Below are 119,515 nucleotides of genomic sequence, written 5' to 3' on the forward strand. Positions count from 1 at the left end.
AATGTGCATGAATACCGGTCACTTCACCTAAGTGCTGATTCAATTGTGAAGCCATAAACAGGATGTTTGGAGAACTTGTGGGCTCATTGTACAATTGTTATACTTTTAGCTGTTTGTCATAGCTTACGTCGCTAAAGATGTTTTATCATAACGTGATTGATCATTTGAGGTGTCTACAGTTACAGGGAATTCATTCACTTAGAGGAAAAACAAAAAACACCTCAGTAATTATGAAACGTAGAGGGTGATTGAAATAGGCCAATGGGGTGAGGCAAGACTAAGAGGTGACCAGAGAATTTGTGGGCCTGTCTCCCCGCCAGAAATTCTCGTGCCCTGCTAGCCGTGAGTGGTGCAATAACAACCATGCATCCGACCCATTTGCATTGGCTCCCACAATATTCCAAATATTGAAAAGAGAAATAAGTTCTGTCTTTGTCTGGGGCCTTTAGATAATTTGCCTCAACTGAAGCGAGAGACATGAAGTTGCTCTGTAAACTTTCACCACTTGACCGATTTTATGGCGGCCAATGGACACAGGCAAGCCTCAGAGGGCTCCGTGCATGGCCGGAAAGAGTCTTTTGTCAGTACACGGCTCTACGGGCACATGCTCTTTGGGGTGGTAGGACTCGGAGACTCACTTCCTCCTTCTTCCTTATCTTCCTCTGAAGAGGACGTGAATTTGCACAGTTTTCCAGACTTTGTCTGAGGAGGCGTTCTTTTGCTTTTTACCTGGTTTGGGGTCCTCTGTCTTTACTAGGTTTGCGGCTCCTTGCCACTTATGGATAAGTTTTCAAGGAAGGGTTGCATCTCGCTTGAGGGTGAATGACAAAGTATTTTTTTTTTTTAACCAAGTACCAGAGGAAAATGGTGGCCACAAGGAGAGCAAAGCATGGGGATACATCGCAGACAGTTTCAACGAACTCTGCGAGGCCTTAAGCGTAGGGTTGGTGCCTTGTGAGTGGAGCAGATCTTGGATTCCCTTAATCATCTGCACTTTAGCAAGTTCTTGCCCCATGATAAATTGTACTTATGCCCCTGCAAGATATTTAATTCTAAGCTTATTTGCAGATTTTGGGGTCCCTCAGACAGGGAGAGGGTCTAGGGATGAAATCACTTATGTCCCTGCAAAATACTTAATTCTAAACTTACCTTTGTAAGTCCCAGGGTCCCTCAGATTGTCCCTCGTGCCGTGCCCCCCCGTTAGCCGCCGTTTGCTCTAACCAGCAGGGCCAGTAACGTGGACAGGGAGAGGGTCTGGGGATGAAGCACCGACAGGAGACCAGTGATGGTGGAAGTCTCTGCGAAGTCTTCTATTCACCTCTCCTTGTATACTCTTTCCCCCAAGTCCTCTCTTAGCCGGGACATTGGGTACAGATGAGTCCAATAAGTCTAGGTGTTTTTAGCCACAAGCCCAGTTCCTGTTCCTGCCCATTCCAACAAGCACTGATCAGCTCCTTGGCCCACAACACAAGGCCTTGGGATTCTGCACCCACATGGGAGACCCTGAAGAGGCTTCTGACTTCTGGCTTCTGATCAGCTAAGCTCTTGCCATTGCGGCTGTTCGGAAGTAAATGAATGGACCATGCAAAAGTTGTAAACATTAAATCCCTCTACAACTACGGGCTTTCCAACCCATAAATGAACAATAATTAAAAGCATATGTCTTTAAAATGATATTATTTTATTTTTATTGGAAAGTCAGATACACAGAGAGGAGGAGAGACAGAGAGGAAGATCTTCTTTCTTTGGTTCACTGCCCAAGTGACCGCAATGGCCGGAGCTGCGCTGATCCGAAGTCAGGAACCTGGGAGTTCCTCTGGGTCTCCCATGCGGGTGCAGGGTCCCAAGGCCAGAAGGTGCAGAAAGAGAAGCTGGGTTTACAAATATATTTACTGAAATAATAAGAGAAAGTTTCCCTAATCTAGAGAAAGAATTGGGAAACAACATCCAGGAGGGGCACAGAACTCCCAACAGGCTTGATCAAAAGCGATCTTCACCACGACACATGATCATCAAGCTCTCTTCAGCTGAACATAAGGAAAAGATCCTTACTTGTGCACGTGAAAAAAATCAATTGACACATAAAGGAATGCCAATTAAACTCACAGGGGACCTCCCTGTGAGGCCAGAAGAGAATGGAGTGACATATTCCAGATTCTAAAAACAAGCTGTCGGCTCAGGATAACATACCCAGCAAAACTTCCCTTTGTCTTTGAAAATGAAATACAGTTCTTCCACAGTGAAGAAAAGTTCAAAGAATATGCCTCTTTGAAACCTGCCCTACAAAGAACAGTTAAAGCTGTTCTCTTGACAGAGAAAAGGAATAGCACCCACCCAAACCAAAGGCAAATGTGAAGAATATCCCAGTAAAATAACAACAGAAGACTCAATCAATGAACAACCCATTGTTACAATTACAGAACCAAATTACCACTCATTCATATTAACCCAGGAAGTGAATGGCTTAAACACAAGTGTCAAACATAAATTGGTACGCTGGATTCACTCAGCAGGTTAATGTCCACGTTTCTACATGCAAGATGCTGGCTTGAGTTTCAGCTGCTCTGCATCCAAGGGCGTGTTTTGCTAATGCACCTGAGGAAGCAGCATAGGCTGGTGTAAGTGCTTGGCTTCCTGTCGCTCAAGTGGGCGACCTGGATGGAATTCCAAGGTCCTGACTTTGGCCTGAACTCTCCCAGCCGTTCTGGCAATTTGGGGAATCAACTGATGGATGAAAGATCTTCCCAATCTCTCTTACATCCTCACTATTAAATAAATAAATAAAATGAATATTTTATCCATTCCAGCAAAGCAATCCCCAAAATTAGATTGAGATGACAGAATGAGGTTAAAGCAGAAAGTCATAAAAATAACCATAAAATGGAAAACAATAAAGTCAAACCACAACTCCTGAATAAGAAAAAGAAGAAATCTCCAGCGGGGTCATGACTCCCGTCAGCTGCATGTGAACTAACTTCTGATGGTTTTGTCATCCTCAAGTTTACTTTCTGATGACGTTCCGCTTGGGAAAACTCATGTCCCAAGTTGACACTGCTCACGACTCAACCCATGGTCCATCAGGAGATTGCCTGAGGGAAGGTGATTTGTGACTCCCTGTTGTGTCCTAAGGACACAATAAACAGTGTCATGTAGGAGGTGACAGGTGACCTGTGTGCACTGGGAGGTGGCGTGCTGTCTCCCTGTCCCTGATACACAGTCAGTGCTCGGCAGACCCATGATCTGAAAGTCGCCTCCCCGTGGGGGGAAGCCCACTGCCTCTGGTAAGGATCTACAGCCCCAGCCTGGAGGAGAGGGAGGCAGGGTTCGTTGCCTCTCCCGCCTGCCCTGCTGCTCTCTGCCTGCTCAGACAGGACCGCTCTGCAGTTGTTGACTGGACCTTCCCATCTGTCACTGACACTGTTTCTTTCCATCCTTTTGAGTTCACAGATCTCTCCAGGTCTTCAGTCGGTGAGCGTTTTTCACTTTGGCCCCGTGTCTTGCTGTTTTCTTTCAAACTAAAATGAATATTTATGTGGCTGGAATTAGTGTGCATCTAGTTTTATTTTATGAATCTGTATTTTATTGTAATTTTCATTTGCCTCCATTTTGGTTATTTTTATTTCAAATGAGTGGATACTTTGTTCTTCATCAAGAGGCTTCAGTCACATTCAGATCAGCTAGATTAATTACTAATTAGAGATGTTACTTATTTAATCGCATATAAACTGTTTTCCATTATTATGTAAAAGCGTAAGTATTTTATTTTTTGAAATCCCTCTTTTTTATGCTTAGCTCTCAGAAAATCCCTCACAGCATTTAACGATTTTAATCAGTGACTTTGAGTATCTTTCTTAATACATAATCACTTCATGATAAATGAGTCAATTTCTTTATAACGACATTAATATTATAGTAGTTTTTAAATGGACCCAAGCAAATGCATGATGAGTAGAAGCAGCAGGTATTTTTATTTGTACTCAATCGCAATGCAAAACCTGCAGTGTGTTGCCGTTATAGCACAGAGTTGATATTATGCTTTATCATTTAAATGCTAAGATATATATATGTGTATAATGATCACTGTATTTGGTGTATCAGTTGCGGTGCTGAGCTGTTTTCTCCTTTGATTTAAAACTGTGGTGAATCTTACCCATCAGCTTCCTAATGTTACCCTTTCCCTTCCTCTGCGGCTAACTGTCTTGGTCAGGTGCTGCACTCACATTGGAAATCACTGAGTTCCCCCTAAAACTAACCTGTGCAGCTGGTTTTCCAGGTGAGCCCGGAAGTAAGTAGCATCATTATGCTTTTCACACCTGCCTTCTGTGCTGGGTGTGAAGTGTTGCCTCGTCCGCAGTGGAGTTACTGGATGCTCTTCTCTATCCATGGGCTATGTTTGCAGGTATTTTCTGCACTTTTCCATTGAGGCATTCTGTGGGATTCCTCGTGGAATGACTTTACCTGCTACTCGATTTCACCATGGTGATCTTTGTACATCTGTGACTTTCTACAGTCCTCATGTTTTATGGTAAGTTAATGTCGCGCCCACGTGTCTTACCGCCCAGCAATAAGACGCAGACACGAGTGAAGTCTTCTGCGGTAAAATTTATTGTGCACAGCGAGATGAGGAGGAAAGAGGCTCCGACCCCGGCAGGCTTTCTGCTCTTATGTGCTGTCTGGCCCCGCCTCCGCCGATGATAGGTCGGCGTCATGATTACACAGGGTTCTGGGCGACTGGATTCGTCAGTCCCAGTGTTTACGTGCCTGCCGCGCCGCAGCTCACTGCGCATGCGCTAGGCGCCTGCGCAGTACTGCGAAATCTACGTGACTCTCCACCAAACACCAAGATGTGGCTTCTCTGGCCGGCGCCATTTTGGGTACGGCATGCGGCCAGTATGTACAGAGGCGGCTGGCAACAAGTTAAGTCATGATACATTTAAAAAAATACATAACTTTGTAGTGTTGGTGACTTGTGAAGTGTGGCGCTCTCGGTGTCTTCTCCCGAGGAAGCGCGCCTCTTTAGAGGGGTCTTCACGTTGTCATTCCTTGGAAAGAACTGCATTTCGACTTCATTTTAGCACACTGCATTTCGGCAATAATCATAGGCCATTTTCACTCTGCTCTTAGATGAAATATTTCTCAACATATTGAGAAATCGGTGTTTAAAAAATATCTTCTCTTTTTGCAATCCATCATCATTGTGTTAAGATAAGATGTTCTGTGACGTGAGCCTCTGCCACTTTGTCTCCTCATTTCCTTCCGTGTTTGGTATTTAACTGCATTTATAGAGGGAGCATGCTGCAGGGGAGCAGGGGAGCCGGGCACTTGAAGGTGACGTGTGCGCCGGTCAGAGCAGTTGGACCAAGTGAGATGAGTGGCTCACCTTGTTTATAGTCTGCCTTACCTTTTGTCTCTGGGTTCTACAGTTAATCAAGGAGGTTAGATCGGATACTACAGGGATGGGCACGAGCTGTTTACACTAAGCATTGATCCTGCAGCTTTGTATTTACAAATATTTTTATGTGCTTCAAACTGGCCTTATTGATTGTGTCCAGTTATTCTGCTGCCTAAATGTTCATTTTGTCCGATATTAAATTTAAAACCGGAGATGTTATGATTATTTATGGTGAGTGATGCTTTGATTGTGCAGTTAACTACATTCTCCCCAAATTTTGTGGAGAGCTTTCAGCAGTGTTCGTCGGGGACACTGGCCTGCAATTTCTTTATATCACTGTGTCCTTCTGGGTTTCCTGAAAGCTTCAGGTAACACAGGCATTCTAAAATGATTTTGGAAGAATGTCCTGCTTTCTTTTAGAGTTGTTTTTGACATTTTCAGTTCTCTGAGGCACGGTGTATGCACTATTTGTACACATATTACCTGTTCTTGTAATTCAAATGCCAAGGGGAACTGCAAGTCTGTCAACTGAAATATGAAGAGGCTGAGCTTGATTTATTTTCTTTCACCTGATAGGGTCACAGTGAAGGCCTGCTGGCACCCACACTGCCCAACATACGCTGTGCTTTTGAAATAGGGTGTTTGAGTGAAAGTTGTAAATTCAATCGTGTGTTGAAACTGAAACAGATCTGAAAATATATAAAAATGGAAGCAACTGGGGAATTCAGCTCATTGATACAATAAGAAGAGACTCTAAACTTCTAAAAGCAGGTATGTGGAGTGAGCAGGCAATTCTGTTGAGGAGAGCTTGTGCAATTGGCCATCCTCCATGATACTGGATAGGGAGTGAATGGTCATAAGTTCTGAAGGTGAACCAGAAACTGTTGTACCGTTTGTTGAAGATAGGTTGCATTTTAAAGCTTCATTCATTGTTCATTATATGAAAGACAGAAAGAGACAAAAGGAGAGTAAGAGGGAGAGGAGGCGAGTATCAGAGACAATATGAGACTCATCTACCAGTTACACCCAAAGAACTTGAAAGTGGGATCCATGTGAGTTTCAGGGTCCCGGGATGTGCGGGAGCAGAAGCAGAGTCATGATTCTAACCCAGATGCTCTGTGGGCGTCGTGGGCATCTGAGAGTGCTTACCGCCCTCCTCCCGCACACCAGTGGATGCACTTTGTAAAAGAGCAGATTACATTGTGGACTATTCGAGTAACACAAGTCAAATAATTCCAACTCTTATGATCCTAAGCTACAATAATGGGAAGGAATGAGTGGTATCGTGGAAGTAGGACAGCCCTGTATTGATGGTGTCCTTAAACATCGGATATTCTTTCCTCTGCCATTGGTGTAGTAGAGGTGATGCCAGAATGTGAGTTATGGCAAAGCTGGGAGTGCAACATGGAAAGCTCAGGGACTCTACGGGTGCGGTCATTATGGAGGAGTCATATATGTGTGGAGATCTATGGAGAGAGGAAGGCGACAGGTTACATGACAGAGACTATGAGAGAATGACAGTAGCACAAATAGAGATGAAGCATTATTTTTATTCATTTGTGTGTCAGCCTCCACGACTGTCATATCATTCCTGTACACAATATGTTTGTGAACTGACTAGGTCTGATGCTGTATCAAACGTACATATAGAAGCAGGTTTTGGGCGACGTTTTAGATATGGCATATGCAGCAAGCCACAGGGATGTGCAGTTGGACTGAGTTCATCTGTGATGGCGCCAGAAAGATTGAGTTCTGTCCCAAACGTTGCGGTAGCCCAGCCACATTGTCAGCCTCACTGCACTGCATGACAGAGGCTCTACAGCAAGAACGAGAACAAAAATGCTTCCAGCACCTCTGGCTAGGTGACAGGAGGCAGAATTCCTTTCTTGGAAAACCTGCTCTTTCTTTTTGTATTATAAAAATTAATTTAATTACAGTTTTGTTTGGCGAATACATGAGTGGGTAAACTACTCTGAAATTATGACTTAAAGAGGTTTCTTGACGGTAACAATTACGTTTGTGGTCGAAATTCTAAAAATGCAGTCCAAAATCAAACCCCAGCCTTCATGCATACAAGCCATAATGTTCATCAGTTTAAGCACAACATACAGGATTAGAGCCCAGCAGCCTAAGAATCTGAGTATCAACCTCAAACTGACTCACAGAGGCCATCACGGCCTCATGTCCTCACACCAGAAGGTAGCACGTTGGATCCGAAGTCTACCTCATTCATGTAAGAGAACCTTACATCCTGACGCTCAAAGGACGGCTGACATTGAGTTCCTGAAAGTAGCAAAGTTGGGTCTGAAATATAGAAGATTAGACAGTTTCATTGCACCTCCCTGGAACAGAGCTGTAATTGTAACCTTCACGGGGCTGCGTTTTTGTGATTTCAGATTGTAACCTATTTTCCCGAGGACGCCAAAGTTAACAACCTAAGAAAAGCGTATGAAACACCACTGTCACAATGTCAGCCAGCGACACGATTTATAGTTTCTTTTTCCTAAGTCAGATCTTTATTGGTGTGGTGGCAAACTCACTGGTCTTCCTGATATATGCGTACATCTTCCTGATCGAGCCACACCTGAAGAAGCCCATGGATGTGATGTGCATGCACCTGACAGTTGTCAATACCGTAACTATTGTGCCTTTCCATCTGCAGAGCGTGTGTCAGTCCCAGTCATTCTAGATGGGCGTGGCTGAAGTCTCAGCTGTCTCAGTGGATTTTACCTTCTTTGCTTTCCTTCTGGGTCATCAACATGCTGATCTACATTCACATTATTGAAAGCGTGAGAGCAAAATCAAACTCCACTCTTGGCAGTGGGCGTTATGTTCAGGCATACTGTGAGAACACTAAGGGTGAAGAATACAAGTCAAGATTATTTTTAAGTGCCATGATGATGCATGACCTTGTGTGTATGGTGCCCATGGTCGGGAGCAGCCTCTACATGGTGCTCATCCTCTACAGACACCGCAGGAGAGCCCGGCACATCCACAGCCTCACTCACTCTTCTCAGTCATCTGCAGAAAACAAAGCCACCCGCACTATCCTCCTGCTGGTGCTGTGCTTCGTGGTATTTTATGTTGCCAACAACTCTTTGATGTTTTATGGGTTACACAACTCTGGGAAAAACATAAGATTGGAGGGTATTAATGGAATTTTATCATCATGTTACCGCACATTCTGCCCCTTTTTGTTGATAAAGCACAATAAGATCTTTGTCGAACTGATTTCCTCCATTTCAAAGATAAGAATGAAATTTTCCTAAAGAACTTTTATTGGCTAACTTGCCATCACCTTCCTCAGAGGATTTGTCATTGAAATTCATATATGGAAAAGTAGTATGTTTGTGTGGAGCTCTGGGAATGGGACTAATTTGAGTTCAACTCTGTAGTTCATCTAAAGAGATTCACATTTTTAAAATAGAAATATGAAAGAAGTTTACTAATTTTCACATCAATGACATCCCTTAGTTATATATTTGCTTTAATAAATTGTATGACATTAAGCTACCTTTATCTGCTTGCTTGCTGTTCTTATTTTTCCATTTTTACTAGACCTCTTAGAACAAATACATACTTAGCTTGTAATTTTGTGAATCTGTGCTGTTCATTAGGACTTCACCCAGCCATTCTGTAGATAACACCCACTTCACTAATTTTGGGGATGTCTCTAGAGACTGACTGTGCATCAAAAACCTAAAAAAGATGCCAAATCAAAGGAGACTTAATTAATGTCTTTCAGCAATGAAAATAGTTGTATCTTGAGAAGCTAATGAAGCTGATCAGTTCCCCTTCTTCTTGGGAACACGTGTGCAGTGCCTGCCCACAGCAGTCTGCTTGGAAGTGTGTACAACCTGTTATCCTATAGGCTGCCCTTTAGGACCTCTGAAACAGCCCTTTTCAGCAGACATTCACGCCTCCGACCACATACTGTTCCTAACGTAGGCCCCATACAGGTTTGAGGGGGGCATGGTTGCCAAGGCTCAGTAGCCAAGGTTCATATTGGCCTCGCTGTCATGTCTCTCTGCACAAAGCTGTAGAACAAGGAACACTTGGTTGAGGCCCTACACAGGCTCAAGTTCCAGTTCCGAGTTAGAGTCCCTGGTCACCAGAAGCACATGTCAAAGAAGTAAGACTTACCTAGTTCAGTGTGAACCAAATTGAAGACGTGGTGGAAGAGAAGCAGCTCATCCCTGATGACTACGGGATCAAGCAGATTCCCTACATTAACCCTGGACAAGTGGTGAGCCCTCCACTCATGAGGGCGTCTGCTCTTCTCTGTTCCTTATTCATCATCCATAATAAATCCCGGTTGCTATTGCAAAAAGTAGCTATGACTGTTTGAAGAGCCATGAAAGCAGAGCTGATTGAGAGGATGAAGTATTTGGGAGATTCAATCTTTCGCATGTGGTAAAACACAGAGATTTCTCAGAGCATCTGTGTAATTCCAAGATGAGGACCCTGCTGGAACGAGGAATAGGGGGTCCTTTCAAAGTACACAGGATGCTCCTTTGTGCCTTGAAGGTGCATTTAGCAGGACGCAAGTGGATCCTACCCTCCAAAGTTTCTAGAAACTACCATGAGAATAGAAGTTACCAGTCACACATTTCCAATGGCTAAAACCCTGAACTAACTCTGCTCTCCTTAGGATCTTCATTAGTAGGAACCTTAATCAGAAACAGGGTCATGATTCTAACCCAGGCACTCTAATAAGCATTTGGAATATCCAAGGCTCTCCTAACTCACACAGCTGGAGGCAGTTTTTAAACATTCGAATAGTTGAATTGTTGATAAATCAGTTATAAAATTTCCAATAATCCCAACTGTTATGGAAGGAACAAGTTGGGCCATGGAGAATAAATGCTCTTGTATTGATGGTGTCCTTAAACTTTATATGTTCTTCCCTCTGCCTTTGCTGCGTAGAGATGATGCTAGAATGTCCGTTTTTAAAATACTGGGAGTAAAACGAGGAAGTACAGGCACTCTATGAATGTAGCCAGTACAGAGCAGACAAATATGAAATTCAGTAGAGATCACACATTTCCAATGGCTTTTTTGTTTACTCATGAGCGGGCTAGACAGGATTACAATTCCAGCTTCTGGTTGGTTATGTCACTATGCTCTGATTGGTCCTTGAATTGTGCTTGAAAGATTCCCCTTTGGATCAGATTCTCCTCTTCCTCTCTGTACTGCCTGTCTTAAGTGCTGTGTCAGGAGTCTTCTCTTTTCAGTAAATCTTACTTTGCTCATTACTTTGCTCTGAAATTCTTGTATATGAGACAAGGTCACCTTCGTTCATGGCTGTTTATCTGGTAATATCTCCCCATGGAGTCACACTGGGCATTAGGGCATCAACCGTTGCATTTCAGAGGTTACTCGTAGTATGTTACACACGAATACACACATAGAGATCTTAGTTCTCTCTGAAGACATATATGCAAGTGTATATACAGCCTATGTTGATGTGCAAATACCAAAGATATGCAACTTTTATGTCATAGCTTAGGGAAGTTTATAGGGAGGGATGGGTGTTTGCTTCATAAAGGGTGTCTTCCTCGGCTCCCCCGGTCAACAGTTGGTTAGTGAGCAGGACTCACAGATGGTGTGTGCACACTTGTTCCCCTGTATTCATGAACCCCCGACAATCATTTCCCATTTGATTGTGGCTAATGTTGCTCATCTCCGGGGTTGGCAGAATCTGAATTTAGCTCAGGCTGTTCAGGATACAATGTGCTTCTAAAATAAACAGTAAAACCCACAGCAAAATGGAAGGTTAAATATTTGTTCTTTCATAACCTTGTTTTGATTTTTGCACTAGGATCTTGAGTAGTTAGTGAACTTATATGTGTCTCATTCTACTGATGTCATTGTTGGGCCTGCTGAGGTTTTTTTTGTAGTCCATGATGGTTCTAATATTTCTTGTGTGTCTGTTTTTTGGATGAGGTTTTCAAATATTGAGAGGATTGTGTCTCTAAGTCATTTGGAACTTACAAAAGAGAATTTGTTATTGTTTGGAGAGATCTGTATCCCGTGATATCTGTAGGCCAAACACCCTTGTCAGGTTTTCCTTAAGAATACATGATTTTTTAAGTGGGAGTATTGTTCTACCTCTTCCATGAGAACTGGCAGTCACACATTTTGCACGTGGAATCAGATAAAAACCTGATAATTGTTAGAGCTGCCTGCCACCTGAAAAAAGAAATACCAGCCAAGTACAAACAGGCTTTTGTTATGCAAAGAGAAGTCCATTCCTGGGCTTTTCCCATGCAGTGGAGCAATGAACAGGAGAGAGGACCACAAGTGGGAAAGACAAGCTGGGTAGCAGAGACAAAGATTTTATACCCCCTCTGCCATGGGTGCTGGCATCAGGCCTGCTTGGGTGCTGATAGGACAGGGAATGTTGGCGTTTGTCCGTCATTGGCCTGTATGCGGCCCTGGCTGCCTTTAGGGGCGTGTCAGATCTCAGGCTGAAGTGAATGTGGTGTCCACCCACTTTCTGTAACCGCGGTGACCATCATTCCTGCCTCTTGGTAATAGGAAAAGGGGTGACCAATTCGATCTGGCTACATGCTGCTGGAGAGGGGCGTTGTCCCTAAGTGAGGTCTGAAAGTGGCTCCACAGGTACTGGAATGTAGGTGTGCAGTAATATCTGGTTGAAAGTGACTCACTAGGCTTTGCGAATTTTTTCTTGGATGATCCTCAGGAAGCAAGGGGCAATAGATAGTAAGGGACCCATAATTATCAGTAGAGTGGGTATCAGAATGAGCCATGACATGAGTGGGGATTATTAGTAGGACTGGAGGCAGAGGAGGCATCTTGGCATTTAAAATTTGGTGTAGTAACCCTGTCTGTTGAATCTCCCACTGAGATGAGGTAGTGGCTCGAAAAGGTTTGAGATGTGAGAGGTGGTATGGGGAGGTGTGGCCAAGAAATTTGGCCGCAGTAGATGTGGTGACGATCACTGTATGAGGTCTGGCCCACCTGGGCTGGAGTGTGTCTGGGCGAAGAGTCTTACGCATGGAAAGCTTTGTGAGGTGGCGCTTGATGATTCCATTAGCTCTCTCCAGCTTTCCTGAAGATTGAGGACGGTAGTGTGTAATGCCTCAGACACCCGTTGAGTGATCTGTGAAACAACGACCGGGCCATTATCAGATTGGATGGACAAGGGTAGACTACACCGAGGAATGATGTTTGAGAAAGATCTGTTACTACTGCTGAAGTTTCTTTAGTCATGGGAAACACTTACCCAACCTGAAAAAGTGTCAACCACAATGAGTAAACAATGGATTGTTTTGTGAGTGGGCATATGAGTAAAATCTATTTGTCAGTCTGTTCCTGGTTGGTATCTTCTGAGTTGATGAGTAGGCACCCTTGGCTTGAGAGCCCCCTGTGAGGAAACCATGGAGCAGGTGGGACAGGAAGCATGAATCTGCCGGAGGAGTTTCCTCATATTGGGGCAGGAAAACAGAGGTGTGAAGAACCTGAGTAATTAATTAGGTCTCACGTGTAAAACATTGTGATTATTTGTAAGGGAACTGCCGTGTGAAAGGACAAGGCTATCTGGTGATGTCTGAATTTTTAATGCAGAGCAAATGAATTTCCTGGATTTCAGAGGGGCTCAGTAATGGCAGAGGTTTGCAGCGAGCAGGTCTTGTCATTCCAGTGGAGAACAGAGAGGTTTAAGAGCGGTGGAGAGGAACATCACAGGGGTTGCAGCTGCCTGGGTGGCAGATCGTCTTGTGGTCTCATCCGCCTTGTTTTCCCTCGCCACCGGGTCTGTTGAGGACTGGTGTCCCTTGTAATGAATGACTGCCACCTGTTTTGGGAGAGAAAGAGTTCAGAGAAGTTTAGTGATAAGAGCGGCATTACTAATGGGCCTTCCTTTGATAGTAAGGAAGCCTCTTTTCTGCCCAATGGCAGCATGTGAATGTGTGATGAGAAAAATATATTTGGAGTCAGTGTAAATGTTGACCTGTTTTCCCTGAGCCAGTGTCAGTGCTGTGATAAGTGCACAAAGTTCTGCCTTTTGAGATGTAGTACCCTTGGGGAGGCCTTGTGCTGTAAGGACTGCGTCTGAGGTCACTACTGCGCAGGCTGCATGGCGGTGTCCATCAGCCCCTCGTGTTGAGCTGTCGTCCACAAAGAGAGTGAGGTCAAGTGAGGGGAGAGGCTGATCTTGCAGTCCATCTCTGGGACATAGGTAAAAGTCGGTCACCTGGGGGCAGGAGTGCGGTGGTTGAGATTCTGCTGGGGTGGGGAGGAGGGAAGCCAGGTTGAGCTGTGGTGATGGACTCCGTGCGATGTCTGGATTCTTAATGAAGAGCAAATGGATTTTCTGGATTTGAGAGGGGCTCAGCAATAGCAGTTTGTACCCTAAGAAAGTCCTTGAGATTATGGGCTGAAAACACAACGATGGGTGATTGTAAGGTCAACTTTAGAACTTTCTTTGTGAGAAGGGCTGTAGGATGCAAGTCCATTCCTCAGAGGTTATGAGGAATTGAAGATGACACGGATGCCTGCTATAAATTTGAGATAAGAGTTCGGGCTTACAATTAACTTACATTCTATGTTAGAGAAAACAATGAGAGCAACATGAGTAATTTGGTCAATATGAGTAAACAGATTTTAAACAGTATTTAGACTGCTGGAAACATAGCACGTACAACTGGCAAGAGGCATTTGTTCATCTTAGAAAGCACATACAGGACTGTACAAAAAGATGCAACTTAAATCCTATTAAATTGAGATAACAACCATGGCCGACAACATCAGCCCTATGTAACTGGAGTACTCCGACATAACAAAACTTTATATCACTTAGCGCCGTGACAATATTTTTTAATATAGTCTAAATAGTCTAATTAGTTGCTGTTTCTACAAAAAGAGGCCTTACTGCAAATGTCAAAATGCCAGCGTTTGAAACTTATGGATTTTTTGAATGCCTATCAAGGATGTCAAGAAGGCTCAGAATATCCAGTTGAAATAGAATCTCTTTACATGACACAAGGTAAATCAGATTAATTATTGACATAAAGTGAGTACTCAAATGCCTTTTTTTTGTTGTTAAAGATTTATTTATTTTTATTGAAAGGCAGATACACAGAGAAGAGGAGAGACAGAGAGGAAGATGGTTCACTCCCCAAGTGACTGCAACGGCTGGAGCTAAGCCAATTCGAAGCCAGAAGCCAGGAGCTCTTCCAGGTCTCCCATGTGGGTGCAGGGTCCCAAGGCTTTGGGCCATCCTCTCCAGGCCACAAGCAGGGAGTTGGATGGGAAGCAGGGCCATCAGGACTAGAACCAGCGACCATATGGGATCCCAGGCATGCAAGGTGAGGACTTTAATCACTACGCTATCGCGCTGGGCCCTCAAATGATTTTAAAATAAGTACATAACTTTGTTGATCTTAAGCAATGAGAATCTAATGAAAGGCAGAAAACACAAGAATTATCTTAATATGAAAATAGTTGCAGATAAGAAGTAGTATAGCCTAATAAAATCAGATCCAGATTTTACCGGAGATAACTAGAAAACTTAGTCATTATTAGTTTAAAAAATCCATTCACAAAGAGACGTTACAACACACATGCATTTTGAAATGCCATTGACCCGTCTAGTTATATTTTTGACCCCTGCTCTCCTGACTGGTGGGGGGAGTGAGTTTGATCAAGAGAGAAGGAGCAAAGGTTACAATAACAAAAAGTTATAAAGGTCCTAGTGACTGTTGCTGAGGAAGGGAGAATCAGAGAGAGAGAGAGAGGGAGAGAGAGAGAGAGAGAGTGATTAACCCTGAGGTTGCTGGGTCCGAGAAGTCCACAGTGGGAGGAAGCCTTGGTCTGAGCCAGAAGAACTTGGAACACAGAATAGGAAGTGCAAAGCTTAGGGTATGAACGGAGGTCCCAAAAGATCTGCAGTAAGACATCTTGGACCACTCGCCATTGCAGTGACAGAAATTGTCCAGTTTTGTTAGGATATTAAAATTAAATGCGCCCTCCACTGGTGATTTTGAATCATTGTCTGAGGACCAAGACGCTTGTGGCCTAAGTGTTGGCCTAGTCCCGTGCCTTTGAAATTAGCCGATAGACATCCCACTGGAGTCTGGGGATTATAGGCCCGGGACTGTGAGTTGCCCATTCTGTCCTGATCCTCCTGTGGCTAGTTTGGACTCAAGGAAAGCATCCTCGAGGAAGGAGACTAGGAAGTGAATGGGCCGTTTCCCTAGATGCTGAGAACCCAGAAAGTGGTCCAACGTGCATGATTTCCGTGGACCAAACAACCACACAGTGAAGAGGACTTTGGGAACAGAAGGGGCTTGCCTGGCTCAAGGCTCTCCGACTGGGGCTGGCAAATGTTCCAGGAGGTCAGCGGCTTGGAGAGAATGGTGAGCCATGCTCCACAGGCGGGAGTGGAGCTGCAGCCCACCTCCCGGGTTCCGGCACCAAACTGTTAGAGCTGCCTGCCACCTGAAAAAAGAAATACCAGCCAAGTTGGGCCCGGCGCGGTGGCGCAAGTGGTTAAAGGTCCTCGCCTTGCACGCCCGGGATCCCATATGGGCGCCGGTTCTAATCCCGGCAGCCCCGCTTCCCTTCCAGCTCCCTGCCTGTGGCCTGGGAAAGCAGTCGAGGACAGCCCAAAGCTTTGGGAACCTGCACCCGTGTGGGAGACCCGGAAGAGGCTCCTAGCTTCGGACCGGCATAGTATCGGCCATTGCGCTCACTTGGGGAGTGAATCATTGGACGGAAGATCTTTCTCTCTGTCTCTCCTCTCTGTATATCCGCCTTTCCAATGGAAAAATAATAAAAATAAATCTTTAAAAAAAAAAAAAAAAGAAATACCAGCCAAGTACAAACAGGCTTTTGTTATGCAAAGAGAAGTCCATTCCTGGGCTTTTCCCATGCAGTGGAGCAATGAACAGGAGAGAGGACCACAAGTGAGAAAGACAAGCTGGGTAGCAGAGACAAAGGTTTTATACCCACTCTGCCATGGGTGCTGGCATCAGGCCTGCTTGGGTGCTGATAGGACAGGGAATGTTGGCGTTTGTCCGTCATTGGCCTGTATGTGGCCCTGGCTGCCTTTAGGGGCGTGTCAGATCTCAGACTGAAGTGAATGTGGTGTCCACCCACTTTCTGTAACCGTGGTGACCATAAATAATGTTATGAATGTCAGACAAACTAAAGTTGAAGATCACTGGATATGTTTCACCAAAGATACTTCCAAGGAGTTTCAGTTGGTTTCCAAGTAGAACAGTGGAAGAATGCAATCTAACCAAACAATATGACAAACACAACTATTACACTTGATCTTAGCCAAAAGGCCAATTGATTCTTCAGTGTCATCACACAAAACGCACTGTGTTGCAACAGCACTACTACGTAAAACTTATCTTAATGAGAACACAGATATTATCACTGTATATTCAAATGAACAAAACCTCAATGCATAGTATATGGCTTATTTTTTTTCCCCTATGGAACAATTTGCTTTATTCAGGTAATAAAAAAAATCATTTTCCAGTGTCACAGGAAAATTATCTGCTTAATTTAGTACTTACAATGATTAATTTAAGAAATAGAAATAAAAATACCAATTTTTAAGATTAAAATAGTTCAGCACAGAGGTCTTCTACATATTTAGTTAGCTTAATTTCAAGTATTTAAGATTCCTCTCCACTATTTTAAAAGGAAATGTATTTATAATTTTCTTCTCAGTCAAGGAATTATTTGTGTACATTAGTGCCATCCATTTGTGTTCATTAATTTTGTATCCTGCTACCCTGCCAAATTCTCGAATGAGTTCCAGTAGTGTCTTGACTGAGTTTTTTGGTTCTCCTATGTAGCGAATCATGTCTTCTCTGAATAGAGATAGTTTCAGTTCCTAGTTTCCAATTTTGGCTCTTTTAATTCCTTTTTTTGCCTAAGAGGTCTGGCAAGGACTTCCAATACTCTGTTGAAGAGTCGTGGTGACCGTGGACATCCTTATTTAGCTCCAGATTTTAGTGGAAAGTTTTCCAATCTTTCCCCATTTAGAATGATGCTGGCATTGGGTTTTTCGTAAATTGCTTTGATTGCGTTGTAGAATGTTCCTTCTATTCCTATTTTGTGTAAGGTGTTTAACATGAGGTGGTCTTGGATTTTATTAAATGCCTTTTCTGCATCTATTGAGAGGATCGTATGGTTTTTTGTTTTTCAATTTGTTGATGTATCACATTTATTGATTTGTAAATGTTGAACATCCCTGCATGCCTGGGATGAATCCCACTTGGTCCGGATGAATGATCTGCCTGATGTACTGTTGGATCTTGTTGTCTGGTATTTTCATAGGATCTTTGGTCTGTGTTCATCGAGGATATTGGTCTGTACTTCTGTTTTTCTGTTGTTTCTCTATCTGGCTTTGGGTGTTAAGGTGATGTTAGCTTCATAGAAAGAGTTTGGAAGGATTGCCTCCCTTTCTATTGTTTGGAAAAAGCATGTGGAGGAATGGGGGTAAGTTCCTCTTGAAACATTTGGTAGAATTCAACAGTGAAGCCATCTGGTCCAGGACTTTTCTTGTTGGCAGGGCTTTAATGACTGATTCAATCTCATTGCATGTTATAGGTCTATTTAGATTGTTAATTGCATCTTGATTTAATTTTGGTGGATTGAATGTGTCCAAAAATCTATCCATCTCTTCTGGTTTTTTATTTGTTCGCATTTAGTTGCTTGTAACAGTTCCTAATAGTTGTCTGTATGTCTAAGGTATCTGTCGTTATGTTTTCTTTCTTGTTTCTGATGCTATTGATACGTATCTTCTCCCTCCTTTTTTGATTGGTTCGGTTAGTAGAGAGTCTATTTTGTTGATTTTCTCAAAGAACCAGCTCTTTGATTCATTGATCTTACGTACAGTTCTCTCTTTGTTTTTATTTGGTTTATTTCCTCCCTTATTATGGTAATTTTTTTCCTAGTAATCTTAGCATTTCTTTGCTTTTCTTTTGGTAGTTCCTTCAACTATAAGGTTAGCTGACTTACTTGATGCTTTTCTAGTTTCTTAAGTATTGATTGAGATGAACTTGTCTCTTCACACTGCCTTGATTGTTGTCCGATAAATTTTGATGTTGTATTAATGCCTTCATTTGTTTCATGCAATTTTTAAATTTCTCCTTTGATTTCCTCTCTAACCCATTGCTCATTTAGTAACATATTATTCATTCTCCATGTGTTTGCAAGTCTTCTTGGGTGTTTTGACTTCTTGGTCTCTAGCTTTACTCCATGATGGTCTGAGAAGATGCATGGTATAATTTTGATTTTTAAAAATTTGCTGAGGTTTGTTTTGTGGCCTATAACACGGTCAATTCTGGAGAAGTTTCCATGCACAGATTGAAAAAAAGTGTATTCTCTATTTGTAGGATGAAAGGTTCACTATATATCAATTAAGTTCATTTGTTCCAGAGTTTGGGTGAGTTCTGTTGTTTCTTTGCTGAGTTTCTGCTTTTGTGTTTGTTTTTTTTTTTTTAAGTCTGTCCATTGATGTTAAAGAGGTATTAAGGTCACCCACTATGATTGTATTGAAGTCTATTTCTCCTTTTAAGCCCATTAATGTTTGTTTCACATAGCTAGGTGTCTTGACATTTGGCATATATACCTTTATTGTGGTGTTCTCTTCTTGCTGAATGGATCCCTTGATCATTACATGGTGTCCTTCTGCATCTCTTTCAATGTTTTTCACATCGATGCCTATACCATGTGACATAAGAATGGCTATCCCCGCATGGTTTTCTTTACCACTCACTTGGTATATCTTTTTGCTTCCTTTCTCTTTTAGTTTCCTCTGATCTTTGCACTGTTGTGACAACATGGGAAAAATCAATTGGGGGGGGGGGTTGAAACTGTGGGGAGGGGAATCCTAGACTATGCAGAATTGTATGATAAACTCAAAAATTAAAATTAAAATTAAAAAATTCAAATCTCCCTAATTAGTTGCTTTAGGCTGAATTTTCTGTCAAGCTGTTCGTGTGTATTGTTTGAAAAATAGTTGAAATCTATTTTGTTATTTTGTAATTCCATCATTTCATTTTTTAAGTGGACATTTTAAATTTTTGTTGTTTTATGACACAGTTTGATAGGCACTGGGGTGTCGCTTCCCCTTTCCTAAATTCCCTCAGCTCTCCATTATTCTCCCCTCCAGTCATTTTTAAAAAATTTTTACTTATTATTATTTTCATTTTATGATACAGTTCCATAGGCTCCTGTTATTTCCCTTATCCCTTCCCCAAACCTCTACCTCTATATCATTACTAAAGTATAGTTCTTCACACACAATTGTATGTTCATCATGGCGGGCATGGACAATGGCAGAGAGTCCAGCATCCTATTGTCAAGATATAGTAAACAGTTTCATTGGAAGTCCATCGTTAGTCTGGAAGTAGACATGCATACTGCATTGTATTCTTGATCTGGATATGATAGTCTCCATTACATAGTTATTATACATCCCCTTAAAGAAGCCACAAAATAAAATTGCCAACAGGGGGAAAAAAAAGAAATGAACAACTCCATAAAGTTAAATAACATGCTTCTGAATGACTAATGTGTCACTGAAGAAATGTGAAAAAAAAATCAAAAGCCTTCTTGAAGAAAATGTTGCTACTGTATGCTCTATGAGTCATTAAAGAATTTAATGAGAAGCAAATGTTTTGAAGAGATGAAACTAACAAAAAAAATCAAAATCCATGAAATATAGTTTCCACCAATCTTTGTTGGTGAGATATGTCTGCTTTAGGCAACAGATAAATGGTTTTTTTAAAATCCAGTCTATTGATCTATGATGCTTGATTTATGAGTTTAAGCTGTTTACATTCAGGGTTAATACAAATAGGTGGTAATTTGGTTCTGTCATTTTAGCAATGGGTTGTTAATTGATTTAGTCTTCTGTTGTTATTTTACCGCATTTCCCCTTGGTTTTGGTGGGTGCTATTCTTCTTGGTCTAGAAAACATCTTGAAGTATCCTTTGTAGGACTAATTTGGAAGAGGCATATTCTTTTAACTTTTCTTTACTGTGGAAGAATTTTGTTTTATTTTATTTTTTCATTTTTTAAATTATATTTTTGACAATCTTTACATAGTTAATTAGGATCAAAAGGTTCAAGGGCTATAGGAAAGTGGGTAAGATTATTATTTCCATATTGTTTCCTTCATGTATCTGAGGTGAAGGGGGATATTGAGGGAGAAGCCCCATCCAGTTTCCCACCCACCCCAGGTCCCAGATGTGGGGCATGCACCGAGATTCTCACTCTAGTGGTTTTGATAGTTCACCAGTTATGAATTGCTGCCAGTCTCGCCACTCCAAGCATGATGAGGTTGTCAAAGAATCCACTGACTGACATAGTCCATCATAGAGTCTCCTTTTGCCCAGTATTTTGCTGCCAACATATAGCTGAGGTGGTTGATTGATTTGTTCTGTCTTCTGTCTTTTCTTGGTTAGGGTTCTGAGTCTCGCATTTCAACTGGGGAGATCCCCAAAGAAACTTTGTCTGAGGTGTTCCCAGACCAGATTCTTGTATGTACTAACGAGTACAGGGCCCGGCACAGTCCATGGCCCCGATCAGCGGGTGGTTGCAATTGCTGGGTTGGTTCTGTTTTCAGCCCCAACTTCCACGGGAACCAATGGGTGTTGCAGTCCACCCTGGTTCTGTCCAGCACATACTCGGCCCTCACATAAACTAGTAGGAGCTGCAGCCTAGTCAGAGCAACCCACGATAACCCCCACCAGGACCACCCCCTACCCTGGTTTGCCAGTTGTGTAGCAGACTAGTCCAGTCTGTCCCACATTCCATTTGGCTCTCGTAGATGTCGATGGGTATTGAAGCTTAGTTCCATCTAACCAGTTCAACTATTCAGCTTTTCCCTGATCTAGTCCACATGAGGCACACAGGTGTTGTAGAGGTGTTGTAGCCCTGCTTAGTCTGGTCTGCCCTCATCCCAGCTCACGCTTTCCAGTGGGAGTAGCTGCCCAGCAAGGGAACTTCCCCCCCAATATTCCCCCTGATGGCTCTGCCCCCTCCCTTTCTGGTTCTCATGCGTGCTGGTTGGGCGCTGTGGTCACATCTGGTACAGGCAACCTCACCTTGGCATTCCGTATTGTGCACTGGTTTTTATTGCGACCGGACTGGCTCGACCCACACTGTTCTGGTGCTCAGATTTGCCAGTGGATGATGTGGACAGATTCAGCCTGGTCTGCCCCCAACCCCTGCCAATTGTATGCCAGTGAGTAAATTTCCATGGCCTCTTCTGGGCTGTTTCCTATCATGTTTCTTGTGCTTACCTGCAGGGTCTGTGTCCTGCCAGAGGAGTTGCCCAGGCTCCTCCATCAGAACCTCTCCCAATGCCAGATTTTGCACATACCAGGGGGTCCATGAGCCAGCCCTACTCAGTTCACCTCCTGTCCTATCAGGATCAGTGGCTTTTCCTGACTGGGCTTCAACCCAAACTGGTTCTTGCTGTTGGATGTTTCAGCCCAGCCATGGCTCATCCATACCCACATACGGCTCACACATGGCTCAGCAGGGGTTGAGACCTAGCCTAGTCCATCCCACATCTATCCCAGTCCTCCAGGACACCAGAAAGTGTTGGAGTCTGGCCCGACTTGGTGTGTCCAGTCCCAGTCCACACTTGTGCCAGGAGAGACTATAACCGTTTCCTGATCAGAACGCAGCAACCATTCCAGCCCATGCGCCCCTTGGTGAGAACCTCAACCCAGTTAGGGTGTGCCCTTACCTCCCAACCTGGCCTGTTCCCAGCCATAGTTCACTCACATGCCAGTGGTTGCTCTGACTCAGCTTGGCTTAGCCCCTCACCTGTCCCGACCTCAAGGCAGCACATTTGGACCTGTAGCAGAACAGAACTAACTGGACAACAACCACAAACAAACGATGATAGCAAATCATTGTGGTGAATGGAGCCAGTGGACATTGGGAGGGTGATGTCATCCTTGGATCGATGAAATCAGCAGCATTCCAGAACTATCCAAACCACCTAGACAGAACTCTCGGAATATGTACACATGGAGACTCTGGTTGATATGAGGTGACGGTTCCTCATCCCTGGGTACTGGGATGTGTGGAAAGTCATGAGTGGTATTCCCCTTTGTTTTTCCCCTTATCCAAGGAACAACAAGAAGAAATAGCAAATTTGGAAGCAAAGAATTCACTCCAATTTCCCCTAAACCTTGACCTTTCCCACCTGATCAACTATGTAATCATTATTTTAAAAAATAATAAATTAAAAAAATTTTTTTAATCCATTTTTTTTTTTACTTGAAAGGTAGATTTACAGAGAGAAATATCTTCCATCTGCTGATTTAGTCACCAAATGGCTACATGACCACGATGGCTTCAGGTGAGCCAATTGGAAGTCAGGAACTTCTTTCAACTCTCCCAGGTGTGGGTGCAAAGGCTCATGGTCTTGGATGACACTCCACTGTTTTCGAGGGTCACAGCAGGGAGCTGGGAGAGAAATGGAGCAGAGGGGATACAAACCAGTGTCCACCTGGGCAGCCAGCGCTTGCAAGAGGAGGGAGCAGTCTGTTTACCTCTGTAGGTACATACACACACACACACTCACTCACACACACTCACATGATATCTTCAGAATGTTAATGGAAAAGAAAAAGCTATGTATTGATTTCAAAAATTGTCTTTGCACCAAAATCAACTTATCTTGGGATTCCATTTTCCATAGACTCCTTGAAGTACCCTTGCAGGCCTCGCCATGAGGGAAGCCAATGGGCCAAGCCCTAGTCTTTGCAGTGGCTGGAATGGGTACTAGGGTCCAAAGGCTGGAGCACCTGCCATTTGGCTGTTCCAGGGCAGAAGGAGAGGGAGTCCCAAGTTTAGGAGGAGCGTGGCTTCGCTGCTCAGCTGGCCCTTGACTGACTGGTGATGTCCACCCACGCTGAGGGGGGACCTGCTGCAGCACGTGGACTCCAATGCCATGGTCTTCCACACAGACTCATACTCCCACCGATGAACCCTCAGCAAGGCCCGACCCGCTGGCGAGTAAGTTCACACTGTGAAATGAACCTTCCCAGGGATGCCAATTATGTATAGGGGAGCAATGATAGCCTGCACCCATGCCATGGAGAGCAGGTGTGTTGGATCCACACTGACCTGGCTCTGGAAAAGGGGACACATTTGCCATCTTACCAGTGCAGGATGCCAGGCGACAACTGCTGAGATGAAAAAGGATGGGGGCTGGCTGGTGCTGTGGCTCAACAGGCGAATCCTCTACCCTCCAGAGGAACACACTAGCATCCCATATAGATGACAGCTTGTGTCTTGGCTGCTCCACTCCCCATCCAGTTCCTTTCTTATGACCCGGGAAAGTAGTAGAGGATGGCCTAAAGCCTTGGTCCCCTACACACATGGGGGGAGACCTAGAAGAGGCTCCTGGCTCCTAGCTTCGGATTAACTCAGCTCTCTCTGGAATCTCACACCAACACCCCCGCCCCCACCCAAGGCACCCTCATATGTGTGGACCACACAGCACAGAGCTGGGAAAAAGAAACCGGACATCAGCCTATGGTCGAATTTATATGAGACACAAAGAAATATAATGAATCCATGCTGTGATTACCCTTGGTGGGTCAGATTTGCAAAGGTGCTGGGGAGGGGGTTCAATTTATGAACGTTAGCCTGGATATTCACAAAACTACACACATTTTCCACAAACCTTTCTTTCAAAGATTTATTTTTAAATAAATTGCCACTGAGAAGGGTCTTTTCTCCCCAAGAAAAGGTGTCATTCCTGTGGAGAGACGATCATCTGTTTGTTGGCCATAGTGGTCAGCACTGGGCAGGCAGGAAGCACAGGGTGCTGTTTTGACAGGTGACTGATGGGTCGCTGACTTCTGTATATTCAACTCCACCAAGGCTCATCTAAATACTGACGAGATGGGAGAGGTTAGAATCCATATCTTAACCCATCACCCTCCCTAGCCATCTTCCTGTTTCCCCTTTGGGAGAGCTGGTCTACCTCCATGAACTGACAGCAGGTGTGGCCAAGTGGGACAGGAGAAGGACAGGTGAGCCCAGGACACCAGTGGTCTTAGAAAAGTGTTAACATATTGGTTACTCAGTGGCGCCTTTTTTCATGGTGCTGTAATTCGTTGCTGTGGTTGAGGCTGTTGTTCTAACTCATACCAGCTGTTGACCTCGTTTCACGGCTTCTCAGTTATGGACTCGTACAGCGATGGAGTCCTGGGGTCTACCGTATCCAGATGTGGGGGTTTAATGCAACATGCATCTCTGCTTCCAGACAAAAGATGGACTCCCGATGAAACTGTTGGACATGTGAAGACAATGGGATGCTGGACTGTCTGACGTTGTCTGTACCCGCAATATCAGGGCACACTTAAATAACAGACTGATGGAATTTTGACTCCTTATGAAGGACTATGCTATTGTAGCAACAAGGGGGAAATCTGTCGGGGGGTCAGAGTTTGAGGGGAGGAATCCCAGTTTATATGAAATTATACCACAAAATTCAAAAATCCAAACTAAAAATAAAACAACAACAAGAGAGAGAGAGAGAGAGAAAGGAATAACATCCCTCTCTCACTCACAGGTCAACGTGACCTGTGACCACGTGAATCATTCAGTGCGGTGGGTGACATTTGTTGCATTGACCATTTTCCATGTGGAGGACCTGTCGAGTGCTTTGTAATATTGAAGAGAAAGGGAAGAGGGGAAGGGGGGAAGAGGGGAGGTGAGTGGAAGGTTAACGTGTGGGTGGCCATGGTTACGCAACCCTTGGATGTCTAAATGAATGTTTTCTCATGTATGAAGGGTATAAGCATCAAACTAAACTTGAAAATTAAAAAAAGCAAAATGCGATTACAAATATTAGATGATATGGAACGATACACTAAGAATGTAAAACTTGTTCACAGACTGCAAATGTGGCCATGAGCCACTTTTTCTCTGGGCCCGAAGCTCTAAGTTTTCCTACAATTGATGCGATGTGAGGATACCTCAAAAAGCCCCTGGAATGAAAAGACGGGTTTGCTTTGGTGGAAACATCTGGAAATCACGCACTGTGTTTGCATCACAAGTGATTCTAAGAAGTCTTTGGTTTTTGAAATGTTTGTGTTTCTTGAAGTTGCCTGCCTTTTCACAGCATGTCCTCTCTGAACCCTTTTCATAAGCCACTGTAAATCTTTAAACCTGATTTTTGTGCTCTTGTTTCACAGTTCCTAACCACATTGGATGGAGGGCTATTTCACAGACAGGAAAGCACTTGGTCAGTGGGCAGAGTGGTTGGTGCCCATGGAGGGCTCAGGGGATTATCTGGTCGCCTTAGCAGGTGTAAAACAAATGTTTGTCTACCTGTTGGTCTTGGGGCAGGCTCTTTTCTATAACCCATTCATCCTGTGTTATTTTTCACCTACTCCTAATCAATCTAATGTTTATTTTACACAAATATGTGCTCTACTCTTGAAACCATTTTTATGAAAAAAAAAAAAGGAAAAATTAAGACAGAGAGGGGGAAAAGAGAGGAAAGAAGCATGTAAGAGGCGTGCCTATGTGCAGCCTCGTGGGCACCCTGCCTCGGTACAGCTCAGAGTGCATTGCAGAATCAGATCCATCTGATGGTCACCAGAGCCACCCCTGGGGATGGGGAAGCCAGTGAGTCATGCCCAGCTCTATGGCCACTGCACGTGGTTATGAAGTGCTGGTGCATGGTTGATTGCCAAAGGCCCGTTACATAAACGCAGGCTCAGGGAGGTGGCAGTGTCGGGGAGTTACACAAGCACTTACTTGGAGGGTTTCTTTTTGAGTCACTGCTCAAATGAACTCCCAGAGAGGAAAATCCCCTGGGGAGGAAGGAAGAAACGTTTTCACAGGGGACCTTGAACATGCCCTTTCAGGTGTTCGACATGATGGACAATGTGATGTTTGGAGCTGCACTTGGTTGCCAAGAAGTTCATTCTTACCAATCTAATTTGGGATCATTTCCCAAATGCCCCCATCGGCTGGGAATGGGCTGGTGTTCAAGTTGAGAGCTACAAACTCAACCCAGACCTCCCACAAGGGAGACAGGGCCCTGGTACCCATGCGGGAGACCTGGAAGGAGTTCTGGGGTCCCGACCTTGGCCTGGCTCAGCCCTGGTCATCGTGACATTCTGGAGAGTGAACTAACAGATGGGAGATTTCTCTCACTTTCAAAGTAAAAGAAGAGAACAAACAAACAAAAATCAATCTGTTGGCCTAACAGTCCGTGACACCCGAAAGTTGTATGATTCCAATTGCAGGGCCTACAAAAGAGGTTGTATTGGAACACAGTCCCATGGATTGAGTTTTACATTTCCCAAGACTGCTAGGGGCAGTAATAGCAGACGAGGGCATGTGACCACGGGTTGGCTAAGCCTGAAATATTTACTAGCACGTCCTTGGTGGGAGTTGCGTGACCCTCGACCCACGCCTTACACCAGCTGCTCCCTCCCCCTCCGTCTTACTTGTAAGGGGAACACTGCTTCCATTTTTTGTCTTTGTTGTAGTTTTTGGTCAATGAGCACCAGCTCCGATCCAAAACGTAGTCCTCTTTGGTGCACATGTGGAAGACCTTACTTTTGAAGAGGAAGGGAAAACTACACTGTGGAGGATCTGCAGAGAAAGCAGAGGGCAGGAGGGGAGCGTGAGCGCGGGAGCAGGACGGCTCACAGCAGGCGATAAGAGACAGAGACAAAGATCTTCCATTTGCTGGTTCACTCCTCAAGTGGCTGCAACAGCCGGAGAGGAGCTGATCCGAAGCCAGGAACCTGGAGCTTCTTCTGGGTCTCCCACGCAAGTGCAGGGTCTCAAGACTTTGGGCCGTCCTTGACTGCTTTCCCAGGCTACCATCAGGGAGCTGGATGGGAAGTGGAGCAGCCGGGATTAGAACCGGTGTCCCAGTGCATGTAAGGTGAGGACTCCAGCCATTAGGCTACAGTGCTGGGCCCTGCCTTTCAGGGTCTGTGTGGACAAGAAACTGAACTAAGACACGGAGCTGAAAATCCAACCCAAGTACACTGCGAGGGGTCAGGGACATACAACTAGGCTAAAGACCCACTCCAAGCCACATTTTTTTTTTTTTTTGGCCATGGAATTTGGTTTTCCCAAGTGGTTAGGAATAAGTGGAGGCGTCAGGAGGTGAACTCAGTGCTGTCTGATGGGAAACCAGCACACACACAGCCGCTTCTTGGGTCCCAGGAGGGTCGGATGCTCACCGCTGGATGTGCAGTAGCGCCACCTGCCCTGGAACTGACTGTCGAGGGAACACCAGCTGAAGTCGCTGTGGATGGAGATGCAGCTGTAATGTGTCGTGTCGCCATAGGTGAACGGAAAGACGCAGGGGTGGGAGGAGAGCTCTGGAAAACAGGGCAGGCACGGATGGAGAGCCATCTCATTTTCCTGGGCCATGGACCCTGCGCCCTCCACATTCCCACACCACACACTAGCTGTCTCTCCCTAGCCGTGTTGACACAAACCATCTTAGAGCCTGCAGCCTGGTGCAGGCTGCACCTGCTTTCCTAAACCCAGACTCTGGAGTCCTTCTGATCACAGCCTCGCTCCGTCAGGAAAAGGAACTCCTGAGCCTTCCCGAGTTATCTGCTGGACTTCCTGCCAAGCTGCCCACTTCCCTCTCTCTGGGGCCCCTGCCCTTTGCCCCATGGCAGCAGAAATTTATTTCCCAGTGTTCCTCATGTATGCCACTGTCACCAGCCCGCCAGAGCCTGCTCACACTGTCACCAGCCCGCCAGAGCCCGCTGCTGTGTAGCAGCTGATGTCACCCCCTCCCCAGGACCCTCTGCCTCAACGACTTTCCTCTCAGGTTCAGCTCAGGGTGAGTCTCCATGGAATTTCTCAAACAGCCAGGTCAACTTGGTACACTCAGTTTTCTTTTAAGTTCCTTTTACTTGTCTTCATAAAACTTTATTTTTAAAAAGATTTATTTATTTTTGAGAATTAACATTCCATTGGGAGAATCAAGATGGCAGAATAAGGTAAGGACACATTTAAACGGACGAAGAAACATTTAATCAGGATGAAGCAGAGAGGACACATTCCAGGAAATAGCAGAGGACAGAACAACAGACTGACAAACACAGGAAAGCAGCGGACGCAATGGTGTGGTGTTGCAGCGACTGATACTCCAGCGGCATTCAGCTAACGGCGATCTAAACTCCACCAGCAACCAGGTGGGAAGGGACTTTCACTGGGAGCTTGGGAGGTGAACCCATACAAAGAACTGTCCATCCTGCTGGTCCGTTTGATTTGACCAGGAGCAGAGACGGAGCAGCAGATCCCAGATAGGCAGTGCGGGAACAGGGAGGATTTCATAGCCCAGTCAGCCCCCTAGAGCCAAAATGGGCGCCATTTTGCGTAAGGAGGCAAGGGAAAGGACTGAGCATACGCTGAGCTGGGAGTGAACTCATTTCTGACTCAGTGAACTGCATAAACGTGGCATTCTACAGGTTCTATGCAAGACAGGTCTGGGTAGCCCTCAAATCTGATGGCCAGCAGATCAAGAACTCTAGTAGCGGTATGTCAGGCACCATTTTGTACACTGTGGCAAAAGTTTTAGGACTGCAGGGGACAACAGTGAACTGCACCTGTGCTGAGCTCACGAGAACTCACTGAGTTCCGCAGATTGTACTGGTCCCTCAGGTAAATAATACCAACTGTGGCTTTGTACGGGTCAAAGTAGGTCGTGTCGCACCCAAACCTAACAGCCAATAGGTTCCAGTAAGATCAGCGACACCAACAACCTAGCCATATAGGACACCAGGTGTCTCCCTAATCCTGGGACCTGCTCCAACCGGAAGGGGGAGAAAAGTTGTACAGACAAAGGTGCAGCCTCAGCACGGCACCACAGGAGGTGGAGATTGGTGAGCCGGGAGTTGGGACTACGGAGTTCTTTATGGAAATCTAAGAACCCAGACCTGGAAGGAGTCCAGTTGCTGGAGGGAGCGGCACAGTTGGCTTCAAGCAAAGAGTTGTGTACCAACTGCAATAAGTGGGTGGCAAAGCTTAGACACCTGCCCCAAGGAGAAGACTGCCAACCAGAAGTCCAATGACCAAGAGCAAAAGAAGAGACAAAGGCACGATGAATATTACTGAAAACTCCCCTGCAAAGGAGCAAAACCCTATGCCAACCTCAGAGTTAACTGAGGAAGACATCGAGAAAATGGGGAACACAGGATTCAGAAAACTCATTTTAAAGATTCTGAGAAAAAATGAGAAGCACATATAAGAGTTTGAAGAATTTAAGGAATATTTTACACTAAGCAATAGCAGCAATAAGACAAATGAAGGCTGATATATCAGAAATTAAGAACACAGTAGAGCAAATTAAAAGTACAGTGCAGAATCTCTAAAATAGAATTAAGCAAACAAGCGGAAGAAAGAATCTCAGAATTGGAAGGCATTTTCTGTCATCAGGGAAATAAACAAAAAGCTGGAAGCAGAGTTGGATCAGGCCAAAAAAGTATTCAAGAATTGAAAGACACTATCAAGAGGCCAAATATAAGAGTTATGGGAGTCCCAAAAGGTGCAGAAACAGAAACTGATTTTACAAATATATTTAGTGAAATAGTAAGAGAAAATTTCCCTAATTTAGAGAAAGAATTGGGAAACAACATCCAGGAGGGGCACAGAACTCCCAACAGGCCTGCTCAAAAACGATCTTTACCAAGACACATGATCATCAACCTCTTTTCAATTGAACATAAGGAAAAGATACTTAAATGTGCATGTCAAAAAAAAATCAATTGACATATAAAGGAATGCCAATTAAACTCACAGGAGATCTCTGACAGGAAACTCTACAGGCCAGAAGAGAATGGAGTGACATATTCCAGATCCTAAAAGATAAAAATTGTCGGCCTAGGATAACATACCCCGCAAAGCTTTCTTTTGTCTGAAAATGGGATAAAATTCTTCCACAGCAAAGAAAAGTTAAAAGAATTTGCCTCTTTCAAACCTGCCCTACAAAAGATACTTCAAGATGTTCTCTTGACAGAGAAGAGGAATAGCACCTACCAAAACCAAAGGCAAATGTGAAGAACATCCCAGTAAAAGGACAACAGAAGACTAAACCAATGAACAACCCATTTCTAAAATGACAGGGCCAAAGTACCACCCATACATATTAACCCTGAATGCAAATGGCTTAAGCTCAATCAAATGTCATAGATTAGTACACTGGATTAAAGAACAAATCCCATCTTTTTGTTGTCTAGAAGAGACAGATTTCACCAACAAAGACCAGCGGAAACTGTATCTCATGGGTTTTGTTCTTTCTGTTAGTTTCATCTCTTCAAAACACTTTCTTCTCATTAACTTCTTCAGTGACTCATAGGCCCAACAGTTGCAACATTTTCTTCAAGAAGATTCTTGATTTTCTTTTTCATTTCTTCAGCCACACATTAGTCATTCAGAAGCATGTTATTTAACTTCATGGTGTTGTTAATTTCTTTTTTCTTCCTGATGTTGATTTTGTGCTATGGCTTTTCATTTAAGGGAATGTATAGTAGCTGTGTAATGGAGACTGTCATATCTAGTAATGTGTTATTTAACTTCATGGCATTGTAAATTTGTTTTTTTTTCTTCCTTGTTGTTGATTTTGTATCATGACTTTTCATTTGAGGGGATGTGCAGTAGCTGTGAAATGGAGACTAACATCCAGATGTGAGGATACAATGCAGTATGCATTTCTACTTCCAGACCAGAGATGGAGTCCCAATGAAGCTGTTTACTGTATCTTGACAATAGGATGCTGGACTCTCTGCCATTGTCCATGCCCGCAATGATGGACATATGACTGTGTATGAAGAACTATATTTTAGTAATGATATAGAGGAACTATGTGGGGGTGGGGAGGAAATTGGGGCCGGGATAAGGGAAATAACAGGAGCCTATGGAACTGTTATCATGAAAGGATAATAATAATAATAATGTTTAAAAAACGTAAAAAAGATTTATTTATTTTCATTAGAAATTCAGATTTCCAAAGAGAAGGAGAGGCAGAGAGGAAGATCTTCCATCTGCTGGCTCACTCCCCAAGTGGTCATAAACGGCAGGAGCTGAGCCAATCCGAAGCTTCTTCCGGGTATCGCATGTGGGTGCAGGGTCCCAAGGCTTTGGGCCATTCTCGACTGCTTTCCCAGACCATAAGCAGGGAGCTGGATGGGAAGTGGGGCCGCCGGGACACAAACCGGTGCCCATATGGGATCCCGGTGTATGCCAGGCAAGGACATTAGCCACTAGGCTACTGTGCCAGGCCCTTATGAAACTTTTGTATCAAATATCACATCCAGTCTATCCACAGCTAGATGCATAGGATCAGTTGTTAGAGACGGAAACTTAATAACTCATGGGCTCTCAGATCCTGAAACAATGTTGGTGCAAATCCGTTTGTATTATTAAAAAGATATTAGTTACAATCCTTTTTGAGCAATATATAATATTCCTATTTATTTTTTAACCACATTATGCATTGACAATGTCTTCCATCCTTTTATCCTTTAACCACATTGTTTATTATGATGATGGTAGTTATTAAGTTTAAAAGTAAGACTGGGCGGTTTTTATCATTTAACACTATTATTCGTCAGTTGTGATTTATATAAAGGCACTTGAAAAAGCTCAGAGAATGCAATTGGAAGGGAAGTTTAGGACAATCCAAAACTTTCTGAGACCCCTGCCTAAGTTTTTCACTATGTACATTCTCCAGGAACTTTGTGAAGATCCGTTATTTGTGTGGACCCAAGGAAGCTTTAGATCCTGTTTCTGTGAGCTCCGGACGGAATGTCCGTCCAGAAGCACGCTGTTGTGCAGCTGGCCATGTGCTGGCCGCTCCCTGCCCTGTCGCAGGCCCTCACGTTGGCCTCCAGAGAGGCCCTCACGCCCGTCCTCACACACCTGTCCTCAACCGGCACTTGTTACTTAGCTGTTCCATGGATTTGGAGCCATTCTCCTTCGGGTAAATGGCATGTTTTCCAGTTTATAACTGAGCATATTTAAATGTTACTTTCTGGAAAGTTTGAATCATACACGTTTAGTCATATAAGCTGAAACTGCACACTCAAATCAGGCTAGGAAGTAACGAAAAGCAAAATCTATACAAGATTAAAAATGGGAAAAGTAATAACAGCATTTATTTCAAGACCATTATAATGTTGAAGTATCATTTCAATGAGCCAGGAAAATGCAACAGACTATAGATCAAGGTGCGAGCTCACTTCTGGGAAGCTTCCTAACAAAGGATAACGCTGGGATCTCGAGCCGGGCAGTTAGGATTCGGAGCTGGGCTCCTCCAGGGAATGGGCCTGGTAGGGGAACGCTGGGGACTGCCCTGCTGGGCTTCAGCTCCCACTGGGGAGTGTGAGACTCTTGGAAAGGTCTTCTCAACCCTGGAGCAATGAAACCAACCACTTCTCAGAACTGTCTACATCACTCAAGTAGCACCTGCAGGACACTGCTCCCCACATCGAGGGCTCTGGGGCGTCATCAGATGACCGACCCTCACCCCCAGCTGGCGATGCTGGCAGACGACAGGGAGAAGTCCTCTCCCACCTCCCTTTTGGACACGGGAGAGAAAAGCAAGCCTGTCCCTCCCATCTTCCTCCCATGGGTGTGCGTCCCTCTCAACTACGTAAGCAATATCAAAAATAACATTATATATATATATATATTACTCAAAATAGACAGATATTACAGCAGAGAGATTATGTCCCAAATCAGCTGTGAAAATGAACGGACAAGAAACCGAACAGCTACCTAAGCAAGCGTCTTTTTCGGAACGTTGAGCTCAGAGAAGCAGAGGGTGGCAAGGGTTTAGCGCAGGCCAGGCCGAGGGCCCACGCTGCCGATGGAGTAAGACTTCACGAGGGAGGTGCGTGTTGCGCTGTGACATCAGCTCATGACAACAGAGCATTCAGAACTGCTCAGGGCTCGGGTGTTACATAGTCTCACTACGAACATAGGGTGACGTATGTGGGTGATGCATCTGTGAATTAGCTTGAAAAGGTAGAATCAGACCACTGAATACACATGCACACTTGAAGAAGCAGCTTTACGCCAAACATATTCTACTCCCTGCATATATGTGTTGAGAAGTTCATAGACGGATGAAGTTATGACACTAAGTTTATTTTGGATCCCCCCCTCCCCGCCAAAATTTTTGAGGAGAATCTTCCAAAAAGGTTATAGAAAATGCATATTATTTTTTTTTAAAAAAAAAAACAAGCATAGATTTCAAGGTGGGGTTTTTGTGTGTGTGTGTGCTAAGATAAGCTTATTTCCCCCCTCCTCCAAGATTTATTTATTTTTATTGGTAAGGTAGATTTACGGGAGAAAGATCTGTCTGCTAGTTCACTCCCCAAGTAGCCACAATGACCAGAGCTGAGCCAGTCTGAAGCCAGGAGAGAGGAGCTTCTTCTGGGTCTCCCACATGCATGCAAGGCCCCCAAACTTTGAGCCATCATCAACTGCATTCCCAGGCCAGAAGCAGGAAGCTGGATGGAAACTGGGGCAGCTGGGACACATACCAACAGCCATATGGATTTAGCCACTGAGCCAGCACACCAGGTCCGTCTACTGCTTCAGCCCCTCACTACAGCTGGGGTGTGGCCAGGGTGAAGCTGGGAGCTGCTGGGGCATGGCCAGGGTGAAGCTGGGAGCTGCTGGGGCATGGCCAGGGTGAAGCTGGGAGCTGCTGGGGCGTGGCCAGGGTGAAGCTGGGAGCTGCTGGGGCGTGGCCAGGGTGAAGCTGGGAGCTGGAAGCTTGATCTGGATCTTCCACAGGGTAGCAGGGACACAGTCTTGAGTCATGACTGCTGCCTGGCACGATAGCGCAAATGGCTAGTCCTCCCCCTTGCAATCACTGGGTTTCCATAAGGGTACCAGTTCGTGTCCTGGTTGCTCCACTTCCTATTCAGCTTCCTACTCGTGGCCTGGGAAATCAGGAGAGGACGGCCCAAAGCCTTGGGATCCTGCACCTGTGTGGGAGCCCTGGAAGAAGCTCCTGGCTTCAAACAGTCTCAGCTCTAGCCATTATGGCCATTTGGAGAGTGAGATCTTTCTTTCCAGCAGATCTTTCTTTCTGGCTCTCCTTCTCTCTCTTTAACAAAACCTGCCTTTCAAATAAAAAATATTTATTTATTTTTAAAGAAGCCGAGGAGCTGAAACCCAACCCCAGTACTGTACTGTGTGTGGGAGGCAGTCGCCCCAGGCTGCTGTTTACCTACTCTGCTGAACACATGCCCTGGAAGCTTGTCTTTTCATTGAATATCCCACCAACTTTTTTTTGGATCCCCTTGTATAATTTACTACGTTGCAATTGGCTGTTGATGTCTGGGTGAGTCTGTCATGCCGGAAGACGAGCCAAGGAAAGGGTCAAAGGGCAGAGAAAGACAGGAACATTCCAGAAGGCACTATTGTTGAAGGGGTGTAGGCTGACATCAGAGACTCCGACAAAACAAAGAGATGATCTCCTTACCTGGTTTCGGAGGATTTAAATGAGTAATCAATTCTGAAAGAGAAAGATAAAATGGGTGAAATGTAGGTTTTCTGCTACAAAATACCTTGAAGTTCATCCTGCTAACGGTTGGCTCTCTTGTTGCTGATAGAAAGAAGGCAGCCCCACATCGGGATGGCAGAGAAACATTCCCAGTCAGGGCTGGCGGGAGTCTTCTTGCAGGCCCAGGATCGGATGAGAGTCCAGCTCTTGTTTTTCTCTTTCCTCGTCCCCAGCCCATGGCATTCACCGTCCACCCATCTGTTGAGCCCCACTGTCTAAATCACACCTGAAGAGACATCCTAGAGAGGATACTGACATTTGCTTGGGAACCAAGAGCACGGCCGTGGGTACCTGCGGCCCTTGGCACGCGGGCCGGGAATCCAAGGGGGCAGAGGCGAGGGGTGATTTTAAAAGGCCGACATGACGAAGCGTACAGAAAAGATTTTGAAAGTCGCCATCTTTGGCCACACGGATGCACCACTGGGGTGGGTACCTGTGTGCGGCGTGGCACCTGGTAAGTCAGCAGGCATCTTTGCAGAAGTTCTGAGGATAGTTGTGGCTGTGGCCAGCTCAGGGTGATGGCTGCTGTACCCAGTCAATCATGGGGAGGCCCTTCATAAGCTCCCTTGGTTCTAAAAAAGATTTGTTTATTGGTATTGGAAAGGTAGATCTACAGAGACGAGAGACAGAGAGAAGGATCTGCTGTCTGCTGGTTCATTCCCCAAGTGGCCGCAATGACCAGAGCTGAGCTGATCTGAAGCTTGGAGCCTGGAGCCTCTTCCGGGTCTCCCATGTGTGTGCAGGATCCCAAGGCTTTGGGCCATCCTTGACTGTTTTCCCAGGCCACAAGCAGGGAGCTGGATGGGAAGTGGAGCAGCCAGGACACAAACTGGTGTCCGTATGGAATCCTGGTTCATGCCAGGTAAGGACTTTAACCAGTAGTGTACTGTCCCCCTGGACTTTCATCCTCTTTCTGGTTAGGGTGGACACTGGACTGCATTTTGATTCTGGTGGCTTTCACAGGGCTGGAGATCAGAGAACACCTATTGGCTTTGACTGCGAGCCAGCCTTGTGGCAGGAGAACCTGTTTGCTCACTGCCAGAAGCTGGCATGTTTTAAGGGTTTTTCATTTTCTCTCAGCTGCTGCCAGGCCCACTGTACAGAGCCGCTGTGTTGCACCATTAACATGGCACTACCTCCCTCTGATCTCCACAGCGTCCTTCTCTCTGTAAACACCCACACCGCTGTGTTTTACAGACACAATCCTGCTGCCCTAAAGAACTGAACTGGCCCCCAAGGCTGTGATGGGTGAAAGCCAGGCTGAGCTGAGCCCTCGGGCTCTGTGCTTCTCCGTGGGCAGCCAGATCTCAGGGGCACGCTGTCTCCATGGCTGCTAGCCACGACTGGGTAAATGCCATCACTCTGTAAACTTTAGTCAAAAGGACTTTATTTGGCTCATAGTTCTGGAGGTTCAAGGTGGAGTGACCACAACCGTGGGCATCCTTGTTGCTGACTAAGTCCTGAGCAGGTGTGTGTGTGTGTGTGTGTGTGTGTGTGTGTGTGTGTGTGTGTGTGGTGTCCTGGTTGTCCTCTTCTCACACTCGCCAGGATTCAACCACAGGGGCTCCGCTCTGACAATCGTACTGAATCACTTCTCACAATCTAAACTTCACAGGAAGTTTCCAGCCTCTTGATCCCTCGCATGTGCCGCAAAGGTCAACCAGGAGCCCAGCTGCAGCCAAACCATGGCGCCTTAGCATTGCCACTGACGTGTGCCAGGAACTCGGCCCCTCTGCATTTGACTTTCTTTGCTTTGACATAAAGAAGCTAATTCTTGGGTTTATGGCATCATCACAGATCATATTTGTGTATTACAATTCTATTTCGTAATTATTTGAGAAGCAGAGCAAAGGAGGAAGAACAAAGCGGGAGAACAAACACACACCCCCAGCTTCTGGTTCACCCCAAATGGCTGCGATGACCAGGCGTAGGTTCTGCCAAAGCCAGGAGCTGCTAACTCAGTCCAGGTCTCCCATGTAGGTGGCAGGAGCCCAGTTCCTTCAGCCAGCACCAGGGCCTTCCAGAATATTGTTTAAGCAGGAAGCTGGAGCTGGGACTGCAATCTGGGCGCTCCGATGCAGGACAAGGCTATCTCACACTTCAGGTTGAACGCCGGCCCCTGTTACTAGTGGACACATTCTCTTGACCATCATTGTGCGGGCATTTGGTGCAGCGGTCAGCCTGCTGCTCACGTCAGCCTGAGTGCCTGGATTCAAGTCCTGCCTGTGCTTCTCATTCCTTTTTTTCCTGCTAATACACTCTGGAGGGCAGCAAGTCATGGGTCAAGTCCTTGGGTCCCGGACGGCCACGTGGGAGAGCCAGATGGGGCTCCCGGCTCTGGCTTGGCCCAGCTCTGGCTCTTGTGGATATTTGGGGAGTGAATCCCTGAATGGAAGCTCTCTGTCTCTTCTGCTTTTGAAATATATATATATTTATATATATATATTTATATTTATATATATATATATTTTTTTTTTTTCCCCAAAAAGGACAAGTAGAAGCTTGGGAGAAACTGCACGCTTAGAACCACAAAACTCGTAGTGGGTTCTAGAGACCGTGCCGCTGCCCAGCCGATCCCACGTGCATGGCAGCCACTGCTGACCACAGGACCCAGGGCATTCCGTCATGGCCAACACCAGGACAAGTGTGTCCACTGAGGATTTTCTCTTTACCCAATGGTAGGCATCTCTTGGGCTCTGCCAATAGGATAGCAGGTCTTGGCCGTCTTTTTATCCTCATTGTCTTGAGCTTCTGTGGTCTTCTCTAGTCCTTTCATGTGTGTTTGGCCCACACACCCATGGACGCAGCTCCTTGGTCCAAGGCCAGGGTCAGTCCACGCTGACCTTCAATTTCCCATCGGCTAGTATTGCCAAACACGGCCACATCACCACTGGCTTTGTCTCTCTCTTTTTTTTAACAAAGGAGAGTGGCGTCTGCTTACTGCTTCTCTTGCTTTCTTAATACTCAATCTTGGAAAACTTTGCAAAATTTTATATGCCAGGGAGTTTTCAAAAAGCTCTTTGAGGGGGTGTTGGTGCAATTGTTCAATAGGCTAATTCTCACCTTGCCAGGATCCCCAGTCCTGTCCTGGCTGCTCCAATTCCAGTCCAGCTCCCTGCTGATGAACTGGAAAAGCAGCAGAGGACAATCCAAAGTCTTGGGACCCTGCACCCACGCGGGAGACCCAGAAGAAGCTCCTGGCTCCTGGTTTTAGATCTGCTCAGCTCTGGTTGTTGCAGCCACTTGGGGAGTGAACCAGTGGATGGAAAATCTTTCTGTCTCTCCTCCCTGTAAATCTCCCTCCCATGTAAAACTAAATAAACCTTTTTTAAAAGAAAAAAAAAAACTTCTTAGAAAATTACATTATAAGGGGGAAAAAAATCTATTGCAGATTTCAAATTTCTTTTGCACCCAAAGAAACAAATTTGTACATTTCATCTAGGTGTCCGTCTCTTCCCCCTGCTTAAAGATTTGAATTCCTATTACATGACTGAGAAGCGTTTAAAGGCTGCAAGTCTGGCCAAGTCTCTTGCACATGGTCCCTTGCTCCAACCCCCCAGCGGGAGGCCACAGGCGTGCAATCCCGGGGCGCTGCAAATCCTCAGCTGCCCGCCAACCCCCAGGACCATGGGGATGTGTGTGTGGGTGTGTGGTGGCACAGCGCGCCCCTCTGTCCGCTGGACAAGTCCGCCTCACCTGCCTTCAGCCGGAGCATACAGAGCGCCAGCCCCAGCCAGCCCAGCCAGCGGCCCAGGCTGCGCATCCCCTCGGTCTGCCTGCAGCCTGCACGCTGTGCGGCTGCCTGAGGCCTCCCATTTTATAGCCTCGCTCCCCTGCCTCTCCTCCTCCCCTCGAAGCACTTTCTTCTCCTGCCCCAAACCTCGGGGGCATTTGGGGGGGGGGGCGGGGTGTGCCTGGGCTTGCATCGCCACCCTAACCTGGGCACCTGGGTGAGATTTGGAAAACCAGAGGGTGGGGGGGAGAAGAGGAGTCAGGTGATGAACAGGTGGTCTTGAAGGCCGCAGCCGCGCTTAGCTTCTGTCTGGGTCACTTACAGTCATGCGCACCAGCGAAGCGCGCACTGGTCGAGGCCTTGGTGGAGCTCGGAGGAAGCCCTCACTCAGGTGATAGGATGCCCGCCTGCCTTGGCACGAGTGAGCTGCACATGCAGGTGTCAGAGCTTCCCCCCCGCCCCCCAGCCCCAAGTCCCATGCAGGAAGTCGCCGAGTCGCTTGGGGTTGTCCAGCTCGCTGCCTCTGAGCGAACTGAGGCCAGGTAGGGCTGGGAGCGGGTGGAAAAGGCAGTGTTGCCAGGGAGAGCCGACCCCGCGCGTCTGACGCACATTGTTGGGGCGGCAGAACTTCCTTTGTTCTTTGAGCCGGAAACATGGTGGTTTGCGGACCCCTGTGGGTGCATAACACCCCCTCCTTGAGGGCTGGCTGGACGTGAAGAAGGCCCGGGTGCAGGTGAGGAAGGCTGACCCCGGTGGCACCCCCAACTCGCACTGATGTGTGTCCAAGCAGCACACTGTACCCGCTGGGAGCCCTGGAACAAACATCAGAGAGGCCAGTTGTCCTTGATGTCCACTGGCCCCAGGCAACTGTAGCTAAATAGTTACTTTGAGAGCTTGCGCTGGTCTCTAGCCAACAGTGCCTGGGGCTTAAGTGAAAGAAACAGGCTTATCTTGAGATCCTACAGCTTTTAGGGGGTCACCACAGGGGGCCGCTGTCTCCAGTCCAGGGGGACTGGTTTTCCTAAGGTATGTATATGCTAGTTTTAACCACTATTGGGTACTTGCATACACTTATGGGGACAGTGTAATGCTTGTTTGTTTGTATTCAATTAAAAATATACATATTTTTTGAGAGGCAGAAAGATACACAGAGAAAGAATGAACAAACTTCCACCCCCTGGCTTACTCTCCAGGCACCTGTAAGCGCTGGGGAGGGAGCCAGTTCCCCCGTGCCAGGGCAAGAACCCAGCTATTCCAGCTGCTGCCCTCATGCCCTGCCAGGAGTGGGGCTGGCAGTGAAAGCCAGGTGCTGTGAGGTGGGCCATGGCGTCTTAGCTGCTGGGCCACGTGCCTGCTCCCAAGCTTAGGAAAGTGGCAGGTGTGGCCATTTTCTCCCTGCTTGGCGCATCCCCTGGACACTGTGCCTGACCCCAAGGACAAACCCCTCCTCCCCTGGACACTGGCTGACTCCAAGGACCATCCCCTGGCTTTGCCCCTTGCTGCTCTAACACAGTTCAGCACAGGACATTTTTGGGGGGAGGGGGATGCCAGGGGAGGTGGATTCTGATGTTTGTCACATCCTTGGAGCCAGCGTGAGGAATGAAGTGTGTAGCTGCTGAGGCTCTGGGCGTCAGCTCAAGCTCTTGGGGGGGTGGGGGTGGGGGACAACACAGGAACCATGTGTGCGGAATGGCCGCCCAGTGTACTGGGCTTCTACACATCTTAGGTGTGGGGATGGGGGAGGTGGCGCCCCTCGGTTTGCACATCAGACCCTGACCTGTCATCATGGCAGGTGTGGATCTTCTGGATGGGAGCGTCTACTCCCTCAGCTAAGACTCAGCTAAGATAGCATCGAGGCTAGGGAAGATTCATTCTGTTGTTTGTGGTCAGAGGGGGTTCAGGAAGGACAGAGGGCTCCAGGATTCGGGGTGCTGCTTGCTGCTGTTCCAAGGTGACCAGGTGTTCCTGGCTTCTGATAAGCTTCCTTGTCTTCAGACAGACTCTGTTTGGAGAGAGAGAGACAGAGAGAGAGAGAGAGAGAGAGACAGAGACAGAGACAGAGACAGAGACAGAGACAGGAGAGAGAGAGAGAGCGCTCTATCTTTACTCCCCAAATGGCAGGAACAGCCAGATCTGGGCCAGATCGAAGTCGGCTCCATTCAGGGCTCCCACACTGGTGGCAGGCACCCAAGACTTGGGCCAACCTCTGCTGCTTTCCCAGGTGCCTGAGCTGGGAGTTGGATAGGCAGGGAAGCAGCTGGATCCTGAACCAGGGCTCTCATGCGCTGCCAGTGTCACTGGCAGAGGCTTAATCCACTGAGCCGCACAGCGCCCTCCCCCATACTATGCAACAAGTTTTCTGTCACTTCGTTTAGTGCTGACACCACGGGAGCCGCCAGGAGAACATTACCGTGAAACCAAGCCCCCCAAGCTTTCCCTGCTCAGGACTGGGGTCTTGGCAGTGGGAAATTCCATCGCAGACAACAGATGGCGCCCTTGAGCTAAAGCGGAGACACTGCAAACAGATGGTGTCATTTCAGGATGGCCGTCCTGCACTGCAGGATGGCCATTGGCCACAGGTTGCAGCCTCACCAGGAGGGCTGCCTTCTGGCCTTCAGCAGTGGATCTGTCCATGGGTGAAAGTCTTGAGTGAGCCTTCTGTTGTGTTTGCTTGGCAGGAAGCTGTGGTTATCCCATCAACAGCAGCTAAGCCACCGGCAGCATGGCTGTCTCTGTGGAGTTAGGCGTCATGACCAGGGTCAGTCAGAAAGCAGGGGAGGCGTGTTGGGCAACGTCAAGCTTCCTGCTGGGAGAAGTTCACGTTAGAGGCTGGGTTTCTCCGACTTGCCCCGGCCATCCCACAGGTCTTACTGGGTCTTGTGACACACCTTGAGGGGTGACTCACCCCACTACCCCATCTTCCTTCCAACCCCACTTTGAGTTTCGTCTCTAGCACCTGACGGCTCAACGGGGGGCTAGCTCCCGTCCTCCGGTAGAATCTGTAGCCCCAAGCTCTACCTCTGTCCCTTGATGTTGAATCAAAAGCCTGCAGAGATGGGAGGGTAAAGAGAGTTTAATCTTGCAGACAGTGGAGGGGCCACTCAGGAGCCCTGAGTGATGGCACAGTTGGTTATTCCTTCCACTTCAAGTCCCAGCATCCCATATGGGCACTGGTTCTTATCTCAGTTGCTCCACTTCCCATCCAGCTTCCTGCTTGTGGCCTGAAAAAAAGCAGTCGAGACATGCCCACAGCCTTGGAGCCTGCATCCATGTGGGAGACCTGGAAGAAGCTCCTGGTGCCTGGTGTCGGATCACCAGAGCTCCGGCCATTGCGGTCACTTGGGGAGTGAATTAGTGGATGGAAATTCTTTCTCTCTGTCTCTCCTCCTCTCTGTAAATCAGCCTTTCCAATAAAAAAAATCTTTAAAAAATATATATTTATACATATATATGTATATAGCTGCTGTTTAGATGAGGCGCCGGCATCACTGGTGGAAGATAACCCAGCCCGAACTCCTTTTCATTTACATTTTGTTTTTTCTTCTCCTTCTTAATTGCAAAAATTAACAAAGAGACCAAGAGTATGGTTCTGCATTTGGTTGGCTGGTTTTGCAATGGTATAGTATCCTAACCCAGACAAGTCCTGTTCGTGGCACCATCAGCAGTGGGAGGCAGCACCCGGTACTGGCTGCGCAGCCCACATCCAAAACTCCAAACTCCGGAATTCTCCGAGATCCAGAAATTCTGAGCATCTACATGCTGATGCCACACACGGAAAGTCCTCTTGAGATGGAAGGTACACGGGCACACACTTCCCTAAGTCACACTCAGCCCTTGGGGATGGGTTGGGTGTGAAATCTACATGAACCTAAGACGGCTCATCGTGGGGCTGCAGATATTCCAGAACCCAGACATTGAAACATGCCTGATTTCTGTACCCCCAGCTCAATTCATGACCGCTAAAACACCCAGGCCGCCCAGATGTCCATCAGCTGACCCCAAAGGGAATGTGGAACGTAGACACTACAGAACACAACTCTGCTATCTAGAAGACCCCATCTTCCACAGAAGAAATGATGCAATCGGAGACCCTCGTGCTTTGTGAAATCAGCAAGTCCCAATAAGACAAATATCACATGTTTTTCTCTGATATGAGGTAATAAGCCAAACACAAAAAGTCTGTGTGTGTGTGTGTGTGTGTGTGTGTGTGAAGCCCATGTCTCAAGCTTTGATTACAGGCCGTGGCCCCCGTCTGTCCTCCCGAGGAACACCGGCCTTCCGCCACTTGTGCCACTTGTTGCATTCTTAGGACAGGAGCAAGCTTGTGAACTGAAAGGGCGTTGCTGCAAACACTGAAAGAAACATAAGAAAAGGAGGAGAGAGGCAGGAAGCAGCATTCGGTTCCTAAAACTATGTATGAACTATATGAAATTGATTTCCTTTGTACAAATAGTTAACAAAAATAAACACGTGTTTGGTGCCATGCATTTAGGATCAGAAAAACTGCTGTGTTTGCATCCGGTCTTGGGGCTCCCGGAGGGTTCCTGTCCACAGGCAGCCACGCCGTCATGCCACGCACCCTCACCCCTGGAACCCCCATGAGGCAGGAACCTGTAACTGCCAGAGGCCAAGTCTCTAAACCCGCCTGTGGTTCCCACCACGCACCCTCTGTCCACCTGTAGTGCTTGCTCTGCCACCGTCAGCAGCACGGTAGCAATGCCCAGGCGAGCGGCCGATGGTCTGCACGCAAGAGACGTAAAGAGACCGTAGTTTTCTCCTGCAGGACAGAGGGGCCACGCGGGAGGGGGACCGCACGGAACGGTGCGAGGGGGAGGCTCGGTTTGGCTCTGGTTTCGATTCAAACACCGTGTTCCTTACCCCCATCCGGTGTTGAAATCCTAACCCCAAGGCAATGCTGTGAGAAGGGGGTCATGTCGGGAGGCCAGAAGCCTGGTTGGGATCAGGGTCTGATCTGAGGTACCTCCGGGAGCCAGCGACCCCCTTCCCCATGCAGGTTCCATCTTTGAACCTGGAAGGGAGCCCTGGTCATGCCAGCTGCCCCCGTCCCTCCCCCTGCAGGCCTCATCTTTGAACCTGGCCAAAGACTGACTCTGCAGGGGGTCCTTACCTTGAACCCCAGAACTGGAAGCAGCCAGTGTCAGCTGCTTCTACGTCCCCCCAGGTCTGTGGTGTTCAGCTGGGGTTCAGGCTGGCCTGAAGGCTGCACACCGGCCCCCCAGATGCTGTGTGCTTGAGTGGAGAGTCACACGGCCACTGGTGCTGCAGCAGCCCACGGGCATGAGGGCACCCCTCAGCATTACACAAGGGACGGCTGTTCCAGCTCCCTGCAGATCCAGGCCCTGGGAGACAGCAGGTGGATGGCTCATGTGCCCTGGGCGGCTACACCTGTGTTGGGGACCTGGACCAAGTTCGCAGGTCGGGACTCTGTCCCAGCTCTCACAGGCTGTAGGGCAGGCAAATGTCCCCGTATACAGACCAAGGTTATGCGTGGGGGCTGCGGGTAAGGACCCACACGTAATGAATGCTATTAGCCGGCTGCAGAGTCACCCAGCAGATGGTCGGATCTTCTTAGCTGGGTCTCAAATCCTCCGTAATCCAGACCTTGCTGACCTGTCCTTCTCGCCGTCCCCCCTCACTCCTGCCCCCTTGTGGCTGCTTTGATCTTGCCCCACGCTCTCGGAGGCTTGGGCTCCAGCTCCTCCACTCCCTCTGGTGTTCTCCCTGGGACTCAGCACAGTCCCTGCCGATGCGCTCTCCCACTCACACGCCCAGCGTCCTGCCGTGAGCTGAGCGCTCAGCACACTGAAGGTCATTGTTCGGGGCACCTGTGACCCCCGCTCCCCAGGGGCTCGCTGAGCAGAGGGAGCCTGCGGCTTATTCATGGCCATGTTCCTGGTCCACTTCTGGATGTCCTGCCTACAGCTCAGACATCACTTACTTGTCCGTCAGGATGTGCAGAAGGAGGATCTGGGGTTTGAGTTACAGCACAGCCCTGCGGGGAGGGGAGATCACGGAGGCTGAAGTGAGAGCCGAACTGGAAACGCCGGCCCCATCCCCGCGGCTGCCTGTCCCCTGCGCAGACGACCCAAGCTCTCAGGGACTGGTCAGTTCTTTTTTTCCCTCTGGGTGTCAACCTGGGTGCCTTATGATGGAGACAGCTGGGGCTCCCCAAATTGGAATCGCAAGGAGGTGATCTCATAAGCCAAGCTCACAGCCTCCCTGAGTGGCCTTCACGTCCTGGCCGGATCTTTCATTCTCATCTTCCTGTAGACTTACAAGCCCTGGTCTCCTCCCACGGGTGGGGGTACCCGGCCAGTGGCTTGTCTGGGCCACTGCCTCTGGATGGAAGAATGACAAAGACCCTGAGGTTTGCAAGGTGAAGGGACCCAGGGAACACGATGGGAGTGACAGAGCTTGGGGGCCAACGCAGATCTGTTCTCTCTGGGGTTCCCACTGTGGGGGCTGCTTCTCCTTTCACACCTCAGCAGACAGGGCCCGGCTGCTGGGCTGGAGCGATCCATCCTGGGGAACATGACATCTGCAGAAGACTCTCAGGGGACCCCTTCCCTCAAGAGGGGCTGAGCGGGTAAGGCAGCCACCATCCTACCTTGCACATGGCTGCACTGTCAGGGCCCCTACTTGCCCTGGGATTACTCCTGGATAAGAGGGGCTCACTCCCAGCCCCACCTGCACCTGCCCCTCCCTCTAATAGCCATTGCAACAGGCTTGCTGGGGAAAAGTGAGCTTGGAGGCTCCCCGAGGCTGCTGGCTGCGGACTTGGAGCCTCTCCCAGGCCCAGCCCTCAGCTCTACTGAGCTGGCGGCCCCAGTGTGTCCCAGGGGCCTGGCTAGTGTACCCAGCGACCGTGTCTGGCCCTTGGTCTCTGACAGCAGGCTGGAAGCCCAGCTTCAGGTCCTGGCTCCGGCACTTGGGGAAGTTGCTGTGCTGCCCAAGGGTTAGTGTCATCGTTTGTGAACGTGGGGGTGCAGATCTGCCCTGCCAGGCGTCTATGTCACAGTCTCTCTGCCTTGGAGCGCATGGCAGGTAAAGCTCTCTTTGGAGTACTTTTTGTCTACACAAGAATTTGTACGTTGGAAGCTTGGTCCCGGTGTGGAGGTGGGAGGGTGGGGGCTCATTAAGTGGTACAATCCCAGCATTCTACAGTGTCATTGGTTCGAGTCCCAGATGCTCTACTTCCCACCCAGCTCCCTGCTAATGCTCCTGGGAAAGCGGTGGAAGATGACCTAAGTGCTTGGGCCCCTGCACCCACAAGGGAGACCTGAACGGAGCCCCTGGCCCGTCCTGGCTGCTGCGGCCGTCTGAGGAGTGGACCACTGGCTTTCTTTCTGTCCTCCCCCCTTTCTGTCACTGTGATTCTTAAATAAAAACAAGGCAAAACAAACCAAAAAAAGCAACAGCAGGTGGGGCCTGGTAGCAGGTAACTAGGTCGTGGGGTCTTCCACTCATGCGTGGATGAAGGTGGGGCGTGAACAGGGGGAGATGTGCTGGCAAGGGGTGGCGCTCACTTTCCAAATCCCTGGTCCAGGGCGATTCAGGGCCCCACGCCCTACCCGAGCCCTGATCCTCCCCTCCCTGGATCCTCCCAGCGGCAGCTCCTTGCACCTCGGGCTTTGGAAAGAAGCTGCCCCACCCACCCCACCCGCACCCCACCCACCTCACCCGCACCCCCACCCCGGGCAATTTGCCAGGCCTGAATCTTTGCACTGATCTTGGGCAGGTGGCATGGAGGGTGGACATGTCTCCTGAGGAGTGGGTGAGGCTGTGAGGAGAGGTTGGGGGTGGTTTTGGGTGATTGCTCTGTTACCAAGCTGGCCACCCACGTTGGGGACATGCAGGTGAGGCCCGAGCTACTTCCTGGAAGGACCTTCTGTCCCTAGGCGGGAGGTGCCCAGCACTGCCCGCGGGGCTGGGAACAAGGGGAGAGCCTGCAGGCAGACTCGGGTACAGTGTCGCCAAACATCCTGCGAGGGAGGGGAAGCCCAACTTGAGATTGTCCCGTGTGCTTGCCTGGCGTGGGGGCACAGGGGGAGGTAGAGGCAGGGCGGGGGCAGCTTCTCGACTGTACAGCCCAGCAGGGGATCTGTGGCTGGTGAACTGGCTGGTTCGCTGCATCTAGGGCAGAGCAGGGCGCCCACACGGAGGTTCGCCGCCTCTGAGGTGAGGGATGACGTTGGCTGCCTGGAGCAGGACACTCCGTGCTCCTTGGAGATGTGGGTGTTTAAAACACGAGACTTTGGAAGATCTTGAGGTCTATAGGAAGCCTTTGTCAGGGGCAGCTGCGCACGTGGAGCACACGGCCACAAGTCCTCTGACAAGGCCAGCATTGCAGTGCACTGGGATGGGCAATGCCGGCATCCTATGGGCCGCAGGTTCAAGTCCCAGCTGCTCCAGTTCCGATCCAGCTCCCTGGTAATGCACCTGGGGGGAGGGAGGAAGCAGGCTGCACTGTTTAACCCCAGAATGTCAAGGCCACCTGCAGCCCACCAGGTAAGTCCCTGAGGGCCAGCTGGCACAGAGGTGCCCGCTAGTGGTTTGTGGGGTGCAGACAAAACTTACTGGCGGCGAGGAAGCCACCTTCTTCCAGGAATCCACCCCAGCCCTTCAGCAATGATTCACCAAGAAATTCAAGCCAAGATTGGACGAGTCCATGAAAGGCCTGCCAGAGGCTCGTGAACACGCATGCGTGCTGAGAGACCGCGTCCAGTTTGTGGAAAAGGCAGCCAGACTCTGGTGTCCTTCTGACACCCACCTGCGCGGGCAGCCCCTTCCACGGCCGTTCGTGCGCTCCCAGACTCCCAGACAGGTTTCTCTCTGCTTGCTGCTTCCTCAGCGAGGCAGACGGCTTGGCTCCTGAGAGGAGCGGAAGGAAGGCGAGGAAGGGGAGGGGAGAGGAGCCTGTCTCTGCGCCTGCGGGGGTGGGGGAGAAGGCAGGGCAGGTGGAGGAGGCGGGACCTTGGCTGCTGGGTCCCAGGCTGTGCCACTGGGTCCTGGGCAGTCCTGGGCGCCAGCAGCATGGCCTTGCCCGTGGGGATCCTTCTGGCGTGTTGCCTCCTGCTCCATGAGGCGGGGTTTGCTTCCTCTATAGGTGAGGAGTGGGGGACAGGGGATGGGGGCTGGAGGCTGAGAAGCGAGCACCCCCTGGGCCCCAGGCCAGGCAGGCGTGGAGAGTCACCCTTACCCACCATGCCCTGCGGGAGAAGAGGCTGTTGGGTAGAATGTAAGACACACACACACACACACACACACGCGCGCGCGCGCGCGCGCGCGCACGCGCCTAAGCAACACAGGACTAGATGGTCAGCATGAAGGTATGAAGTTTTCACGGCAGAAGCAGTGAGTTCGGGTCAGCACACGCCTCCCTTCTCTGAGATAACTGAACGGCTGGAGGGGCGGACGACGGACTGTGCACGTTGGCGGCTGATGGATAGAGGATTGAAGAACGAGTCACAGATGGATGACAGGCGGGTCGGTGGATGGGTGAGCGAGAGGCGGCTGACGAGAGATGACGGCTAAATGGGTAGATGGATCGATGACACGGAGAGGTGGGAACATGACACAGACGCAGGTGACAGACACCGACAGGTGTGAACAAAGCTGGTGAGCGTGGCCCCAAGAGCTCCCTGCGTCTGGGCCTGGCCTGATCGGCACCTGCAAGCCCCTGGCTCTCCTACAGAATTTCGCTCCAGCGATGGATCGTTTCCTCAAAGGAACGCAGGGAAGGAGGCCGCCCGTGGGCGCTGGGCCGAACGCTGATGCAGGCCTTCCTTCCCTGTACCTGTCCCGGATCAGCCGCTGCCTGGAGTCGGGACCCTCGTGGCCCCCCACGGTCTTCACAGGGATCTCAGGGGCCAGGGCCAACTTCAGGCCGCTGGGGAGGGCCGGGACATCAGCGCAGTCAGGCGTCCACTGTCACCAGGGGTCGCACTGGTCTCCTCCTCCTTCCTACCCTCCTAGGTGAGCTCAGGTGGCCAGCGGCCCCTTCAGCTGCCCCCCGACACCCCTGAGCTCCGACTGTGGCTTCTGGCAAGGCCTTTGCAGCTCCCGGGGTGCATTGGGACAGCAGTGATGGCTCCCACTGCTGTCGGAGTCTGCAGGCGTGCTGGTGTCACGGTCGTTGTTCCTGGAGCTGCTGACAGTAATTAGAGAGGCAGGGTCCAGGGGAGGACTCAGCGCGGGGGGAGTACCCCTTACTCAGACGCTTGGGTCTGGAAACATTTCAGGTTCTCGATTCTGGTCCCTTTGGACCACCCCTGTTGGTGCGTAGTGAGACATTTTGGGGCCAGGACGCAGGTCTGACCAGGAAAAGCACGCATGTTCTACTCGCACCTTACTGGGGCAGCAATCGGGCACGGCACGCATGAGTGTCTGCCGCTCGGACACGAGGTGTTCTCCGATGGGGCTTCCCACCTCGGGGTCGCCTCGACCCTCACAGCGTCAGGGTCTGGAGCGCTTTGGGTCCCAGTGACTCCAACTCAAGAGTTTGGGATCCTGTCGCTCGCCTGGGAGACCCAGATGGAGTGCCTGGCTCCTCCTGCCTTTGGTTCAGTTCAGCCCCGGCTGCTATGGCCATCTGGGGAGTAGAGACGGAAGATGTGTGTGTGTGTGTGTGTCTGTTTCTCTCCCTCTACCTTGAAATACACACATAGATCATTTGTAAAGAGTTGCTTATTTTTAATAGAAAGATGAATTTAGAGAGAAAGAGTAATTGCTTTCTGCAAATATTACTGAGGGTAATGAGACCAAGTGCTTTTGCCACCTAAAGGCGGCCCACACATTCCCCAGCTGAGACACTACACAGTTTATTTTACTCTAAACTGCCTTAGTAATGATGTTTTTGGGTCTCTGTATGTGGGACTCGTTTGAAGCATGTCTGAATGAATTCTTTATCAGGAAGTCGTCCTGGCTAAAGCCAGGACTGCGTGAGACCATCCAAGGTTGCCCACACCAGGTAACACTGTCCTGGAGCCTCCGACATGATTATTAGAATGTGAAAGAAATAATATATAAACTGCATACGGTGGGATACAAAATCAGTGTGTCATTTTATATTTTAAACTCTTTGGAATACAAGTTAAAAAATTTTGTTTTGGGGCCTTTGTAATAAGTTCATCCTCTCTCTGTGGCGCCAGCATCCCAGGTGGGCACCAGTTCAAGGCACCTGGCTGCCTCACTTCCCATCCAGCTCCCTGGTTATGGCCTGGGAAGACAGCCTTGGGACCCTGCCCTCATGTGGCAGGAACTCCTGGGCTCCTGGCTTCGGGTTGGCACAATCGTGGTCCTTGAGGCCACTTAGGGAGTGAACCAGTAGATGGAAGCTAGCTCTCTCTCTCTCTCTCTCTCTCTCTCTCTCTCTCTCTCTTTCTCCTTCTCTCTTCTTTGCGTTTCCCCCTTTCCCCACCTTCCTCTGACTTTCAAGTAAAATCAACAAATCTTTGTAAAAAATATTTCTGATGAGACCGTCTGGCTGGGTGGCTGGATACACAGCGGGCAGTAGTTTGGGTGCTAACACGAGTCAAATGGCACATGGGAGCATTCAACGCAGAGCTTTTCAAAACTTTGGAATGAGATCGTCAAGCACTGTGTTGGATTTGTTTGGCATAAATTATTTAGCGTAAATTGTGTTGAACAATTTAGAACAAGTTCTGAAAGCCGGAAGGCTGTGCTGTGTCCCTGGATGGGAGAGGTGTTACAAGAACGACGCCAGTTTTCCTGAAACCAACAGGGTAGTTTCGGGCCGTTTATCTCATCATCCTTGGCAGATTTGAAGCATCATGGACTAAATCGGCCCCAAATGTTGTTTTTCAGATTCCAACATTCATTATCCAGAGATGGTAGGTAAGTTGATCAAAGCCATCTTCTGTTACAGATGTATTTTTTTTTCCCCTTTATCCTTGTCAAATGAGTGATTTCGTTATTTTTCTGGTTAAAATTTTTGCTGCCTGTGTCATATGATGTGACACTAACAGCTGGCAACAGATACTTCTAATCTTTAATTTTACCGCTTGAGCAAAGAATACCAGTTTCAAAATGTGTATAGAAAAGCACCAAAAAGGGGAGTATTGTGAGCAAAACGAGTGCGTGGGTGGTTAAAAACACGTGCTCCACGCATTGGCATAAACTCACGCGTGGGCAGTAAGGATGCCAGGCCCCACACTGGAGAGCCTAGCTTTCTATTAGCGGCTAACAATAGCACCCTGGGATGCACCTTGCAGCGATGGTCCAAGGTCCAGGGTCCCTGCTTTGGCCTGGCCAGCCTTAGTCGGGAATGAGCGTGGAATGGGAAATGTGCTCTGTCTTGTTTGCTTCTTAAATGAAGAAAAATTTTAAAAAGGTTTAAATTAGACATGGTAAACACCGTGCCTGGGAAAAGTGCAGTAAGTCGCAGCCCTGCCCGCTGCTGTCTGGCTGTCTGTCCATGTGCCCGCTGACCGGGTCATCTTCACTTCTGCCGATTCCCTGAGACCTCAAGGAACAGCTTGTTAGGTTCCAGGGACACAGCAGAGCTCCAGGTCTGTGTGGTGTTCCCGTGCAGGGGGGCTGCGCCCCACTCTCCCCTGTCTGCCCTTCCCGAGTCCCCTCTGGCATCGCAAGCTCATCTGCATTCCCAGCCATCAACTTCTCAAAAGAAACAGAAGCATCTCGGGAGGAAATACAGAGCGCGGGCAGTCAGCCATCCCTGTCCCATGTCACAGGGCCAGGCTGATGCCCACCTCTAGCTCCTGGTGCCGGTTCAGCCAGCCCTGGTACATGCGCAGATACCCAGCTCTAGCTCCCAATGCCAGCTCCTGCCCAGCCAGCCCCTGGCAGGTGCACACACAGACGCCCAGCTCTAGCTCCTGGTACTGGTTCAGCTAGCCTTTGGCAGGCATACAGACGCCCAGCTCTAGCCCCCGATGCCAGCTCCTGCCCAGCCAGCCCCTGGCAGGTGCACAGTGAGGACTCACCAAGTGCTCCCTGTAGGTATGTGTGCAAGGAAACTTCAGAAAGTTCATGTGGAAACAGCTTAAAAGATAAGTTTATTTTCTTGCCAAAAAAAGTTTTTTATTTAGGGGACTGGTATTGTGGCTCAGCAAATTAAGCTGCTGCCTGCAATGTTAGCATCTCACAGGGGCCCCTGTTTGTGTCTAGCTGCCCTGCTTCCCATCCAGCTCCCTGCTTGTGGCCTGGGAAAGCAGTAGAGGATGCCCTAAGCTTTGGGTCCCTGCACCCGCGTGGGAGACCCAGAAGAAGCTCCTGGTTTCTGGCTTCAGATCGGCTCAGCTCTGGCCGTTGTGGCCACACGGGGAGTGAAGCAGTGGACAGAAGATCTTTCTCTCTGTTTTTCCTTCTCTGTGTAAGCATGCCTTTTCGATAATGATTATAATAATCACAATGAAAGTAGAGTTACAAAGAGAGAGGGAAGGACTGAGGTCTCCAGGCGCTGGTTCACTCCCCTAAGAGTCAGGGCCTGGCCAAGCTGCACAGAGGAGGCTGGAGCCTCATCCAGGAGCAGCCACCGCCTTCCCAGGTGTGTCAGCAGGGAACTGGGTTGTAAGTGACAGCTGACTTGACCCTGGACTCACGTGGGATGCTGGCTTCTCAGGCAGGCATCAGCTGGTCCGGAGGGCATCTTGGAAAACAGGAGTCCTCCCTTGCATGGCAAACCTTGCACAGCATGCAAGACCTCCCTGCTGGCGAAGGCTGAAGAGCTTGCGGAGAGGGAGGACGAGCCAGTGCGGGCTCTTTGAGAGTGTGGTCAGGCTTCCAGCCTACACTGTCCCCGTGACACACATGAGGATCGCCATGCACTAGGGACCCACTGACAGAGAGACCGGGGGTGGGGGGAGGCCAGGCGGGGCAGGGGCAGCACCGAGTGGCCAGCAGTGATGTCCTAGAGATGCAACAGGTTTGCTGCCCCCCACCCCCCCCCAGGCGGCCGCTGCGTCTTCCCGTTCCGGTACCAGGGGCAGGTATTCCATGATTGCACTCAGCTCAACGCCCGGCACAAGTGGTGCTCCCTGAACCAGAGCTACGCTGGCTACTGGAAGTACTGCACGGCAGCCGGTGAGGGCCGGTGGGCAGCGAGGGCAGGTGGGCCGGGAGGGGAGCGGAGGGATGCAAGGTCCTCCCTCTCCCTTCTCTCTCCCTTTCTCTTCCCCTCTCTCTCTCTTCCTCCCACTTCGCCCCTTTCCCACGCCCTGTCCCTCCCCTTGTCATGGCTTTCTCCTGCAGACTTCGCCAAGTGCGTGTTCCCCTTCTGGTTCCGGCGCATGATCTACTGGGAGTGTACAGATGACGGTAATGACTTTGGGAAGAAGTGGTGTTCGCTGACCCAGGACTTCAACCGGGATCAGATCTGGAAATTCTGCTGAGCAAACAAGTGTGACCCGTCGTCCCGGCTGGGCAGGGCCATCCGCTGTGGCTCAGAGGGCCTTTCCTGGCGTGCGACTGGCACACCTGGAGCCGGCAGGTGCACGCAGCCGGGCGGCTGTTGCTAATCCTGTAGGGACATGACGGTGGGCTGATGTGTGTGTGGGCAGGTGGGGTCTGTGCGGAATCAACTCAGTCACCACTCGGTCTTTCTGTGAACTTGAATCTGTTCTAAAAAATAATAAAAATCTGTTGTAAATGTGTGGTTTTGATAAAGAGCAGGGGACAGGAGCTGGGGGAAAGATAATCAGGGAAGCGGATACGAGTGAGCGGGCTGGCTCTCGTTCCAAAGGGAAGCCGTGTGCAGGGCCGGAGCCCAGAAGTTCAGATTTCCTTGCTCAGCATTTGTCAGCTTCCTTGGTTTCCTTGCAGTGGGAAAGCTCCTGGCTTTGCCTGGCTCAGCTCTGAAAGGAAACCTTTTATTAAAAAAGCGAACGGGCTCGTGAGTACCGCAAAGCCACCAGGAAGTAGCGAGAGGCCGGTGCCTCCAGGCTGGCTCTCTGATCACAGGACAGAATGTGACCACAGAGCTGTGCCCTGCCCTGAGCGTGGGTGCGGTGATGCGGCTGGGGCTAAGTGACCCTGCTGGTCTCAAGGAGGAAGCCAGGACCACCGGCTGGAAACTGAGTTAGGAACAGAAAATTTGTTGCATTTAAAAAAAAAAAAATTCTGGAAGTCACAAAGCCTGCTGAAGTCTCCAGGGAGAGGCAGAGCGCACCGGCAGAGTGATGTGGTTGTGTCAGGCCCTGGCGAGCTCCCTGTGCAGCAAAACATTGTGGTGGGCAAAGCAAGCGATGTAACAACCAGCTTTTAAATATTTTATGGAAAGTCAGATCTGCAGAGAGAAGGAGAGACAGAAAGAAACATCTTTCTTCTGCTGGTTCATTCCCCCCAAGTGGCTGCCATGGCTGGCTGGGGCTGAGCTGATCTGAAGCCAGGAGCCTGGAGCTTCTTCCAGGTCTCCCACGGGGGTGCAGGGTCTCAAGGCTTTGGGCTGTCCTCGACTGCTTTCCCAGGCCACAAGCAGGGAGCTGGATGGGAAGTGGAGCTGCCAGGATTGGAACCAACGCCCATATGGGATCCCGGCACGTTCAAGGCGAGGACTTTAGCCACTAGGCCACTGCACTGGGCCCTTGATATTTGTTTTTAATTTTCGGTTGCTCGAGAGGCAGAAAGCAGAGAGTGGAGAGAGAATTCTGTCCATTGATTCACTTCTCAAATCAGCTGGTGGCTTCCAGCTGTGGCTGCAGCCAGGCACCCGGCAGGGGAAGATAGGGACTCGGCTACCAGTCACCTGCTGCCTCCCGGAGGGGCTGGGGCGGGAGAGCGTTGATTTCTATAGTTAGGGGGTCTGCACCACTGTCTCAAGTTCCAGGCTAGGCACCTTGCAGCTTTAGTTGACATATAGCGACTGGGCGTGTTGACAGGGTCTCGTGTGATGCTGTGCCCACGTCCACGCCAAATTCAGGAAACACCCGCTAAGTTCTCACGACCTACAGACACCCTGCCGGGTGACAGACCCCAAAGCACTGCTGTTGGGCTGCGGCCCAGCACCAGATTGCGGCTCAGCACCCGTGTGGCCCTGCCCGGCCATCCCCACTCCCCACTCTCTCATCACTGTCCCACCCTCAGCTCCCGTGAGCGCCACCATCACGCTTGATTTGACCAAACGAAGCCAAGGGAACCTGCCCTGTGCTCCAGGCTGATCCTGGAGTCCCTGCTCGTGACCGCCAGGGAAGGGTCATGGACTCTCAAAGCAAAAGGGCCCTGGGAGAGTGATGGGGAGTGACAGGCAGTGACAGGGTAAAGGAGGGTGGCAGGGAGTGAGGGAGGGTGATGGGAAGTGACAGGGAGTGAGGGAGGGTGACGAGGAGTGATGGGGAGTGACGGGGAGTGAGGGAGGGTGATGGGGAGTGACAGGGAGTGAGGGAGGGTGGCAGGGAGTGAGGGAGGGTAGCAGGGAGTAATGGGGCATGAAGGAGGGTGACTGAGGGAGCAGTCCAGGAAGGGGGGAGGGACAGCTCGGCGTGGGACTCCCGCACGACCCTCAGCTCTGACAGTGTCTCTCCCGGCACCTTACACGGCTACTTGACAGACTTCAAGATGACAAACCCTGGCAGGAAGGCGTGAGAGGCGAAGTCTTTATTCTGAGGACTCGCAGGTGGAGGTGAGGGGGCGGGGCACACCTGCCCAGGTTCATTGCGCTGACGCATCTCGGGATGCAAACCAGGGACCCTCTCTGAGCTGCAGTGGGGTGGCAGATGTGAAACAAGGCGGTGGGGGGGTGGTGTCTTTCAGGGGTGGCTTTGCTGTCACCTGTCAGAGGCGGAAACTCGGGGCACTCTGGCTGTGCGCTCTCTGCATCATGGTATTTTGAGGGGATTAATTCGCCAGGGATCAGCTTGCCCTAAACCTTGAAAATCCGGATTTATGATTGGATTCAGCCCCCCAAGGGTCTTAGATGGGAGAGGGACATGTGGAGGTCAGATGGGAAAGAAAAACAAAACACCAAAAACCCAGCTGGGAGCCGGAGGGAGTCGCGAAGACAGGAAGCACAGAATGCAATGTGTGGCATAGCGGACCAATCCTCCACCTTGTAATGCCAGCACCCCATTCCTGTCCCGGCAGCTCCACTTCCCATCCAGCTCCCTGCTTGTGGCCTGGGCAAGCAGTGGAGGACGGCCCAAAGCCTTGGGACCGTGCACGCCCATGTGAGATACCCGAAAGAAGCTCCTGGCACCTGGCTTCGGATCTGCTCGGTTCTGGCCATTTTCCACAAATACCATGTTGCACCCCAGAAACATGGGATTTAATGAGGCAAAAAAAAGTCGAAATGTGTGCATTTCCCCATAATACGCATTTTAGAAACTCATCGGAGACCTTCCTGCGCATGACGGATTTTGTTGTTTGCAAGGCTGGGGAACAGACGCACAGGTCTTCCGCCCGCTGGTTCAAAGCCTGCAACAGCCAGGGCAGGGCCAGGCTGAGGTGAGGGGTGAGGGATTCAGGGACCAAGGTAACCAAGTGACCCGCTGCTGTGCGATCTGAGTCAGGATGGGAGCCCAGGCACTTGGCGGGGACCACCAGCACACCAAGCAGCGTGGCTTCCAGAACTTTATTTATATATATATTTTTTTGCATCAAAAAGCAAGTTCTCTCTCACTTCCATTTTCCACGAGGGGTTTTGAGGTGTCTTCAGAGGCTCTTCCTTCTGATTCTACAGCTGCACCCCGCTAAGCTTAGATCGCACCCCAACTTGCAGCCCACCATCACACGGCCAGTCCCCACTCCCTCCACCTTCCCACCCCGGCTCCCTCAAGGGGCTGTTGGAGTTGGGCTTCCACCTGGGCTTCCATCCTATTGAACAGCTACTTCTGGGGCTTCCAGAAGCTTCTCAACGAGACATCATCTTCACAAACTCTGTAAAGAGAAGTCCTGGGTGAGTTGCCTTTCGGTGTCCTGTGGGGCTCACAGTGGCGTGAGACGCGTCCTAAAGCTGCCGCCTCTCCTGGCTCACCTCCAGCTTGGAACACCCTATGGGGACTGGCATGGGAGCGGGCATGTGGGGAAGCGTCCTCCTGCCCCCCCCACCCGAGGTCACCTTCGAAGTCCACGGTGCCGTCTCCGTTGATGTCAGCTTCCTGGACGACCTCGGCGATCTCATGGGGCGTGAGCTTCTCGCCTAGCAGCCGTTGCATGGCCTGCTGCAGCTCTCCCAGCGTGATCTCCCCGTCGCCGTTGGCATCAAACTGCATGGAGACAGAAGCGGTCCCCGTCAGCAGGGCCACTGTCCCCACCGACGTCACCCGCCTGCACGTGGGCTCTGCAAAGAAGGGTTTTTTTTTTTAAATGACTTTCACCTCTGCATTATTTTTAAAAGACGTATTTATTTTGTTTTTATTGAAAAGGCAGATTTTACAGAGAGATGGAAAGACAGAAAAATCTTCCATCTACTGGTTCACTCCCCAAGTGGTTGCAATGCCAACAGCTGAGCTGATCTGAAGCCAGGAGCCAGGAGTCTCCTCCAGGTCTCCCACACAGGTGCAGAGCCCCAAGGCTTTGGGCCGTCCTTGACTGCTTTCCCAGGCCACAAGCAGGGAGCTGGATGGAAATGGAGCAGCTGGGATACAAACATATGGGATCCAAGCGTGTGCAAGTTGAGGACTTTAGCTGCTAGGCTACCACGCTGGACCCAGCATCAGCTCCGTTTAAACAAGAATTTAAGCGTCCAGTTCTGTGCTGTGGCTCTCTGCAGTTGAGACATTTTTCATAATAAAAAACTTTATTCCCTTTGGACAATAACTGCCTTCTCACTCCTCTCGTTTTACTTTCAAATCTGCCAAGACTCTCCTATCCTGCCTCACCCCAGCTCGTTCCCCAAACGGGCTCCCACAGGTGGGGCCCCTGCGACCTGCCCTGTCCCCTCTGCAGCTGCTCCCATCACCCTGGGCAGTTTGCTCCTCCACGAACACGCTGACCCGCCAGACAGTGATTGTTCTAGAAGCTTGGTCACCCAGGACGTGCTTTCCCCAGAGCAGCCATGCCCGACATGGCCATGATCCCAGTCTTAGTGGGGATTTTAGATTTTCTGAATGTCACATGAAAAAAAAAAAGTTAAAGGGAACAAATGCAATTACTGTGTCGTATGTGAGATCTATGGAAGGATGGGGAGGGAGAGGGCGGGCCGGCCTGAGCCCTCGCGTGCGCTGGGCCACTCCCTGTGTGCCCACCACACTCAGGGCTGGGCCGGGCCGAGCCGGGAGCTGGGAACTCTGAGTCTCCCGAGGGCGTGCCAGGGCCCGCATGAACAGGAGCAGAGCTGGGACTCGGACTGGGGCACTCATACGAGGTGCCAGCGACCCAGCTTGGTGTCTTAGGCCGTGTGTCGACTCCCACATGAACTTGGGAAGACCCCCACATGAACGCTGGTTTGCGGACTGGATTTCACAGCCCTGGACACACCGAGCACTCGCCTCGCACGTGCTTAGCACACAAGCTCAAGTTCACACAGTCGCTGGCGGGGTCTGGAGCCAGTGAGTTGGCCACACTCACCGCACATGTCAGTGTTGAGCTCGTATGGGGAAGGCTTGATGTGGGAGGCTAGCATTGCGGTGCTCTGGATTAAAGGCCTGCCTGAGACACCAGCATCCCATATGAGCATCGGTTCGAGTCCCGCCTGCTCCACTTCCAAGCCAGCTTCCTGCCTATGACCTGGGAAAGCAGTAGGGGAGGCCCAAGTGCTTGGGCCTGTGCCATTCCAGGGAAGACCCGGATGGAGTTCCAGCCTCCCAGCCTGGCACAGCCCTGGCTGGGCTAGCCACGTGGGGAGTGAACCAGTGGATGGAAGGTCTCTCCCCTACCCCTTCTTTCCCTGTAACTGTGCCCTTCACACAAACAAAATGAAAGAGAATGCTTGATCTGACTTTAGGCCTTATCGCAAAATCCCAAGTTGAAAAGGTAGATTCTATCACCCAGATTGTTTCAAGAAAAGTTTTCCACAAACTGAATCAAACTTTCATTCCTAAATGTGAGTCAGTTGTACTGGAACACTTGGACAGAGGAGTATATTCAATGCTATCGTCATGAAAGTTAAACAGGAAACTGAGGGCCCCATGCGGTAGCCTAGTGGTCAAAATCCTTGCCTTGCATGTGCCAGGGTCCCACATGGGCACTGGTCCATGTTCCGGCAGCCCGGCTTCCCATCTAGCTCCCTACCTGTGGCCTGGAAAAGCAGTCGAGGACGGCTCAAAGCCTTGGGACCCTGCACGCACATGGAAGACCTGGAAGAAGCTCTTGGCTCCTGGCTTCGAATCGGCTCAGCTCCGGCTGTTGCAGCCACTTGGGGAAGTGAACCAGTGGACGGAAGATCTTCCTCTCTGTCTCTCCTTTTCTCTGTATATCTGACTTTCCAATAAAAATAAATAAATCTTAAAAAAAAACAAAAACCTCAGGCAATTGAAACCCATTGAAATATATATAATGACAAAGCTGGCGTCTCAGTCACTCCAGCTGCGTTTCTGGGGCTCAGCCTGTGGCTGCTGTTCCGGACGGGGCATGGTGGGCGGGGGCACGGTGGGCGGGGCACGGTGGGCGGGGCACGGTGGGCGGGGCATGGTGGGCGGGGCACAGTGGGTGTCACAGAACGGGCTAGTGGCTTATATGAGGACCCCTGCTGGGGGGCATCTCTGCGGGTCTCAGCCTACACATGCCTGCTTCAACGACTTGGCTTCCAAGTCCTAGCCTAGTTTTTGGCTGTTTTTGACTTGTGTGGTTGAAAGCTCTCTATCCCAAGTGGTTTTAAACCAGGTGGTCCGTGTGCTTTCCCTTCTGGGACCCTCCAGTCTCTCGACTCCTTCTTCCCAGTCGAGGCTTTTACATCTGACTCCCTACCACCTACTTCGGAGACCGCCCGGGCTTGGCTAAGGCTCATCAACTCAGACCCCCGACCCGCTGAGCCCTGGTGTTACTGGTCGGATCCCTCGCAAGGGCCTCGGAAAGGAAATGGGTTGGCGTGAGCTCCGTCCATGTTGTGACAAGCAGCGAGATCTAAGCCCCCAGCCCCTACCCGGCAGGCCTCCCCCTCCCACCCACCTCCTTGAAGGCGTCTCGCAATTCCTGGACGCCGATCATCCCGGCAGTCTCCGCAAGCAACTTGGGGGTCATCAGCTCCACGAAGTCGTCGAAGTCCACCCGACCGCCCACTGGGGACAGAGGAGGCGGAGTGAGCAACGCTCCTCGAGCCCCACTCCCCCCCGCCTCTCTGAACTGCAGCTCCATTTCAGAGATGCACAGGCTTCCCACACCCTGCCTTGACCTTGCCCTTCGCCTCAGAGACCCAACTCCAGCCCTCATGCATCCTTAATCTGGGCAGAGACAGGGTGTAGAGGCAGCAGCCAACTCCTGTGTGAGCGTCAGCAAACCTCTCCCTTTAAACAGTGTCTGCGTTGGGCCTCAAGCAGTGGCTCAGTGGCTAACTCTTTGCCTTACAAGTACTGGTGTCATACAGGCGCTGCTGCGTCATGTCCTGGCCGCTGCACTTCCCATCCAGCTCCCTGCTTGAGGCCCAAAGCCTTGGGACCCTGCACCCATGTGGGAGACCCGGAAGAATCTCCTGGCTCCTGGCTTTGGATCAGCTCAGCTCCGATCTGTTGCAGTCACTTGGGGAGTGAACCAGCAAAATTGGAGCTGGGCACAAACCAGGTGTCCTACATGGGACCAAGGCAGCCCTTGCCCCTCACTTTTCGGGCTGCCACCTGCTGCCTCCTGGGGGCACTAACTGGAAGCTGCACTCATGGGCAGAGCCAGGGCTCGAATCCAGGTGTGTCAGGATGGGCTGCGGACACCGCCCCGCCCCGTTGTGTCAGATTCCTGGTCTCCCATCTGCAGATGGGCAGCCTGGGGAACTCAACGGGAACTGAAGCCTCTTCCGGACATAAACAGCTGCCTTCCCTGCAGAGAGCCAAGCCCACAGATGAGGAAGTCCTGGCATACGTGGGGCAGTGCTTGTGTGGAACCCGTGCGTGCCCTCCCACACACTTCATGTCCCCTCTGCATTAGCTAGGATGCGCAGTGCAGCGCGAGGCTTCTGTGAACAGCAGATTCTTCCAGAATCACACTTGTTACCAGTGCTAGCCCCCAAGTGTGGCGTCACCTTCCAGACTTCACATCTTTCTCACCCTCCTCTCCACGCCTAACCCTTCTGTCCGCTTCCAGATCCTTCTATAGCTAGCCCTAGTCCCTCTCTCCCGGCGCCATTCTTCCCCAGTCCTGAGCCTCACAGTTCATGCGGATTTGCTGGCCCAGCTCCGTCAACTCCATCTCTGTGGGCATATAACCCATTGTCCTCATGAGATTGCCCAGGTCCTTGTAACAGATGAACCCATCTCGGTCCTTGTCAAACTCAAGAAATGCTTCTCGGAGCTCTGGAAGTCAAGAGAAAGAAGAGAGGGAGAGGGAGGGAGAGGGAGAGAGAGAGAGAGCAAGCGCGTTTTTGGGAAGACTTGAAAAGCCCACGAGGATGAGCGGCATCCCTGTTGAAGCAAACTGCAGTTTACAAAGCTAACTATGCCCAGCAGCAGTGACGCGTGTTAGCCAGGGTGACAATCCCCAAAATGCTAATGGAAGCCTCCATGCCTTTCAGGTCCTTGCAAGAGGCTACGGGGAACCTCGAAACTGGAAAAGAAAACTCCATTTTCAGTTCATTCTAAAACTCTGGAGTCCCCCAAGACTCTTATGGATGGACTTGTTTTCCCTTTACGTTAGGAGAGAAAGAGTTCCACGCAATTCGAGTGGCATGGAATGGGTCAGAAAGTTTCCCGTGGAGGGCCTGGGAGCAGAGGCGCTGGGGCGAGAGGTGGAGAATTACCTTCGATCTCATCCTGTCCCAGCGGTCGCTCCTGGAGAGCAAGGTAGGGTGGAGGAAATTGGGCGAGAGTCAAGAATGCAACATCCACTTCTGTGTCCCCTAAGCCCCGCCTGGTCCCGCTGCTCCGGCTCCTGCTTGCCCTCCTCTCCAGCCCTTGTCTGGCTTCTCCACCTCCCGGTCCACGTCTCCTTGCTGTCTGCCCTTCCCCCAATCTCCCATCCTTGATTTCGGCTCTCCCACCCAGAGCCTGGCCCAGATACCTCATCATTCGATTTACTTATCCCCGACTCTGTGCCCTGCTGCTTCCACAGCCACGTCTTCACATCTAACGCCGTCCCCAGCTCACCCGTGAAGTGGCCCAAGACCAGAGTGGCCAAATTCACAGAGTTCGCAAGTGGTGGGTCCCCTCTCCAGGGAGGGAGAAAGAAACTGATTTCCTGAAGTTAGACAGTGAGTTGCAACCCTGGGGACTTGAGTTCAGAGCTCTGGCCTTGGAACCCAAGAGTTCTTATGATATCCCACGCGCTCTTCCCGCTCGCTCCCATCCTTCCTTGCACGGGTGAGACTCCGTCTGTGTGGGAGGCCAGCATGCCCTGCCATGCAGGCAGGGTCATCAATGCCAGCACCAGCACCGAGGAAGTTCTCCCTAACCTTTGAGAATCTCCCATCGTTGCTGTCTGCCTCACTCCTGAACACGTCTGAAGGCTTGAGCCACGGCTGTCAGCTGGAAACTACAGCAGTGGTTGGCCTGTCCAATCTGTCGCTCCCTGGATCCCTGGGACTCTGTTTCTCTGGCTTCTCTTTCTCGTCCCTGCAAATCCCCTTTCACTCCATTGCTCCTTCCTGCCCGCCTTCTTTCCTCTTCCCAATCCCTTGGGTGATTTCGAAGTCTGACATTAGCATCAGGTCCACAGGAGTCAAGCACTTGACCTGGCCAGTTTCTGTGTCTGCCTCGGGCCTAGGACTTCAGGACACAGAGCTTCGTTTCCTTCCTTGTAAAATGGGAATGAAGGAATCACTGAACCCGTGAGTTCTGAGGAGTAAGAGACATCGAGGGTAGGGTTGGGCACACAGCGGCACCATAGCAAGTGGAGGTATGTCATCATTGCCATAGTGTTAGCATCAGCGCCAACACCATCACCACCATCATCACCATCACCACTACCACCATTACCACTACCACCATCATCACCACCATCATCACCATCACCATCATCACCACCATCATCACCATCACCATCATCACCACCATCATCACCATCACCACTACCACCATTACCACTACCACCATCATCACCACCATCATCACCATCACCACTACCACCATTACCACTACCACCACTATCATCACCACCATATCACCACCATCACCACCACCACTGCGAGTGACCTTGAGAATGCTGATGATCTCGACCGTGTCTGCATCCCACTCCCCGTTGGATTTCTGGTCTCCCCTTCCGCCTGATCTCCCTGGGCTCTGACTTTGGAATTTGCCTTCACGCCTTTAACCTCATCAGTCCTTGAGTTTGCCCATCTTGAATTTTCTCCTGCACCTCCTCAGCCCAACCATCTCCATCCCCGCCCTTTGCTCCACTGTGTCTCCTTTCTGCCACGTCCCAGCTCCCTTGGCCCGCCTGCCCACCCTTCCCCGTGGTGCCCGCCACTGGTCTCACCCGCTGTTTCTCAGCAATGCCCTTCCTCAAGAAGATGCAGGCGGGACCCATGGGGAACTGCATGGAGGGGGCAGGACACAGCTCACCCAGCACCGATCTCAAGCCGGACCCCCTCCTTCCCGTTCCCCCTCGGTGGATCAGCCTCCTTAACTTCTCAATCACTGCTCTGCCAGTGGTTCTGGCCTCTCTTGGTTTCCACCTCTGTCCCGTGTCTCTAAGCTGTGACAGCTGGAGCAGAGAGCTCTGCCTGGACTGGGGAGGGATCAGCACTTCCCTGCCTCCCATCTGGCTGCAGAGAGGTGGGGGGGGGAGGGGAGGAAGCCCATCTCAGGCTCTGTGACTCTTTTATCCTCAGAATGGAATTGGGAAGTGTGATTTGTAAATGGGGATTAGAGCGGAGGGCAGTAGGCATTTCCGGCACTTGCTGAAAGCCTGGCTGTGGAGCAGTGGAAGAGGGCAAGGACAAAGCCTCTGGCCTCAAGGTGCCAGAGTAAGCCAGCCATGTGTGCAAAGCAGCATCATGCTAGAGATGACAGCAGGGCTGCTGGAGCAGGCGGTGCGCATGGTGAATAACAGCATAGTCACCTCTTGGAGCTGCTGGTGGGAACATGAGAAGTGGCAGTCGCAGCAGAGCTCAAAGGGGCGTTGAGGGTGTTCCTAAGGGGAAGGGCTTTGGAGCCCTCTGGTGTGGGGGACAAGAGAGTGGGGTCCTGGGGAGTCCTCCCTGAAACAAGAGCTGCCCAGAGTGCTGGAGCTCAGCAGTGGAGGTGCAGCCATGGAGCAGCAGCAGTGGGCTGTGGAGTGAAGGGGCCTGGGCTGAGCAGGCAGGGCATCGCCCAGAGCGAGGCTGTCCCCACGTGGGTTAAGAAGGAGCTGATGTGTGGGGGATCCGCTGTAGGATGGCACAGCCTGTGCCTAGTGAGGAGGGCATCCACCTACAGGGGCTGCACAGCGTCGGGTGTGAACGCCGGGTCAGAGTGGCAGGGCCATGCTAGGGGCACGAGGTGACCTTAGGGAAGGGAGACTGGTTGCACACAGAGGACTTGTCTTTGGGTAAGGGTGAGGTGGGTCTCTCAGCACAGGAAGGGAAGTGAGCAGAACGCTAGAGTGTTGGGTTGGAATTGGAGGTACTTGTATTTCTAATGAACACAGAGGGGGCTGGCGTGGTGGTCCAACAGCTGAATCCTCTACGTATAAACATTCCCTATGGGATTACAACCTGGATGCTCCACTTCCCTTCCAGCTCCCTGCCTGTGGCCTGGGAAAGCAGTTGAGGACGGCCCAAAGCCTTGGGACCCTGCACCCGTGTGGGAGACCCTGAAGAAGCCCCTGGCTCCTGGCTTCGGATCAGCTCAGCTCCAGCCATTATATCTATCCATTTTTGGAGTAAACCAGCAGATGGAAGATCTTTCTCCTTGTCTCTTTCCTCTCTTTGTAAATCTGCCTTTTCAATAAAATAATCTTTTTGTTTTTTTTTTTTAAGAAATAAACAGAGTCTCAGAGCGATTGGAAACATGTGTTTATGTATTTTCTAGCTTTGTCAACAAGCAGACATTAAGCAACCTTAACAAGCCCTGCTGTCCAGATTTCGACCTGTAAAACCCCCAGTGAAACAAGCCAGGGTTCCACCGAGACTGGCTGATGCCCCGTCCAGACCAGGAAAGCAGATGGGCAGAGCGGGCAGCAAGCGTTTGATCAGAGAGTTACGGAGAAGCCAGAGGCAGCTCAAGAGGTGCCGCTGGCCGCAGCAGGAACTGTGAGTCCAGCAAACGCTAATCATAAATGCTATGGGACAGCACGGCCAATAAGGAGTCTGAAGATAGACTAGAAAGTTGCATCCTGCGTGCTTGGCGCCATTCGTCGCTTCCTGCAGATGCGTCGTCGGCTCCACTGCCTGGGAGAGTGCAGACCGCATGAGGACAGGGACTTGTCACAGCAGGTGCTAAGGGCGGAGTGGGCACCCTGGGCAGCAGTGGGGCGTGGCCCTCCGTCCCTCGCCACGAGGACAGAGTGGACAGCTCAGTGCCAGTTAGTGGGGAGGGATCACACAGGTCCACGGGTGGGGTGGGGACCTCTGACGCAGGAAGGGGAGCGGGGTGGGAGGGCCGGGTCGGGGAGCTGTCTCCCTAACCGATGTGCAGGTTGGCAGGTGTCACCTGGGATCAAGCTTTGGGGGACTGCATCCTGCCACATGCTACGCTGCCACCATTGCGAGCCTGTGACCGAGAGGACTCGACACATAAGGGCCCAAGAGTCCCGTGGGGCTGTGCCTTTCCCTTTACTTCCTGTGTGTAAGTTCGAATGCCCGGCGTCTTGCATGGAGCATGAGCTTTAAAAGGGTTGGGGAGAGCCTAAGCCAGCGACCCTGTGGCCTTGGCTTGTCCGGGCATGGAGGTGTCAGGGTGCCCCAGGGTCAGACATAGGGAGATGGGGGTGTGGATGGTGCTTACATGGGAGCCGTGACCATCCCACCTGTGTTGATCGCTAGATGTGCATGGCCTGGCAGCCTCTGCCGTGCTCCGCGTGGGACGCCTTGCAGCTCACAGCACTGCGGGGTGGAGGAGAGGACACTTCGAGCTTCCTCCAAAAGCTGCCGCCGCGGCAGCAAGGGGACTCGGGTCAGCCGGCAGGGACGTCTGCTCGTCTGGCCCGATGCCCTTGAGGTCTAGGCGCCTCCTCAACAATTTCCATCCTTGCTCCGCTCGCCTGCAGCCAGCAGTGGACACTCGCCGCCACAGGGCCAAGTAAAGGCTCCTGGACACTTGGCAAAAGACCTCATCGCAGCTGCTCATGGCCTTGAAAACGCGACCGCTGACCAAGTGTGTTTGTACCTGCCAGGAATCCACTCCCAGCCGCAGGAAGAGGTCAGGCGCCTGTCCACACCTGCTCTACTTACAGAGGGTAAAACTGAGGTCTGTCTGGAGCCCCGCCCCCTCTGGAGCCCCGCCCTGCCTGCTGCCTGAGTGATGTCACGGCTGCACAGCTCGGTCTGCCACGAAGCAACAGGGGTCTGGCGATGGGTCAGGGGCCCCAGGGGAAGACAAGGTCCGGGTGGAAGGAAGGGTGTAGGAGAGGCCCCAGGGGCCCAGAGGCTGGGGAGGAGCAGTGAGCCCAGGTCGCAGGTGACCCTGCGGGCTGATAGGGGCGTGGAGTGGCTTCCCTTGTCGGTGCAGCCCTTCCGATGCTGTGGCTGGAGCCCGGGGAGGGTCAGTTCTGTTTTAAGCTGCGAGGTCGGTTCCTGATGGCCACTTCTGGGTCTGGCCTGCCTGCCTGTGCCTTCCTCACTCATGCCCACTGTGCACCTGCCCTGGGCTGCTCCCCCACCTCCCGGGGAAGCTGTCTTGGTCACTCCTTTCTTTGTCCCGTCAGAGTCTGGATTCTGCATCTGGACTGGATGGTGTCACCCAGGGGAGCTGGGCTGCACCCAGAGGGCATGCTATCAGGATGAGGTCCCTGGAGGAGAGCAAGTTGGCCCAGGGACCGTAGGCAGGGAGGCGCTGTAGGCGCTGTGGACTAAGCCACCACCTGAGAGGCCGGCATCCCACGTGAGTGCCAGTTCAAGTCACTTCCAATGCATCTCCTGAGGCGCCTGGGAAAGCAGCAGGTGATGGGGTGAGGGGGGCCTGCCCCCCATGCAGGAGACCTGGACAGAGCTCCAAGCTCCAGGCTCCAGGCTCCAGGTGCAGCCCGGCTGCTGCAGGCACTTGCGGAAGTGAACCAGTGGATGGAAGCTCTCCCTCTCGGTGTTGCTCCCTCTGCCTGTTATTTATTTGTTAAAGATGTATTGATTTTTATTGGAAAAGCAGATATATAGAGGAGGAGAGACAGAGAGGAAGATCCTCCATCTGATGGTTCACTCTCCGAGCAGCCACAATGGCTGGAGCTGGAGCCCGGAGCCTCTTCCAGGTCTCCCACACGGGTGTAGGGTCCCAAGGCTTTGGGCCGTCCTCAACTGCTTTCCCAGACCACAGGCAGGAAGCTGGATGGGAAGCGGGGTTACAACTGATGCCCATCTGGGATCCCAGTGTGTGCAAGGTGAGGACTTTAGCCGCTAGGCTATCACGCCTTGCGCTCTGCCCTTCAAATAAATAAGAGCTCACCCTCTAGGCTCTCCAGCTGCACGGTGCACGCTGGAACACGCACAGCTCCCGCATGGCTCCTCCCACCTCAGTCTTCCTCAGAAAACCATTCAACTGCCTCCTCCGCCACCATCGCTGCCCGTGCCTCCCTCCCAGCTCGCGAGGGAGAGCCCGCCTGCCACAGCCCTCGCCCTGCTGCGTGCTCCTTGGGGCAGAGGCCAGGCGGCGGGCGCGCCTTACCTGGCCGCCTTTCGCATCTCCTTGAGGATGTTGTCTTTGTTTAACCTGACGTTCTGCTTGGACAGCTCCAGGAGTTTTGTAATCAGCTCCAGGGAGTAGGTATCGGACAGCTTGATGGTGCCATAGGTGTTGATACAGTCCTGCATCTCAGCTGTGACGCCATCAAACCAAGAAAGGAAGGTTAGTGTGGGCTTGGATTGTGGATTCTACCGATCCCAGTAATGGGCGCTGGGAGCTGGCAAGTGACAGCTGACGACCAAGTCCATAGGGGCTATCACTCAGCTTTGACAAACTTTGTGGCCGACACAGTGGTGTGTCAGGCTAATTCTCCACCTGCCAGTGCCAGAATCCCACATGGATGTTGGTTCTAGTCCTGGCTGGTTCATTTTCAGTTTCTGCTTTCTACTTATGACCTGGGAAGGCAGCGGAGGATGGTCCAAAGCCTTGGGACCCTGAATCCATGCAGGAGACATAGAAGAAGCTCCTGCCTTCAGACCTGCCTAGCTCTGGTCATCGCAGCCATCTGGGGAGTAAACCAGTAGTTGGAAAGCTATCTTTCCTTTCATCTATATAACTCTAGAATTTCCACAATGGTTCACTTTCCAAATGGCTGTGAGGGCTGGAGCTGGGATGGTTCGAGTTCACTAGCTTTTCCTGGGTCTTCCACATGGGTGCAAGAAGGGCCAAAGCACCTGAACCATCCTCTGCTACCTTTCCAGGCTCAGGATCAGAAGTGAAGCCTCCAGGACTTAGGGTGGCACCTCTACAGGATACAGGAATTGCAGGTGGGCAGCCCCTGTCCACCAAGTTTCATCGGCACCCTGGCTATTGGGTTTATCTGTGTTTCTCTTACCCATCCCCGCTTGCCTGACCAAAGGCCCAGTGGAGGAGAGAATTTTCTTCTTTTGTGAATGTTAACCTCATCTCCTGGGCAAGAGCCAAGGTGGCCGGTGTCCTGTTTGTTACGTGAAGGGAGAAGGTACATGGGCTTTGGCCTCCACGAGACTTCACACCAGGAGCCAAGGCCCCTGGCAGGCCCTCAGAGCCTGGTACGGGAGGCGGCATGACCTGGCCTCTGTGGTCTCCCCAACCCCTCGCCCCATGGCTGCTGGGTCTTCCACGCCACTGTCCCCTGCACCTGAGTGTGACTGTGGGACACCCTGCGTGGAAAGGGAGGGAGATTCAGGTTGGACAAAAACGTCCCAGAGGGCGGAGGCCACACGCACAGACTGCTTCCTGCCCACGCACAGCGAGGCGGACAGCGTGCCCTCAGCCAGCTCCCCGCCCCCGCCACACACTCACTTCCACAGTTGTCCAGGTTGAATAGCGGAATGTGCATCACGACGGGCCCCTTGTCCCCTTGCAGGATGTAGCAGCTGTGGGGGTCTTGAGCCCACTCCTGCAGCTTGGCCTCGTCCACCGGGGGGAAGTGGATACTGTTGTGCTGGCAGTACGCAGCTGTGGCTCGGAGGGTCTGCGAGGGAGGCCGCATGCACGTGTCTTAGGACCGGCCAGGAGACACCCAGGGGCCTCCGTGAGGACACTGGGGTCTTCTGAATGGAGGAGGGTGCCCCCTCCCTTCCCCACACACATGCACAGGCTGGGGGCTCCGAGCAGCAGGAGCAGGTGCCCAGGTGAGGGCTTGTGTCCCAGCTCTGCTGCCATCAGCTGTACACCCCCTGCCCTCGATGCCCCTCCCCTGTGATGGGCTCCCCAGTGCCCACTGCACTGCATGGGGCTGCTGGGAGGCCCACTGGACACTGCAGGCGCACCTCGCAGAACACCAGCTGTGCGGGTGCTTGTCCATGATCTGGCTGCTGTGTTTGCAGCAAATCAAAAAGAACACAGAGAAAGCTGACTTCCAAAATCAATCAAAGGGGCCGACACGGTGGCGTAGTGGGTAACGCCAATGGCCAATGTCTGTGATGCCAGTATCACATGTGGGTGCCAGTTCATGTCCTAGCTGTTCCATTTCCCATCCAGCCCCCTGCTAATGTGCCTGGAAAGGCAGTGGAGGACGGCCCAAGCGCTTGGACCCCTGCCACCACATGGGAGATGCGGCTGAAGCTTTGACCTGGCCCAGCTCCAGCAGTTGTGGTCACGTGGGGAGTGAGCCAGTGGGGCAGGAATTCTCTCTCTTTCAAATAAATATATATATATATATATATAAACAGTATAAACACAGCCTTTATAATCTGGGGTGGGCATCGCTTCTCCGCCTTTTGGCTAAGATCAAGTGTAGTATCGGTTCCTATCAGTTTAATAATCTGGGGTGGGGGGGGGCACATACAGCATTCCGGTGTCCCAGGGCCCGATGGCCGCCGTGCCCACTGAGTCTCCCCGATGGGCCCTTTTCTATCAGCACCCTGTTGATTGCACCATCTCCCTGCCAGGCGTCTTTGTGAGCACCTGGCAGCAGCAGAGAGCTGGGCATGGCACACAGCATCCTAAGGCTCCCAGAGCCCGAAGGTGTGGTCCCCGGTACGAGGCTGAGGAATCTGCGGCCACAGCAAAGTCCCTCGCTCAGGGCCACACGACGGAGACAGGCGACAAGGGGACCCCGAGGCCCTGGTCTCTGCCTTGGTCACATCATCCTGGGGCCTTCCTTTTTCAGCAGAATTCTAGAACCAGAGGACTAGGGGGCTCTGACCCGTGGCGGTGAAAGCAGGGGTGGATGTCCCTTCCATGTTACATGTTTATATCTGCATGTCCAGGGACATGTGTGTGTGTGTGTGCATGTAAAAATACCTTGCACGTAGTGCAGTAGAGGCTCTCGTGTTACTGTGGTCATCGTGCGGATACACGCTCAGTTTCACACACTGATAAGTAACAGATCCACAGTTGGGTGTCACGTGACCACAACCCCCTCGCATCTCGGGCTTCCCAGGGATTTGGAAAGCCCCGTAAGCTAGGGAAGTCTTTACTCCCCGCTCTCTTGGGGTCTGTGGTGAAGCCAGCCATGGGGGAACACAGCACAGCCCCGCTACTTCGTAATGACAATGACGAAGTACACGGCCTACGCACTTCCTGCGGGAAGCCATCATTGCTGTTGGAATGTTCAGAGAGAGAGAGCTGACTCTTGGTTCACGCTCCACATGTCCTCAAGAGGCAGAGGCCAAAGCCGGAGGCAGGAATGCAGTCCAGCTGGGTCATGTGAGCAACGTGCACCTAAGTGCCGCTGCCTCCCGGCACCTTGCCTGGGCAGGGAGGCAGGACCGAACCCCGACGCCTCCACACGGGACACAGGCTGGCATGCCTGAGAGTGTGGCCTCCTAGGCTCCAGGCCAGCGCCCCCTCGGTTACCTCAAACGGGTCTCCGGAGCTGAAGTCGAAGGAGATGATGAGGTCAGCGTCCCGGGCGGGGGGCAGCACGAGCGGGTAGGGGCTGTTGATGGCAAAGCCCGCGTCCACCAGGTGCAGGAACTGCCGGTCGCATAGGGTCTTGTAGGGTATCGTATCTGCCGTGGCTAGGGAGAAAGCGGGTCAGCCAGACCTGGGCAGGTGGCAGAATTGGAAAAATGGGCGTGGCCAGGTGGCGGGGGAGCCCGCTGTGCGGGGAGCAGGTGCTCAGAAAGCATCCTTGCCACAGCAGGAGAGAAGGTAGCTGGATGTCCGTCCCTGCTCACCGGCTCCTTGTGCGGGGCGCTGGGGCTGCAGCTGTGCGTGCACCAAGCTGGCCTTAGAAGAGACTGGCCGCTGGGCACTGACCAAGCTATGGGATGGGTGTTTTGGCATCAAAACTTGTTGGAGAGTATTCTCCTGTGGCAACAACCGCCACTGGCAAAGACAGTGGAGTGGTGGTCTGACCACCAAACCTCCCGCAGCAGCTCCAAGCACATTTTTTTTTTAAAAGACTTGTTTCAGAGGCTGAGTCACAACAGTGGATGGGGGGTTCAGAGAGACCGTCCAACTACTGGTTCGCTTCCCAGATACCCACAAGGCTTGGGGCTGGGCCAGGCAGAAGCCAGACACCAGGAGTTCCATCTGGTCTCCTACACGAGTGCAGGGGCCCCAAGCACTTGTACCATCCTCTGCTGCCTTCCCAGGTCACAAGCAGGGAGCTGGATCAGAAGTGGAGCAGCTGGGACTCGAACCGGCACCCGTACAGGATGTGGTGTTGCAAGCAATGGCTTTACCCGTTGCGCCTGCAACACTGACCTCAACCAGATTCACTCTCGATGTTCCGGGTGCCAGAGGCCAGTGAGGGTTCAGCAGGAGCGGCTGCCTGCCGCCTCCCTGGCTGGCAGCTGGCCATGCTCTCGGCCCTCAGCCGGTCTCCCCAGAGTGTGCCCTGGAAAATGACCCACTGCCCTTTAAGATTCCATCACCAAGTACAGCCATACTAGGGAACTAGGGGTACCTCGTTAACATGGGGAGGGGCTGCTGGGGCTGTCCAATCCAGCATTACAGCACCCGCTCCACTCCGACCCCCACGCCCTGCCATGTGTACCCTGGGAGGCAGCAGGGGCCCACGGCTCATGGACCATCGGGGTGGCGGTCCCGGCTCCCAGCTCCAGCCTTTGGGGAGTGAACCAGTGGATGGAGGCTGTCCTGTGTGTCTCTCAAATGCATAAATACCTGAATGTTTGAAATGTCCACACACACGGCGGTCTGGAAGCTTGGTTCTCGGTGTGGCGGAGTTGGGGTCATGGGAGCTTGGGGGTGTGGAGGCAGTAACTGGGTCCCCCCACCAACCCTCCTTGGCATTCTCCCACAGCCACGGGAGTGAGCCCTGAGTGTGACAGAAGGAGCTGCCCCATCTCGGTCTCAGACTGAAGCCGACCAACTTTTCTCTCTGTGTCCTTGGTCGCTGGCAGCCTGGGAACGCCAGCGAAGACTGGGCTCACCTGCCTGGCGTATGCATAGGCTGTGATCTGCACAGAGCAGCACCGCTCCCTCCAATACAAAAGATGTTCTGGGGGTCCAGCATGGCAGCCTAGTGGCTACAGTCCTGGCCTTGCATGTGCCAGGATACCGTGATGCCATATGGGCACCAGTTCTAATCCCAGCAGCCCCGTTTTCCCATCCAGCTCCCTGTTTGTGGCCTGGGAAAGCAGTGGAGGACGGCCCAAAGCCTTGGGACCCTGCACCCGCATTGGAGACCTGGAGGAGGCTCCTGGCTTCGAATTGGCTCAGCTCTGGCCATTGCAGCCACTTGGAGAGTAAATCAACAGATGGAAGATCTTCCTCTCTGTCTCTCCTCCTCTCTGTATATCTGCCTTTCCAATAAAAACAAATAAATCTTTAAAAAGATGCTCATGGTAGTCTCCCTGACAAAAACGCGGGCACGCGGCCATGGGAGAGGATACGCCCAGTCGGCTGCCGTCAGCTCCATGGCACCAACGCAGTCGGCCCACGGCAGGCGCGGTGCTCACCACATCCTGCGACTGGCCCAGAAAGAGCTTGGGAAAGACAAACCATCGACGTTCCAGGGACCTGGCTCTTCGCAGGGCCTTGAGCACAAGCCAGCGAGACCTCACCCCTTTCTCAGTGAGCCAGCACCCCTAGCTCGGCTCCTTCTCCTGCCACTTCCCCCACCATCCCAACCCCCGCAGCTCTGGGCCAGGGCTCACAATGTTTCTGGTCCTTTCCCTGCCCTTGGGGGGACCGTCAGGGCTTCTCACCGTATCTGTACAGGAAGTTATGGATGGTTCCCCATTCCCACTTGAAAAGGCACAATCCAGTTTTATACACGAAATTGATCAGGCAGTTGAACGGATCTGGAGGGAGACATGGAGACGGCTTGGGTGGGTGGGCTGGGCTGAGGCCCACATACCTGCCCGGGCTCCTGTGAGACGCACGCACCTGCCTACACTCCGTGGGCCCCTGGACACCCTCTGCCCACCCCGGAAACGCAGCTACAGCGGACGGAGTCTGAAAGGAGGGGGTGTCAAGGCTGAACGGGGCCATGCAGCCAGCAGAGCTTGTGTCCCCACGGATGAGAAAGCGAGCCAGGGCTGGGTGTGCATGGAGGGAGACAGTTGCCAGTTAGGGGCTGATGGGTTCGGCCCAGCTGAAGCAGGCTGTGCTTGGGTGGGAATGCCACATCATTTTGCTATGTCATGTGGTAATGTAAGGACAGAAGACAATGCCCCCGACGTCGGAAGAGCCCTGTGGGCGTGGGACACGCTACGTGCGTCTTTCCACCTCGTTTTACATCAGCCACCTTGGACCTCTGACCCCCTGCAGGCTCTCACTGGGGTCCGAGCCAGGTCTGAGCAGACTGGAGACCTCTAAGATGTATCTAAAGGAGACTCTGGAGCAGAGTTTATCCAAAAGCGATGAAAACCAAGAACGTAGGGTCCTATCTCCCTTCCCACGGTCCCCCTGGGCGGTCACGCTCTAGGGTGGGAGCCTGGTCTGTCCCCTCTGGCCTGTGTTCGTTACCTCAGGACGCCCCGGTGGGGAGTGTGGGACGGCTGGCCGCTCCCTGCAGCGCCCCCTGCAGGACAGGCCCGAGGGGGCTGATGGAGTCACTCACCTCTGATGGACAGCTGCCTGCATATCGACAGCTCCTCCTGCCACGTGGTGGAGCCCTCCTCAATGTGCATGGACATCTCCTGCCACACCACGGTGTTCACCTCACTGTAGGCAGACAGCTCCTCCTGCCACTGGGTGGCGCCCTCCTCACTGTAGGCAGACAGCTCCTCCTGCCACTGGACGGCGCTCTCCTCGGTGCACGTCTCCAGCCCCTCTTGCATCATCCTGGCCACACCGATGTATTTGGCTCTTTCACCTATCCCAAGAGGCCCAGTCAGTCATCCCCTCAGACCATCGGTGTCCTCCATTCCATCTCATTTCCCAGCATACCCAGTTGGCACCTGGGAAGTAGCTGGCAGTGCCGAAGATGGGGATGACTACTCACTTTTTTTTGGTGGTCACAGGAGCGTCATCCCACACACTAGGACACCAGAGAAAGTGGATCGGAACCCCACATGTCAAGGAACTGTGTCCTTGGGAGCTATGGCTGCAAGGGGTCAGCTTTGGAACCCAATTCCACCCCCTCCCGGTTAGGTAACTCTGAGCCCATCCACGTAGGCCACACGAGATCTGTCTTGGCTCTGTTTTGTGTGGCTGAAGTAAATGTCAAAGACCAGATCATTGGTACAGGAAAGAAACCTGTGTAGACTAGGGAGCCCAAGGTCAAGGTGGTAGCATCTCACGAGGGCCTTGTGGTGTGCCCGCCTCCCCGGCAGGAAGAGTGGATGAGAGAGCGCCCACTTCCACGATGACGCCCCCATGTGGTTATCAACCCCCTCCTGTGATGACACTGACCCCTCACAAAGGAGCTCTCCTGAGCCAGTCCCACCCCACCCCCACTTCACGAGGGTCGTCACGCTGAGCTCTGGGGGGCACACTTCACCAGGCAGGCCATCATCACCCCGTGGGCGGCTCCGGGGACACGGCTGGCTTTCAGCCAGGGCCCAACCGGGTTCCCATTGGCTGCTTACCTTCTCTGAGGCGAGGCTTCTCTCCCAGCTGTGTCTTCAGATTACATAAGTATCCTGCAAGAGAGTGGGAGAGCGAGATCTTTGACCCAGGCACCAAAGCCATCGGTGGATGGTGTCCACTTCCCAAAGCCAATATCAACTGTCTGGGTGGGCGAGTCACCCTCCTGTGAACTGGTCCCTTGCTCCTGCCTTCCACCTGTGTATTCCGTACACTTGGACATAGGCATCACGGAAAATGGCAAACAAGCCAGGACCCCACCTCCCTCCCTCCCCAACTCCATCCCCAGGAGCCAGCGTGGCCCCACCTTGAGCAGGGCAGTGAGGTTCATGTCAGTACCATGAGTTCAGCCACCTGGCACTAGGACTGGCACATGCTGAACAGCACCATCTAGGCATGACAGGCAAGCACCTGAAGATGCCCAGTGTCCGGTGCCCGGGACAGGGTGTAGCAAGCACTGCAGATGTGCCAGGGCGGAAAGGAGTCATTATAGCTGCCAAGTGTCCCTAGCGCGTGAGACAGGGGACTCCTGTGGTCTCTGTTTCTAGGAAGGAGGAATTGGGCCACAGAGTGTGTAAGCCATGTGCCGGGGCCACTGCTGTGTCGGAGGCAGAAGTGGGACATGGGGTCCCCATGCTTCTCCATTAAGGATCGCCATGTCCTCACTCGCTGGGCAGCGACGGAGGGCAAGTGGCTCGGCCCTCCTGGCTCAGGGGACCCAGTGGACTGGACTTTCACTTGTTAGGGTTACTGTAGCGGTTAAGTGACAGGGCAGGCGCACACATGACCCTGCGTCCTCACTCATTGGCTGGTGACAGAGGGCTAGTCTGTTGGTCCTCCCGGCTTGGAAGACACGGTGGACTTGACCCCCCCTAGTTGGGGTTACTGCAGGGGTTAAATGACAGCTCGGGCACTGTGTACCCATTGTTTTCATCCCTCTGTGCTGATGCACCCCCTGAACCCATTAACGCCACCACCGGGGCACAGTGGTGACCATGGCACCAGGGGGCTGAGCGCCCTCCAGTGGTCACAGGGCAGCACGCCTGTACTCTCAGCCAGCTGTGGTCCTCCTGGGGCCACGGGGGCCACGGGGGCCACGGGGGCCACGCAGCGCGCCCAGCATGACCCCGAGCGGCTCTCTCTCCTGCTGTGGGGCAGGTGGGCAGCAGCTGTCCCCACTTATAGCACTCACCCCAGATGTAGCCTTTGATGAGCTCCAGGCTGGCTAGAGCGCTTCCCCATAGACCTGCGAGGAAACAGAACCACAACGAGAACGCCCTCCGAGCCCCTTGGCACGTGGCAGCGACAGCTCTGCCTCAGAGCATGGCTCCGACGGGTCCCCCCACGGAAGGAGGCGCAGCCCGTGTGCCAAGCCCTCCTCGGAAGGCAGCGGTAAGCATTCCGTGGGCAGAGCTGGCCTCTGTTGTCTCGAGCGGCCACCTCAGGTTCCACTTTCCTCCGTCATCAGTTCTTAGCCCAGAGGCAGTTGGCACAAAGTTTTCCCAACCCGCCTTGCAGCCAGGGGGAGGTTAAGCTGTGGCCTGTTGCAGATGGCTTGGGAAGCTTCTGGAAGCTTCTGCAAGGTGCTGCTGCGCAAGGCGCTGGCTGAGTGTTTGGTTTGTGCGATCTCGCGTGGCCGTCACACTCACTCTGAGAGGATGCCAACTACCCAGCAGGCTCAGCACGGCCCGTCTCCCCTGCCGCAGTGGACGGCGCCTTCCCAGGAGCCACAGTCCAGACCATCGCCCTGAGTTCTGATCCAAATGCTGCCTTTCCACTGTTGTTTTGTTTTGCTTTGTTTTTGTGAGGACCCTGGTTCTTGCTGTGTGGTTTTGAGAGGTGGACACACACACACACACACACACACACACACACACACACACCTCGACCTGTTGGCTCCCTCCCCCAAAACCTGCAGTGGCTGGGCTCGAAGCCAGAGAGGTGGAACGCAGCCTGGGGCTCCCGTGTGGATAGGTAGCACCCAGCTTTCCTTGCCATCACTGCTGAACTGGTGGGAAGCCACAGTCAGGAGCTGGGGTTGGAACTCAAACTCAGACATGCCAATGTGGGCCGTGGCTGAGAGCAGTGGTGCCATGATTCACACCACACAGCGAGGGTCACCCAGGAGATTGACTGTCGGTGGTCGATGCCAACCCATGAGGCTGCCTCTCGGGACAGAAGAGCAGCCTTCCGGCTTGTGCGGGCGGACCCATAGTTGTGCTGCCCGGGCCACAGCAGGTGCACAGGGCTGAAGCGGATTGGTGGATTCCCAGGGTTAACCTTATAAGGTAACATAACTGATGCCTTATCGATGGGGCAGAGAAGGTTGGTGCGGGTTTATAGAGGAAGTGAAACCAAACACAGAACATTTGCAAAAGTGCAGTTGTGAAACCCAGCATGGCAAGGTTGCAAAATGCAGTAGCCCACACAAAATGGGTCTCCCTTACAAAACGAAGTTACCCATACAAAATGGAGTCCTATAGGTTGACTGGCTCCTACAGCAGATGCCTTAAGTGTGAACTTAAAAACGTGTTTGTGCCATTACCCCATTCTGCAAAAACAATTGCACACCCTTTGGCTGGTGCCCAGAACATATTCTGAATTTGTCTCATGGAGACTGGAGTCCTTTCCATCCCTTCGTCTCTCTGTGGTTGTTAGATTGCTGGGTGCGGGGAGCCGGCATCTGTTCCATCAAGGACCCCCCTCACTCAAAGTCACTGACACCTCAGAAAGAGGAGCACAGTCCTTCTTTGGGAAGCCTCCCCCAAAACCCTCCGCCAGGGGGCCTTACTTCCCATTGCACCTCCCCGCCCACCCCTGCTCCCCATCCCAGGGCACCAGGACCAACCTCCCCACCCCATCCCTGCTGCCCGTCCCAGGGGCACCAGGACCGACCTCCCCACCCCATCCCTGCTGCCCGTCCCAGGGGCACCAGGACCGACCTCCCCACCCCATCCCTGCTCCCCGTCCCAAGGCACCAGGACCGACCTCCCCACCCCATCCCTGCTCCCCGTCCCAGGGCACCAGGACCGACCTCCCCACCCCATCCCTGCTCCCCATCCCAGGGCACCAGGACCAACCTCCCCACCCCATCCCTGCTCCCCGTCCCAAGGCACCAGGACCGACCTCCCCACCCCATCCCTGCTCCCCGTCCCAGGGCACCAGGACCGACCTCCCCACCCCATCCCTGCTGCCCGTCCCAGGGCACCAGGACCAACCTTTCAGGAAGGCAAGATCTCGTTCAGGTTTCAGTTCCACCAGTTTCCCATTCTCAAATCTGCTCCCAAGGTGGGTGGCAGGGATGTAGGCCCCGAGGGCAGGGTAGCCAACGTGGTGGGGTGTGAACTCAAACCAGGTCTCTGAGTGGGAGAAGGCAAAATGAGTTTCTGGCCCAGAGCCTGAAACACAGCACGTGCTTGGAGAGAACAAATCTAGGATAACAGCTTGTGTGGTGTCAGACGCCATCTTGGGAGTGGCAACCACGGCGTTGGATATCACAGTCTGTGTAGTCTAGACACCATCTTGGGAGTGGCAGCCTTGCCACTGGGGTGCTGGGATATCAGCCTATGCCATTTAAGACAATACCACCTGGGGATCTCTGGATTCCTGAGAGCCAGGGCATCGAGCTGGTGGCAGCTCACGGTTTCCATGGCTTCCTCTTTCCGGAATTCTTCTGACTTTGAGCCTTAACTGCTCTCTTCCTCTCCCTTCATCCTACCTGCTGCCCCCCACACCTCGGGGGGTGCGAGGAAGCGGTCAGTCTTCACTGGTACGAGGACCCCTGGACGCCAGGGAGTCGTTACACTATTTCCAACAAGGACATCACAGATTCAGATTTTTCATTCTGGAACCTTCCATCAGACAGCCATGGAAGGAGGTGATTTCGTGGGACAGTCAGTGAGGAAGTCATACGAGTCTTCCAAAGACTGTGAGACGGTCCAGGTGGCTCAGATGTGTCAGAGAGAGGACAGAGGATTACACGTAGGGGAGGTGACCTGGAGGCTTTGGACGAGATTGGATTTGAGGTGTCTTGGAGGGAGGGAAGGAAAATAGCACAGGGGTTCGCCCTGGCACGTGAGGGGTGAAGCATCCACGCTGGGGACATGTGAGCCTGCAGAGGCCGAGGGAGGCCCGAGCACCGGGCGGACTCCTTGTCTAGAGGGTGGGGAGAAATCAGGCCGAGCGCCCGTGCTTTCCGCTCAGGGACCCGTGTCAGGAGGCCTGGGACGCGGGAGAGACACATGAGGAAGCCCAACGGGTCAAGAGTGGGTGGAGGCGAAACCATGGTGGGGAAGGAGACCCTGGACTGGCTCGCAGGGCTCCTGGTCACTCTCCTGATCCCTGTTAAAGCAAGTGTGTGCCCCGTCATGACGCTGGGCCTCCTGTGTCCCCACCGTGATGCTGGGCCTTCCCTCTGCACTCTGGTGAGTTGGTGAGATGAGTTTGCTGTCCTGGCCATCAGTTGTCTGCAACCCCAGCTACCCGCTGCACTCCCCAGGGCCAGTCAACGTCCTCAAGCCAAGGCCTTGTCCCTCCCCCACGCCCAACATTTTCTCACCCTGGGTTTTTTTTTCCTTCCAGGAGGCTTCAAGGTCACCATCAATGGCCGCAAATATTGGGTAGGGTAGTGCCCCTGTGTCCACGGGCTGCTTCATGCTGGACAGAGGAGATTCCTGCAGCTTTGGGGAGAATGCTGGATGAAGCGTGGGGTCTCCTGCTGGGATGGAAGGGCCTGCCTTCCTAGTCATCTTTTTAAATTTTACTTTTTGCTTGAAAGATTTACAATGAGGAGATAGAGAAATAGAGAGAAGGATGCCTCATCCATGCTTCACTCCCCAAATGGCCACAATGGCCAGAGCTGGGTCAGTCCAAAGCCAGGAGCCAGGAGCTCTCTCTGGGTCTCCCACATGGTGCAGGGCCTAAGCACTTAGGCCATCCTTTGCTGCCTTCCCAGGTGAACCAGCAAGAGGCTAGATTGGAAGTAGAGTAGCTGGGACTTGAACCAGTGTCCATATGGGTGGTGACTTTGCCAGCTGTATTACTACCCTGCACATCCTCTTCATCTTTAATTCAACACACAGCAGATGGACGGTGACTGGCTTTGCCATGCATGCTGTCTGCTCTGCGTGCCTCTCCTTGGTGCCCCCGGGAGGTGTCACCTCCAGTATTCAAGGCGCACTTGAAGGCTCTTCCCACACCTGCAGAGCTGACTTTGGGTTTGATTAAGAATCTAAGTTTTGGGCCCAGCATGGTGGCTTAGTGGCTAAAATCCTCATCTCACATGCATTGGGATCCCATTGGGTGCCAGTTCTAATCCTGGCAGCTCCACTTCCCATCCAGCTCCCTGCTTGTGGCCTGGGAAAGCAGTGGAGGACGACCCAAAGCCTTGGGACCCTGCACCCGTGTGGGAGACACGGAAGAAGCTCCTGGCACCTGGCTTCAGATTGGCTCAGCTCAGGGCATTGCAGCCACCTGGGGAGCGAATCATCGGGCCGAAGATCTTGCTCTCTCTCCTCCTCTCTATGTTTCCAATAAAAATAAAATAAAAACTTAAAAAAAAAAAAGAATCCAGGTTTCTTGGGGCCAGAGTTGTGGTGTAGCAAGCCACCTCCTGCGACTCTGGCATCTCCTGGAGTTTCAGTTCCAGCCGCTCTGTCCCAGCTCGCAGCTTCCGCACCTCAGAAGGGCAGTGCCAGGTGGTCCCTGCCCTCCTGCGGGAAACCAGCCAGCCCCATCCAGGCCACAGCTGTTGCAGCGAAACAAACAGAAGAGCCTGCCCGCCCCTGATCAGCTAGGCACTGGCGTCCTCTGAGAGCCACGCCCCATGCTGAGGTCACCGCCCGGGAGCCACGCCCACTGGGACCTCCCGGCCAAGCTGGGCCACCTGCAGTGTGGGGCCGATCACAGGCAGCGGGTGGGCGCACCGACTTACTTCTCGGGTCTGTCGGGCGACCACGATGTAGGCCCAGAAGTCGGTCAGGGAGTAACTCTCCCCTGTGGCTGCTTGGAAGACTTTCTCCAGGCTCTGGTCAATCATGTCCCAGCCATTCTGCTCAAATCGGCATTTCAGGTCGTCCTCGGCTTTCTTGGTGTCTCCTTCGCAATCATAGAAGGAAGCCATCGCCCTGGAGGACAGAGCAAGGAGGACGGGTGGGGCGCTGGGAGTGCAGGCTGGGGCAGCCGCCGAGGGGGTGGGCCAGGAGGCTGTCGACCCAGGATGCCTCCTGTGTGGAGGGGGCTGATTCCTACAAGGTAAAGAACAACTGGGCCCGGCGCGATAGCCTAGTGGCTAAATCCTTGCCTTGCAAGCACTTGGATCCCAAATGGGTGCCAGTTTGTATCCAGGCTGCTGCTCCACTTCCCATCCAGCTCCCTGCCTGTGGCCTGGGAAAGCAGTCAAGGACGGACCAAGGTCTTGGGACCCTGAACCTGCGTGGGAGACCAAGAAGAAGCTCCTGGCTTCGGATAGGCTCGGATCCGGCTGTTGCAGTCATTTGGGGAGTGAACCAGCAGATGGTCTTTTTCTGTCTCTCCTTCTCTCTATATATCTGCCTTTCCAATAAAAATATTCTTTTTTCTTTCCAATAAAAATAAATAAATCTTTTTTTAAAAAATAAGAAACAACTGTGCAATAACCTAGTTCCAAGGAAGACTCCCGAGAGTCTGAATTTGCAATTGAATTTCTTTTAAAGATTTATTTTTATTAATTTTTTATTGGAAAAGCGGATATACAGAGAGGAGAGACAGAGAGGAAGATCTTCCGTCCAATGATTCACTCCCCAAGTGAGCGCAACGGCCGATACTATGCCGATCCAAAGCCAGGAGCCTCTTCCGGGTCTCCCACGCGGGTGTAGGGTCCCAAGGCTTTGGGCCGTCCTCGACTGCTTTCCCAGGCCACAGGCAGGGAGCTGGAAGGGAAGCGGGGCTGCAGGGATAGAACCGGCGCCCATATGGAATCCCGGGCGTGCAAGACGAGGACCTTAACCACTTGCGCCACCGCACCGGGCCCTGCAATTGAATTTTAACGAACTTCAACGCTCAGGCCCCATTCAGTTATTGGCCAACTTTGCCATGCTCTGCACCTCCGATCTTTGCGCTGTTGCCTCCATTAACCACGCTGAGCTCAAACCCCAGCTCTGAGTCAAAGTTGAAGCCTAGCACAAAACGAAATCTATCCAGCCAGACCCAGCATCCTGCCTGTGCCTGCTCCCTGTGCCCTGCTTGGCATCTCCTGCCCTGAGAAGGTGCTAGGTGCTACCATGGATTAGTCACGTCTGCCTTGGGCCTGCAGCAGGGGCCCAGGCATGGATGGCTTGTAACGCAGCGCTCTCACACAGAGGTGACAAGCTACAGGAGAAGCGTTCCATGCAGCGCCAGCTCCAGGCTCTTGCCTTCTGCCAGGCCCAGCCCTGCCTCTCGTGGCCATATGCAGGCGTGAACCAGTGGAAGGAAGATGTTTCTATTTGTCTCTGTGTCTCTCTCTCACACACACTTTAAAAGTATATAAATAATAATGATTTTTTTATATTAAAAAACCTCCCTATCCCCTCTGTCCTCAGAGGCAGCACTTACCAGGTGGACCCTGAGACCCCTGCTAGGTACGTGACGGCGTCCAACAGGCCTTGTTCTTTCAGCTCACTTAGGACCCCCAGGCAGGCGATGTGGGCCCGTAGCCCCCCGCCGGAGCAGAGCACTGTCACCACCGGGGCCTAGACATCAGAGAGAGGAGGGATGAGGCATCTGGGTCCTCAGGAGGCGAGTCTGCTCAGCGTGACATCTTCTGGGGTCGGTTTATGTCCACTTACGCTGGCTGTGACAGGCCAGGGTCCCAGGCACTGGGGGGCTAAGAGCAGGTGGTGATTCCGGGACCCCCAGACCCTTCTTCCTCCCCCTCCTTACCTTATTGGCCTTGATATCCAGATTCTTCAGAGCCATCAGCACCTGCTGGCTGCGTTTCTCCACAGCCTCTTTCTCTTCTTTCTGGATCCCAGTAATTATAGACACATCAGAACTTCCCGGGGCAAAACAGACAAAAAAAAAAAAATACAAGTTCTAGAAAATTTGCAGCAGGATGGGAGGAACCGAGCACAGTTTGGCTGCCAGTCCACTGCTGTGCATATGGTCCAAGGATGTGATGCCAGCACATCGAAGACTGCCTGCATGGCCACATTTATCAGCCACTAGTCACCATGCCCAAAAGTGTGGAATCCACCCACGTGTCCGTCAGCAGGTGCACGGACAAAGGACACCGGCCTGGAAACTCAACAGAACGTTAGTCGATTGTGAAAATCCCAGCAGGCACAAGCAGAACCCGAGCTGGGCGGGGGGAGGGCTTGATGTGAAATAACCCACAGGCTGATGGAGTGGCAGGCAGAGTGGATGAAACACTGCGACGATGGTCACCCACCCAGGATACTGGATCCCCTGTGAGAACGCTGCTTAGGGTCCTGCGTGCTCTGCCACCGTCCCAGCTCCCTGCCAATGAACCTGAGAAGGCAGCAGAAGGCAGTCCCAGGGCCTGGACCCCTGCACCCAAGTAGGAGGCTTGGGTGGAGCTTCCAGCTCCTGGCTTGGGCAAGGTCCACTTGGGGAATGAACCAACGGCCGATACATCTCTGTCACTCTGCCTTTCAAATAAACAGATGAATCTTAGAAGAAGGAAGGAAGGAAGCAGGCACAGTAAAGCATACATTCTCACCCCTAGATGGAAGCTAAAAGGTTGACCGATAGGTGCAGAGTTCAACCTTGGTCATCGGGAGCTGGGAAGGAGAAGTCGGGCAGGGGATGGAGGAAGTTCAACAACAACGGACACCAGAAGAGTGAGAGAGGAAAGGCTGCTGAAGTCCTTGGGCACTCAGGGAGACTGACTTGTTACAAGTAAAGAGTTCGACAACTTACTACATAACAAACCAGAAGGCAGGAATTCCAGACTTCTTGGCACAAAGAAGTGATGTTTAAGGAGCTGGGAATGTGAGTGTCATGCTTTTAAATGATTTATTTATTTGAAATGCAGTTGTTTTTTTTAAAGAGCGAGAAAGAGAGCCAAAGATAAATCTTTCATGTGCTGGTTCACTCCCCAAATGGCTACAATGGCCAGAGCTGCGCTGATTCAAAGCCAGGAGCCAAGAGCCTCTTCTGGGTCCCCCGCGTGGGTGCAGGGTCCCAAGGCTTTGGGCTGTCCTTGACTGCTTTCCCAGGCCACAGGCAGGGAGCTGAAAGGGAAGTGGAGCAGCCGGGACAAGAACCTGCGCCCATAGGGGTTGTCACCACAGGGTAGAGCATCAGCTTGTTGAGCCATCGCACCAGCCTCGTCCTCATGGTTTCTAAACATGCATGAACTTACCACACTGCGCTCCATAAATATGTGTAATTACCAGGCATCAACTTACTTTATTTCTTAAAGGATTTATTTATGAACAATGACTCAATTGGCTAATCCTCTGCCTGCAAGCCTAGGCTGGCTCATCTCTAGTGCTGTGGTTGTTTTGGGAGTGAACTGACAGAAGGATGGTCTTACTCTTTGTCTTTCTTTCTGCAAATCTGCCTTTCCAGGTCCCGGCATGGTAGCCTAGTGGTTAAAATCCTCCTCTTGCTTGTGCCAGGATCCCATATAGATGCTGGTTTGGGTCCCTGCTGCTCCACTTCCCTTCCAGCTTCCTGCCTGTGGCCTGGGAAAGCAGTCAAGGACGGGCCAAAGCCTTGGGACCCTGCACCCGTGCGGGAGACCCAGAAGAGGCTCTTGGCTCCTGGCTTTAGATCAGCTCAGCTCTGGCCATTGTAGCCATTTGGGGAGTGAACCAGCAGACTGAAGATCTTTCTGTCTCCTTTTCTCTGTAAGTCTGACTTTCCAATAAATAAATAAATCTTTAAAAATCTGCCTTTTCAATAAAAATAAATCTTAAAAGTGATGTATTTATTTAAAAGGCAGAGTGACAGAGAGGGAGACGGAGAGATCTTCCACTCACTGACTCATTCGCCGAATGAGGGCCATGGCCAGGGCTGGGCCAGGCTGAAGTCTGCAGTCAGGGGCTTCTGCAGGGCCCAGCCCTCAGCCCCGCCTCCTCGGCCTTCCCATGCACCTGCAGAGTGGCTTGGCCACAAACCGGGGCCTCCTAGGGGAGGCTGACCTCACGGGCAGCAGCTTCACCATTCTGCCACAATGCCAACCCTGGGATAAATAAACCTAACGAATAAAGTGTACAGGGAGTGCTTACAGGTCTTGGCAGGCGCTGCAGTTTTACACAAAGGACTTACACACACAAGGATCTGGGTAGCTGCCAGGGGTCCTGGAAACCAGCCCCGTGTGGATGCCCAGGAGATGGTTCCATAGGCCATTAAATGAATGGCAGGGCACCGCCAGGGCGGGAAACAGCTTCCCACAGACAGAATTACTGCATGGCCCCGCAGATGCAGCCCCAGTGGCTGTGCAGAAGCATTGAACACACACAAACCAGCTGTTCACAGCAGCACTGTGCATCATAGCAGAAAGACTGGACCACGCTGAGTGTCACATCAGACACGCACATCCACATGATGGAACACCGGCCGGCCGCGGAGAGCTCGGGCATGGGACACCCCGCTGCATGGAGCCCCGGCGTCACTTGGTCATGGAGAGCCCCCACACTCTCACACGTGGGCCAGCGTGGAGGAGGGCCAGGGCCAGGCCCCGCAGGACACAAAGGCCAGCCACTCCGTGACCCCACTTACGTGGGATGTACATGGTGGGAAAACCCACAGAGCCAGCAAGCAGCTCCGTGGCGGTCAGGGCTGCGGAGGGTGAGGGTGACGCTTTGGGGGTGATGGAATGTTTCGTAAGCAGACAGAGCTGGTGCTCCTGTCACATGGAGAAGGAGTTAAATGTGACTGGGTCATTGCTACAAGCAGAACTTTCATGTTATTTTAGCATTTTATTCCAATTTTGAAAAATTAAGTCCATAACAATCCACAATACCTATGGCAGGGCCGAAGGCGGGTGTCTGGCTGGGGCACCTGCTCTTGTGTTGGAATGTTGGGGTTCATGTCTTGGCACTGTTCTGGAGTCCAGCTTCCTGCCACCGCACACCCTGGAGGCTGCAGGTGACCAGTTGCTGGGTCCCTGCTGCTCCCATGGCAGACCTGGCCTTGCCTTGGCCTGGTTGTTTTAGGTCTTCCATGGTGACAGGGAGTGTGGGCAGTGAACACACGGGTGGGAGCTCTGTCTCCTTCTGCCTTTTCAGTGAAAACTACCTAATAAAACCATGGCAGCTGCATCTGAAACCGTGCATGTCTTACCTGCCGTCATGGCAGCACGGGGGCACAGGGTCCATCTTGCCTGACCTCCTCAGCTGCGTGCAAGCTCCGGGGGCCTGTCCTCCTTCTGCAGCAGGTGCAGTGGGTCCTGGAGGCAGTGGGAGCTCCGGCACTGATGCCTGTCTGTGGGGATGGTCCTGAAAACAACAGAGTTCATTCACTCCTTCAGCCTGGGCAACTCACGGCCTTGTAAGCCCCAGGGAGCACCCAGGAAGCAGAGATCTGGCCAAATGCCCACAGCAGCCATCTGCCTGGCTGAATTTGGGCCCCTGGTGTCCCAGTGGATCAGTCATCTGCTTTGCAATCTGTGGGGCGGGGTTCCCTTACGTGGTGAAGTGGACGCTGTCAGGTGGACTGCACCCCGTTCTCGCAGCAGCCATCATCCACCTGGAGGGCCAGCTCCCCAACATGCACCCCATCTACCAGAGGCCCGGGAGACTGCGCTCCTCAGTGGGCACTAAGAAGCCAGCTTGGTGTGGCTCCTCACACCTGGTGGTCTCCAGGGCTAGTCCCTGCTCCAGGGCCATACTTGGATCCCTCTTTTTTTTTTTTTTAAGATTTATTTATTTTTATTGGAAAGGCAGATTTACAGAGAGAAGGAGAGACAGGGAGGAAGACCCTTCATCTATTAGTTCCCTCCTCAAATGGCTGCAATAGCCGGAGTTGGGTTGATTCAAAGCCTGGAGCCAGCAGCCTCTTCCAGGACTCTCATGTGGGTGCAGGGCCTCAAGGACCTGAGCCATCCTCCACTGCTTTCCCAGGCCAAAAGCAGGGAGCTGGATGGAAAGTGGAGCAGCTGGGACTTGAACCAGTGACTATATGGGATCCCGACACTAGCAGGTGGAGGATTAGTCTGTTCAGCCATGGTGCCGGTGCCAAATCCTTCCCTTCTAAAGGGAAGGAATCGGGCCTGGCTGACATCCCAAGATTGCTGTTTTTATTCATTCACCTGCTGATCTATTCCTGCCCTTGTGCCTGGCTATCAACTTTGCCGGTCACCGCTGCCCATCCGCCCTTGAGAAGCCACCAGAGGCTGCTGAGTCCTGCGGGGGACCCGCCTCCAGTGTCTGCCCGGGAAAGCCTCGCAGTCAGGAGTCCAACAGCAGGGGCTGCTGCTTCAAGAACACAGCCCCCAGATGAGAGTGTGGTAGGGTCTGCTACTTACAGGTCCCAGGAGTGCACAGCAGACGACGTGCCGGCCGGCAGGGCGCGGGGAGAGGGCAGCAGCTGGCAGTTTATATTGGCACAGGGTGTGGGTCCACTTGAGATAGCGAGGCCCCTGTGAAGCAAGAGGAAGGCAAGGGAGGCATCTCCAGGGGTCTTATCTGAGGCGTCCTGCTTGGGCAACGTGGGTGTGGTCTGCAGTCATGAATTACACCCAAGGCCACGAAGGGGGCCAGCTCTGCTTCTGGGATGAGACAGCCCAACTCCTCCCCTCCAAGCAGAAGCCGGGGTGGGCTGCCTGCAAGTTTTGACTTTAGTCTCCATAACTGTAGGAGGACAATTGGGAACGTCATGGGGGGTGAGACCGCAGTCAGCTGTCATCTTGTGAGAAAGTTCCGGAAACTCAGGACAAAGGTGCTGAAGCAGTTGGAACCGGAAAATATGGGCGCAGGAACTCCCTAATCCTAAAGGTTTGATAACAGATCAAAGAGGGTTTTTTTTTTTTTCCTGGTTTCTTTCATACATGCACTGTTTAATTATCAGTAGCCTGCTAGAACACGTTGCCCATTGATTGACCCTCCTTGCATTGTAAACACCTAAACCACATCCGGTTTCAGACCCTCCTTCCCTACGCCTATGTGACCCTGTCTTTGCTTTGTGTTCATAACCTCTGGCTGTTGACCATCAGTCAGTCGTCCGTCCGTGTGAGTGATTTTCAGCTCCGTGCATCCAGTCCGTCGCTGTAGGACAGTGACACATGTCAAAGAGGTGTCACCAACAAATAAAAAGCCCTGCATAGTGAAGGCGTTCAGGCCTGATGTTTCTATGGCGGCTGTGTACGGTGTAGCAGGGTCGATCCACCTTGGGTGAGGCCTCTGCCCTGCTTCTCCCTCCCCTCCCTCACGTCTCCTCTGAGCTTCTCCCCTTGATGGCTCCTCCCTCCGGCCAGCGTGACGAGGCTTGAGTGGAATCAGATGGAACTTTCCAGCGTGACCTAGAATAAAAACACCTTCTACAAACACCTGTGACTTCTGCCTTCAGCACATCTTGCTTTTTCTTTTTTTCAACCCCTCTGTCACCTGTCCTCCCTTTGTCCCGGCCAAGTGTCACCTATAAAGAGAGGGCTTGTCATGTTTTGTAACTACAGGAAAATGTTTCTTCTCAATTTTTTTTTTTCCAGAGCGCCTCTCCTTCTCGATGTCTTATTGTCCTCACTGTACAACAAGAAAAGCAACCATGCTCCCCCTGGTGAGAACTCTCCCTTTTTAATTCCTGACACTGCACACCTGCTGGTGTGCACCCCAAATGCCGGAGTGGCCCCTGGCTGGGGCAAAGCAGAGAACCTCAAGTTCCTCTCCTACTCCCCTGTGGGTGGCAGGGGTCCGACCACTTGAGCCGCTCTGCTGCCTCCCGCGTGCCTGCTGCTGGGATGCCGAGCCAGCAGAGCTGGCCGCCAGAGCCGTGGATCTTAACTGCTTGGCCTAATGATTGTCCTGGGGAGACATGGGAAGTGCTGGGATGTGCCTGGCACAGCCCAGGTACCAGTTGGGGGTTAATCAGTACCTGCCTTGCCAGGCACCCAGAATCACAGAGATCTAGGAACTGCCACGGCAGCTGGAGTTGAAAGCAAAGCGCAGTTAGCACGGCTCATTGTAACTGCCTTGTGTTTTTGTAATTTCTGCTTCCCCTGCTTGGCTATGAGACTATGTGAGCAGGCCGAGCTGTCTGCATGACCTCCGGCACGGGCAGCTCCCAGTTCCCAGGAATCAAGGCCCGAGTCTGGTTATCTTGACTGGGGGCCTGGAGAGGAGCCAGGCAGATTGTTCAGCCACAATAAGCTTTTGTAAACTGCCCCTATGAAAACCCTGTGAATGTGGTGTACGGGGCTGCACTCTGTTAAGGGTATTGGTCCTGGTCGCTCGGTCAGTTGCCTTGCCTCTTATTGTGATAAAATTTGTGGTTGAGTGTAACATTCTGCTTTTGTGGTTGAGTGGCAACAGAGCACAGTGTGTTAAGCTGCCATTTGTAGCACCAGCATCCCATACAGGAACTAGTTTTGAGTCCCAGCCATTTTACTTCTGACTCAGTTTCCTGATACTGTGCCTGGGAAAGCAGGGGATGGTCCATGTGCTCGGGCCCTTGCCACCCACGTTCAGGACCTGGATGGAGCCAGTGCATGGGCTCAACTGGCTAGTCCTCCATATCCAAGCACCAGAAACCTACCCATCCAGCTCCCTGCCTGTGGCCTGGGAAAGCAGTCAAGGACGGCCCAAAGCCTTGGGACCCTGCACCCACATGGGAGACCCAAAGGAAGCTCCTGGCTCCTAGCTTCAGATCTGCTCAGCCCGGGCCATTGCAGCCACTTGGGGAGTGAACAGCAGACAGAAGATGTTCGTCTCTCTGTAAGTGTGCCTGGTAAAAATTAATAAATCATCCTTTAAAATAAACGATAATAAAGGAGGTAGGGGAAGTAAAGCTGTGGCATCTTTGGGCGGAGGGGATAGTAGGCTCTTGGGGTCAGCCGAGACCAGGCACTGGGCCTCAGAAGTTGTCCCCGCATCTGACGAGGAAGTAAGCAGACTGGACAGGCCCTCGGCAGGTGGAGCAGGCCGAGGCAGTGGGTGTGAAGGAAAGGGGGCGAGTTGCCCACACAGCTCTCTGTCCACATCTCTTCCCAGCTCCGTTTGTGGACGTCATGCTAGTGGCTTTGAAGTCAGGGTGGGGACATGGGTGCCATGAGGGTGGCAGGAGTCACAAGTCACACACACACACACACACACACACACACACACAAACACACCTTTTTGGCTGCAAGCCTTAGCTGTGGAAGGACGATGGGCTGACAGAGGATGGGACGGAAGGAGGGGCGCCTCCCCACCATACACCCTGGGGCCTGTGGGGTTTTTAGGATTCAGTTTTGCAAAAGTATCACAGAGGAGAGAACTTCACCTGTTTGTACATTTGCCCAGCTGGTGACGCCGCCAAAGGCTGGGCCGGGCCACAGGCTGTTGTTGTTTTTAGTTTTTTTATTCATCCTTATTGGAAAGACAGGTTTACAGAGAGAAGGAACAGACTTTCCATGCACCGGCTCACTCCCCAGACAACACAGTGAGTGGAGCCCATCCAAAGCCAGGAGTCAGGAGCTTCATCTGCATCTCCCACGTGGGTCCCAAGGCCTTGGGCCGTCCTCCACTGCTTTCCCAGGCTGTAAGCAGGAAGCTAGATGGGAAGTGGAGCAGCCGGGACACAAACCGGTGCCCATATGGGATCCTGGCGATTATGAGGTGAGGGTTTAGCTGCTGAGCCATCACCCCAGGCCCCGTCTGAACTCTCACTAGGCGAAGACAAGAGTCTCCGATACAGTGACTCCCAGTGTGTGGCGCCCTCAACTCTGCCCTGCTCAAGGTCTCCCTCACTGAGGGAGACAGGTCACTGCTCTGCGGCTGTCAGGGCAGCATCCCGGCCAGAGAAACCCCTAACTGGACGTCCAGATGGAGCAGATGAGGGCCCAGCCTGGGGATCACTCACACACGAAGCTGAATCGGTCCGTCAGCGTCTCCCCAACAGGGACAGAAGGTGCTGGCCACGCGGGGTGGGAGGCTACCAGGTTGCAGAAGGGACCAGGAGTGGGAAACACTGTAGTTTCTAGCAACTGGAGGAGGCCAAGGAGCCAGCTCTTCTGGGGCGTCTGCAGGGCCGGCCAGCCCTGCTCCCTGCAGCCCTGACCTCCAGGGCCCTAGCACACGGTGCTGCTTTAGGACCCTACTGGGGATGTACCTGTCCCTGAGGGCAGAGGCGAGGCTGACCCCAGCCCTGGCCAACACCTGGCTGTCTCCATCAGCAGGGTCTCTATGGCAGGTACAGTTTCTAAAGACAAACGGCTTCTCTTCTTGGGTCCCGAGCTGATGGCCTCCAGCCCTCATCCCCCTTCTTGCCCTGTCCCCTCACCTCAGCACCAAACCCCTCTTGTGTTATGCGAGGTAGGCTGACCGGGACACACGGCTTTAATTCCAGGGTCAGCACGCTTGAGGCTTCTTTCTCATGGCAGTGAGGGCAGGTGCCCCAGGCAGGTGACAGCACACAGCAGGCTGGTATGCAGAGCCCTGGTTACTCGGGGCCTCTTGCACCAAACACCACATGACCATAGCAGGCGGCTGGGCATGTCACGAGTCCTGGCCCGGCTACTTGCTCTCCTTTGGGTCTCTCCCTACACTCCTAAGTGGCACATCTCCTGCCTACTTGCTTCTCTGTCCTAGAAACAGGCAAGGAGCCTGGCTCCAATTCCTGCTGGCACCTCCCAGTGTCCCAGGCCACTCCTCCCACAGGGGTCCCAGCAGACACAGGAAAGGTTCACTCAAGGGACCGTACCCGTCTGATTTAGCTCCCCACTTCAGAACCCCTCTGACTGCAGGGAGATGCATCCACCAAAGCCACTGGCTAGCAGTGGGGCCTTGCCAAGTCTTGTCTGGCAGTGGGCGGCAGCACCTGCAGGCCCTTCTGCTCTATCCTTCCAACTCCTGGCTCTTCAGTGGTGGCTGCAGTCTAGGGAGGCTGAGGGCCTCAGAGAAACGGGGACTTTTCCGGAAGTCTCTGCTGTCCCCTCCGGATGAGTCCCCATCACACCTGACCCGAGCTGGGACGAGTGCACGGGCGCCAGGGACCCACTGTGGACTGGGGTACCTTCCTCAGAATGCGTGATGGGGGTTTGGGACTGGGTCTTATTAGGGATGGGGCGATGATGACGACCTTCAGCCATAACTCACTGCACACTTACAACACGCCAGACGCCGGACCCGGGCCTGCCCTCCTGGGCTGATGCCCGAACACCGTGTCGAGGATGTTCCAGCTGATGGGTCAGTGCTGGGTGTCACATCCAAGTCCCTGCACTACCCCGGGCTGCAGTCTGGCTGCCCAGTCGGTACCTAGGTGTCAGCACTCCTGGCTCAGGTCCTGGGTGTGTCCCCCTTCATCTGCCACACACAGGCCCCCGACTGCCACTACCCAGTATAGCAGCTGCTGGCCACAGAAGCATCTAAACGCAAACAGGTGTGTCACTGTCGTCCCCAGTAGCACAGGGATCTGTGGCCTGGCGCTTGGAACACATGTTCTGTAGCTGCCCAGGGCCATGCCCCAAAGCCCAGCACAGCCCGGTCAGAGGGTGGGTGTCTGGTGATGGTTTATTGAGGGAAATCAGCACATGAGCCCTCGATACAAAACTCAAAATCACACAGACCGGGTCGTGGCCAGACAGCTCTGCACGAGGCGCGGCCCGGGGGCTCAGAAGAAATCGTCCATGTCGGAGGTTGAGTCCGAGTCCAGCTGGTTCTGGATCTGACTCTGCCTCTGGTACATCTCGGCCACCTGTGTGGGGAGGCAGTGGTGTGTTGGAGGCACGCTGGCTGCTGCCACGCCCGCCCCCACGCCCCAATCCCGAGAGCCTCACCTCGTCACTGGTGGTGGCATCCTCGGGCCTCTTGTCTCTGCGCACACGGACGAACCGAGGGAAGCGGAGGGAGATGCCCTTCTCATTGTCCACCTGCGGGAGGGGCGACACCGATTCTGCTCGCAGCTGGCCCCGTCCAGTCTCCCCGCCTTCCCCTTGGCTTCCCTGTCCCGATCCTCGCAGAGGGACTGTGCCCAGGGCTCGGTGAGCTGATGGACACCGGGAGCCAGGCATGCAGGTGCTCGAGCGATGCTGGCCACCACGGCAGCTGTGGTGATGCTCAGGGCTGGGGACACACGGCCTGGACTCCAGGACCCCCTCCCGCCTGCAGAGCCCGGACAGGTACGTGCGTGCCCTCTGACAGCGGACATGCTCAGGTCCTCATGCTGTGTCTTGAGGCACTTAGGGAGTGCAGACAGCAGGCCTGCCCCTTCTCAGCACAGCATGGCTGCCCACGGGCACTGCCCAGATGCCAGCTCCTCTCATGTACACAGTGGCCCTGACACCAACTTGAGAGTCCGAGAATCCCCCATCTGCTAGGAGGGTTCAAAGGCTTTCGGAGGAACCCCAGTGGGCACATTCTCCCACGCAGGTCCACCCAGGCCCTTCCAGGGCTGGCCATGGCTGCTCTCCCTTCTGCAACCCTGCTCAGCCAGTGCCAGGTCTGTCACTCACCAGGGTGCGGGCAGCAGGGTAGATGGGGGACAGGGAGAGGTCCGCGCACTTCACCTCCCACACGGTGACCGGATCCAGCCAGTGGTCGGGGGCCGCAGCACCGCCTGCCCGCACGTAGGGCCGTGGGCCGGGCAGCACTAGGGCCTGCAGGGAGCAGTGGGAAAGGAGATGGTCCCAGATCTCGAGATCAAGGTTAGGGGGCGGCTGGGAATGAGGGGACAGAGGAGACAGGCTTCCCTCCAGGATGGGGAGAAGCGGCTGGGAATGGGGGGTGGAGGAGACAGGCTTCCCTCCGGGATGGGGAGACGCGGGTTGGGAAAAGGGGAGAAATGAAGACAGAGATTTCTGGGAGTGAGACACTAAACACGCGGAAGGGTTAGAAACCTGGGGCAAGGGTGGCTGGGGCCCAGAGAAGGAGGAACACAGAAAGGGACAGAGGCCCGACCGCTGTCCAATGATGGCGAGACGTCCACACACCACAGTGGGGAGACCCCGCGGTCAGCAGCTGCCAGAACTACCCCTTGAGCCTGGGCACGCAGGATCCCAACACCAGCTCTGCTGCCCACTGCCCTCCCACCGTCTGCTGAGTCCCACGCAGCAGGAGCCTTGAGTCCAGGGCCGCGGGGCCAGGCGGGGTCGTGGGGCCGTGTGGGGGTAAGGAGCCGGGTGGGGCCGTGGGGCCGGGTAGGGGTGCGGGGCCGGGTGGGGGCGCAGCTCACCTGCAGGTGCTGGTACTGCTCTTCCAGCTCCTCGTCGCTGAAGCCCGTGCCCAGCTGCAGGGAGGACATGACGGTCAGACGCTGGGCTGGCAGCCCTGCTGGGCACTTCCTCTCTGTTCTGCCCCCTATGGACCTGGCCTAGCCCTTCCAGTCAAGGGTACCCACAGGACTGGGGGGTTTGGGAGGCAGGCGCTCCATTAACCACTGTCTCCCGCAATGTGGGGAACCCTGGCCTCCTGCGGCTCAGGTCCCGGCCTGGACGTCACTCCCCTGGGACCTATAACACTGTCCTCGTCTCCTACCTTAACCCTGCAGACGGGGGACCCCCAGCCACCGGACAGTCAAGGGGAGGACCTGGCGCTGACACGCAGGCTGGCAGAGCCTCGGCTGGTTGGCCTCTGCAGGGCAGGGCTGAGTGGTGCCGAGGACCTTAACGGCCTTTCCGCCCCTTGCTCTATTCACAGTTCTTCAGACTCTACTGGAGGAGGGCAACGCCACCCACCCTGGAGGGCCTGGGTTCAAAGCCCAGTTCCTCTCGATCTGTTTCCTTCTAACTCATACTCTGGGGGGCAACAAGTGATGGCTCAAGCGGCTGGCCCCCTCCACACGGGAGACGACGGAGGCCCAGGCCAGGCTGCTGCAGTATGTGGGGAATGAAGCAATGAATAAAAACTGTCTGCTGTCCAGCGAATGCAGAGTCCAGTACTGCCAGACGGTGGCAGGCTGGGGCCCGAGGACACCCAGGGCTCACACGGCCACGTCTGTCACCGAACACACGGTCTCACAGGTGCTCGGTACTGACGCACGTGGAAGGACAAAGCCACTGACGACTGGACCCCAGCTACGGAAAACGGGTTCAGGAACCCAGAACACTTCCACCTGAAAGCTTTCACATCATGTCACCTACGATGATGCAGCAGGTGGGCCTCTGGCTGAGTGGTGAGGAAGCCACCTGCGCATACCCCAGAGCCTGGGCGTGGGGCCTGGTCCTGTTCCCAAGCCCAGCGCCCTGCTAACACACACCCTTGGGGCTCTGGGCTCCCAGCTTAGGCGTGGCCCAGCCCTGGCTGCTGCAAGCATTTGGGGACTGGCCTGGGAGGCCCACACTCCTGGACCCTGTGTCTTGTTCTCCATCATTCAGTTATGTGAAGCCAGGAGCTCCTCCTGGTCTCCCGTGTGGGTAGCAGGGACGCTGGTGCTTGAGGCAACACCAGCTGCTTCCCAGGCTGCCCATGAGCAGAGCCGGGCCTGGATCCAACCACTCCCCCATGGCTGCCGGCATCCCACCACGGGCTCAACCACATGCCCTCTCCCTGGTCTCCAGCATGCAAGGTGGCGGGAACCCTCGCAGACACCCCCAATGAGGCCAGAGGGCCATGAGACGGACACTCGTGGGGAGACAGGAGGGGCCTGTCCGAGTGCTAGGGAGGGATGCCTGCTCCAGGCTTCCTGTTCCAAGATGAAGGAACAAACCCTGCTCGAGAGCCAGCAGCAGCAGCTGAACGCAGTCCCTGGACGTCACCCTCACGCCGTCCCCAGGGCAGCCAGCTTTCCGTGCGGTCAGAGCTGCTGCCGTTCGAGCCAAGTCCAAGGCCTCCCTTCTCAGGGAGCACGTGACGCTCCCTGGACTGTCAGCAGCAAGACCCCCAGGGTCTACTTCCCTCCCACAGCCAGGCCCCCGCCTCAGGACCTTGCAGATGGCATGCAGCTCCTCGGTGTCCTCGTCGTAGGAGGCCAGCAGGAAGCCCCCGTAGCGGCCGGCGCGCTTCCCCCGGCCCAGGTAGGCGCCAATCACCACGAGGTCCAGGGTATCGCCCACGCCGTCCAGGTAGTCCTTCTTCAGCTGTGGGAGGGCAGAACAAGAGATGGCAGGGTGGTGAGGGGAGCGCAGGGCGCAGCCTTCACCGCTGGAGGCCAGGGGCATCTGGGGCCAGAGCTTCTAGAAGGACCTGAGGATGCCTCCGAGAAGAGGCTGCAGGAGGAAGGGGTGTCCGGGCTCTGAGACGGGGCTGGGACCTAGTTCCGTCCCGTGGCTCCTGCTGGCCCTCAGCCTGGAGACGAGGCCGGCTCCCCCGCACGCCTTCACAGGGAGAGCACGTGTGAGGCAGCTTGCCTTCAGGGAATGAGGGTGCGTACTTCCTGAGGCAGGTCATGGTCACAGCTTCACAGCTGCTCGGGTCGGAGCCAGAGAGCTGCACACACAGGCAGACCCATCCTCGTGGCCGTCTCTCCTCAGACAACAGCCCCCCTTCTTGTCATCCGCTCAGTCCCGCTGTGCCCACCTGGAGCCAGCAGGAGCTGGGCAGGGATGGTCAGACCACGTGACTCCTGCTTCCCAGAACCTGTGCAGTTCTACCTTCCGGGGTGGTCCCAGGGCCACTGGCCCCTCTGACTTGCTTGTTCCCCACATCCTGGGCTCAGCTGCCCTCCCCACACGGGGCTGACCCTCTCCCTGGCCCAAGCCCATGCCTGCCATGTTCCTCACCACACCGGGTCCTGCCCAGCTCCACCGGGTCAGCACTCCCCAGCCTGCTGTCGCATGGACGCTCAGGGGGAGTGCAGCCCTCGTGTGACTCCCACACTGGTTCTCAGGATGTGTGGCCGGGGCAGCACCCTCCTTCTACTTCTGCTCAACTCACACGGACTTATGGGAAAGCAGAATGGAGGCTGGAGTTCCGCAGGGCTGCAGAACTCGGCCTGGGCAGTGCCCGACTCAAGGTCAACTGCCCACTCGGGCGAGGTGCTGTGGAGCAAGGCTGGGCTGGTACCTTGAGCCAGTTGTGCGATCTCTTGGCAATTTCGTAGGTGGCATCCACCTCCAGGGTCTTCACCATGAGCCCCTCACAGGAGTCTGCAGGAGACATGAGCAGGGTCCCTGGGAACTGGGCACCCAGGGCCAGGGGCCAGTGCTGGTCACCAGGGACCATGGGCCCTAGGGAGGGGCTCACGTGTCCTCACCCTTCACAGACTGCTCCAAGAACTCGGCGATCTGCTCCAGGTCCTTGCTGTCCAGGGAGGTGGCGAAGAGGAACTCGCCCTCGGTCTCCACAAAGTTCTCACGGAGCAGCTGCCGGCGGCGGGACAGGGGCTCGCGCACCAGGGACTGAGGGGAGAGGGCAGGTTCGGACACTGCGCGATAAGGACAGTCCCCGGCTGGGATGGGGCTCACGAGCACCCTGGGAGGGAGGCACCGGCTGCCAGCAGCACTGTGGGAATTCTCAGCACTAGGCTGGTGGGTGGGCGGAAACAGGGGCCGGACACCGTGTAGGGCTGAGGAGCTCAGGGGTGCTGGGTGGGCGGAGCCCTTCCCGGGCCTCTTGCTATGCCTACCACCAGCCAGCCAAACCCAGGAGGGGAGCCAGCGACGGCAGCTCACAGACAAGTCTGGGGAGAGCATGCCTGTTAACCAGGCACCATGAACCCGTTGGCAGGTGGTCATCCCTCGATACCCACGGGGTCGGCCCAGAACCCCTCAGATCCTGAAAGCCACAGAGCATGGCACCACTCTGTGAGAGGCCGTGGAGCCTCCTGCGACCAAGCACGGGTCACTGGGATGCGCTCACACTGTCACAGGTGCTCAGCGACACTGACAAGCCAGTCTGTGCGTGCTCAGTAGACGCCTCTGGCGGACTGTTCTGTCTGCCACTGGCTGGGTGGCAGAGCTAGCATGCTCCTGATCCTCTGGGCTGTCACAGGATGCAGCAAAGGCAGGCACAGGTGGGCGAGGCCCAAGGCCAGCTCTGGGGTGTTGGAGGCTACGCCTCCACTGGCAATGCTGCTCCCACGTCAGAGCCCCGGCTGCTCCGCTCCTGACGTGGCTCCCTGCTAATGCACCCCAAGTGGCAGCAGGCGGCCCACATGCTTGGTTCTGTGGGAGACCTGGGTGGAGTTCCAAGCTCCTGGCTCCGGTCCGGCCAAGCCACTTGGGGAATGAACCAATGGAGAAAACATCTCTTTCTGCTTCTCCCTTTGTCTCCACCTTCCACGTAAATAAAATCCTGCCTTTCAAGAAACAAACAGGTGAGGCTGTGCTCCAACAGCACCCCTGCAGACATCAGGGCGGGACCAAGCTGGCCAGCGCTGGCCCTACGCTGGACCAGTTCTGCCACGGGAAAGCTCTCCCTGCTCCACACAGGAGACCCCACGGGCGCGGGGGGAGTAATCCACTTGGTGACCTCGGCTGCACCTGCCCTGCAAGTCCTGCCAGCCCTGTGCAAAACGCCCCACACAGACTCAAGCCTGGACAAGGCTCGAACCTCTGGCTGTGCCAGCAGGAAGAGGAAGCAGCTCTTCCCTTGACTGCCTCTCCATCCCAGGAGGGTGGGCTCACCCTGGGGCAGGGGGAGCCACAGCTGTCAGACCTCTGCCTCACGCCCTGTACACTACTACAAACGTGTGGGATTCTTGCCAACGTCCATCCCGTCAAGTGAGAAATCCAGTCACACACCTACACTGAACACCTCAGCTTTGCGGGGGGAAGGAGGGCGTTCATGTGGGATGGCGTGGGGCTTAAGACACCTTGGGAGGTTCATTGGAGGACCACAGTTTGAGCGTGGCCTCTCGGTGACACAAGAGCCAAATGGCTGGCTCCCAGGACTCACCTGTCCATTGAGGTAGATGAGGTCGAAGGCGTACAAACACACCTGCACCTGGATCTCCGATGGGTCCACATCCTGGGCAGCATGGACATCAGGAGGAGGAAGGTGAGTGACCAGGGGTGCCCCCTGCACCCAGCTAACAGGCTGCAGGCTGGCGAGGGCAGCCAGGCTGTGGCCGGAGTCCTGGAATGACTCCTCCAAGGCCCAGAGCACAGCCTCGCTTGCACCAGCACTTGCTCTCCCAGCCTCCCTTGCAGAGGGTGGGGGCATAACACACTCTGGCCTGTCAGCAGTGAGGGGAAGTGGGCTGCAAGCAGGGGGTTCTGGGGGCAAGATGGCAGGTGAATGGCCTGTCCTGCTCCCAGCCCTGGCTGCAGGGATGAGGTGGGGGTGGGGGCAGGAACTACCGGAGAAGGTGGAGACCAACATCCAGACCGACTGACTATCCTAGGGAGTGGCAGGATGGGCTGGACCAGGAGAGGCGGGAATGGGGGCTGTACTAGGTGAGGGTGGGAGTGAGGGGGCTGTGCCAGGTGACAGAGGGAGTGAGGGCCGTGCCAGGTGAGGGTGGGAGTGAGGGCCGTGCCAGGTGAGGGTGGGAGTGAGGGCCGTGCCAGGTGAGGGTGGGAGTGGGGGCCGTGCCAGGTGAGGGTGGGGCAGACGCTACCTTGCGCTTGCGGGTGGTGAGCACCTGGAATGGCCGGATCTGCTTCTTCTCGCGGTCCCAGGCCACAGCCTCCGTGTCCAGGATGAAGGACGTGACTGACGGGAGTTTAATCTGGACGGGAGGGACCAGGGTTTGTGAGAGGTGGAGGAGGAGGTCAGAAGGCACCCACAGGTCCACAGTCCGCTGCTCCTCCGCCAGGTCCCACGTCCGGGGTGCACCGGGGAGGCCGGCCTCCCTCCCTCCCTCCCTCCCTCTCTCTCGCACACACACGCGTGTGCGGGACCTGAAGTCCAACAAGGACTCCCTGCTGGAAACTCCCCGCCCCCCAGGCAGTTCCCAGGGACCCTGGGATTCACTCTCAAGTCCACCTGGGGTGTTCACAACCTCGCTATTCCAGCCTGAGCCACGTCATGCTATGGGTCTCCCAGCGCAGGCACTGACCCATTCACCGTCTCACGGCAGCCACAGCCCACATGTGACCATGGCCTGGCCCTTCCCCAGAGTCCTGAGCTTCCGTTTCTCCACCAGGCTTCACCCCTCCAGATGTTCCCCGCTCCCCCAATGCCTGCAACGTTCTTTCCTCCTGCGGGAGGCCCTCTCCCGACTCCAGAGCAGGTGGCCTCATGGTCCCGGACGCTGCACACACTCCCCAGACACCAGGGGAGCCATGTCCTTCTGTCCGGGCCCACAGGACACCAGGGCTTCCCTGCAGAGCCAGCAGGACGGGGGCTGGCGCCGGTAAAAGCCTGCCTGCCTGCAGTGAGAGTGTGGCAAGGGCAGAGACCCTGACAAGGCCGAGTTACACCCTGGCTTTGGGAACAGGATCTGGCGCAGAGCAGAGCCCAAGAAACATGAACCAAGAGGGTGAGCAAAACCGGCTGGAAACAGGCACAAGGCTGTGACACCTCCATGGGGCTCTGGGGCTCACAGAGGAACTCTGTCGGCAGACAGCAGATGGGGTGGGGGGCGCCAGGGGATGGGGCTTACTCGCCCCGGGACTGGAGGAAGAGAATGCGGGGGCTTTCTGAGTGGGTTGGGGCACTGCCTTGGGCAGCCTGGCCCTGCCATGGTCCACCTGCACACCTGGAACCATCACTGCTCAGACACACAGGCCTGGCGCAGGTGTGTGGTGTGCCTGCTGCCTTCACTGCACCTGCCTGTCCCGACGTGATGGGGCAGGCCAGGAGAAGGGCACATGAGTGGCTTCTGAGCCAGGACCGAGGTGCCAGGGGCAGGGAAAGCCCCTGGGGCCTGTTAGCCCAGCGCTGCTGAGGTTCCAGGCTCATACGTCTGTGCCAGGCTGACCGGAGCAGCGGCACAGCTATCCAGCCCCGGCTTCTTGGTGCCAGGAACCCCACGCTGCAGTATGTCACACACACATCAACTCCAAAACGGAGCCAACGGCGTCGGGAGGCGACAGGTGCCTGGAGGCAGACCTATGCGGAGGGCCTCACCCACAGGGGTGTGCCCACGTGTTCTCCAGAGGGCTGGCTATCAGAGCCCGACCACTGGGCCCTGCTGCCACTCCCTCCTGCCACACGTACCACACCTGGGCTACCTGAGACCTCCCAAACCCAGCCCCTTGTGAGCCCGCGTGCCTCAGGCACCTTGCTGTGGCAGCAAGGAACTGCCCAGCACAGAGGTGTCCTCACGGGAGGCGATAGGCGCCGCGACCCCTCTCCCTCCATCTTGTCTGGAAATGGCACAGCTAGCTGGGGACAAGTGCTAGTGACAAAAACCAAGCAGCCAAGGCCAGTGGAAGCCAGAGGCTGGGATGACCGGCTAGGGAGGCGGCAGCGCTCAGGGCAGGTCCGTGCAGGCTGCCCCAGGCCAAAGGAGCCACCCACTCCCAGCTCCTGCTGCCTGAGCTCTGGGCCTAGGCGGCCTCAGCTCTGCGTGGCCCCAGAAGGGACTAAGTGGGCCTTCATGTAATCCCATCTCCAAGCTTCCCAGGAGACTGGAGACCAGGCACACGCTAAGACCCACCCTGTCTGCAGATCCCATTTAGAGCACCAACCCCTTTCCGACAAAGGCAGCCCTTGGACCTCCACGGCAGGCACGTCACCCTGTGGGATGGCGGCCCACACCCGCATGACTGCCTATTCCCTGTTACCTAAATCCTGCTGCGAGTCATACAGGTTACAGGTTGCCAGCCTCTGCTCAGGACTCTGGTCTCCACGGCAGGCAGGAACCTGGATGGGAAACTGCCCACTCTGTAGCCCCACCTCGCCAGGGCGACAGCGTGGCAGACCCACCTTGGGGATACGGCTGATGATGTCGGGGTACTTCCCAGTGTTGTCCTCCTGATTCCTGCTGAAGATCTTCACCTCCCCTCCTTCCAGGGCATGGATCTGCAGCGAGGAGGGCAGGGGTCAGGCCCAAGCCCACCCCATCCCGGCCCCTCTTCTCTGCCCGTGAGCAGGCTCTTCAGCACGATGTGGCCTGCAGCCCCGGTGAGTCACCTTGGGGGCACCTGCACCTGCTGCCTTTCCCTTTGCATCCTCGAACCCTTCAACCCTACCAGTCAGCCCGTGTGCCTGCTGTGTGTAGCTGCTGTTCTGCGCTGTACCACTCTGGTCCCCACGGCTGGTGGTCAGCCACAGTCCGAGTGCCCCAAGCATGCTCTCACAGCAGGGCAGCAATGAGGCCAACACGCCTGAGCCACCAGAGGTTAGGGGCATGGATGATTCTCCCAGGCAGGGAGGCGAGGGTTATTCTCATGCCCACTGCATGGAGGTGGACACGATGGCCCAGACGGGTCGAGCGGGCAGCAGCCCTGTCCTGCTCTTGGTGCCTTGCTCATGGCAGGGCCATCCTGCCCCTACCTGTGCCCTCTGCCCGTCGTATTTGTACTCGCAGGTGAAAGCTGCCTCCTCAAAGCGTTTCAGGACCTCGCTGATGTCGTGGGTGGGATGGGCCAGCATGGGCTTCAGGGGAGTGCCTTTGCGAGACAGAGGGAGGGTGTGGGGGGACAGGCCATGAGACCAGAGGGCACGAGACAGGGACCGGGCTGCTCCTGCTCAGGCCCCTGCAGTCCTGAGGGGGGACGTGCTCACACACACTGCGGGCCAACTCGAGGGTGCACTCAGGCGAGCCACAGGGTGCTCCATTCTCGTCAGCACAGCACACCCCCACCTGGCTCTGGATATCGATGAGACAGTGCCGTGTACGCTGGCCGCTGGCCCATCCCAGCAGCTCCGCCCACCCATCAGTCAGCGGGAATGCTTGGGGAGAAAGGACGAGGCCTTTTGTGCCAGGGAGGAGCCCAGGGGCCGGTACCTGGGCTCAGCCTGCAGTGCTCCGGGAGCTTCTCCAGGCCGTGCTCCAACAGCACTGGCACGATCCGATCAAAGTCCGGCACCTCGCTGGGGGCGAGAACAGGACGGAGTCACCTTAGTAGAACTCGCACGGCTTGGGAAAGGCCTCTGCAGTCACCCTGTCCCCGTGCCTTCCCTCATGGTCACCCCACGTAACTGCCTCCCTCTGCCTGGGCACCACGAGGCCAGGCTTCCTCTGCAGACTCAGGCCGAGGCCCGCAGCTGGAGGCCCCAGGCAGAGCTGCACAGCTGCTGGGCTGTGGTCTCCGACCGCCACTGACCGAGGGCCGTGGGGTGGCGTTCTCTGTCACTCGTGTGGTCCTCTCAGGCCTCCTGCAGACCTTCCCGACAGCAGCCCCACCTGGAACTTGGAACCCCAGCGTCCCCGCCGCCTCCCTCCCCACCGTGTCTCCAGCTCCAGCTGATGCGTCCTCCCCGGGGCTCACCAGAACGTCTGCTTCAGGATCATGCCCTGCTCCTCCAGCCACGCCTTCCGGGCCTCAGCCGACTTGCCCTTCCCAGCATCCACCACCGCTGGGGGGAATCCTGGGAAAAGAGCCACCAGGGATTTGGGGGTGTGCCAACCCCTCGGCCACCCAGGCTGCAGTCACGGGTTCGCTGCTGGGCAAGGCACCTGAGCATGGTGGCTCAGCTGCCCCAGGGTAGAAGCTGTGGGGGGAAGCCGGGGATGTGGCCTTGGAAAGGGCACGGGGAGCCCTGTGGGACTACAGGAGGGGCTCACCTTGCCCGGGGGGCGTGAGGCTCACAGCCTGGGTGAGGGCGGTCAGCACCGACTGCTCTGCCAGCCCGAGGCGCAGCCGCCCCCTCAAGGACCTGGGGAAGAGAACAGCCAAGGGGGGCTTGCTGGTGCCTTCCCAAACCATCTCCACCCATCTCCCAGACCTCGACCCACTGCGAACTCCGTGCTCAGACCAACAGGCCCCAGAGCCGGAAAGGGACCCGAGATCACAAATGGGGCAAAGGCCGCATGGTGACTGTGACCTTGGGCATGAGGAAGTCCTCACGGGGGGCCGCACAACTTCCCAGCTGCTTGGAGAAGGCAAGGTGGGGCCCAGCGGGGGGTGGAGGAGGGGACACTGAATGCAGCCCACCCTGCTGAGAGCGATGGGAGCACCTGCTGGAAGCCGGTGGCCTCGGGCCAGCTCCCTGCTGTCTGTGGGGCGAGGACAGGGTCTCACCCCAGGCTACATGGGGGAGCAGACACAGGCACGCTCGTGACAAGACTGGTCACGGCGGCACACACGAGGCCTCATGCTGCATGCTGCGTCTCTCTGGCCAAGGCAAGCATTGCTCATCACACACAGCACACTTTGCCTCCGCTGCAGGGCCATCTCCAGGCAGCACTGCTGAGGGGGAGGGGCCCGGGACGGGGCCTGGCAGCTCAGGCTCCTCACGCACGCAGCCAGGACGCCAGCAGGCCTCCAGGTACTCTCAACTCCCTAGCTGTGGGGCCCTCTCCCAAAGCTCGCAGACCCCAGTCACCTGGCGATGAATCGGGCTTCCGAGTAGCGGCAGGCGACAAACAGGCCTCGGATGATGTCCATCTTCTTGTTGGTGGACTGGAGGAGGCAGTGGAGGGCGGAGGGGCGGAGGTGAGCCGCAGGGCCCAGCCCTGCCCCGCTCGCCGTTGAACACCTGCCCCTGCCCTCCCACCTGTCTCTCCCACTGGCCTCCCTCCCTTTTTACCCACAGCAGGAGGGGACAGACACACGGCCTCAGGTCTCTGAGGCATGGCTACCGGGGTGACCGCCCTGCCCACTCACAGCATTGCCAGTGAGCTGGGCGATCTCCTTGAATTTGGCGAAGACCCCGGCAGCGGTGAGGGGGGGTGGGGGCACCATGAATCGCTGAGTGACGCGGCTGTTCTCTGCCACCAGCCCCACGTCGCCCACCTCGGCCGCTTCAGCCTTCACGACATCCAGCTGCCGACCTGGGAGGGGAGGCAGGGGCGGCTGCAGCTGGGCCCCCCTTCACTGCTTCGGGTCTCTGTTCCCTTCCTGCTGTCCCTCCCGACATGCGGCCTGGTGACTCTCACCTGCGGTCGGCCCTTCTAGGCTCCCAGATGCCCTCCTGATGAAGGCGGGCACCCCAGGCCCTGGGCAGCCAACCCCCACTGCCGACGCGTGTCCCCAAGCCTGGAGCTGCCCATTCATCCACCCACTCCCTGCTCCAGGCCCTGCCAGAGGGAGCCCTTCAGAAACTTTGCTTCCTTGCTGGGCCCTAGCCTCACTCCCTGCCCTGACACTTCTGTCTCCTAGCCTTGGTCCCTGGTCCATACGCCTGCGGCCCTGTCCCAATCCCGGCCTGGCCTCTCACCCTGACCCACTACCATGGAACTCTCCCCAGTCTGCCCAGCAGGTCGCCCTCCATAACCTGTCAGTCACCTCTCCGCACCTCCCCACGCTGCCCTTCGCACCTGTGGCCTGGGCCACGGCCTTGAGGAGGACGCCATCACCCACACCGAGCTCCAGGCCCTGCTGGGGCGGCCCCAGGCGGTTGAGGCTGAGGTAGAGGATGGGGAGCAGGTCTGGCGGTGACAGGGCCACGACGGAGCGCAGCAGGTTGCTCAGCGTCTCCACCATGCGAAGCCTGCGGGAGGTCGGGGCCGTGAGCTCCTGGCTCTTCAAGGGCGGGCTGAGATCAGGGCTGGGGCAGCAGCCGAGTATAAATGCACCGAGTGCTTGAAACCGCTTAGCAGAGGCCTCGGCCACCCCGGCGCTTACTCTGGGGACGGTCAGCATGAGTGTCCCAACAGCTGCTGCCACGGCCTTCCTCCCCCAGTAGCAGAGCCGGGCCCCCAGACCCCCAAGCACAGGCAGGCGGGGAAGCAGCAGAGCTGGGCTCCCCACCCTGAACCTGGGCTGGCCCTCCTGGCCCTAAGTGGCCACGAACCCGAGGGCTGTGGCAGCAGATGGGCACTGCAGAGGGAGTGGGCAGAGCTGGGGAGCCCCACCCCATAGCCCTTGCACCCCACAGCCCTCGTTCATTACCGAGCAGAGACTTCCTCGATCTTCTCAAACGTCCGGGCCACGGCCAGGTAAGGGACCCTGGGAAGGCAAAGAAACTTAAGACTGTGTGCGGAGCTCGGACGCTGCCACCCACGACTGGTTCCCCGAAGCAAGGCCTCCCACTGGGGCAGGGCCGGACTGACAGCCCGCGGAGGGGAGGTCTCACTTCTGCCCAGGTTTCCAGCAGGCGTCCTCCACGGGGTGGTAGTTGTTCTTGGCAGGGTTGTAGCTTGATGGGTCCAGGAGTCTGTGGAGGCAAAAGGGTCAGAGACGTCACAGGAACTGGCCATACACCTCCTCGTCCAGGCAGTATTACGATGAGCTAACGAGGGGTCACAGCCTGGGCAGTCACACAGCCCTGTACAGGGAGGGCAGCTGTCCACGGGTGGGCCCAGGGAGGGCAGCTGTCCACGGGCGGGCCCAGGAGAGGGCAGCTGTCCACGGGCGGGCCCAGGAGAGGGCAGCTGTCCACGCGCGGGCCCAGGAGAGGCGCTCAGAGCTCAGTGTGGGACAGTCGCCTGTGCTGGCTTTCCCAGGACACAGTGAATTCTGAGATAAGGATCTAGGCCAGACAGGGGCAGGGACACAGCTGGGGGTGCCACGAGAGGGTCCTGGCCCCTCTGGAAGTCAGGGCAGAGACCCCGCTCCTGGGCTGTTGCCCTCTGGCCTGCAGCTCAGCTGGCTTTGCATCAGGGACCAGCCGTGGCCCACCAAGTCTAACTACCCGACCGTGGCCCTCCCCTGGGAGCCGTGGCCAGGCCTGCCCAGCACAGGGGGCCTGAGCAGACGCCGGCGTGGGGAAGCAGGGAAGGGCCAGGGCCACCTGTCACCCACCACCACGCACCCGCTGGCCTCCTGCTTCACTGCAGTGCCTGACTCCTCTCGCTTCACTGCAGCGCCCGACTCCTCTTGCTTCACTTCTGTTTTGACTGCCGGTTTCCGGGGCGCTGGGAAGAGAGGCAGGAAACGGTGGAGCTTTTCTCCCTAGAGCGCCCATGTACTCTCATCCCATTCCCCACCCAGCACCGTCCCAGGGCTCAGGAACGGGTGGCAGATGGCAGCCAGACTTCCTGTGGGCAGGCAGGTGCAGGGTGGGCACCCTGTGCGAGGAACTCACCGAAGAAGCTGCTGAGCGTGCGGGGGGCGCGGGCTGGCGGCCTGGCCTGGTCCTCCTGCAGCTCCTCCTTCACGGCCACCGTGGCCTTGGTGCCGCTGTCCGCCGGGGCCTCTCCTGGAGCAAAACGCAGAGTGAGGCCAGCTGTGCCTGCCCCGAGCCTGTGGCTCTCACCCAAGGCCGCTGGCCCCACGGAGGAATCTCTGTGCGTCCTGCCCGCTCCGTGTTCCCCTTGGAGAGCTGTCCCCCATCAGGGCTCAGGAACGCAGGCCAGCCTTGGCCTCTACCGCAGGCCACGTGGACGCAGCGAAGAGCTCAGCGCGACCGCAAGGGAATCAGAGCCCAAAGCCCAGCACCTCTGTGATAGCCCCTGAGGCAGGCCCACGGCCTATGACGGCACCTGCCCGTCCCTCAGCCCGTGGCCTGTCCCTCAGCCCGTGGCCTGTCCCGCAGCCCGTGGCCTGACCCGCAGCCCGTGGCCTGTCCCACAGCCCGGCGGCCTGAGCTGACAGGATTTTTCCAGGCTGTCAGTTGATGTGTCTTCTGAAACCTCTACTCTGTCGGGCAGCGACCTTCCCGCCTACCCCGTGTGCAGCAGGACAGCGCTGGCCAACAGCAGTGAGACACGCTGCTCCCGGCTGAGCGCCGAGCCCGCAGGCTGGAGGAGCCCGGCTGCACTCCCAGGCCTCTGAAGGCCCTGAGCCCTGAACCACGGCTGGGAGCAGGGCAGACTCACCGCAGGGCTCTGGGGGTGTCATGGGCTGCTCCCCCTCCTCTGTGTCCTCTGTCACTTCAGTCTTGATGGGTCTTTCTCTTGGGATCTCTGGTTCTGGTGACAGAGAGTCAGATGGCCAAAAACAAACAAACAAACAAAAAAAAACAAAAACAAAAACAAGAAACAAAATCACTTTGCTCCCCAGCAAGGGCACTTCAGCTTTAGACCCCTGCACCCCCTGTGCCTCCTGCGCCTCCACACGCTTCCACGCGCCCACCAAGCTCAGTGGGCATCTGGGTGTGCGAGCCCCCACACCCAGCATTCAACATAAACAGGCTCGTGACGGTCACGCCTGACCCTAACATGCAGACTTGACCCTCATGGTCATTCCTGCAACAACGCAGTATGTGGTCCCGGCTTCTGCGTGTTGACGCCGTGGGCTGCTGTGACCCACCCGGAAATGACTGGGATGTGTGCGTGTCCCAGGCATGTGCAAGGCCGTCTTCCCGAGGGCCCATTTCCCTGGGGGCTCTGCTCTTAGTGGAGGCCGTGAATGCCGAGGCATGGCTGTGTGCCTCTCAGTGAAGGGGGTGTCAGCCTCGAGTGAAGCTGGGGCACCCCCGGAGGACTCAACTTCAGTGCCCACCTATGCTCTGGATATTCAACACAAACAGTGAGTCCGTTTTGGTAACAGCTGTCTTGGGAAACGCACCATCTGACAACGCACATGACAGTTCAATACACACAAAAACGCAAGTTTAACACTTGCTATTAAAATCTGCTGGATAACAAACATCCTGAGCACATTCCAACCCGCACTGGGGTCATAGTGTGGTGTGGCCCTTCCTTTCAACACCTGCTGGTGGCACAGGTGGTGACTGCTTCGGTCTGAGAGGCCCAGGGGTCTCACTGGCCATGCCCTGAAGGGAACCACAGGGAGCTGCAAGGTGACATTTTTAAAGGAGACGCAGTGACCCCTGCTGGACACTGTGCGAACTGTGAGCTGGAGGTTTCTGGGGTTCAGAAGGATGCATTGGCAGAGCGTGGGTTTTCACGGGTGCTGTGACAAAAACCAAGAACTGTGCAGAAAGCAGCGTGGGGCAGGCGAGGACGGTGGCCCTTTCCTGGAGTCCATGGTTAGCAACGTGTGGCGGCCAGGGGACACTGGCTTGTGTTAAGGTTGCGAGGTGTTCATGAACTGGTCAGGCAGCAGCCTGAACAGCTTCATGAAAACATGTGACGCCAGGAGGGCTGTGAGCTGGCCATGTCTGGAGAAGCGTCAGTCAGAGCCAGGGTGGCCAGGCGGACGCCTTCCCAGTGCTGGCTGCAGAGGCCGGGGGCGCCCCCGGGGTCTGAAGCAGGGGCCAAGCCCCAGCCACCCGGTCCCCCCAGTGCACAGGTGCTGCGGCCCAGGAGTCTCACCTGCCGCCTCCTTCCTCTTCTTGGCGCAGCACTCCTCGTCTGCATCCTGACTTTCCAGGACATCTTCGATCTTCCGTTTCGGGAGCTGCTTCCGAGCTGGCAAAGCAAAGGCTCAGCATCATGGCCTGCGCAGTTGGTCTGCTCTGGCCACCGGGCGCTCAATCCACCGCCGGGACCCCTCTTCTGCCACAGCACTGCCCCAGTGTGGGCCAGTCCTGCAGGCCCTGCCGCTTCCCAGCTGCGTGAGCATGGGCAGGCAACCGTCTGTCTCACTCTCCCACGTCTGTCATGGAAGATTCCCACATGTAAACTGCCACAACACGTGACTGGGTCTCCCTGGCAGCCTGCTCTCTCCCTGCGTCCCTCACAGACCTAGAACCTCAGCCATCTAGAAGTGGTGGTGGCAGGGAGCCATCGCACCTCACCGGATGACAGGCGTGACCTGGCACAAACACCTGAGGTGATTCTGAGGGGTTCCCAGGGCAAACCCACAGAACCAGGGCCCAGCAGCGTGCTGACAGCCTGTGCTCCCGCGGCCTTTTCGACATGACTCGCACTCCTTCGTGGGAAGTCAGTCTGACGCACTGACCACGTTTCCACTCCCGTGTGAGGTGCCCATCAGAGAGCCCCGGCCTGTGTTCAGGCTGGCAGGTTTACAACGGGACGGGGTATCTAAGCTCTCCCTCAAACACAGGTAAGTGCTCCCCATCAGCTCTGCCCAGCACGATCCAACACGGGAAGGCCATGCCCCGGTCACAGCTGCCCGCGGCCAGTGCTCAGCAGGCCTGGGCCTCTCGCCGCGTCCTCCCTCTGCCTTCGTGACCAAGACGGCTGCCCACAGCCTTCCCCACTGCCCATGATCCGACACCGCCAGCCACCCGGAGCCCTCCCCAGCACACACTGCGCCCTGGCCAGGGCTTTCAACCTGCCTCCTTCCCTGCTGACCGGAGCCACGCACATTCCATGTCCATCTCTGCAAGGCATCGTGGCTAACACCCACTGGGTGTTCCACCCACTTCGGGCTGCTGTGCTGTACCCCACTGGGCATTTCACACATGAAGCCGTAATCCCCGCCCCTTCCCTCCGTGTGTCAGGGCCGCGGGTGCCGTAACTCTTGTAACAGGGATGGCCACAGGGGCTCAGGCCATCAGTGGACAGAGCTCTGAACCGCAGTGTTTTGATCAGCGGCCGTGTGGGACAGACCCTTACCTGTAATGCGCTTCGGGATGCCCGACGCGGGGAGGCTCGAGGGTGAGGTGTCGCAGGGGGAGGGGGTGTTCTCAGGAGATGTGGTAGAACTGGGTGGGGAGCCCTGGGGGGACTCTGGAGCAGGCTTCTGGAAGCGGAGAGAAGCGTGCTGAGGCGGATGGGGAGCCGGAGCTTCATAGCTCTCCGTACCCAAGGCCCTTCTCTCCAGGGCCGCCCCTCCGCTGTCTGGGAAGTTTCAGGATCGTTTTCTAACACACCAGAATCTTCTGACTTCTACTAGGTGAGGCTCCCTTGCAGCTCCGAGTGGTGGGGCACACGGAGAAAGGGCACTTCCCCCGGGCGCAGTGACATCTGCCTGATGGGGAGCGTGGAGGTCACTGCCTCCCAGCCACGGGCACTGAGGCAGCCAGCACCAAACCTGAACATGTATAACTGTTAGCAAAACAACGCTCCGTGGTGCTTCAGCGCTGGCTGCTCATGTCTCTTGGTCCCAAGGCCTGGTCCTCCCCGCAGGACACTAAGGGACAGTCGCAGGCCTGGCCCTTCCGAGACACAGGAGGGCTGGGCTCTCTGAGCCTCTCTCCCACACGGGCAGCCAGCTGTAGGTCAGGCAGAGCAAATGGTGGGGTACAGCAGCGGGGGGCCTGTGTGCTGTCCTGACAGAGACCCCAGAAGTAGCTGGTGCCACCCCCACACAGCGCTCCCCTCCAGCCCTGGGCGCGGCTGCTCTGATGCAGGCCGACGGGGACCGACCTGGCCTCGGGGCGGCGTGAGGGCTTCGTCCTCCTCCTCTCCTTCGCTGCTCAGCACCTGGGCGACCTTCCGTCCAGGCCTCTTCACCGGAGAGTCGCTCTCGGCCACCACGCCTCTGCGCTCCTTCCGCGCTGCCCTGGGAGGTGCAGAACGCGGGCACTGGGACGGCTGGAGCGGGTGCTGCCCCAGCCATGCCCCTTTGCCCCCTCCATTCGTCTCAGCAGTCACAGGGCACTCTCCAGGCGTCTCCAAGGTCACCCACCCGTCCACAGACCCCCACCTGAGGCCGCAGCGGAGTGGCCTTTCACATCCATCTGGCAACCTTGCATTGGTCGGTAAGACCTGACGCAGCAAGGCGCATGGTGCCTGCCCCGGGATGTGTTCTGATCCATAGGACGGAAGTCCATGGCAGACGCAGGGCACTCTGACCACTAGCCACACTTGCTGTGACAGATGAGGGCCGCTCCAGGACAAGCCAGGCAACAGAACTGTATGCGTGCATACCCACGGCAGTGTCACCAAGGGGACCAACTGGAGACGGGGTGCTGAAGTGACTCCGAGTCTCACCACTCACAGGGCATTACAGAAGCCAAGCACCATTCCCACACTGCCCCGTGTGTTGAGCCCACCACTGCTTCCATGCAGTCTTCGTGTGCGCTCAGGGCCTGCCTACCTCTCCCACGCTGTGCCGGGGTGCCCCCAGAGCCCACCTGTCACCCCCACACCGTCCCCGTGTGCAGAGCCGGCACCCACGCAGCTGCCTGGCACTCAGGAGGCGGCGCACACAGCAGCGAGTTCCCGTGCAGGCTGTGCCCAGGAAGGTGAGCCAGCAGTGCGGAGGCCCCGCTCTGCCCAGCTGGCTAGTCTGGGGTGGTGAGGCAAGGTCAAACCGGGCAGCCAGGACGTGGCCAGCTTCTCCGCCTCACGGAGGAATGTGGCTTACAGTGAAGGTGAGACCCCCAGGGAGGGGCCTGCCCCTGGACTTCCCAGAGCCCAAGGCACCCTGAATTAGGAGTGCATCTGTCCCCCTGGCACCCCGACGTACTTGTCAGGCGGTGGTCCCTGTCTGCCCCCGCCGGATGTCTCCTTCTGCGGCTTCTTCGTCTGCCCCTCCTTCGAGGGGGAGAAAAATGACCTGCAGGTGGGGGGGGGCAGAGGAAGGTCACTACCCCCACGCGGCCCCGGCTCCCCACTTCTCCGCCAGTGCCCAGGCAACCCTGCAGACTGAAGTGGAAGCCAGGCTCTGCTTAATTTGTACAGGTCCTGTATCCCATACCGTAAGGCCCAGAACCAAATCTGCCTCTGCCTCCAACTAGGTCCAGGGTGACGCGCCCGAGGCAGGAGCCTCAAGTACGGGGTCCTTCCCTCCCTCCCTCACTCACTCCCCAGATGCCCAGGACAGCTGGGGACAGGTCAGGAGTGTGTGTGTGTGTGTGTGTGTGTGGTCAGGGCTGTGTGTGTGTGTGTGTGTGTGTGTGTGTGTGTGTGGTCAGGGCCGTGTGTGTGTGTGTGTGTGAGTGTGTGTGTGTGGTCAGGGCTGTGTGTGTGTGTGGTCAGGGCTGTGTGTGTGTGTGTGTGTGTGTGGTCAGGGCCGTGTGTGTGTGTGTGTGGTCAGGGGTGTGTGTGTGTGTGGTCAGGGTCGTGTGTGTGTGTGTGTGTGTGTGTGTGGTCAGGGCCGTGTGTGTGTGTGTGTGAGTGTGTGTGTGTGTGGTCAGGGCTGTGTGTGTGTGTGTGGTCAGGGCTATGTGTGTGTGTGTGTGTAGGGTCAGGGCTGTGTGTGTGTGTGTGTGTGTGTGTGTGTGTAGGGTCAGGGCTGTGTGTGTGTGGTCAGGGCTGTGTGTGTGTGTGTGTGTAGGGTCAGGGCTGTGTGTGTGTGGTCAGGGCTGTGTGTGTGTGTGTGTGTGTGTAGGGTCAGGGCTGTGTGTGTGTGGTCAGGGCTGTGTGTGTGTGTGTGTGTGTGTGTGTGGTCAGGGCCGTGTGTGTGTGTGTAGGGTCAGGGCTGTGTGTGTGTGGTCAGGGCTGTGTGTGTGTGTGTGTGTGTGTGTGTGTGTGCGCGGTCACTGCAGAGCTCTCACATGATGCTTCGCTGCATGGTGGCGTCACTTCCTGTCCTTTTCTGTTCTTGGCCTGGTTGGTGCTCCTGAAACACAAAGCCACGCCCCTGCTCACAACGGGGTCGGCCCTAATCAAAACCCCTACAACTCTTTCAGAAAGAAAAATAAGTAAACAAATAAATAAATAAAACCAGAAACTTTACCTTTCCCAGCAGGAGAACACTGCTGCTGTGACCCCGAATGGTCCACCGCCGCGGACCTCAGGGAAGCCAGGCTACCTCCGTGACTCCCGAGGGCCCACGGTCATTTCAAGGTAACAGTGCCAGCCAAGGACTGGGGTACGTGTCCTCTGCAAAGGTGCCCTACAGGGGTGAGGGGACATTTCAACCAATAACCCGCAGGCCAGAACAGCCTCCACGGAGCTTCCAGTGTCACGAGGGGGAGCAGCAGCTCGCCTGTGTGCATGTGTTCATCAGCCTGGCCTGTGTGTGCGAACCAACTCCAGGAGGAGCAGCAAGTGCCAAGCCCGGGCCTTCCAAGGCTCATTCAGAAGGTTTAAGGTGTGTGGGTGGTGAGGACGGAGCCCACACGAAACTCTCACCTTGGCTAACGGGGATGTGGAACCCGCACGGCCACTCTGCAAGAGCCAGGCAGCTGCTCAGCACACGGTCAAGCAGCCCCGCGCCTCCGTGTTCACAGACCCTCTGAGGGGCTCTGTGGGCCAACCACGCTGCAGCAAGACCATCAGACCTTCCAGGATGGGGGGGACATGGCTCCTGCCAGCCGGCCTGAGGCTCACTTACTAAGCGACAGGGACAGGCTACAGGCTACCGTGTGGCCGGCTGGGGAGGCCGTGCGCAGAGGGCCGGCTGGGGAAGGCCGTGCGCAGAGGGCCGGCTGGGGAAGGCTGTGTGCAGAGGGCCGGCTGGGGGAGGCTGTGTGCAGAGGGCCGGCTGGGGGAGGCTGTGTGCAGAGGGCCGGCTGAGGAAGGCCAGGCTGTGTGCAGAGGGCCGGCTGGGAAGGCCGTGTGCAGAGGGCCGGCTGGGGAGGCCGTGTGCAGAGGGCCGGCTGGGGAGGCCGTGTGCAGAGGGCCACTGGCGGTGACTCCTGGGCTGCCAGCACTGACCAAGCTGTGACTGGTAATGTGTGATGGCGTTCACCCCTGGGTAACATTCTCCCAGATGTGGTTCTTCCAACACCCCACACCTCCAGACGCTGGCACGCCCCCGAACCCGCTGCTCTCACCCCGCAGGCTCCTGGGGACCAAGTCATGTTGGTCCTGCCTGCAAACGATAACCCCCGGCAGCCCTTCACCCAGCCCACGGCTACGGCACAGTCCGGCTGCCACTGTCTGCCCCAGTGCCATGCTAGGGTGCACCCCCAAACCCTCACCAGGCCAGGGACACTCCAGACGCCCCGCCCCACCTTGAGCTCCCTAACTCTCCCTAACTTCCTGGACCAGCAAGGCAGACAGCATCTCTCCTTAGCCAACCTGAAGTCAGTCTGATGATGTCAGCCTCTGGCAGTGCCAGAAGAACTTCCCGCCCCGGCAGAGACGCCCTGACCGGCCAGCGGGCGGGAAGCCGCCACCCGGATGCCCGCATTCCACAGCGGGTCTCTGCCCTTCCCACTCAGCCTCCAGCCGAAGCAGGGGTCGGCTCAGGGAGCCCCTGCCACCCACGTGGGCAGGCCTGGAGCCAGGTGCCTAGATGCTCTGGCTCATTCCTGGCTGTCTTCCAAGTAAACCCTGAAAAACTAATCCTTTGATCACAACGCGATCCGCACATTTGAGACCTGGGGGCTGAGATGTTTCCATGTTCTTGCTTGAGTTTAATTGGTTTAGATCTAAGGAGCTTGCACCGCTAGCGGCTACTCAGCAATGCGAGGGTAACATGTACCTTCCGGTTCAGCCTATTTCGTCCAGTGACTCAACCACAGGACCGCCACCGGCACTGAGGCCTGAACGCGTGGGCCAAGGCACGCTTCTGACCCCCGGACCCTAGGACAAAGTGAAATCACGGAGGCCTTCCGCACATGCCACCTGCCCGGACCTTCCCCTCCCCCGTCTCCACAAGCCACCTGACAAGCAAAGGGCAGATGCCAACGCGCCCACACGGCGCCGGAGGCCAAGCAGCGACGTCCTCAACTCTGCGTGCTCTGTGAACTCAGCTGTGGCTCAGATGCGAGAGCCCCTCTCCAAACGCCCCCCTTCCGTGGGGCCCAGCTTCTCGGCAGAGGAAGCAAAGTTTCCCGCCAGCCACTGGCTCTCTGGGAGGCCCCGCCCCATCCGTGGCCCCGCCCCCAGACGGCTCTGGTCCCACCCTTATCCGTGGCCCCGCCCGTCAGCTCTGACTCCGCCCCCAGCCCTCTCTGGTCTCGCTCCCTCCCGTGGCCCCAGCCCCGCCCCGTCGGCTCTGGTACCGCTCCCTCCCGGGGCCCCGCCCCCAGCCCTCTCTGGCCCCGCCCCGTCAGCTCTGACTCCGCCCCCAGCCCGCTCTGGTCCCGCTCCCGTGGCCCGCCCCATCGGTCCTGGCCCCGCCCCCAGCCCGCTCTGGTCCCGCACCCGCGGCCCCGCCCCTCGGCTCTAGCCCCGCCCCGCCCCGCCGGCCCTGGCCCCGCCCCCGGCCCCGGCCCGCGTCCCCCGCCATCGTCCCCTCGGCCCTCCCGCCCGACTTCCCTCCCTCCGGCGCCTGACCACCCCGGGCCCGCGCGCTCCTCTCCCCGCGGCGCTCCCGGTCGCCTCGGCGTCTTCCCGAGCGCTCCTCGGCGGGACTCGCGGCGGGACCTGAGCAAACCGTGGGGCTCCCCGCGCCCGGCGTCCTCGCCGCCCCCAGCGCCCTCGCCGCCCCCGGCCTCCCGGTCCCACTTGCCTCGCGCTCGCCCCGCGCGCCGACAGCCGGGCGCCAACTCAGACCGGCTCCCCGCAGCCCCGGCGTCCGCAATTCGCGCCACCAAGTTCGCGCGCAGACTTGGACGGGAGGGGTGGAGCCTAGCCTGGGGGCGTGGCCCCGCCGTGCGTCGTCGTCGCCGCCGCCCGGAGCACGCTGGGAGTTGTAGTTTATAAACAAGAAGCCGGCTGCAAAGGGGCAAAGCAGTAGGAGGGGAAGGCGAGCCCTCCCGCAGAGCATGCTGGGAAGCGCCCCCGCCGGCCTCCACTGGCCCCTGGCCTCACCTTGGAGCCGCGGGAATCGCTGAGGCGCCAGAGACGCCTGGGAGGAGGAGGAAGGTCCAGGGGCAGCCTCCGCGCGAGGCACGGCGGGAAGAGAGGCACGAAGTCGCGCGGGGTATCCCGGGAGTAAGGGCCGGCCGGGCTTTGGCGCAGGGCATTGTGGGAAGTGGACGCCTTGTAAGGGATGCACCTTCTGGGGGAGCCGAGGGGGACCCAGCAGGCATAAAGCGCATCTCTGGGAAGCCGGAGCTGCAGAGGACTGTGGCCCGCTGGGGTTCCTCTGGGTGAGGGGCGACAGGTGCATATGGGGGCTCACAAGGAGCGGGTTGGTTTCAGGAGCGCTACCTGGAGAGGGAGGAGATGTTAGCTGGAAGTTCAGACACCACAAGACGGGGTCCCCATTCCTGAATCCGACGAGTTCCTCAGGTTTCCAATTGGAATATTTCAGCGACCCAAGTTACCTCAAGTGGCCTGTTTACTGTCCACCCTAGCTCTTTCTGGGGGTCCTAATGTTTAGGACGATGGGGCATCATGGGTTAAGATCTACCTTTGGGGTTGCGGGGACAGGAGTTGATTGGAAACCTCCCTGCAGGTGGGCGAGGGTCTGACACCAGCTCCTCTGCCCCTCTCCCGCGGTGCCCTTTCCCAGGGCCAGCACACCAAGCTGTGGCTCATCAAGGTGCTCAGGTACAACCACGTGAGGCTCGTGTGCAAGGACACGCGTGCCGAGCCAGCCCTCCTTGTAGGGGATGAGGAGTTTGGGGGCGATCGCCCCAGGCCCCTGCCCTGCTAACCCGGTGAGTGTGGCCTAAGCTTCCCCCAGGCCTACACGTGGAGCGTGAACCCCAACATGGCTACAAAGTCAAGGGGAGTACACGTGGAACATGACTGGAAGATCTAGGGAAATAGACGTGTCATACAGCCAATTACAGCGCCTCTGGTGGGTGTGGCGTCTGCCAGAAGGCTCCTTCCTGCCCTCCCCTTCCTTTCCTCCCTAAAGTCCTCACCCTGTACACACTGGGATTCCATGTGTGTGCTGGTTCTAATCCTGGCAGCCCCATTTCCCATCCATCTTCCTTCTTGTGGCCTGGGAAAGCAGTCGAGGACAGCCCAAAGCCTTGGGACCCTGCGCCTGCATGGGAGACCCCAGAAGAGCTCCTGGCTCCTGGCTTTGGATTGGTGCAGCTCCAGCCATTGCGGTCACTTGGGGAGTGAATCATTGGACAGATCTTCCTCGCTGTCTCTCCTCCTCTCTGTCTATATCTGACTTTGCCATTAAAATAAATATTTATAAATAAAAAAATTTATTTGAAAAGCAGAGTTAGACAATGATTTTCCATCGGCTGGTTCAGTCTCTGCGTGGTTCAGAGCTGGGTCAGGTTGGAGCCTGGAGCCAGGAGCTTTTTCTGGGTCTCCCATGTGGGTGCAGGGGCCCAAAGGCTTCGCCCTTCCTCTGCTGCTCTCCCAGGTGTGTTAGCAGAGTCACTGTCTACCATTGAGTAACCAAGCCCGGTCCCTCCCCTGGGATCCCCTCTCTAGGGGATCCTGGGCCAGGAACTGAATGTGGTGGTTGTCGTGGGATTCAGGCGAAATCTAGGCTGCATTTGGGCCCAAATACTCTGGAGAAGAAACAAGTTCTAGAAACCCGAGAAACAAGCATGTGAAAGGCTCGTTTGTTGACAGAAGCACGGGAACATTCATAACACGTTCACCCGGAGCTGAGGCGCCACAAAAGGACACTGGGCGCCCTCGGCCCGGCTGCCCCGACCCTCCTGTGAGCCGCTGTCCTCATCCAGGCTTTCTGGCCTGTGCTGTGAGCTGAGCCAAGGGGCTTCCTGCAGCGTCCTTGCTCCGCGCTGTCCCGTGTGGTAGTCACAGGCCTGGTGGGCTCTGGGCTGTCCACCAGGGACTGATCAATCGGTATTAACCCTGAATGAGACGGAATCTGAGCAGCCCCACGCGGTCAGTGGCTTCTGGCCGGGTCGGCACTTCTCCCTGAGCAGGTGTATCCTGGTGTCTGTTTTGACCCTGTTCCCTCTGCGTGCCGCACTCTCGGGCTTGCAGGTGCTGGGTCGTCCCCCACCCCTCACTCCCGCCCAGGCTGTTTTGCATCTTGTGTGTCGGTGAGCCCCAGTTGGCAGTGTTTTGTTTTCCCCCCCGACTGGGGTACCGGCTGGGCTGTTTTTAGACCCTTTCTCAACACCTGGTGTTGCTAGTACATCTTGAGGACTGTGCTGCTTGCTCCCAGCCAGCATCCCCCAGTTGCTGGCTTAGAATTCCTAGGTGGGGCCCGGCGCGGTGGCGCAAGTGGTTAAAGGTCCTCGCCTTGCACGCCCCGGATCCCATATGGGCACCGGTTCTAATCCCGGCAGCCCCGCTTCCCTTCCAGCTTTCTGCCTGTGGCCTGGGAAAGCAGTCGAGGACGGCCCAAAGCCCAAAGCCTTGGGACCCTGCACCCGTGTGGGAGACCCGGAAGAGGCTCCTGGCTTCGGATCGGCATAGTATCGGCCCGTTGTGCTCACTTGGGGAGTGAATCATCGGACGGAAGATCTTCCTCTCTGTCTCTCCTCTCTGTATATCCGCCTTTCCAATGAAAAAATAATAAAAATAAATCTTTACAAAGAAGAGCAGAGTCTTAAAGAAAAAAAGCTGGAAGATCTCTCATCCTGCTCATTGTTGTCCTCTGTGAACTTAGATGTGGGCGGAGCACGGGAAGCACTGGATTTCAAGAATGTAGGTGTGTCGCTCAGCATCTGCATCAATCCGATCGTAAACATCCCTCTGCATGCCATGATTGTATGTTTGTTACTTACTTATGCTTCCTTTAAAAAAATGACTTATACATTTATTTGCAGAGTTTCAGAGACAGAGAGCGAGAGTTTCCAATTGAATTGTTGACCTGTGGGCGACGCAGCTTAGAAACCCTCCTCAAGGAGAAGACTCTGCTAACGAGAAGTACAACGACCAAAGCAAAAGAAGACACAGAGGCACGATATTCCTGAAGACTCCCCTGCAAAGGAGCAAAACTCTTTGCCAAGCTCAGAGTTCACTGAGCAAGACATTGAGAAAATGGGGGACACAGAATTCAAAACACTTGTTATAAAACTTCTTATCACCAACGAGAAGCATTTAAAGCAGACATTCAAGGAATTTAAGACATATGTCACACTGGAAATGAATCAAATGAAAGCTGATATATCAGA

The 119,515-nt window shown here is 54.3% G+C and overlaps 6 protein-coding genes, 1 non-coding gene and 1 pseudogene across 11 annotated transcripts; 4 read left to right on the forward strand and 4 right to left on the reverse strand.

Annotated features, from left to right (window-relative positions):
• The first annotated feature begins 7,859 nt into the window (after nt 1-7,859).
• On the forward strand, nt 7,860-8,661 carry LOC121155101 (vomeronasal type-1 receptor 96-like). The gene is given in 2 exon segments (XM_040978281.1): nt 7,860-8,038; nt 8,040-8,661. Coding segments are annotated over 2 exon segments (801 nt in total).
• A 497-nt stretch (nt 8,662-9,158) lies between these two features.
• On the forward strand, nt 9,159-9,291 carry LOC121155183. Its single transcript, XR_005883626.1, has one exon. It is a non-coding gene; the product is annotated as a small nucleolar RNA SNORA70 (small nucleolar RNA).
• Nucleotides 9,292-24,094: 14,803 nt separating this feature from the next.
• Nucleotides 24,095-38,748, reverse strand: LOC121155013 (binder of sperm protein homolog 2-like). The gene is made up of 5 exons (XM_040978196.1): nt 38,682-38,748; nt 34,905-34,937; nt 27,631-27,771; nt 26,881-27,028; nt 24,095-24,308 (listed from the first exon to the last, which is right to left on the reverse strand). The coding sequence occupies exons 1-5, from the start codon at nt 38,746-38,748 to the stop codon at nt 24,302-24,304; spliced, it is 396 nt and encodes a 131-aa protein (XP_040834130.1). The 3' UTR covers nt 24,095-24,301.
• A 9,514-nt stretch (nt 38,749-48,262) lies between these two features.
• Nucleotides 48,263-53,111, forward strand: LOC121155014 (binder of sperm protein homolog 1-like). Its single transcript, XM_040978197.1, has 3 exons — nt 48,263-48,302; nt 52,672-52,803; nt 52,972-53,111. The coding sequence occupies exons 1-3, from the start codon at nt 48,263-48,265 to the stop codon at nt 53,109-53,111; spliced, it is 312 nt and encodes a 103-aa protein (XP_040834131.1).
• A 3,240-nt stretch (nt 53,112-56,351) lies between these two features.
• Nucleotides 56,352-63,323, reverse strand: CABP5 (calcium binding protein 5). Of its 3 annotated transcripts, none has more exons than XM_040978284.1 (6): nt 63,208-63,323; nt 61,535-61,565; nt 60,948-61,091; nt 59,761-59,870; nt 56,771-56,918; nt 56,352-56,589 (listed from the first exon to the last, which is right to left on the reverse strand). In XM_040978284.1, the coding sequence occupies exons 1-6, from the start codon at nt 63,268-63,270 to the stop codon at nt 56,564-56,566; spliced, it is 522 nt and encodes a 173-aa protein (XP_040834218.1). In that variant the 5' UTR covers nt 63,271-63,323; the 3' UTR covers nt 56,352-56,563. The 3 variants fall into 3 exon arrangements, with proteins under 3 accessions (XP_040834218.1, XP_040834217.1, XP_040834216.1); XM_040978283.1 differs by having other exon boundaries at nt 63,199-63,323; XM_040978282.1 differs by lacking the exon at nt 63,208-63,323 and having other exon boundaries at nt 61,535-62,100.
• Nucleotides 63,324-64,709: 1,386 nt separating this feature from the next.
• Nucleotides 64,710-88,240, reverse strand: PLA2G4C (phospholipase A2 group IVC). Of its 3 annotated transcripts, XM_040977887.1 has the most exons (17): nt 88,097-88,240; nt 87,430-87,543; nt 86,247-86,401; nt 82,875-82,986; nt 82,548-82,684; nt 80,908-81,100; nt 79,534-79,654; nt 78,194-78,334; nt 76,168-76,221; nt 74,978-75,031; nt 74,008-74,262; nt 73,151-73,246; nt 70,830-70,984; nt 68,829-69,000; nt 67,527-67,677; nt 65,658-65,755; nt 64,710-65,101 (listed from the first exon to the last, which is right to left on the reverse strand). In XM_040977887.1, the coding sequence occupies exons 1-16, from the start codon at nt 88,223-88,225 to the stop codon at nt 65,692-65,694; spliced, it is 2,103 nt and encodes a 700-aa protein (XP_040833821.1). In that variant the 5' UTR covers nt 88,226-88,240; the 3' UTR covers nt 64,710-65,101; nt 65,658-65,691. The 3 variants fall into 3 exon arrangements, with proteins under 3 accessions (XP_040833821.1, XP_040833824.1, XP_040833823.1); XM_040977890.1 differs by lacking the exon at nt 88,097-88,240 and having other exon boundaries at nt 70,830-70,993; nt 86,247-86,352; nt 87,430-87,512; XM_040977889.1 differs by lacking the exons at nt 87,430-87,543; nt 88,097-88,240 and adding an exon at nt 87,323-87,416 and having other exon boundaries at nt 70,830-70,993; nt 86,247-86,352.
• Nucleotides 69,733-69,896, forward strand: LOC121155191 (annotated as a pseudogene).
• A 4,347-nt stretch (nt 88,241-92,587) lies between the features above and the next one.
• Nucleotides 92,588-114,058, reverse strand: LIG1 (DNA ligase 1). Its single transcript, XM_040977891.1, has 28 exons — nt 113,347-114,058; nt 113,165-113,229; nt 112,135-112,224; nt 111,090-111,225; nt 110,337-110,463; nt 109,128-109,223; nt 107,727-107,819; nt 106,994-107,107; nt 106,721-106,823; nt 106,043-106,123; nt 105,859-105,915; nt 105,285-105,457; nt 104,632-104,798; nt 104,351-104,427; nt 103,590-103,681; nt 103,294-103,393; nt 102,810-102,895; nt 102,356-102,471; nt 101,786-101,881; nt 99,531-99,641; nt 98,867-98,938; nt 97,224-97,368; nt 97,034-97,116; nt 95,956-96,108; nt 94,266-94,319; nt 93,547-93,690; nt 92,872-92,964; nt 92,588-92,789 (listed from the first exon to the last, which is right to left on the reverse strand). Exons 2-28 carry the CDS (start codon nt 113,179-113,181, stop codon nt 92,706-92,708), a joined length of 2,760 nt encoding a protein of 919 aa, XP_040833825.1. The 5' UTR covers nt 113,182-113,229; nt 113,347-114,058; the 3' UTR covers nt 92,588-92,705.
• Nucleotides 114,059-119,515: the final 5,457 nt, after the last annotated feature.

The sequence above is a fragment of the Ochotona curzoniae genome, unplaced genomic scaffold, assembly GCF_017591425.1.
Source record: "Ochotona curzoniae isolate NIBS_2020 unplaced genomic scaffold, NIBS_Ocur_1.0 contig_2861, whole genome shotgun sequence".
NCBI lineage: Eukaryota > Metazoa > Chordata > Mammalia > Lagomorpha > Ochotonidae > Ochotona > Ochotona curzoniae.

What these genes read in the sequence shown, in the direction of transcription:
- PLA2G4C (XM_040977887.1), bottom strand. Translation starts at nt 88,225, where the DNA reads ATGCAGGGCTTTTTATTTGTTGGTGACACCTCTTTGACATGTGTCACT. An exon ending in TCGCCCGACAGACCCGAGAA is followed by an intron (nt 79,655 to 80,907) that starts GTAAGTCGGTGC and finishes TTCTCCCCAAAG; the next exon opens with CTGCAGGAATCTCCTCTGTC. An exon ending in GAAGCCTCGCCTCAGAGAAG is followed by an intron (nt 74,263 to 74,977) that starts GTAAGCAGCCAA and finishes CTCTTGGGATAG; the next exon opens with GTGAAAGAGCCAAATACATC.
- LOC121155014 (XM_040978197.1), top strand. Translation starts at nt 48,263, where the DNA reads ATGACGGCTAAATGGGTAGATGGATCGATGACACGGAGAG. An exon ending in TGGATCGATGACACGGAGAG is followed by an intron (nt 48,303 to 52,671) that starts GTGGGAACATGA and finishes ACCCCCCCCCAG; the next exon opens with GCGGCCGCTGCGTCTTCCCG. An exon ending in GAAGTACTGCACGGCAGCCG is followed by an intron (nt 52,804 to 52,971) that starts GTGAGGGCCGGT and finishes TTTCTCCTGCAG; the next exon opens with ACTTCGCCAAGTGCGTGTTC.
- LOC121155013 (XM_040978196.1), bottom strand. Translation starts at nt 38,748, where the DNA reads ATGCGCAGCCTGGGCCGCTGGCTGGGCTGGCTGGGGCTGGCGCTCTGT. An exon ending in TTTAAATCCTCCGAAACCAG is followed by an intron (nt 27,772 to 34,904) that starts GTAAGGAGATCA and finishes CCTGTTTTCCAG; the next exon opens with AGCTCTCCTCCCACCCCTGC. An exon ending in GCGCTACTGCACATCCAGCG is followed by an intron (nt 27,029 to 27,630) that starts GTGAGCATCCGA and finishes CTTTCTCTGCAG; the next exon opens with ATCCTCCACAGTGTAGTTTT.
- CABP5 (XM_040978282.1), bottom strand. Translation starts at nt 61,802, where the DNA reads ATGATGAGGTATCTGGGCCAGGCTCTGGGTGGGAGAGCCGAAATCAAG. An exon ending in TGCGAGACGCCTTCAAGGAG is followed by an intron (nt 56,919 to 59,760) that starts GTGGGTGGGAGG and finishes GTCTCCATGCAG; the next exon opens with TTTGATGCCAACGGCGACGG. An exon ending in CGGCACCGTGGACTTCGAAG is followed by an intron (nt 56,590 to 56,770) that starts GTGACCTCGGGT and finishes TTCTCTTTACAG; the next exon opens with AGTTTGTGAAGATGATGTCT.
- LIG1 (XM_040977891.1), bottom strand. An exon ending in ATCGAGGAAGTCTCTGCTCG is followed by an intron (nt 105,458 to 105,858) that starts GTAATGAACGAG and finishes GACCTCCCGCAG; the next exon opens with GCTTCGCATGGTGGAGACGC. An exon ending in GGCCGTGGCCCAGGCCACAG is followed by an intron (nt 104,799 to 105,284) that starts GTGCGAAGGGCA and finishes CTCCCCTCCCAG; the next exon opens with GTCGGCAGCTGGATGTCGTG.